The 144,179-nt window shown below is 32.6% G+C and overlaps 3 protein-coding genes across 5 annotated transcripts in view; 2 read left to right on the forward strand and 1 right to left on the reverse strand.

Annotated features, from left to right (window-relative positions):
* Positions 1–6,733: 6,733 nt before the first annotated feature.
* Positions 6,734–121,301, forward strand: LOC111033559 (ecdysone-induced protein 74EF). The gene is made up of 12 exons (XM_022314348.1): positions 6,734–7,146; positions 43,386–43,470; positions 46,722–46,927; positions 47,014–47,208; positions 48,127–48,256; positions 50,696–50,806; positions 103,021–103,164; positions 111,859–111,981; positions 112,295–112,531; positions 118,205–118,612; positions 118,734–118,926; positions 120,733–121,301. The coding sequence occupies exons 3-12, from the start codon at positions 46,853–46,855 to the stop codon at positions 120,839–120,841; spliced, it is 1,725 nt and encodes a 574-aa protein (XP_022170040.1). The 5' UTR covers positions 6,734–7,146; positions 43,386–43,470; positions 46,722–46,852; the 3' UTR covers positions 120,842–121,301.
* Positions 37,345–43,171, reverse strand: LOC111033560 (small nuclear ribonucleoprotein Sm D-like protein). 2 transcript variants are annotated; one of them, XM_022314350.1, is made up of 5 exons: positions 42,995–43,171; positions 42,694–42,894; positions 42,583–42,631; positions 42,246–42,527; positions 37,345–37,574 (listed from the first exon to the last, which is right to left on the reverse strand). In XM_022314350.1, the coding sequence occupies exons 2-5, from the start codon at positions 42,868–42,870 to the stop codon at positions 37,429–37,431; spliced, it is 654 nt and encodes a 217-aa protein (XP_022170042.1). In that variant the 5' UTR covers positions 42,871–42,894; positions 42,995–43,171; the 3' UTR covers positions 37,345–37,428. The 2 variants fall into 2 exon arrangements, with proteins under 2 accessions (XP_022170042.1, XP_022170041.1); XM_022314349.1 differs by having other exon boundaries at positions 42,694–42,881; positions 42,995–43,169.
* A 12,556-nt stretch (positions 121,302–133,857) lies between the features above and the next one.
* Positions 133,858–144,179, forward strand: part of LOC111033551 (CTL-like protein 2) — a 46,060-nt gene continuing 35,738 nt past the window's right edge. For both annotated transcript variants that reach the window (XM_022314337.1, XM_022314339.1), the window contains exon 1: positions 133,858–134,166. The gene's annotated coding sequence lies outside the window, so the exon portion shown is untranslated. The remainder of the gene's footprint in view (positions 134,167–144,179) is intronic.

The raw sequence follows: 144,179 nt of genomic DNA on the forward strand, positions 1-144,179 counted from the left end.
ATAATTATTATATATACAAATTGAAAGAAATATGCTAACAAAAACCAACGTCTGACCTCAACCGTCACTAATCATGCTCTTCAGCGAGAGGTGCATTGGGGGGGAAAAAACGCACTCATTATTCAACTTTGAATGAACTTATTACCAGACAATAATTCTCTTATACCAACGAATAGGTAAGTCATATTACCTGTGACGCCTGGACGAATGATTATTTATTGATAACAATTTTCCCAACGGATAATTCACCTGTGACCCAACTATATAGGTATTTAAAAAGAGCTCATCTTCGACAAAATGTGTACATCAAGTCTCATTTTTTTTTTATCTTATAACATACATACTGTGTAATCTTAGTTAGTAAATGTTGCCACTATGTTAAGTTTCGATCACATACAAATATTATTAAGTAACAATAATGCCTTATTGTATAATTGTTCCATAAAAATAATATCTAATGTCTTATCAAGTAACATTTTTCATATGTTAAAAGTGTCATATGTATGCAATGTTCAACTATTGTGGTATTCAAAATAATCTTGTTTACTCGTTAGCCCTTAGCTGTGCGGCCTGCAATTATAATATAAATTATATACAATAATTAAGCTCTAATAAGTAATAACCACGGATATATTTTCTCCAACTATTTTTCTAAAAACAATTAGCATAAAAAGAAAATGTTTATAGAAACAAAGGTACGTAAAATGTTTTAAAAAGGAAACTCACAGCAAACGTAAAAGGGTGAGGATATTCACAAGTACGATAAGCCCCATAGATTTGTGCTTTATGTGTTTTAAATATTTTAATTAAATTATGTTTAATATGTAAGACCTGTGTTTCCGGTTTATCATTAATACCCAGTTTAAATTGTATAGATGATATACAATTTTAACCACCTATTTGAGAAACGACATAAGTCACAAATTGAGATATTGAGTGGAATGTTTTATCAAATGATAAACGGATCATGTGTGAACATTTGCAAGAAAAATATTTAATTTTACCACTGTAAATAATCATTATGAAGGAGAAATAATACCATGTATCACTGGTAGAGTAAAAACAGGTTTTTCACGTTTTCTCCGAATTATCTTTTATTGACTTACGTCGTTTCTCAAATAGGTGGTTCATATTTTGAAAATGAATGTTCTTCAACCAATACCGATGGAACAAAAAGTCTCTCTGATTATTGTGTTTAAAGTATTGGTGTGAGTAGAGATATAATGAAATTTAAACCGTCTTAATTGAATACATTTACACTTAAATATCTATAACGCATTGTAGTGAGTTCATTATTAAGTATAACCTTCCCAATGTCAACGAAATGTTACTGTCTAAGGGTGTCTGTTACAACTTTTATGTTGCACTGTATTTATAGGCAATAGGTATAATATATACATAATATGTATGCATAACTTTGTTAGTTGATATTTAATGTTTCATCTATAACACACAACCAAATGTACAACTGACAGTAATGAATTATGATACGCATCACGAAAAAATCGATATGGCACACAGCACGTCATCTTGCTTGAGTATAAATTGTTAGTTGTTACTACCGTAATTGATTTCAGAATGTTTAAAACTGAACCCTCCTACATTTAGCATAACCTTATATATTTTTTTAAATGCGTATGACTGATTTCTATTATAAAGTATACAAGTACACAAATGAGAAATTCGTTTTTTCTAAGTATGTAATAATAAAATATTTATAAATAAAAATATTTCGAAGAAAAAATCACTATAGCATAATTAGGTATTGAGTTTGTCAAATTAAATTTCGTATTATTAATGGCAAAGGACAAACGAAAAGTAACAATAAGCACCTATATTTTATGTATGCCTTATATATTATATTGTATACTGGCATTGTTGTAATTTAATTCATATTATCAAACTTGCTAAATAAACACATTAATTATACACGGTGATTCACCAAACATGTTAGCCCCTGTTTTTTTTTTAAGAATGCAATTTATTTAAAAACTGATTTTTTCAATTTTTACATATACTTCAAAATGGAGATACAATCTTGTGTTTTCCAAGTGCGAACCTCGCTTCAACTGTAAATTATTCAGTGGATAATTTTTCTGAAAAATTTGACGTATCAGAATCAAAATTCGTACGAGTAGTTTTTGAGCTCTTTAACTTTGTGTTCTAAGGATAAAAGGTCCATGGTAATGGGTTTATACTTTATAAAGTATGGGGGCCATAGGGATTTGAATATTTTAGTCAATAATATTAGTCTATCAACAATAATAATTTCTATAATGGCCAAACCAAATAAAATACTACTCTAATATTATGTTTATTTTACACTTTTGTAGAACCATTATTAAGGACACTATTATATCCTTACGTAGGTACTACAAACATTTTAATACCTAAGAAAATACTTATTCAGATTTTGAATTAGCCATTAGGTACATAAAATTTTTCAAAAAAACTATCCACCAAATAATTCCCAGAAAAATAGAAGGATTCTCACTTATCATTTGAAAAACAGGAATTTGCATTGTCACAGGACACTCTTTAAGTAGTACTGAAAAATCTACGAGTTCGACAAAAAATTGTTTTTGAGTGTATTTAAAAGTTCCAAAAGTCAGAATTTGAATACATTTATTATTAAAGGAAAAATGTGGCTGAGCATGCTTGGTGAATCACCTTGTATACTAATATCATATAGGCGTACTACTTAAAAATAGAAATATAACGAAAACTACTAAAAATTCTAATATTCTATTCGTTATATTAATTCAAATTCACGATTTTCATTTTTGTTTAACTACATAGTTTTAAACTATATAAATCATTAGAAGGTACATTATAATATATTCTATAGGTACAGTATAATTATTAATAACTCGAAGGTTGACATGAACAGATAATGTTAATGTATTAAATATAAATGAATGTAAATTTGTATTCACTGCTGTGCAGTTTTATAATAATTCCTTGTAAGGTGAGTAAGTCGACTTACAAACTTTTTCACACTCGAATCACGTTATGTTTTATAATCTACCCACAGTCCCGCATTTTTAAAGTATGAAATTATAAATAATGCCACTCTAAATAATTTTTCTCTACAAATTGGAAAAATGCATTATATACTATGCATTATTAAAATGTGTTACCCAATATCGTGCTCGGGAACGGATTATGCACTGGGTAGTGGATACCTACAAAAATAAAAAATAAAATAAATTTATCTTATTTATAGTTATTGACTTATTGGTTGAATTGAATGGATATACACAGCAGAAAAACGTACTTTGATGAATAACATTTGATGTTATTATTTATTGCTTATAGTATAATGTAGGTAGCAAATACAAATAAATAATAATAAACATTTACTTATGGTTTTTTTTTTTTTTAATAAGTTAATAAAGTAATTTGTTAAATATTAAAGAATATGCAATTTAAAACCAAAATATATTTTGAAATATTTATATTACCTTTCACACATATTGCCAAGTTGTAATACCAAGTACTTATATTATATCATAGTAAATGTGAAAACAAAACAACATTTTAATATTTTATTATATAAATCTACTTATATGAAGTAAACCCTTGAAATCTCTCCAGACGTAAAGTTTACCTTTTAGGCCTCAATGAAACAAAATGGCATTTTTAATTTTATGGCCTGAACGTTTAGCTACATAATTTATTTTACATCCTGAGAATTCCTGAATAAGTTTCTACAGTGTGACCTCATGCCTACATAGTTATTATAATTAATATGTGATACATTTTTATTCGTAATAATACAATAATAACTATTACCATTACTTTAATTGTTTAGTACGTACAATACCTAGGTATATATTATATTTATAAGTGCAATTTTAATCGACAAAATGTTAGTTTTGTTCAATTAAATACACATGTCCAAATAGAAAACATAAGTAAATAATAAATATGATTTAATCCTACAATACAGTAATATTTTGAAAAATGCGGACCAAAAAAAATATAACGATGATTGCAAAAAATTTATAAACTGGTGATTTGTTTTTTAAATTTTCATTAGATTGTAAGTTTGTTTTCAATACATATTAATTTGTCTAGTAATCATATTTATATAGGTGTAATTGGTTTACAATAAAGCGAAAATGACCAGTCATGTATGTGTATATTGTATATTAAAATAATATTTATTGACTACCCGTTATCGGTCGAAAATACTAGGTAGGTATATAAAACATTTTAATATGGTCGTTACCGTACTACGATTCATTTATTAATTGATAATAATAATTATCAATCGATCGAAAAGGGCACGTCGAGTGGCAAAGGGTTCGGAATTTTAATCGGCTACAAATAGGACGCTGTAGAGTGCGTAGTCCGTGTATCAATAATAAATTATAATTACCTATTACTACCTGTACAATATAATATTTTATATTTTGTTTGAATTATTAAAACAATGAAACTGATTCCAATGATAGGAAGAAGAAACGAAGATCTTTAAAACGTATTAAAAATCGAAAAACAGTGAACATTAAAAAAAATTTCTCAAAAATAATATTTAAATATAGTATTACCGAGGCGTGCGTTTACTAGCCGTTTAGTCGAAACCGATTCTTTGGCCGGCGTTCCGATTAGGCAATTCAGGCACGACAATGTCAAGGGCTCCGGGCGCCATAACTCACTCCCACCCGACGCCACACGCACTACACACGCATACTTATAAAAACAATAAAAAATATAGGTAATATAGGTAATATTGTAATTTATAATATTATGATAGACATTGCTATTAAATACAAAACTATTTAACGAAAACAAGCACTTATTAATTGCGTTATAGTACGTTTAAGCGATGAATTATAATATAATATACGGTATACTGGTATACCTATACTTATACGGTATCGAATGTACGTTGTAACTATAATGTTCATGGCCGGATTAACATGGGTGCAAAAGGTGCACATTTCTACAAGACGCCAGCTTTTGAGGGGCGGCCATATTTAAACTACCTACCTATTCAGACAAATTAAATATTACAATAATTATTTATTTATTCTTGATGATGTCAAATTTGTTATATACAATTTTTGATTTAGACTTTGAAGAAGTAATAATACAATATAAAACATTTTTGGCCATCATTGTGTTTTCCATCCGAAGGCAAAACATAATTATGTTCATTACACAATGATTCAACCATCATAAAAAAACATCATCATATTGATTTTAGAAACATCGTTGCCTAATATCGAAATAGTTTTAAAAATTACTTTTTATGGATTTTGCTATGCACAAAAATCCCCCCTCAATAATAAATAATAATTTAATAAATCAAAACATGTTAAAAAAAGTACCTATTTCAAAAATTATTATATGGTAGTAAATAGAGGATTGCATTAAATGTAATGTAGGTAATACGTAAGTACCTATTAATATTTATTGTATAAATGTATAATATGTCATACACTGATAAGCATCTTGATGATTCAGGGAAGATGTAATACTAACTCGTAATTTTACTGATTTAGACCTTCCAAATATTTAAAAGGACATTTCAAATTTTAATAGATAATGAAGTTATATTAAAATATTAAAAGCAAATTTATTAACTTAAAATAACAATAATTGTTATTGTTCCAGTATAACTTTATGTTTAGTTTTTACATTTTAACAATATTATTTAACTTGTTTCCAAAAAAAAAACGCTTTTAAAATAAATAGTGATTCTAATCATTTAAGCGGAGAGTGAACATTATTTGTATAAGTTATTTAAATTCTTATGATGTATTTGAATGGACTTAAGAGGGTGGCCGTTTATTGAGCAGTAAAAATTCAGGGAATTTTTAGTTATGTTTCACGACGGAAATACCACAATAAGCCATCCTAAAAATCAATCTATTTCAACAATCAAAAACGACTTTGCAGGAAAAACGATCACATCTCTAAGAATAGTAAAATTTAGATAATTATTTTTTTAATTTAAAAAGAAAATATATATTTCGGTCTCATTTGACTCCAATTTTTAAATTAACTTTAACACCAAAATAATATAATCCATAATGCTCTAAGACGTGTGATTATTTAAGACATTTATTACAACAGCTGAATATAATAATAATAATATAATACACCCTTAAAAATGTGAGTCTAATGCATTCTGTGTAAAGTCTTAATTTTTCATATACAAAAAATTAAGTAAATCTGACTTCTTCAAGAGGCGTCAGAGATTTTCCTGCAAGTTTAATATGTACTAAAAACGCGTCGATTCCGACTGCCATACACACAGACTGCACTCTAAGCACCCACTAAATCAAAACAAAACATTTTTCTATTATATTAGGCTGGGTGGTTGCTTTTCTCTGACGCGGATTGTTTTGGTATCGATGAGAAATTTAGTGTGAAAAACGTGGGTAGTAATTAGCCAGGTAGGTATGAAGGAGAACGAATAGAGAGAGAGAGAAAAGCGTATTCCACTCTCGTCGGCGATAAACAAGAGCATTTTTTTTCAGTTATTGAAAAAGCACAGCGGTATACAACGAAAATAAAATATTGATGATAATAATAATAATAATGAATTAGAAGAGCGTCACCGTGCGGAGGAGTAGAGAGAAACGGAAAAGTAAAAAAATAAATAAATAGAAGGTAGTGGCGTTCGTCCATTGCCGGCCTTCGTCGGCCCCTCTCGACCAGTCGATTCCCCCGTCGCTCACGAAGTACCACCGCCGTCGCCGAGCCACCGCACGACCGCGTTTTCATATCACAGTGATCGCTCCGTGTGCGCACCGTGTCCGACTACGACTTACCACTCGTTCGCTTATCGCGTACTCGAACGGTTCCGACGAAATATTGTTAACCGTTTAATTATAATTATATTATTGTTATTTTTATTTTTTCCCTATACTACTCTTTATAAAAAATATATATTTTTTCATATTATTATATTATTATACATTTTTACCATACAGTGTTTTTAATTCTTAATTTATATTTTATTATAACGTGCGTTTTTCTGTGCTTTTGAACTTCACCGCAGTGCTGTTTTTTATTTTTACCTATATATTTAAATAATATTGTATTTTTTAATTGTGCTCGCTACACGACTCTGCCGTTTGGATACAACAATCTCTGATTCTTCGCACATTAACCGGATCTATTATCTGAGTAAGTTTCGATTGTTCATATTATTGTATGCATTATAGCAGGTCTTAGCTCGGTTATATTTTGAAAGTAAAAATAATTATAGTGCATAAAGTGACGAAAGTTAATTAATTCTATATTTCTCTGTAAACTATGATTATATAAAATTAAACGAAATATTTGAGGAGGAAAAATGCTGACCGTTTGAACCGATAATGATAGTGCCACCGAGGGGTCAAAATCTCGGGAAACGTAGTAATAAGCTTTTAATACCTCGTTGTCGTGTCTTGGCCCGGTAAAATCCGACGAGTCAATAACCTTTGAAAATGTAGATAATTATGGTGTAAGTGTATGCATTTGTGTGTATGTCGTATGTGTATGTGTGTCTGTCGGTCACATGAATATAATACCATTCAGTTGATTTTATGAATACGTTCGAGTCATTAGTGCAAATATTAATTAAGCTGTTTGATAACGACAACGGCGCGTTTCCCTCACGCAGTCACGCGCACGCGTTTATGATAAGAACTGAACGTGAATGGACTCGGTCGTACTCGGGAGTAGTTAAATTCGTTTTTTCACTCTAAATTGTTTATTTTTTTTAAGTTCGAAGTTAAAAGTTTGTTGTTTTTAGCTGATAGCCAAAAAAACAAAATAAAAACAAATAATTTTTTGTTGGCAGCGGCCGTCCTTGAGCACGGTAAACCATTATTCTTATATAATAATTTTCCCTCGCAAAACAGTTGTCTTATGTATATCGCATATTGCGATCGCGGTTCGCCTTCGTGCTGATGGTGCCTTGAACTTCCACTGTCCGAGACCTTAAGACGTACATAAGTGTGTGAGACAAATACACTGTTAGCAGATCAACTAAGCGAATTCGCACCCCAAGGTGGTCTCCAAAATATCCATGTCCTTGGGGGTTATTCGTGTGCTCCATGAGATTTGGATGATAGAAAAAGGATCCGTGACGTCACCGATGTAAACAACAACTAGTTTTCAGTGCACAATATTAATCGAATTGATATACAATCATATACTCGAAGAGTGGATATTTGAGTCACGCACTTGGACGTGTGTGTAGGTACCTATGTATTTTATTCGAGTACATAAAAAAGCGGCACCGCGTACCTATACCACCGCTCCACCTCCAAGCGAGTTTCACAAGGTTTAGCAACGCGGAAGGAATGGTCGCCTTGATGATAACTCGAGTTCTACCTTGAACATTACCTTGATTGCCACCATCGGTATACAATTTTTACATTTTTATCATTGATAGATAGTCTATCTCTTATTATATGGGTTCGAGAGTGTGAACAGAAAAAAAAATATACAAACAATACGCGATACTATGCCCATTATATACATATATAGGCACACAATATACCACGCATTGGTAATAATTACTATTATAATCAAACACGAATGTTTATGTTGGTATAATAATATGGTATAAAATAATAATATATAACATGTATAGTAATCTTTATAAAGATTCGTTAAGAACTCGAAAACGGCAGTGTTTGACCAACGTGGGTTTAGTTTTTAGTGTCAAGGTCGTAACAATGCATTATCGATGTTTTCGCGTAATGTAGACCGATACAGTTTTCTATATCCCGCGTGTTTTGTTATCATTCTATCTTTGCCAATGTTTGTGAAAACAATTCGATTTTCACAGAACGTGACATCAAAATGGATTCGAAATATTCAATCTTTCATATATGTTGGGCCTTGAACGTGTTACGAAGATACATGACACACTTATAATATACAGTTTTTAAAATTGTATAAATTGTATTTATTGAGGGGGAGGCGCAAAATAAAAACTTTGCAGTTTTCACCACAAATATCATGTTTTGAAAACAATATACCTTATAATCGTTTCACTGTGTAGAGCCTTTTTGATATTCTCATTCCGTCGACCTTGATGGATACGAGACCTTGCTCTGTATCGAATTATGTGTGCCTTATTTTTCTCCAATTAGCTGATTAAACGATGTCACGAATTGATCATTTGATGAAAATACACTCTCGATGCTTTGGTTTTTGGTTGTATAATCTGATCTATTTTTATGTATTAAGGGGTGAAACGTGTTGTCGAATCCGAAAAATCTTTTATTTGAACTTTTTTCAAAATAAAATAATATTTACCAATAAAAACGCCATCTAGTAGCGGTTCGATACATGAAACATAATACGATGCACTTTTATAGTATATGCCGACCACATCAGACGCCACGACCTTATAGCTGTTGAAAATTCTATTCAACTTGACCTCCGAGTCATTACAAGATGATGTTGTCCACCTTTGGTGTAGTAGGTGAAATCGCGATTGACAATAAAAACGATTTCATTGCCGAAAATATTTGAGACTTATATTATTTCCGTTATCACTTCCACCATGTCCATAAACTACTATATTTTGGTCACTTCATACCACCACTATTAGTATATTATGCATTTCACACAAAGATTTTCTTTACGTGGTAGAAACACAAAAAGTGGTATTAGTGCATAGTCTATAGTTGTTTATCTCCTGGTGTGTTTAGAACGATTTCTTTAATTATTTTTCTCAAACTGTTGTCGTTTCTTACATTTTTTGTGTCACTTTTTTCGTTGTTGAAATTCAAACGTCACATTATTATTATAATAACGCGATCCCATAGATGATCTATAGGCATACGCTCACCTTCGATGACGTATATTGAAAACTTGGTGAAATTGCGGAACAGTTTACGGTGCACGCTGGTTCACTTACGGATCGAGAAACAGTGGCCTAGAGACCGCACGCAACTATCAAGGTGATACAAGTGGAATATAAAAACCAAGAAATAAGTATGACCCGAGGTTTTTATTTTGTCGTCTTAAAATTAAATACATACAGCGCACAGGTGTATAATACTATCATGTATAGGTAATTATACCGTAGAAAATTACCTCTTACGCTAATGGCGTCAATTGTTATAGAATTGAAGGGTGCTCAATGCAAATGTGGTTGATTAACTTTGGCGAGCAAACAATACGAGAGACGTCGTTTGATAAAAGTATACAGTCCTTACGTTTAGTCACTATGGTATAATATAAAGAAATAGTTCTCTGCAAAAGTACAATACGCTGTCTTTGAGAGGGTGGTAAAACATTATTTTTAATTAACCGATTTTTTGTTTTAATTCTCTTATATTTATATAGTAGTTTCTATTTCTGTTTGTCTCGCTGTCGAATTTCCAAGAAAACTGATATTGAACACCATGACGTGACAGTTTTCACAGAAATACGACGTGGACTTTTCGTTCATAAATAAATCAATCCTTATATAGGTGTAATATTATGTTCCATATAAATATTATATATGACACGGTACAGTGTTTGGTGTTGGGTAGCTCAACCGTAAAATTTGACTAGAGGATTTGATTTCTGTCCATTAAATTACAATCTAGTAAATTCAATTGATTTCTGATGTTTATTAATGAAAACAATATTAATTAATTAGCATTTTTTGTGTAACTTATATATAATATGCAATACAATATAAACAATACCCCATCGTTATTATTATTGAAACAAAAGTTATTTCTCAAGACTTAAGTCATTATATAAAAGTTTTAAAAGTTATACTAGAGCAATAATCGAGTTACGTGAGTACATTTTTTAAGTCATATTTATTGTGCTTGGTGCAAAATTTTTCAAGTTTTATTTGTAAACGGTACAACTTCAAACACTTATGCCACATGAATCTAAGTTAATTCTAAAATTATACACTCCAACGCAATTTTTCAAAATTTGAATTGAAAATTATTTTTTCCAACAATTTATTACCAGCTGAATGTCTGCGTTTAATGCTTTTACTCTACTTTGTTTTACGATTAATATGCTTATATGTTCAAATGTTCTATACATCGAGATCAATTGTCGCTTCTTCTTTAAATACATAGTATGTCGTGCGCGTGAAAGTATCACGAATGACTTATCCGCCTACCTTTTATATTATATACATTTGCGAAGACACGAACTTGTCTAAACGCTAAGCACACGCGATTTCCCTCATTATTTATTATTTTGAAACGGTTGTATATCGTCTTGAACTATCACAAAAGTTAACTCGTAGTTATGAAAAAAAAACCCTATATTGAAAATGCACTCTTTTGTTGATATTATATTAACCCAAAACACATGCCAATATTAGGTAGATATTCATTTACCCATATAAGTAATTGGATATAAATATCGACGTCGATGATATTTATTTATATAAACATATTCAGAGTGATAATCAAATCAATTAAAGTAAAATAACATCATAATGTGAAAAAAATAATTTGTAGGTACATAGCACTTTATTAAACCACTAATATTGCTATCATGATAAATCAAACACAAAATACTCGTAAAGTTATAATTTGTTGCATACCTAAGTAAATTATAAAATTGTGGTTCTAATTAAAATATTATTAAAATCAATTAAGTGGATAAATGTTTGGCATTCACTCTAAAATCATTATTATTATAATAATACTTTTACATGTAGTTACACACTGTAAGCTTATTACATGTGTTTTGAATTTTTATCTTAAACATTCGTAAGTAGGTATTCAACAGTAAATTGAAGTGTTCCCCGAATACAATATTAATTTATCTAATCAAAAGTTTCGGTTGCCGCTAGAAATTGATAATTTCTTTTTTACTGCACTATTTTAATATGTCACTAAGATCTTAAAACGGCTTTATGGAACATGCGCAGAAAAAATATGCTCTTGGCGATTGCAAAATGATTTATAGTGCTCATATCTAATCGACAACACGGACACAGAGACGGTGCGCAACCACGTAATGTCCTCCAAACCCATCCAATCCCGATCGAAAATAGGCGCCATAGATCGATAAAAAAAATCCAGTCCATTCCTAGTATTAAAAATAACAGAGCCTCAATATTATAAGTACCAAGACGTTCCAGCATATTATTTTTACAATAGTATATAATATAATTGAATGAAGGACAAGACGTATAAAAAACTACATCGCAATGTACAAAGTTAAACAGCAACGAATTTGAATAAAAATATTGTACCTAATAATAAATACGCATAGGTATGGTGGCTGTTGTTTACTATGTGTAACAATATACACATTACACACATTACCAATACAAAGCAATCCAAACTCTCGTTTTTCGTTAGTTTTTTTTTACCGTTTTACCGATTTTTCACACGCCGTTTTCGTCTCGTCGCTTTTCTTCGTACGTGCCTACCACAATTTACAACACCTGTTGTACACCCGCAGCCGTGTAAACGCGTTTTCTTTTTATATAATCGACACAACGATCTATAACGGTGAACGGGCGGGAGAGCACACGCGTGGCGAGGAGAAAGAGTTGGCGGCATCGGCGGACCGCTATGTAGCTGCCGATGGATCGGTCTCCGTCGCGGACTCGCGCGCGTGTTATTTAATTCTCTCGAAAGACGTGAAAGCGAAAACGCTAATAACACCGTTAAAAATGCCGATTTAACGAGATGGCGTTGTAGAGTGAAAGTTGGCTCACCGCTATGCAGAACCACCGGGAACGTCGTTGATATATATATATATAAAAATAAGCAGGTATATAGTAATAATAATAATATATATTCTCCACAACCGTGTATTTGCCGGTTCATTGTGCGATTTTTCTTCGTCTTCTTCTTCGTATTCTCGTCGCCGTTCTTTCTTTTTAGGCGAAAAAACTGCAACGTTTCGTTCACCACCAAAAAAACATGACATTTTTTGATTTCGACAATTTGTTTAGTGATGTACCGTACCTAGTATCTACATACATTTTTTGTGTCTCATAAATTTCACAGTTTGCACTAATTTAATATACCAAAATAATAATATAATATGGTCGGGTTATTTCATTGACTAGATAGTAGATAGTCTAGAATTCTAGATAGTAGGTACCTACACTAATATTCTAAATCAATGTTTTCGACTTTGAAAACAACGTTTATATTATAAGTCACGCCGCGCTGGTGGTACGCGGGCATCGATTGTGAGAGTGTTTTTTCGCGGAAATCAAGCGAAGAATCAAAACCTCATCGGCCCCGCTAATTTCATTTATATTTACTATAAATATTAAACTTGTTTTCATTTTCCAAACATAATTTATTTATTTTAACCTTAATCAATCGTTATTATACGAGTATCATTATTAATACAATAATAAAGCGTGTAAAGACTGTAAAGTATATCCAATATATAATATATTAAAGTAAAGTCGACAATAGTAAGTATACAAAGATTTATAACTCACGTGCACATTAAACGGATAAATTACTGTTGCTAATAATATATATAGTATTACTATTTCATACATATAGATACTAAATAAAACCATAAAATAAACCCGAATGTCACCTTACAACGACTACCTATCTACTGTTATTACTATATTATTATATACTATATACACATAATATACTTCTACTGCAGCGTCTTATAAAAATATGATATTATTATATTAATATGTCATTGCACCTATACGGTCGTGTCGTGTGTTGCCTTCGAAAATAAAAACCTAAACATTACAGAGAGAGTAAACAAATATTTTTCCCCTTTTACCAGCCAACATCGGAGCGTTTGGAATCGAAAAATATTATTATATTCTCAACATTGGGTTAAAATGATTGAACACTTTGTACATAGGTACATGCTAATTGCCTTCTTACAGTATGAGTGGTTTACGAAAACATTCAGCGCTCAACGATAATATATATTATTATTATTTTCATATTGACACCGCTGCAACATATACATTATAATTATTTTGTATAATAAATTGTACCAGTCGAGAAAGCCGCTGCGACGATATGGTCGACAGCGTTTATTGAGCGGTTTTTGTTTTGTTTCGATAGTCTTATCATCGGTAAACGAACGTCTGGTTTCTTGTCGAAATTTATTGAAACGGATTTCTAATATACAAACTGAAGATTGATCGTCACACAGCAGCAAATATACGAGTTTCGTTTACGATAGCATATGATATTGAACAATTAATTCGGAAGTATATCCCTTGGCTGCGTATCACGTTATAATATATCAACAGTCTTAAACATTCTGGATAATCTAAGAATATATCGATGCATTCAAAAACTTGGAAAATCATTTTCAAAGACTAGACAGTATCCTTAGAATAAATATTTTATTTACTGAAAACAGTTACTCGTTCGAAATTCGAATTAGGTACTCTAACGTTTTTAAAAACATTATCCACATAATTTACATTCAAAATGGTGGTTCTCATTTGAAAAACAGAAGTTTGAATCGGCACAAAATACTCCTCAAACAAAAATCCTAAGAATTTGGAATTATGGTCTTTGAGTAGAAATTAAAAATCAGAATTTGAATAAATGTTTAGTTATGTATAATTGCATTTTTAAATTAAAAATTGGGTTCAGTACGCTTGAAGATTCATTCTGTAAAAGCAGTGCGAATAATTAGAGCAGGGGCGTAAAATGAACAATGAACATCATATATTTAAATGTTATCGGCTGTTGTTATGATATTATATTATTATACAAGTCGACAGCTAGCTACGACGATATCATTCTATTATTATATATATATATATTATTATTAAATCACGTGATACAATATCGGTGTGTAATATATTTTATTATAGTGCCTGAAGTACCTGTAGTGCGTATGCTAATCTGCAGTGATATGGTCGGCCGTTCACCTTTTACTTTACGAAAAATGAAGATTGACTCTGTTTTGAAAACTTCCGATCTCGGAATAGTTCCGACTTATCGAAAATAAGATAACTAAAACGAGCTGCCAATTACAAAACAATATTGGCAAAAATAAATAAATATTTGCATGCGGTGGGCGTCGCGTGACACATGGTATTCGTCATGACAACACCGTGGATATATCGTTTTATTCTTTGCCGATGGCACACTGCAATGTATAACACGTTGAGCATAATATTATTATGAAATACGGTCAACAGTACATTTTTGTGGTGTCAAAGTAAAAAATAAATCCCTTTTCCAAACTAAACTTTATTACGATATCCGTGCACTACGTTGGACTCTCGACTACAGTTAATGCCACACGTCCGCCCCCGCGTATTTGTTACACGGTGATAATAAAATGTACGATAATCGAAATAGTATTTCGTACGACCGAAAATAAAATATATTCGAGTATGCGTATACTCGTGTTGTGTGGAAGACAAGAGCCCATAAACGAGAGCCCAGATCACTGTATTTTGGTGCATATGCGTATAATATGTACATATTATATTCAGTCACGTGGTACGATTGATAAATATTACGTTTCCATAAAAATTTAAAGTCGAAACTGTAAATGCACTTGCGTGACCATTATTGCGATGACTTTAAAACCATACCATCACTCGTAAATTGCAGACTGCGTTGCACAGGAAAAATGTATCATTATTCATTATGCAGTATTTCGATGGGTGGGTGCATATAATAATGCATATTATTATCATGTGCGGTACCTACAGTAATTTTAAAATATTAATAATACTGTTATGCGCTCGTATAATACGTTTCGCGTAATACATACATGCATACATAATATATATTGTTATCAACGACTGCAACGACGATTGTGCGAGTGTTTAATTATTAGCAATTAAAGCTGTTTTTTCTCAAAACAATAATAAGCAAAAATAAAAACAAAACAGTTCACATTATAGCGATTGCAGGTGCCGGGTAGATAGGGCATACATATATTTATATATATCTCACGGAGACGATGAAAAACACGCGGACGAGAGTAAAAACGAAAGTGTACGAAATGCAATTAAAACTCGTCCGTAACCAGAATTTTGTTAGCTACAGCAAAGACGAAGACTTGCGCTTTCACATTGAACGAATCCAATTTTCGTATACATTTAAATATTATATTTTTTTTAATTTTAATTCTAATCGTATTTATTTGATGGATTAATGTCACCAAAAATAGACAATACGTGTATATGTTTATACTATGCTTTGTGATCCATTGTTTTTGAAAATATTTTTTTTATACTTTTAACTTTTAAGTCGTTACAAAACAACATTTTTACTAATTTTTTTAATTTTTTACTCTTTTAAATGATTTTTGACATATAAATTTCAAATCCATCTAAACTTTAAACACTAATAATATTCATAAGCTACTCATCCAAAATTCAAATTTTTATACTGAAGTATTCTCTAAAATATTCTGCTTTGGAATAAATTTCAAAAAACTTTACCAGTTTTGGTTTCTGGATGTCTTACGATAAACGAATCAACCGGTATAGGAGGTAGTCTTGGAATAGGTGGTTTTAAAGAATATACGCGTATTGTTTATAGAAGCATTATTAAATTCGTTCGGCGACCGAACGGAAAAACTTAATTCCGCTCACCAAAATCGATCGATGTTTTTCTTATTACAACAATGCCGAATCCCGGACAATCGTCATTTTCATGCTTTAAAATTATTATACGTACCACCCACCTACATTATTATTATGGTGTATATTACAGCTGTATACGATTTCTTATAGGGTAATGACTTTTGAACCATACGCGAACCTCGAAAATTGTTTTCACTCGAATAATACAATATAATATTATATACTTTTTATTATTTCGTCATTCAACTCAAAGCGGCGGTTTTCCGGGTTCAACCCCCTCTCCTCTGAAATTGTATTTTTAGTTCCTCCTACTCCATCCCCCCGCTCACATATACATGATAATTTATTGACCAGTAAGAGTGCAAAACGCATTTCAATCATGCATAGAATTTCGTCATTATCTGTCCGTTGGTAAGACAGTCGCAGCTTTTATGATAATGTTTACGAATGTCTCGGGGGCAGTGAACACCCTATAAATCGTGTAGATAGCTTTCACCCCGCGCACAACTCCCTCGCCGAAATAATAATACATCAGCAAGTGCACGTGTATCAAACAAGGCGCTTTTGTGACTGTTTTGCGTTTTAAGAAATAATAATAATTACTGCACGCGTTTCGGGCGTAAAAATTTTGACGGTGGGTACTTGCGGATACACGACCACGCCGGGGGGATGGGTGAGTGGGCGTATGTTATATACTTGCACTGACACCTGTATGATATATATTATAATATTATCATAATTGAACACAACGGAGGCGTGAAATATGTACAAGCGATTCACGCACGCACATCATAATAACGCCGAACATTAATGCATAAAACCATCTCTTTTGTGATAACCCGAAGTATAAAATACACAATCGTAGGCGGTATATGGACGATGAAATTAAATTATCTCATAGACTCTCGATTAAAATATTACCGATGTATTATTAGAATATAAATTATTTACAATCTACATAAAAGTAAGACAACAAGAAGACTAATAGACAGTGACAAATTGAAACATAACTTGAACGGTAAGGCAAGTCCAGTACTGCCACTCAACTAGTATTAAAGGTCCCTGAGCCGTCGCCTTTAATGCATTCAAGAAAATACATGGAAGATAACTGTTTGATTACAGCATTGGTGTTAGTGTTTAGATTTGAATAAAATTTGACGGAAAATGAGATTTGGCCAGTTCGGTGAGTGTAGGCAGCCTTAGGTCTGGGTGGAGGTTTTGTCATTTGTTTTACTAAAGGGCAGAGGTTGTCTGACGGATACACACACATTGGAAAGCATGCAAGGTTTTCGTATTGGACGGCTTGTCAGTGCCCCAAAGTTGGATTCCAGGATAAGGATAACCAGAATAACCAGATTATTGACTTGTTGTACATCTCAAGTTCGTAAGTTGGTTACAGTTTAGATCTTAAAAGAGGCCTTAAGACATTATGTATTTTAAAGAAGAAAATTTTGTGTGCGTTATATAATATATAGATATACACGTCGTGTAAAATAAAACAACGCTACTTTAATCGAATTACCATCTAATGCTAATGACATTGTTCGGACGACGACAACCTTCGGCGCGTTCATGGCGGCGGCGGTGTCTGTTCAACGAGCGTCACCTTCACATACACCTTGAATTTTGAGGCTATATTATTATTATTATTATGTACACGCAACATATCGCCGGACGACGGCGCGTATGTGTGTGGGTCGTGTTTGTATAATATTATAATGTTAATATTATATTTTAATGTATAGTGCGCAATATTGTGTATACATGGGTATATAGCGTTAATATTCTGTAGCCCGTATATTATTATATACACGTAGCCCGTTTTGTACTATATATAAAATTACTCGTGCAGTCGTAATATACGAGTTTTTATAAAGATTATTACTATAGATTTATATCATTATGTATTTGGTACTATTATTATCATCGCGACGGTCCGGGGGATGGGGTCTCTGTACCGGGTCGTTATTACACACATATAGACACACACATAATATTATCTACACTGAACTCTGTATACTTTTTTCAGTCTCCGTCGGACACGCGTGTTTATTATACCTATATATATATGATATATATGTGGTGAATTTATCGTAGGTACCTATACATATATACAATATTACACGAGTGTAAGCCCGCGTAAACGTGTAATAAAAACCCTATGTGTGTGAGTGTGTGTGTGTGAGGGTGCAGTTCCCGGAGACTTTATATACACAGCAAGCGCGGTGGTACTGTATTATATATCGACTTGACCCGATTCGCGTGCTCCGAAAAACACGTACGGGCGTAAGGCATACCTATATATGGCTATGTATATATATATATATATTTGATTATGTATAAGTCGTATACGCGAAGAAGATGTCCGGATAATATAGTATAATGGTTGCGAATTAGGTGACCTAGATACGAGCTGATATCTCCACCAGGATACGTCCACCAACACCACCACCACCCCTTTCATACCGTCACCTCAGTTCACGTCACACAGGTCACATCCACGGATACCGAGTACGTCCCTTCACCCGGTATAAAACGTATACGTGGTCGGGGGTAGTAAGTCTGTAACGTGAAGCAGGTATATTCGCCTATAATATCATGATAAAATATTATGTGACGACGGGAAAACGCATATACACGCCATATTATTATTACATTGCTACACTCCGCCACGAACCAGTCAAGTCCTGTCCCCCGTCATTATATCACGTGTGTTTTCTATGGACTTCGTATTATACGTAACATATTATTACAATTTGTCGCGAAAACCTTTTGTACCAGGTGGATACCCTATTTGTTTATGTATTGTAAAGATATTTTTTTTTTTTTGTAAAAACATAATATTATCAACGGACAGTATTATATCAACACACCTGTTCGATGGTAAACCGTGTGCGCGTCCGCGGTGAGTATAAATAATAATAATAATAATAATAATAATAATAATAAAAAACGGTAAAAAAAAGAGAAACGCGAAAATATATAATCGAAAAACAGTTGTCCGGTGCGTATACGTATAGGTACTTTCACCTTCGACACGATTTTGTTTTCGGTTCGGCACAACAGTCTCAGGTATACACGTATATAAATATATATATATATATATATATATATTATATTATACACCTTTCCTTTTACTCGCACTCGCGCGCACAACTGCAGTGCGGCTGACGGAAAATTCGCTTCTCTGGTTTTTTATTTTTTTTACAAACAAATGTACCGTTGCGACGATCGCTTTCGTTTTTGTTAATTTTTTATGCATTTATGTTTTCGTCTCCGCGGTCGGTTTCGTTGGCGCGGCCTCTGCGGCATCTCTAACCACCGCAGCGTCGGAATACAGTAAACACATATACCGTAATTGACGGTCGAAAATCGCGAAAGATTATTATTGTTTATGTAGTTTTTATGTATATATCTTATAAAAAATTCATCGATTATAATCGTCAAACGGTTGATCGAGTACTCGTCGGCGCAGCCCGAAAGATGAAAAATGTGGGTCTCGGACGAGACGTTCAATCGGGCTGAACCACGGCTGGGGACACGGCATCCGCGAAGACGAGGACGCTCCGCCGCCAGCGATTCTATCGAATCGTACATCGGAATCTCGGTTAATAATGAATTAATTAACATAATAACGCGGTCATATTTTAATCATTTTTGGAATTTTCCGGACGATTGACAATGTCTACACGAAGGCCTCCACAGAGAGACGTTCAATATTTGAGATTTTCAACAACGAAATCACACATGATTGTCTCGCTATATAATTATAGAGGGAACGTACTTATATTAGCATATTAGGATTTTAAAAACAGGAAAATTTATTCATCATTTTATGTTTGTTTTTCAGTGTTTATAGAATATGGTTTTGAACTACAGTGATTTTGATTCGAGTCAATGAAATTAATTTATCCGACGATTTAGTTGTGTTTATTTATGTACAAGGTTAATTTAAATATGTACATACATGAATTTTATATTCATGCCTCAAATATCTCAAAACTCTTTATACTATACTTACTAGTATTACTTACTAATAATGTATTCTCATGACCGTTTGATATGATTTTATTCGCGAAGTTTCTACCTTCCTACCACAATCCTGCCTGCGATATGTCTGTGCGCAGGTCTGTGCATAATAGTGCTTAACCTACACATTATGGTCTATACTTAACCTAACCTCACCTATGGTTCTTGAGTATCTAATACCTATTAGATACAGAGTAAGTATACTATACCCGATGTATAATGTATGATTTATTACCGCCGGTGTAACGCATCGTCGTCGTCGTCGTCGCCGAGGACAATATTATATAAATCACTCACTATTATCAAGACAATTATATACGTTGGTCGCGACAGCGCATGGTCATAAATTGCATAAATATATTATTTTTTACTGTAATCTTACAGTACCAAAAAATTATGTTCGTTTTCGATATTACTTTTAATGTGTAAGTAACAACTTACTACATAAACGGTGAAATCGTCATGACTCATGACGTATCAACTAAAAAACGCCGCCAAAGATTAAAAAAAAAAACTGTTTATTTAAAACTAATCTGTGTAAATATATGTGTAAAAAAAAAAATTGAAAGTAATAATTATTTCTAATTCATCCAAAATTCCAAACACGTCATATTTCAAGACAGATGTATGTCAGTTTGTTCATATGTGCTGTTAATTTTAATCAGACGGAAGATGAGTGTAATATTACCATGCGTTTATAGATGAGCAATAATTTTTTTATACTTTATACAGGCGCTATATATTCAGACCGTCGAACCGTATTTCGGTTTTCTTTTTACTCAGAAGAGTTCTGTCCTTGGAATTATGAACATTTTTTTTATAAACATTTTAAATTGACTTCTGTCCTTTTGTCCTCTCATCGTTTTGTTATCTATGTTGCTGATTTGTGTTCTGTATACCTCGTCAACCGTATCACAGCCAATCCGCAAACATAGTTTTTAGACGGCTTTCAAATTGTGCAAGTGCTTTTATGATAATATAAACCGACTGCACAGCACTCCTCTTTATTGTTAGGGAGGACCGTTGTTATGCTAAGTAGGTAACTATATATACATGTATAGGTACGAGTAGTTATCATCAGCCAATAGCGTTTATGTATATCTCTGTGGTTCGTAAATATAACTAAAATCTAAATTTTTTATCAGCTTTGAGTTTTGACCAGCATGGTTTTAGCCCTGGGATTTTGTAAAGAAATATCCAGATCTCTACTAGCAGCGTAAACTTTAACGTTTTGTAGACGTAGCTGTGGCTGTTTAACCATCTGGTTCCATCAAATCCGGATCGGAATATGCAGTGTCTCGTAATAATATCGATACGCCAATACAAAATAGTCCATGACCCGATAATACAACCGAAAAACTAAATACTGAAAAACAATACATATTGTCATTTGTATGGGACATTGGACGTATACAATATTGTAAATGTTAAACGGAATTGTAATAACTAAGAAAGAACAAACTGTAAACCCAAAAAAATTATAATAATATTTATATTTAACGTCGATTATTAATTGTATCTGTGGGGCACAGAGATTATTGTGTTTCTATATTGACGTACTTATATACATGGTGTTGATGATATCGATTATCGATGCTACATTAGTAGTTTTTTACTAAAAACTTTAATAATATTTAACATGAATTATAGGTTAGGGACGCAAATCGTCATCCCGTAGACGTCCGGTCTAGACAAAACACGTCAAATAAAAACCATTTACAATAACCTTACATTGTATGATATAACAATAAATAGATTATGGAATAAAAGAAAAATTAAAAACCTATATTATACGGTTAGGTACAAAAATGATCATTGAGGTAATTGTATGTAATATCAAAATATTTATATACAATGTGTATTACAAGTCGTCCCCGTCCGCTGTTTGAAAACAAAAAATAATTCGAATTCATATACGAAGACGAGGGTGGACGGAGGGAGAGAGTATAAAACAAAATCGCAATAACGATATTAATAATTATAATAATAACGATACTACGAGTATATTGTATACACCATGACGTATTATAGAGGTATTATATGATATAGGTACCTTTATAATATTCTAGAATAGGAAAAAAATTGTCTCGCGAGCGCTTGGAGGTATAATTTCGGCATAGACATTGAACGGACAAGGACGCGGACCTCGACAAACTCCCCCTACCACCATACACTTACCCCCCACCACCTCACGCACACTCACCCGCAACCGTACCCGCACAAGCTGCCGGTTTTTCGCGAGCCTTCGGCGCGTATAATATATTACGAATCTTCGCACGCGCGGCGGCGGCGGGGGACACCCTGTATGGTAATTCGCGTGTGTGCCGCCGCCGCCGCCGAATCTGACGAATATTCACGACCGTCACCCACACACACCAACGGACGTGTACACACGCGTACACACACACGCACACACGCACGCACGTCCTCTCACCGCTCTGCCACCGACACCGAACGGCCTTGTCGACGTGAAAGTGATCCGGCCGAAGGCTGCGACCTTCTTTTGGGGTCATCCGTTTCGAAAATATCAATTTTATTCGTTTTTTTTTTTTTTTATTAAGGAAAAAATTAATATATTTCTTCGGTTTCTTTTCGTCCACCGGTTTTTTTAGTTTATTTTATATTTGCGTTTCTCGACAAGCAAAACACGACGAATTTCGCCGCATGCGCATTCACTACCTATCATTTACGCGGAGTGAAAAATATTTTGAAATTGAGTAGAGAACCCGACGCCTACGTATACTATGTATAATATGCAATTGCCATAGTTGGTAAAATATTTTTAAAGGTATTAAGGTAACCGGTGGTTTTTTTTTAATCTTAATTTCGTACACCTTGCAGATTTTATACGTCGCCCGAATTTTTAAATGAAAGACTACTCAGGGACATGCAGCCTTCTATTGTTATTATTCACACCAGATACATAGATAGGTATAATATATATTATATCATTATTATTACTATTATTAAGTATATAAATGACAGTGGCGAAATTTTCGGAAAATCAAGAACATTCTATACGCCGAAATGGAAAGCCCACTTCCCAACAGACCACACGAAACTTGGTTTTCGGACACCCACGCTTATATTTTATGTATATTATACCACTTATACGGTTGTTATAATACCATATGTTTGATTTTCAAAAACTATCGATCGGTAAGGACTGCAAATTCTAGCTTCTGAACACAAGGTTGCCTATCGTTCCATGAGGTTAACAACACATTTAATGCTACGGTGTGCCTATATGCTGCACGATTCTATAAAAATAATTATACATCGTTAATTTGCCACGCACGTTGAAAATCTCAAAAGCAGTTGTTATAAACGAGGAACCGATCGGCTTTATGGGATAGACATTCGCCAATATTATTATTCTTATTCTTATTATATTATTTTATGGTACTCGAGCCGGATTCACTGCGGCGTGAATCGGTTGCAGGCAGTCGCTGTAACTTTTATACAATAATAATACACGTTATTGTTATAAAATGTATAATTGCGACGGTCCGCCGAACGTCAAAAGAGCTACTCACGGCGGTGCAGCATAATATAATATACGCGCTTACATTATACACATGCACCCTCGTCGACGGTTATGGAAATAATATTAATAATAATAACAATATTTATACATAATATCGAACTCTGGTTGTGCAACGACTCGTATTGTGGTCACACGACCGCCGTGCCGCCTCATCGAAAAGTTCAATGGCTTATCGTAGTTATTATTATTTTCTTCACCGCCGCCGCCACCGTCTTTCCGCGCCCGTCTGGCACAGTGGTGTGCACAGGTGGCGCGACAGCGCAGAGCGCCCACGATCTCTGCCGCCGCCACCCCCTTTGCCGGGGAGGGTCGTCGAACCTTGTGACATCCCTTACTCAACACAATATATATATATATATATATATATATATATATATATATATGTATATGCACTATGCTACTACTACAACTATCGGAGACTACTACATAATATACACCCTCTTGACAGACAAACGAATACAGCGTCTCCCCTGCACCCAACACTTATATACTGCGGATGTTTTTTAATAATATTTATATTATATTGCTCGGTGTACCTGCCGCGCGTTTCGTTTTTCTGTCAGTTAATTATTATTTGTTTGCCCTCCCCTTCCATTTCGGTCGGACGAAAATATTAATTTTTATTTAAAATAAACTGTACATCATATTATATATTGTATTGCGCCAGTGACAATTGATCAACGTCATCGCCGCGGTCGTTATCGATGGCAAATAAAATATTATAAAAGAATTACAAATATTATATTGTATAAGTATTAAGTAAGGTTTATCGAACCCGGGAAAGTGTTGTGCCGTGGTGCCAGCTACTTACGGGGGCGACAACCGCGGTTGGTTGTATACGTGGTAGGTGGTTAAGGGTTGCAGGTGCTTATCGCGTATATCCTATTGTATGTGATTCGCACCGAACATAATAATACATATTTTATATAATTATCTGCTTTATTATACGACCCGAAACCGATACGAATTTTAATACACGGACCGCGCCGTACGCCTTTACACATATTTTATAATACATAAGTTATACATATAATAATAAATATATAGGTACATATGTAACAGGTACGGCGTATACCCAGGTATCGTAACAAGTGTACATATACTTACACTACTGTTCCCTTTTCTGAAAGGTTCGTTCACCGCGACCGGGACAACTTATTCAATATGCTGAATGTAATTTGCATTGTTTTTGATAAAGTTTAATTTAAAACTGTTCATCTGTTAAAAAAAATATTTTATGCACAATTTATTCAAATATTAAATATAATATTAACGTTTCTTTATTATGCTTTTATAATCATTATGTTTTCATCAATTTTGACTTTTTTAAATTACTTTGTTGTTCAAAAGTTTTTTTTTTCTTCCGGAAGTCTGTATACACAATATATATTTGTTTATTCATTCTGTTACTATATGAACACAATGTATGAATATAAATATTCTACCAGAATAACAATATAACATTAAGTATATAGACGGTTAGAGATGCATAAATATTTGTACTTAAAAATCATAAGACTGTTTGCGTTCACTCGGAACATATTATGTGTTGCACTGAATAAACTTCCAGTAGTGCAGAGTATTATATCTTTGTTCTTATAATTCTGTATAGGTATACAATCGAAAAACACATAAACTAAATGCAATTGAGCACGAATCGTTCAAGACGTCGGCCGTCTGGACTGTCATTTACATTAATAAGTTGCTTGCAAACCATATATTTGATTTTTATTGCAGTTATTATCGAAAATAATACATATTTTTACACGACCGTCGATATGATGTCCAATGAATTGAATATGTAACAAAAAACTTGGAACGAATAGAAATCAGGCAAAATGTCACAACGTGATTATCTGGAAACGATTATTGGATTCAGAACTCAACCATAAGAAATTATAATACATTAATATATATCAATAAATTATTATTATAAACTTAAACTTTTCATACGTACAAACGAAATTACAATTTTTATCATGTAATAATAATAATTATTATCTATTATTATTATTCGTCATTCGTATTTTATACCGTCGTTAAATAGACATATTTGTTTTTTCTTTATAATTACAATCGATAATTGTATTTATTTAGCATACCTTGATTTTTTGTAATCAAATATGATGTATTTAATTATAAATGTTATTCGTGGAATGGTTGTTTTCTACACCTGTGTTGTTGACTAAGCAAAAATGAATAATTGATCATATTATATTGATCAATTTTTCGCACGATCGTTACGATGTTATGTCTGTTTTAAGTTATTTAATTATTCGTATACATTGCACTATAGGTATATGTAATAAAATATTTATGTTCCATAGATTTTAAATACCTACTTCTTGTCATCTGCAGAACCGTACTATACTAGTAAGGAGAGAGAGAACCAAACCGACCGGACTGGCATAGTAATAATAATAATAATAATAATATAATAACAACAACAATAATAATCGTATCGTAGGTACCTATCGTAATTTATAGCGTTTTTTTTTCAATCTACGTAGGTATATTAGAAAACACTGGAAATCGGTGTTGCGATTATAAAAATATAATATACTATAATCGTTAATAGCTTAATTATTATTTATCACCCGAGCAGTTATACCTGTGTCAAAATAATGATATACACATTACACACACACGCACACACATAATATTATGTAGCATATAGCTGCATCCGCAAGCTGCATGCGCATACTACGATGCACTCCAATGTCTAACTTCGTGCCGCCACAGGTTGAAAACGTTTCACTAAAATATTATCAAGATTTTTTTCTACTCCTTACCTATCGATCATTGCAAGTTTTAACTGTTCTAGTTATGACTTTTGACGTACATACACACCTCCCTTACACACACACATTAATAATACAGAGTGGTTGAAATTGAAGTGTTTATTCACGCATTATTTCGAAAATGTTTACCTTTTTTGAAAATAGCATTTTATGTCATTGTAAAATAACGTTTTTAAAAAAGAAACTATATTTTTTATAATTTTTCGACCTGTTTGAACGACAGTGCATACATTTTAAAATCCATAATCCTAATCAACATATTTTTTTGGAGTACTTCAATATAAAATTGAAAAGTAGTTAATTAATTAGGTATAGGTATTTAAAGTAGAGATGAGCCATGATGAGCTGAGTAGTGAACTATCATTTTCTTACGTGTCTCCCCCCCCCCTCTCATATATCTACCAACTTGTAAGTAAAAATATGGTGTTTATATGTGTTGCAAGTTAATAGTGAAAAAGGAAAGAACAGTGAACCACAAATGTTGCTTTACACAAAAGTCGATAGAGGGTTCACGCTTCACCGACAAACTACACTGGGTTATAAAGAAAAGTCGGTATAAAATCTTTATTGCACTTTTCCGAATTGATAATATTCTCTATACACTCCATATTCTATAATATAGTTTTCTAAATAATGAATGTTTCACAGCTCAAATAACCCAATCACCTGTGTTGACTCTCCTGCGATTATTCGCATTATATTACTCAGTACTCGCGTTATATTATTATTTTAATTTATGTCTATAACAATATACATGTTTGAGGTACACAATAATCGTCTGCACTCACGTCAGACAGCAACAATATAAATGTTTTCGAGTTTTTTGACGTATATTTACTTTCAACCATGTCGGAATAGTGGCGCACTTAAAATTCGAGTCGTTCGCCAAATTTATAATAAACAATAATATTAAAATATCGATCCAATAACAAAATGGTTGGGCGGACTTGTTCTCGCTCGAATTCGCATCGCGGCTGATAGTTAAATACATACAATATAACAATCCGAAACCGTTGACGAATATTTTATAGGTACTTATAACATACCTGCCACGACATAGAAACATGATAATATTATAGCGTAATGATATTACGATTATGACCTGCCGGACGAGTTAGGTTAGGTTGACAAGTTGAGATGTGTAGAAAATGTTTATCGTTTTATAATACAAGTTTATATATGCCGACCAAAATTGAATTATGGGGTATAAACTAGCATTAGTTCGATTTTTTACATGTGCGAGATGTACAAAAACGCTTTCGTTTCTATGATTCCGAAACCTGAAATTATGTGAGGTACTGAGGTACATTTTAATATTATCTAAAGTTATTATAGTTGTTCTAGTATTGAAATGTTAGAATTTGCAGAATTACCATCAGTTACATTTATTAATATATTTTACAACTGTTCAAAAATAACGTAGGTACTGATGAAATATTATATTGATATAGATGTATTCATTTGTTTGATGAGAAATATCGGGTTTAAGGGAACTAATTCTATCAGACTATCTGATGGTTACAAAAAATGAGTTTGACAGTCTAACGAGTAACGGACATGTATGTAATGGATAACAATAATCCGTTTTCTTTCTCCGGGTATCAACGAATTATAATATAGGTACTTATACTTGAAATCATTTTTTTCAATCGGGAATAGAAAATTGTCATGATTTTTCGTTCAATATCAACAATTCATTTAATAATTAATTCGAGCCTCACATTGATATCAATATACATAATCATCGTAGTCCCAGCAATATTATTCTGGATGGTTACATTAATAATATTTCACATACCTATCGTATTATTTCAAACTATTTACCATTTACGCATTATTTTATATTTACTAGAACTGAAAATATTTCAATGCCACGCACAAACAATACGAAATACACTAACCTAACATAACCAAAACTATAAATATAAAACATAGGACGTCATAATAATATGCATAGATAGGTACAATTAATATAAAACAATAATATTATGCTTAAGTTATGATTATAATACTGTATCATTACATAAGCCAAGTCGTCATACACTTACTCTTCGCGATGGTCGTTATAGGTATATAAGAGTGAAATAATAATAAGTACCTATATAAGTACCTACATATAGCAGCAATCGCGTCTATATATATATATGTAATAAAGAAGAAAATATCTAAAAGTTATTAAATCTTTAACATTTAAAAAATATATATATTTCTTTGCCCTCGTTTATTTTGTGGGATACGACGACAGGACGTATTTTCAATTTCGAGGTAAAGAAAAGATTGTATATTTACATACTGTGCAACAGTCTAATTCAAATTTTCATTGCGTTCTGAACAACTATCAGATTATCTGACAAATATATTCAATAGGTACTCAATATTTTTGATACAATGGAGCTCAATAAAATTGTGCACTTTAACACTTCAAATAATAAATATTGTACACTATATTTTTATAGTTGGGTACGGTTTTAGTGTTGAAGGGTGTGCGCTATTTCTAAAATATTACATCAAAACAAGTCACGATTGTTTTGAATATTTACTTCTATTAAATAATTAGAATTGTATGGGTACTTGACTACCCGAGCTAAGTGCCTATTATTTTATATGCATAGTTCAAAAAAAAACTCGTCCGGTATCCCTTGACACTCCGCCTCTTCGCTATTATTGTATAGGTACGTCTTTGAACTAAGTAGTAAAAGCAAGCACTAAATACTCATAGTTGTATAATAATCAATATAATAAGTACTAAGTAGTATAAATAAATTAAAATATACTATAATATTATAATGATACGATTAATATTCTGTATCGATAAGTATATTAATATAACTTGCATAGTCATAATAACAGGTACTTACTCGACTTTTCAGTGGTGTAATTATTATATTGGTTATGAGAGGGACACTTTACCCTATAATATGTTTTTCTAAATATTGTACCTTAAAAAAGCTTCGTTTCATTTTATTCGCTAGATTGATCTAGGGCCATTTCCCCATCCCTGCCCTCAAATCAAATATGAAACTCTATTCTTCGGCCCTCGCCGCAGGGGAAATAGGCACATCTGAGTAACATAATAGATCGACGAGCTGTATACAATAATAACTTACCTATATATAATATAGATGAAAGCTCGACGGTAAATAATATTTACTAATCAAATATCATAAGTAGTTACATATTTTACTAACAAATTATAATACATCTGAAAACAGGCTGCGACGGCAAAACGCGCGCTCTCGAATCGCGACGGCTGGATTTCACATATTATACTCGCGCCGCGGTCGCCATGGATACGCGTGAGCGTTTTAAAATAATAATAATAATAATATATATATATATGTGGTATACCGATTCCGACGACCTCGGTCAAAGGCTTTCGTGTTGCGACCGCCGCCGTCGATGCCGCCGTTGCACCCACTTGATGATATTATATTATTTCTGTATAGACTATAGGCCATAGCTCCACATAGTAGTCAGCTGTCTCCGTCGCGGCTACCCAATACACCGTACGTTGCGCAGTGTTAAGGTCTTTTAACGACTTTATAATATATTATTACTCCGGCTCACTTCGCCGTCTCTTCGTCACTGTAGAGTATAATATGAACCTGTGTAGGCTTTATTTTACGTAATTTACCATGTAATATAGTATTGGACTTCTATGATGTACTTACGTAGGTACTCGCATACATGTCACCCATTCAATCGATGGAAAAACTTTTTTTGTTTAACCACTAGGTGACGATGGACATTTGAATGCGAAACCTTTTCACTCACACCTAATAACAACATAATAACATATTATTACCTAATATTTGTATTTTTAATCGTATCTTTAGTACTATATCATATCATTTTCCGATATTTAACGCACAAATAGATATTTTAACATTTTTTTTAAGCCTTGACCTACATATTATTTTTAATTTAATATATTCCTGAGCAGAATATTTTTCTTGGAATTTCGGAAATCTAAATCCCTATTGACTATCGATCCAATAGTTAATTATTTACCTACGAAAATTTAAAGTTAAGTCAAACATGGAACAGAGTAGTAATTTAGTATCCAATTTACCCGCAGATGTTTTTCTGTACTTTAAATGTTTCTAAATAAAGTTGCGGGTTTAGTATTTGTTATTTATAAATCGAATTTCCCAGAAAAGTTTTTCACTTCCAAATTGTACATTAAATATTATACAGTGGTTGGAGATTGAAGCCGTTTGAAAAAAATTATAACCTTAAAAATCATTATTTACGTCAAATTGATATACACCTACATAATATGGGTGAGCGTGTTAAGGTAAAGTGTTGTTACGAGTATAACAGATGACGTGCCGTATGTAAATAATTATAGGGGTACTTTCTGTTTTGTTTTGCAAGTATGAAACATTTTACGTTTAGTTTGGGTTTGTTGTTAGTTGTATTACAATAATTATCATACTATAAAAAGCAATAACAATATAATAATTTATAATACCGTGCTTTATATAAAAATGATATCAAGTAAATGGTTTTATCTTTAAATGTGAATCTGATTTCCTACATTGATGTGTACCAGAATGTAACATATTTATAATATAAATGTACCTTCAATCCATCTGTGTGTAATGTTAGGTAATTATATTAATTATTATTTATTATTATTATGAAAGCTACGCCACTGCGACCACACAGCGTTGAGTCATAAATTATATGTAATCATTTTCATGTATTCTGCTGTACAAGTGCATACATTATAGGTCATTAAGTTGAAAGAAACATCTTGCTAAGTTTTTTCTATACAAAATTTACAAAATGTACATTATAATTGAAGGCATACGGTTTTTAATATCAATCCCGCAAAGATAAAACATTTCACGACATTTGAAGAAAACCCATGTTTTACAGATGATGTATAACAAAAAACAATATTTTGATTGTCTTATCCCATTCTTGTAGCAGGAATTTGACACCCACAGGTGTCATACAAGTTGGGAGAATTTCAATTTTTGCTTGAAATATAAAATAATTAATAATATTATGATAAGTAGGTCGGGATACTAATGAACTTTGACGATTTGTTATTGCCAAACTGCAGTCGAGGAAAATAGGATGATGTATTTGTAGTTTAGTACACAACTTTAGTTTGTATTTGTACCTATAAACAAGATGTATATTATAATGAAAGTATACATTTTTTTCACAAGCAATGCAGCTGTCTACACTGCATTTAATAATTTACTTTTATAGTAATATAGTTTTATGTATAAAAAAAGGTGTGATAAATGCATTTTGGCACGACCACGGGAGATTAAAATCGTAATTTATATATAAGTAGGAAATTGGTACTTTAAATACAGGGTGATTCGCCAAACGTGGCCTATTATACTCTTTAATAACTAATGAAACCCTGATTTTTGGAGTTTTTAAATACACTTAAAACCCATTCTTTTAAATTCTTGAGATTTTAGTATTGCTAAAGGGTTGGCACCTCGCAATAGAAACTTCTGGTTTTCAAATGCAAACCCCCCCGTTTTTACTGTAAATTATTTAGAAGATATATATTTTTTTAAATATTGATGTAAGTTATTATTCCCTAATTTAAAATTCAAATAGTAGTTTCTCAGTTCTTAAAATTTCTATGCTAGGAAATTCTTAAAAATTATTTTACAAAAATTATTAAAATGAATTTAGTATTTATTATGCTTGGACCATTTTTCCAAATGATGAACGTTAAACAAATAATATTATCTACTACTATATTGAAATCACCATAGCCATAATTTTGATTTTAATAGGTCAACATTTCCGAATTATTAACCACTAAATGAATAAAAAAGAAGGATTCTTATATTTTATAAAACAGAAGTTTGTATCTCCAAGAGATTCTCCTTTAGTAGTACATACAAGAACTCGGAAATATGGTCTTAAATAAAAAGATTTTGACTAATTGTTCAAATAATTATTTTGTATTATTGAAGAAAAAAAAGGGATGAGCATGCTTAGTGAATCACCCGGTATAATACGGAATACAACTTAATCCATCCGTGTATGATATACACTATACACGTTACCTACATCTCTTTCCGTATACAAAGAGCTTATACATTATTTAACATAATATAATATTAAACGCGTACCTACGTGGACGTATCAAACGCATCGCACCGACTGTTTTTGAGATGTCAGTATCCACTCAATATATATGTATATCGTTAATTTAAGATCAGAGAACGAAATACGTTTGATTTTTTTAAACAAAAACGGTGCAGTAACTTACACATACATATTATTCGCGGTTTGAAATCGCACAAAGAACCCTGCATGGTGCTGTCACTTGTTATTAATTATTAACATTATTATCATACATGTTATTCCATTAATATTTGTTTATTTTATCGGATCGTATATGATAATTTATTTATGATGGATAAGAAATTATACCCAGGAAAGAAACGGAAAAATCTTGCAGGGGCTCAATTGATTAATAATCATAATACCTATACACAATAATAAAATATTATTCTCGTTACTTTATCCACCCAGGATGTTTTTCATCAACCGATGTATTATCGATATGTTACGCCGTTACGGGAACGCGCGAAATACATTTTAAAAAACGCACATATAGATGGGTGAGGTCGAGGGTTATTAGAAGAGGCTAATTATCGGAAATCAGCGGCGGTGATTTCAAACGGAAATGTTCACGATTAAATGTTTCGACTTTAGGCACAATATAATATGTAATCTTCGTAGTCTCGAACTTTATCCTGCGCGGATAATGATTGTTAATATATTACTGTAAGTACCTATAAAAACATTTGTTGTTTTAATTATTTTACACAATATACGTAATATACGTCGGTCTTATACCTAAAAAAAAGAAGATAAGTTATCTGAACCTAACTTGTGTATAATATTAATTATATTATTGTTATTATATACTAATGTATTGCCAATCAATAATTGCGAGTACAATAATTAAAGTTATAGGTAAAGCATAATAATAATATGTGGTTATTATTGTGTGACCGTTGTATATAGAAAGTCGGTAAAATTTGTTACGATTTCGTTTGAGTGTGACGCGTTCGTGGAGAGAAAAAAAATTAATATAGCTGTTCGATTGTCCATCGGATTTTATTCCGGGGGATGCTGCAAGTGGAGGCGGTATTATGGCGTTTCTATAACTGTTTTTCTTGCTTTTTCTATTTTTTTTTTTATAAATATCAATTTTCGAGCAATAGAACACGTGACGAATTTTTTTTTTGCCCACTGCAATTACAGCGGTGCACTCACTTCAATAACATACAATATACTTATATATACTCCAATCCGCCGACGCTGCAAACAGGCAACGTGATCACTGATCATCCTTCAGATTTATTATAAAATTGATTAAGTTGCCTGGCGGCGGAGATCTCGTTTTTATTCTTCTCTGGGAATCATTCGTTTATTATATACCGAATATTATATATTATATAATTTGTGCAATAGCAAATCTAAACCAGAATCATTTAATATCATAAGAACACTGCACTGCCACACATCTGCACGAATTTAGGTCAATCGCGGCCACAGAATAGATCCACAGGGTCTCCCCGCACTCGGCGACATATTATAATAGGTATGTACTATGTATGTTCCAACGAGCGACGCCGACCAATTAACCCGAATAATCGATTGTCCTCCGGACGAAAAGAGAATATATTAAAATAATAAATACCAACCAATAACGCGCAATAATAATATAATATAACAAGCAACAACAAGCGTTTAATGTGTACATTGTAGATATTATAATTGGACATTTGAACGTGCAACCACGACGATAAATTCTTTAGATTTTTTGAAATGACCCACACGCCTACCTTATAATTATGTCCACGAGACGGTGGTTAACTCATCGCGGCCTGATATACCCCGCAATGCATGTAATATATAATATTACAGGAATCACCAAAATTAAAAAACTGAATGAAAATCTCATTTAATTCAACGTAAAAAAAAATATTTAATTTATTTTTCGTCTGCGGGCAGAAAGTCCGTCCATGGGCAACCATTTAGTGATCCCTGTAATATAGGTTTCTACTGTAGTAGAAGACTTTCATTTTTTAAGGGTGCTACTTGCAGGGTAATTGAGGGTATATAATATTATAAGTGTTTATAGGTAATGTATTTATATGAAATCTCTGTATACGTTCCTGGTTAAGTTGTCGTAAAGAGTACCTACTTCTATAAGGCTTAAAAAAAACAATATCTATATTTATATTTTGTTTTCTGGACTTCCCAAAAGTCAAGAGTAAAAAACTATTTATATTTTTCCACCCAAATCTTATACTTCGAATTATCCGCACAACAAAAACAATCGGTCTGTATATAATACATTATGATCGTATGCCTACACACGATTACGCAATAATGCGTATTGTATATTATATTCATTATAATGATGATGACGATGATAACAATAATAGTCTAGTCGGGGGCCGCAAGGGTCATCTGGCCGGCTTTTTAACGGGAAACGTCTTTCGCGCGCAGCCGACGGACCCGAGTAAAAAAAAAGCTCTTCGGACCCGTCGGGATCGCGGCATCATCACTTATCGCGAGCGCGCGCGTGAGAGAATATTTTACTAAAAAAAAACAACCATACGGCATTGTTCTAATCTATATTGTACATTTGTATAATTAACTTAATTGGGCCCCCGGCATCGTTATAAAAATATTATAATATTATATACCTCTTTTACTTTAGAATATCCATTATCCACCATGCTCTCAACTCATACACTTTAATATACCTATATTATATATTATATACACTAACATAAACTGTGGAACAATGTGTATTATAAAGGCTCGATTTCGGGATGGTCCCGTGAGGGAAGCTAAATTTACCATCGTCCGAATAATATTCGGCTTGTGACGCGATGCTCATTATTAATTTATTAAATCGTACTTTCGTAAATACAAATTTAAATACCAAATATTTTGTCTATACACAATCTAATATGTATAAAATCCTTAGGTACTATTACACCAGTTAGTTTTGTATAAATTACAAGTTACATTAAAAATCATATATATAAGTTAAACATAGAATATGCTCATTTAAATCATGAAAGCCTTCTGACGGTGAATCGTGTGTAATTTGAATATGGTATTACTTATTAGTTAGTAAAGATGTGTTATGTACCTCGTATGCCTATGCATTATGATTTATGAATAATATTATTTGTTCTATCGATTTTTATTTTTATATTATTATATCATTATTAGAATTAGATAATAATCGATAACAATAAACTACTTGTATTATTTAAGCTATGGTTACTATCAGTTACTCTTTAATCATAACTACGACTCGTATACCTAGTCGTATTATTACATTCAAACATATAGATATAAAGTGGACTATGATAGCGATTGATATGCTTCAGATTTTAAGATAAACAACTATAAGATTTTTGTTTAATATACTGAAGTTTGAACCTACTTCTTACTTAATAAATTACTACTAGAAAAAAGTAAAAACCACTTCATAACCTAGCCATGGCCAAGTGCCTACCCCTGCACTCACTTTAATCTTACAGGACTGCTGCAGCATGTCGTCGCAGTTCAGAACAGTAAAAATCGAAATCGAATTATGTTTTCTAGGAACCAAAAGTTTCTCGTAAGTAGTTTTTCGAGTTATTGCAAAAAATTATCCTTTAAAAAAAATACGTCACATTTGGGAATAATTAAAGTCGCGGATGTTAGTAGTCATCACACCGCGAATACGTATAATACAATTTTGTTTTCGAATAATTAGTAGGAAAACAAATACCTCCGATTCACTACGGTCGCATGAAGGTACTAAGTGGCAGTAAGTACATACATACAATTATATATGTATAGTTAAACCCCGATCCAGTTACCCGACGAGTGTATATATATTATAGTGTATATACGCCGTTTAGTGTGAAAACTGTGAATGCCGTTACATTAATAATAATATGATATCACACCAGTTATAGAAGACCGAACCCGGTGAAAGTCTTTGCGCGTTTACTTTCACTGACAAATAATCCCAACTGTGCAGAATGCGAACAGGTGGAACAGACGGCGACGGGCATATCATTCTGGTTTATTTTCTTCTTCTGCGGCGAGTGGAGAAAGTACCGTTATTCAATTTTCCGCCTATATAATATTATGGGGACCCGACGACGACGCCGTTTATAATATTATTATTAAAAGCGGTTTACCTTATACTATTTTTTGAGTGCCCTAGGGGCATTTTCTCCGCCATCATTACAACAAATACAATAAAGATGCACAAAATTCAAAAATTTCCATTAAACAAGAAATTGTGACATTTCCTAAAATATACATATTGTCTTATAACATTTAAATTTCATGTGATTTTTTTATTGTTATTGTCTCTTTGCAGTTTGCACACTAACTAAAGAGTCCTCTGTCGTTTCCTGGTAGATTTATTTTGTTTATTCGTTCCAAGCTCAAAGTTATAACACCGTACGTACACGCAAAAATATACATTTATTAAACATCATAATATAGTAATATGACTTAGTCGTTCAAACGAGACATTTGGCCACTAAAACGATCTGCTCTCCACGCACCAAAAATCGGGGAACGTGCCTCCGGCACACCTGGTGTCCTCGAATCCTCTTGATGACTGTGTAAGGTTTCTCCACTGGATCGTCTAAACTTCTCGCGTCACCTGTACGGGGCGAAAAAACCATTATTATTATATAACGCAATATACAATAGAAAAAAAAACAATAAAATCTATAGCGCAATAGGTTCTCGCTGTCGTTTTAAAATGATATACTATAATATCACCATGTACCTATCGAGCAAAAAAAAAAAAACAAACGGGCGTACAAGATACAGGTAGGAAAAAACCACCTACAGTCGTTAAGGTCGACTACTGCGTAAACTGGATACGAATATACTGCAGCGTATAATATGTAATTAAAACAAAACTGTCCAGCCAACACTGTCAAGGTATTCCGCGGAAGGTTAACGATTGCGGCCGTCAACGCGGTAAAGTCGTTGCGAAAAATAATTATAATAAACTTGCTATTTATACTAATATACGAACGCGAGGCATTTGCGAGCCAAAGCGAAATAACAATAATAATACTATATGATAATATCATTTCGCCCGTGAAAATGTTCCGAAAAAAATCGTTGGCCGGGCAAACGGTTTTGAAATATTATAATATACCTAATATAATATGTAACGTAATGCGCGAGAGGCGACGACGCCGCCGCACGTCGTCGTCGTCGTCGCCCGTAACCTACGCACTGTGTCAAGGTCGACGAAGGATTTCTAGAAATCGCGTGTGCGTTGCACACACACACAACAAAAAAATAATAAAAACAACACAAAAATAAACCCAAATATATGTGTACACCCGGCTTATGCATACGGCGTACTGTATATTATTATTATTATTATATTATAGTGGTGACTGGTGGTATATACAACTATACAGGGCAGGTCACTGTGTTTTCACGTTTTTCATTTATTTAAAACAGGAAAACTCGATAGGCCACTCTGTATAATATTATGTATGTGTAGAGTTGTTTTAATTCGCGATTCCACTGCGGTGTACACTGCAAATAAACACCACCGCATTACAATAATAATATAACCGCCGACGTAGCATTCCAAAATATTAGATTCAAATATTCAATAGCAATTTTAAACACAACAAAAAACAGTCGGAACGCATACAACATTAGTTTCGTAAGTGGTATTATAAGGCGATTCCAAAGAGTTAAAAAAAATCAAAAGAATAGAAATTTAAAAACGATCTTGATTATTGTCTGCCTTTGTCAGCTCTCAAAAGAGAGATGTCTCGCCTACGGAGATGCACACATTTGCAAGTACTATGTGTTATACTGTTATACTGTTTTGCGATAATAATATTATTTATTATTATTTTATATTTAAAGTGTTGACGCTGTATGGAGGGGTTGATTGGGTTGTTCTCTTTACCCTTAGCCCTAGCATCAAGTATAACATATACATACATTATTATATACACAATAAAAAATGTAGTTTTAAGTGAAAAAATAAAATGTGAAATTCGAATGTTAAATATAAGCCGAGAAATTGTGTATTTATATTATGAAATTATTATTTGTATTAAAATGTATGTCGTAAATTAGATAACTTTATATAATATAGCCGCTATTATCGGAATTACATGACACATACCGCCACCGCCTTCTGAAATACCAATATTATAATAATAATTTGTAATATAAAATACGATATCACTACAATATATATATATAAAAAATCATTCCCAGCTATTTTTTCGGCGTCGCAGTCACCGCTCAGTAGTAATAGTCGTTATATTCTTAAATCTGAAGTCAGCATATACGGCGATTATAGATTATAATAAATAATAATATTGTGTACGCTATACCACAGTCAATCAGTTTAACGTTTATGCTTTGAAGGGAATTTAAAATCTACATCCTCAAGTTGTAGGTACACATATAATCTGTGACTAGTGGCGGGTCCTCCTAATCTAAATCATCTCCCTATTGCACCGTATTTGAGTATTAAAGTAACAATAAGTGATACATTTTATATTTTGATATTAATAATAATTGATATTATATATTATTTATTATCATTACTATTATTTATATAACTGCGTCATCGAAGTAATAATGTTTAACAGTATTATTATTATCTACCTTAGGTACAAAAAAATTAATATAAACTAATATTATCCACCTCGGAGAACACAACAGATTCAACCTACCTCCTATATTTTGGTAGTATTTATAAGTACATAATTGTGAGTAAACATAGTTCAACGTCGTTTCATATAATGGTACAAAACAATAATATAATATAACGGCCGAAGCGAGGGCCACTGCACGTGGCGCGCGTAAGTCACAACAATCATTATTATTATTATTATTGGTATCACTATTTATTCGAAACCCCTTCCCGTACCACTGCATCATCATAGTATTTGGCCTAGATAATATTCATGAGTAGTTTTCGTGAACACAAATATGGAATATCTTACCGGAAATCGGTAGAGTGCTAATAATAAATAAATAATGATAGTATATATTACTAAACATATATATAATATGCGTATACCATCAGCTGCAGCTACCTTGTAGATACCGTGCGGTTAAGCGTATAATAATATGATATTTGAGCTGATACAATCGGGAATCGATCGTATATTATAGAGTCGTCTAGCTTGCATATCGTCAATGTTAACGACGTTCTGCGAACGGGTTTCAGCCCCGCGGGCTGAGCTTATACTTATAACCTTCAAGTTCAATAGCGCACAAAACCCACATTATAATCGCCCCGCTCGCCGTCATAGTCTACGTTTCTGAATTTTTTAAGTATATTATGCACGTGCACAATAATTGTACACACCTATACCTCCCTCGCCCATCGTCTGACAACGGACAAATGCATATTTATTTCCCACGCAGAGTGGAGAAACAGTTGAACAGCACTAGCACGCTGACGTTGAAACATTTCAAACAGAAATTTTGTTTTAATGTTATGCATTACTATTTATTTTAAAAATGAAAAATATAACCGTAGCCTGGAGTCCATTGCATGCGCAAGCGTGTGTCTATAATGTAAAAGGAGATATTTTTAAAAAAAATAATTTTTTTACTAAAAAATCTAAATTTATATTACACACAATTTTGCATATTCAATCAATTCGGACTGTTGCCCTTTATTTATTTATTTTTATTAAATACTTTGCTGTAATAGAATTAAATAACATTAATAACAAAACTTATTTTAAAAAATGATTTTAATATAACAATAAATATCTACTATAAACAAAAAGCATATGTTCCTGAGTAGTTATATACCTAGTTTAAATTAAATAATCTTATTAATTAATCTATAAGACTAAATATTTAATTTATTTAACTTTCTCATCAGTCATCATTTTTATACATTCATAAGGTGTGAAATAAATATCAATATTATATTATAATTAGATTTACTTGAGTAATTATTTATTAAAAAGTTATTAATAATTAACAGCATTGGTTCAATATTCAATTTCTTTACACACTTTCAGAAAAATTTTTTAAATTTAATACCTAATACCTAATATGAAATAAAAAATATGTTGCTGTTATATAAAAAGAGTGAAGAAATTGCAATGATAAAAATAAAACCAACAAATTATGTTTTGCTGACCATATGCTTATAATATTTTTGTAATACAATATCAATTGAATGTCGTTAACAAATAACGCGTCTTATTGTATACATATACAATAACTGAAAAAAAAAATGTGTACATTACACAGGATATAGATGAATTTAAATCTTTCAAATGCAGTAATTATGTCAACCTACTCAGATTGAAAATGAGGTGTCGTACATTACCGTTTTTTTTTTTAGAACATGAACAGCGATCATATTTTAACAAAATGTCTGAACCAATAAATCTTACTTAAACAACATAATCTACTAAATTACTATTATTAAATATTAATACTATTAAAAAAATTTAATTCACTTATTCATTCGAACAAGTGCAAGTCATCAATGTTAATGATAATGTTAAAAGCATTCTATTTTCAGTCCCATTCTATTAAACAACCAAAAGGTTAAACAATCGACTCAATTGAAATGCACTATGTAGATAGAAGCAACTAGTACACACATAATAAATTATAAATAATGCATTATAGTATCATACTCTAGTAGAGTTCTGTAATGGTAATTTTATATTTTTTCGTTGGCAACTCAATAGGGCAGTGATCTGAATTTAGGTGACAAGTTAATACATTTATAATGCATATTTTACACTGCTTATAAGTAAACAAACATTTATTAATAACATTTATAATATACAGTACCTTCAATTTACTGATTTATACATTGTAGGAATTGTTTAAGCAAATGTAAAATTGCAGAGTGTCATAACTCATAATGTTAGTACGTTTATATAATGAACTAAACAAAAATTGATTTTTTATACAATAATAATATAGATCAAATATTTTATTGTAGCTTTTAAAAATTTTAATTTTAGAGATATTAGACCACTCTCCTATTTATACATAAATAAGTGCACATTAAATTGTACCTTACTAATTCATAAAACATTACCATCAACCTCCTCTTATTAGTTCTTAAGCATTTAATGTTCCTATTTTAAACTATGCATTTAATTTGAGAAATAATATTTGGCACAATTAATGTTTAGTATGTTATTAGAAGTTACACATTAAATATGAATATTAATTTACTAAATTCAGATATAAAAGATTCAATATTCGATATAATGTATAGCAGATATTATAGTATTAATATTGGAATGTTTAATGTTGGTAGGTAGTATACAAAAGATAACCTTACCAATAGCTAATGATTTGTATTTGTTTTTCCTCGTCCATACTTCATCTACGTCATCCATGACTAAGTTCCAGTGTTTGTCAAAAGCAATAATGTACCCTTCACAGTGGCCTCGAACAGACACAGCCGATCGTATGTATACTTTAACACGTTGTTTTAAGTAGCAAAACGTAGCAATGCGAGATAGTGGCCCACGAGATTTGCCAATTTCTGACATACGTACCAATACAGTTCGTCTCTGTTTAATAATCCGTTGAACTGATGATACTTGAGATGAACCGGCCACTAAAATAAACTGACTGCAGTATTTTATAATTATTGACATTTAGCAAGAACTTACCACTACTTAAATCACGTTTTATTGGTTCAATGTTATATTCGTTTTGTGTCTGTAAAATGGAAGTGTTAAAAATAATACTGATTGGTTATGAAGTATACAATTTCAAATTACTCTAGGTCTTTCAGGTTTGATCATGACTTCTCCTGAAGGAGCAAGTTCAAATTTTGATATGTTGTCTAGCGGTTGAGCAGTAGTGCTGGGCACTTTTACGTTTTTTGCATACAGAGCTTTGATTGGGTTGAAAGAGGGAGACAACATGTCCAATTCTTCATCGGTGCTAGACGACATTGCATATAAATCTGAGAACAAGCCCTAACATGATTAATATTCTTAACATTTATCCAAAGAAACATTGGTGTGTACACCGTAAAGAGCTTGTCACTATTCAGATTATGTAAAACTGTTTACTTACCAGCTGAACAGGAACTATAAGACTTGGAATATTTCGGATCGCATTTTACTGTTGACGGAAAAACATTATTACAATTAATTCGTTCGTGAAACAATTTCAAGAAAATAAAAATTAGTTGTAATAATTTATTTTATAGTTATACAATAATACAACCGTATCGCTATCGCATTCTTTCAACCAACTGATGATAGGTGATAACTGATAAGTGATAACAATGATAACGATATAGGAAATAAAAATTAAAAACACGACTGACGTATTTGGCGGGACACTCGGGAGCGAGATCTATGCGGCAAATTCGGTACTTCAGTCTCACACGGATGTCCGTCAATAGCGGACCGTTAGAGCACGCTGTCGTGATAAAAAAATTTACGTTTTTTTCTCTTTTTAGACTCGAAAATGTATTTGAAAGAAAAATGGAAAAGAATCTCCATGAGCAGACAATGAACCACAACGGAAGTAGAGCATCGCACAAGGTGAGAAACTATTTGTTTTTAATATGTTGTACTACATAAGTACCTGTACCAATGGGGTTTTAAAAAATAACAATTAATTTCACCAAACCCGTTTATAATAATATGTGAAAAATGAAAATATATAGGTACCTTGGAACTATTCGTGTTGATAGGTACTTACTCCAGTACTTGCTTGTACCACGATTCTATAGAACTATAGAACGTCGAGTTATCTATAATCGTGACACACACCAGTAACCTTTAATTTATATATTTTAAATTAAAACATCTGATGAGCTTTTTTTGTCGATTCGTTGAGTACTGGAATTTGATATTCTCTAGTGATATTTGTTATCTGAAAATTCGCTAGTGTTCTTGAAAAATAATTGTCCGACAAACCATAATATTACAATCGTTATTTATGGCGAAATATTTAGGTATTAGTCTATGATTCGTGTTTTGCAAATAATTGTTTTAAACGTGGGTAGATATAAATATTAGAATATTTTAATACAACTGCCCTTGAAACGTTTTACGAAAGAAAACAAATATTTTTTAAAAAACACGTTTTAAACACACCGACCCTGTCAATTACTATGATCGTATTTTTTAAAGGGACATATTTTGCGTCCGACTTCTGGCAAACGGCAATACACGCTAATTACAATATTGTCCTGCAGTTTGATTGGTTTACGCGTTTTCTATTCTTGGCTAACATCCAGGTGTATTTCAATGAAATTTAATTATGAAAGATTTGTGTCAAATAATTAGCACCGATACGAATGGTTCGTACATATTACAATGTGATTATTATTTAAAATTAAATTATGATATCAATCAGACGAATGGTTGTTAAAATTCAACAAATAGTTTGATATTTTTATTGCTCAAATATTAGATTATTTTATTAAGATAATTAAAAATAAAGTGATTTTTCAAGTGATAAAATCATATTTAAACAGTATAATGTTATAATACGTAAATTATTTTTATCAAATAATATTTCGGAGATAAAACAATTATTTTTCGAAAGTGGTGCTTATTATCTTGTACCTATGATAACTGATAATATATGTATTTTTTTAATTACGTGAAAGTAACAAGTAATAAATTACTGTCGTATATAACACTAATATTTATGTATGTAAAATAAAAAAATGGCTGTATTAGGCGAGTACGAAAATGTCATGATACCGGTTTCAAAATAAAAAATAAATGACAACAATACTAGGTATATAAATAACTAACAAGCTGATAATACAGACATAGGTATCGTGTGTAGTCTATGTTACAGTAATATATATATTATATTATAAATATATTGTTAATGTAAGTGAACAGCTATAATCATTGAAATGCTCGTGAGGGTAGTTTATTTTCTTATTAAAACAATATTTTAATACTACAGATGTCTATATGAGTTTAGCTATTAAATATTGATCTAAATATTATTTCTATTTTGATAATTACATTTCTTAACGGTTATTATTATTTCTTCTAAATCTAAGGACGAATAATTTAGTATGTGATTATAAGAACCTACAGCCTTTAATGTATTTTTATCAAATTAATTAAAATTTTAGAGAATATTAATATTAATATTTATATTATAACAAATTTAATGAGTACCTAATGACTAATTATTCAACTATACCGTAAATCTATAACAACCTTTTATTTGAATTCCTTACTATTGTCAATTGACGTAGATTATCCATTATATTACTTAATTAAAACCGCATTAAGTCCTTAATGAGCAATAATTTACTTAGCTGATATACTCTGAGTGGTGAGGTATAGACATAGACTAGAGAATAATCAAAATTAAATATTTGTTTGAAAGGAAATGTGTAAGGTTTAATTTATTATTTGAAAAAAAATCAAGAGGGTCCAAGGCTACATATTATATTATTCTCATCACTATTTTTTAAGTATATTGAATTGTTAACTTCGAAATTATGCAAATCAGAAATTAATTTACTGTACGCATAACAAAGTTTATCTATGACTTTATTATTTCAATTAAATAATACATTGTTAGATGGGATTTTTTTAACATTTTCTAGATTATAATATAATAACGTGTTTGCCGTGTGGCTTATTAGTATTTAGGAGTAGCCGAGGACGCTCAAACATAAACGTGTTAATGTTCCTAAATTGAATTTAGCTGTAGTAGATATTGCTATGGTAATCTTCCAAGGTAAACGGCTGGATACTCAATGGTCCAAATCACACAGTTAAAACAAAAACCAAATTTTAATGCACTTTCATGAATGCTAACTATGGGACTTTTGATAATTTTACTAGAAGGTAAATCATTTTGAAAATGAGCAAAATCAATTTAATTATTAGGTTATAATCACTCATAATAACTTTCAAAACTATATAATATATAGATAATATTTTAAAAACTTAATTCTTAAAATTGAAAAGTATATTTGCAATTATTAATGGTTACGTTAATTATTTTCAATTTATGTTTAAATTTATTATAGCTCAGCATTTTACTTAATAATATAAATTTGTTCATAGACATCTTGTCTTACATTGAATGAACGTTTTGATTGGTCTTTTGTATTGCCGAGTTGATCAAACAGTTGCAGTTTTATTTTAAAACTATGGTACATGTTTTGGAGTTAAGCAAATTGAACGTTACTGCATTATTCATTTTTTTTATTTCCTGTTGTTATTAAAATGATAAATACTACGGTGTGCCAAACATGTTCAATATTTGCACTGTGTATAAAAGCATTGTAAAAAAAAATTATCCAAAATGAAACTGCCTATAATATTTAGTGTAATGGTAGAAAATGAAAAAAAAATCCATGAAATATTTTATTACCACACACATTCTATCTATCTTTATAAAACATACAGATTGTTTATAAATTTCATCTTTTTTTTATAAATAATTAAATTGTTTACAAAATATGTAATATTAAATGAATGTTACTATCTATAATTTGATTGTTTATCTGTTATGTTTTATACTACCTGTGCATACTATGGATTTAGTTGTATGTATTTTATTAAAATAATTATACCCATAAATAAAATCTAATCTAGTCAATCGAAAAGTCAAACATAAAAAAATAGAAAATCAATGGATTTTTTAAAAATATTATTGTCATTTAGTAATTGCTAGTTGTAGTGCTCCATTATAAAATTAAATAGTATATTTATAAACTTTTTCAGTGCACCTATATTTATCATAAAATTGTACTGGTTCATCACATATTGCTTATTTATATGTATTGTTATTTAAATTACAGATATCGAAAAAACGTAAGTCCACTACTCATTAATTGTCATCCTGGCTTTTGTGAAACCCACACCTCCCGGTCCTCCACTGTCCGCTGGTGTAGTGGTTGCTGGAAGGACATCGGCCATCTCAGGTTCAGGCATGCCTTTCATGGACGATGTGTTACTCTGGTGCCCAGAGGCCGAGACGAAAATTGACGATTTTACTGAATGTCTTGTAAGTAGTTGAACGCCATTGTAAAGATGTATCATAAATCTCATGAAATTACCGATATGTTAGCTAAGCGTTCATGTTCATTTTAGGGTAACGAAGTTTCCAGTCTCGGTGAACTACTCCAATCGGAAATATCCAGTGAACTGGACAACGCTTTAGACGGAGGAGGAGCGAGTATACAGGATGGTGGTGAACACTCTGGCGATGATGACATTTTCAAGCAGCTGTCCGACTCGTCTGCGTTACTCGAACAGTTTTTCGATTTTGTTAATTGTGATATAAAGGTAAATGGCCCGTTTAGGTTTACTGCATTCAATTCAAAGTGGAGAGGAAAGGTTCAATCGGTCAAATATTCAATCATGTGTCATTAACAATTTTTGATTCTATTTAATGAATATTTTACTCTTCAACTTCGGAATAATTTGCATGTGCTAAATTCTCACTATTTTTGTTTTTCGTTATTATTATTAATATTCAATCAAATTGTATTTAATAGTTGGGCGTCTGGTATAGACAGCTTAAAATACACATACATCAAAAAGATTTAGTTTAATTTTTTTACATCAAGATGTACAGATAAACATAATATAATTCATTTAATAGATGGTAGATTTTTTGAATACTTCGATAATAGTATGTTTTATTTTAAAATTAAAAATAATATCGTACGAGTTAATGATTTAAGGTAAGGAGTAAATATAGGCAATTTCATATTTTGATTTTTTGGTTTTGAAATTTGTTGTCCTTGACATAAAATTACAAAAATACATTTTTATACATTTGTGAAATTGCCTATATTTACTCCTTATTTTAAATCATTAACTCATATTATACAATTACTTCTATGTTCAAATGATAAAATGAAAAATACCTATCATCAAAATATTTAAAAAAAAATAAAATTGTCCATTTTATTGTTATAATCATTAGTTATTATTTAAATATTTTTTATTAGAAATGAACGATGTATAAAACTAAATCTTTTATTTTTTGTGTATTTTAAATTGCCTAAACCCGATGCCCAACTATTAAATACAATTTTTTTGAATAAAAATAATAACTAATAGGCTTCAAATCTATATACTTCTAACTTTATACGTTTCATTAAATATTCATCACATTAAAAAAAATCACACAAATTTCATTTTTTGAATACTATTATTAAATGTATAGGTATATGATATATATTTTTATTTTTACAGGAAGAAAATAATAATAATGTCATGTCAACGGGTAACAAAAACCATGCTGCAGTTGCATTACTTCAAGAACTGCAACGCACAAATGCTGGCAAAAAATTCAACATTACCACTGCAAATCCTTTGCTTGCAGGTACATATTCTTATAAAAGACTATGTGATAGGTACCCATAAATTAAAAATAAGATTAATTTTTAATAAAGAAAAATTTAAAATTTAAATCTAGTCTAAAACCTACTTGCCTATAAATTGTAAATGTATATACTCTTAATAAAAAAGTATTCAAACCACTGAACCATTATAAAGTTTGCTCATATCAGTAATTTAATTTACTGTTTATATGTTTTGTGAAGTCATGTAAAGTCGCATTAACATGATTATCCTCAAAAATAATATTTTATATAGTTTAAAAAAGTTTAGTATCTATTTATGATATGGAAAATAATACAAGAATACAAACAATTATGTAATATGGTTATAACTCATAATACAATTTCATTAACATTTGTGTACGCCTACTTATATAAATAATTACACTATAATAACCTAAATCTAAGAGTTAACATAAAACATAATTGTTAATTGTTATGTTACAATACACGGAATTGTTATTTTTGTTTTGTTAGGATCAAAATGTAGATAGATTTGTAATGGGTTCAATATTCTCAAATATCTATCATAACAGTTAACTTTGAACTTACCATATCTATCATAATATCATGTCATAATCATTATTAAATTGTTAATCTGACATTAATTTAGCAACAATGAGGAGCATATTTTATAATATATTATACACTAAGTACCTACAAACTATATTAATATTATGAGATTTAAATTCATAGTTAGTAATTAATTATAACATCTAGTTCTGTACCTACTCGAAACAAAAAATAAAATTTTAATATTACTAAGTGCTCACTTATTTTTGTAGCAATTTAGATTAAACTCAACTTTTTTGTAACACCTACTTAATTTAAAAAATTTAATAATGAGTCAACATTGTTCAATTTCGAAATATTAGTCTACAAAATATCAGTTATAAGCGTACATCTACCTAACTTATACATATTATTGCTAGCTGATATATAGGTTATTATATTATTTATGTTATGTAATTGAGTAATTCACCTAGAACTAGCATTTAACTCCCCCCTTCCAGTGGAGTATTTACACGGGGACTATGGGGTCCTGACCCCTCCCATTGACTAGTATCTCGTACATGTTATGTTTGTGTTTTACATGATTAAGAAAAATAAATTTTATCGTACAATACAAAGAATTTTGTAAAAAATGTTCTTCGCTTCAATTGACAAAATTTTTAATTCATATAGCGATATTTTTGTTATCAATTTACAATGCCAGTATTTACAACTACTCCCAAAATATGTTTTTCTACCTTAAACAATTTTGGAACCCAACTCAAGTTTTCCCATTTATAGATTGTCATGTATTTATACAAATTATTTTTTATTTTAAATGATATCAGCCTATTTATTCTGTGATTTGTAGAGAAGATTTTGTAATTTAAGCTATTTAACAGATTCAAAATGTGTTTGATTACCTACTTACCTATTTTTGAGTTATTAAACTTTATGTACTAACGATAATAGTTCAAATAATAGTTTTAAACAAAATTAAAAATTTTAAGTGTAATATTTAGACTATGTTTTTACTACTAACTTTACTCAGACAATTTTTACAAATAATTTCATTTACAGTAGCTTAATCATTAATGTTATTCAAACAACCATATTTTCAAACCACCATATAAAATTATTCCATTATGGTGGTATTTGATAAAATCATTAAAATCATTGTTATCTTTAGTACTTGTGTGAGTAAAATAATTCAGCAAATACTTTTTCAAATTTTGATTTATATCTTTATTACCTATGTACACCAAGATATTAAAGAAAATTAGAAAGACACACAGTACAAAATAAGTTTGTATCACTACAGGACATTTTTAAAATAGTAAACAAATCTTAAGTAGGTATTTGAAATTAGGGATACAGATTAGAATATTAATAGATGTATAGGTAAGTAATTAATGAATAAAATGGGATAGAGCTTGTTTGGTGAAACATTGTATAAATAGGTAACTCTGAAATAGTATAATATATTTAAAACATGTTTAAATAGATAAGTAAATCATGGTTGAAATTTGATTGAATAATTGATATTAAATGCATTTAATGGCATATAATAATACATAATTTCCACATAAATTAATGTACTCATCAATAATATATTATTATATTTTATCTGGTAAAAATGTGGATACTCGGTATAAGAAGATTTTTATTTTATAAATCAGATATTATTGTGTAAATACAAATAGGTTATTTATACTTCTAAATTACCTACTGTCAACTAACTTAAAAATATAAAAATTTATAAAAACTCAACTCACACAGGCTTTTGGCTTTAATTTGAGTAGTATCATTAAAATTATTTATTTTGTGCTTTGAGGTTTCATATAATTACATTTTATGGCGATAGGTATTAAAAATAATTTTAGTTAAGGTAGTAGTTACCAAATTAATATTTGTATTGTTCTATGATTTAGAAAAACTTCTGAATCCTGTGTCTCAGTTAAATCCAAGTTTAAACCAAAATTCAGATATGTTCATCAATCAAAACAAGTACATCAAGGCAGAACCTTCAATAAATGATACAGGTACAATATATTATTAGAAGTTATGATTGAACATTATTGAATATTGTCTCAACCAGTAAGTATTTAATAGTTAAAAGTTAGTCAGCGAATGAGCAAACTTATGAGAACACTTTATCTATAAGTGTAATTATTTTTATTTAATTGTTTGAGTGCAAACAGATACTGGGTACTTTTAATTAACTCTTGAAGTCTTGAAGTACCTAATCCTCTATTTGCGACTTAATAACTGTTAAATCTGGTGTTGATCTCAATGATGTAGTTAATTTCTCATAATATAAAAGTATATAGATATTAGAAAACAATAATAACATTGACTATCTAACAGAATATCAATAACATTAGTTTAGTAGATTAGTAAGTATCTAGGTAAATAATAAAAGTTGGTTGTAATTGTATAAATTAAATTGTAATCTCATTGTGTAATGAAATATAGATGACGCTAGCTGTTCTAAAAATGATTTCAAATCGGTATTTATAAAATATTCCAAAATTATGTATACATTTAACATTGACTATCTAATAGAATATCAATAACATTAGTTTAGTAGATTAGTAAGTATCTAGATAAATAATAAAAGTTGGTTGTAATTTTATAAATTAAATTGTAATCTCATTGTGTAATGAAATATAGATGGCGCTAGCTGTTCTAAAAATGATTTCAAATCAGTCTTAGTAAAATATTCCAAAATTATGTTTAAATGTCTTCTTATAACACTCTTTCGTTTGATCTATCGATTTATGCATTGAATTTTTAAAATTATTTTAAGCCACGCAGGTAGTTTCAATATATTTGAAGCATTTATCGTTATTCTAAACACTAAATAAATATCATAGCTCATCAGCGACGTAGTGTTTAGTGTAGACACGATTGTTCGGTACCTGGGAAAGGTTTTTATTTTCGTTATTTTTATTTGTAACTCATAAATATATCTTAAACTTAAATATACTATTTATAGAATAATCGTGAAATTTCTTTCTTTCACTCTAGGGTGGAAGGCTTAAGCCCATCAATTTCGGTTATTTATTTTAATATATAAAATAAATATGAATCTAATTCACTGTAAATTATAATAGTGTAGTTCATAATGTATAGGTATATATTATTCTATAGTTTGCCTTAGCATATGAAATATGCATGTGTTTTTTTACGCAACATAATTCTCACCAGAAATCAGAATAATATACTCAATATAGTAAGTAGGTACTCTAAAAGTAGCAATAGGTATTATAATATAATCACAATTCTTCAATTTTTTACTAACACATTTTTTTAAAACCTTCATTACACAATTTTTCAATATTTTTTAAAAATGTTTTTTTTTTTTTTTACATCAATATTGAATAATTATATTTTGTTTTCAATTTTATTTTATAAATAATATAATATAACAATTCGGTATTTGCCCAAAATTCACATATGATATCATATTATTAGGCATAACCATCACCAAATATACACAAAAAAACTCACTGGTACCCAATCCGTACATTTTCTGATTCCTGTATTATTTCGTTACAATAGCAAATTACAGATTATTGACTATCCTTATAGGATTAAATTAATTAATTATACTAATATGTGGTTAAATTATTTCAATTTATTTGTCTAAGATCAATATTAATTCTGATTCAATTAGCAATTCAGTTGTAACTTATAATGCATTGGTGGCATTTGAACAAGAATAAATATCTCAATCATAATTGAGTGCACAGTTAATTAGTTTGGCTATTATCGGTTTTTAATGATTTTTTTACAAAATCAGTTATATTGAATCTAATAAATCATTTAAAAATATTTTAAAGAACACATTCATCTAACACATACCTATAAGACCCATACACTCAAAAACCCAAAGTATATATATTTAACTTACATATTTTGTGTTATAACGTTTGGTTATAGGTTTTGTTAGTCCATAAAATTTAAGGTCTGATCTCGTTAGTATAATACAACTAACATCTTGTTATTCTTAACACAGATTTTGAATAATAGGTATACTCGTATTTCCGATTTCAATCAAAACAGCTGCATAACATCGTATTGAAATATTGAATTTTTGCATAGTTCGAACATTTTAGATAATTATTAATTATATAACAACTATTTCGTACTCTTACTACAAAATTATAGTTTAAATCTGCTATTATAAGTTATAGGATTCGCATTAAAAATGACGATATAAATGTATAATGCAAATACTATTTTCATTTAATATTTAATGTAATATAGGTAGTATAGGTACCTCACGTGTACTATTTCAAAAGTATTTTATAATTTGTAATTGTGCATTATTAATATTAAACGAAGACACTAAATGCCCAAAAAAAAAAATAGATTTGGTCTTTATTAAAATATAATAATAATAATAGTACCAACATACAACAGTCTATTAAACATTGTCATGTATAATCTGATACATACATTTTTGATATAATATGTTTGTAAAAAGGTGGGCTGGACGCCATGAAGCATAATATAAAGTTCTTTTAATCATTGATTATAATTTATATTATTATCATCTCTATTTCTATATACACCCCTCCCCCCCCCCACACGGTATACTTTATAGCTGAGTATCAAAAATTACAGTCTTTAAATAAAAACCAGTATAATACACTATACGTTTCTGGGATGGGTCTGAACTAAAACAATGTGGTTTTTGACTAGCATTTCGAAAATATAATGCATAATGTTTTTAAGTTTTAATATAATATTCATCACCATTCATAATTTATTATCACGGCTAAGTAGCCGGCACGCGCAACAGTCATCTGGTGCATCATTATCCGAGTAGGTACCTATAACTATACTATATTATATTATTATTTATTACCTACCTACAGTATATCGATGAGTTCATCAGAGTTTCAACAAATCCGTTGGCCAAGTTTGATAATGCGCTTGGCCTTTTCAACGTATAGTTAATACTTTAATAGTTATACATTTGTTAGGTATATAAACTTATATATCTTATATATTGTATATTATATATTATATACTATATGATATAGTATTATTCAAATTTGAAGCATATTTGTAACAATTTTTAAAATGTACATAAAATCATCATATATTTAAATATTTCATACCTATTATACTATTGTTATAATACTCGTACCTACATAAGGCATAAATAATATCGATTATTCTTAATTTCTTCTTAATTCAATTTTGTATGTACAATCATGCGTTGCTTAACTTGTTAATTACAATTTATACATTGTGTATAAATGTATAATGAGTATTATAATACATTACATGTATATTGAGGTAATTTAAAAAAAAACATTTCTTTCTTTATATTTTTGTTATGATTTTATTGACACAAATTATATTAAAACTATAAACTATATAGGTACCTAATTCTATTATCCAAGTAATCCTATTACGTCCCAGTTGAATTATATATCCTATTGGCCATGGGAATATTATATTATAATTGTAATTTTATGAATACTTCCCGAATAAATGTGTGACTGCAATTTGTGTGTGCACTGTGCTGTGCAAGTAATCAAGTATATCCTTGATTCAATAAATGTCAGTAAACTTTGTGTGGTCATCGCTTGAGAAATATTTAATGAATCACTAACCGAAGCAACAGATTCGATTACCATTGACTTACCTACAAAACTTTTTTTTACTATACCGTATAATATATTATGATGTTGTATATTCGACGATTGCATAATAAACCACGTATTTTTTACAATTATTTTCAGTTTATTCTGTCTTTTTCACTCCGTATACTCCTAAAAGGTTTGAAGCTGTATAAATAATATAATTCATTACCAGAGATTTCTTCAGAATTCGGAAAAAATCTATCGACGAGATGCGCATATGACTGCCTATTATTATATTATAACGCGTAAGGATTCGATCCAAGTGAAGTGCACAGATTCCAAATTCTTCCGCGCACGATGCAGCTCTTTGTCTGCTGCAAACATCGTATACTCGCACAGCCATTCACCGGAACTCGCGGAGCCCGGGCTCCGGCGCTAACGATTTTTCGTCCGGCTTCCAATGATAATATACGTCCGGAATGTATCTCGCAGTATATTATACACGCGCCGCTGTCCTAACAATATATACGAATATACCCGTTCTGTAACATTAATAATAATAATACTAATAATATGACTATTATATCATTTTATTCTACACTCACGAAAAATATACAGGGGATACCGATGTACGTATTATACTAATATTTATACATCTATACCCTGCTTATACAGTCCACTGGACGTCTGGACCAAATGTGTTGAAAATGTGCAGCGCGTCTATATTTTTCGTACTCGCTCGTCGTCTTCACAGTTCATTCATCTTGAATGTTCTATGTGCAATATAATATACGCCGTATATGAGAATAGTGGCGTCCGCATCGGGTTTAATTAGCGAGTAATTCGCCTCGGGGACGGAATCCATTTCAATCGGGTGGACACAATAGGGACTCCAGCGGACAATGGGTTTCGTTCGATTTCGATTTGCCGCACCGTCGTGGAGCGATTATTATTATTATTATTATTATTTCTGGCGCGATGGATACACATTACGACGACAACGGCTGGGGCGGTGGCGCATGCACGTGATTAGATTCATGAGAAACCGGTTGCCAATCAACGGCTGCTGCATATTACAATCTTCTTTGCTTCTTCTTCGTCATCTATTTGTGCTCGTGTGTATGTGTCTGTGGTATATAAAACATAATATGTTCGCATTGTGTATCTCGGTATACACAACGTTCTCGCGGGGGCTACCGGATGCCCGGATGCCGATGACCCTGCAATAAACCGAAATTCTATTCGTCGCCCGGGGGTCTACTGCTGCAACGATCGAAAGAATATTATAACATCGAGTATACACATACGCACGGATGCCCATGGATACGAGCTTGATATTGGCAAGTTCTTATAAACGTCGTTGCATAAAAAAGGCAAAAAGGGCGCTATTATAGACTCCAACGGCTATAAAATCATCTCACTAGTAATTTATTCGTCTACAGTTTTTTTTGTTTAGTTTTTCAATAGGTCAATATTTTGAATAATTTTTAAAAATGTCAAATAATTTACTTAATGGCAAAAGTTTAAAAAAAGCCATCCTAATTATTGGAGGACGTATGGAAATTAAAGATAACAACATTTTGAAAGGCATCTCATCTTTTCATAAAACCTATAATATAGTATTATGATTTTTGTGAAATATTATGTTAACAAAACCTGTACATTTGTTTAAAAATAAAATAAAGTTTGATAATAGTTCATTTTACACTGTTTTGAAAGTAACGACACAAAATTAGAATTGCTGAATACAATTTTTGTTGTACATTTGTAAGACAGAAACATCACGTGCGAGCGGGTGGGCGTCCGCTTAAATAATAAGACGCCGGATCTGCCCGTGTAAATTGTTTCAGACGCTTTAAAGAATTTTGCGTAAAAAGGCGGACTCGATCACGCTTACAAATGTTGTAATATTTAAGTGCGATGACGAAAGACATTTTTTAAAAACTCCATTGCCGGCAAACTATCTTGAAACCGGTCCGATAAATTTTGTTTGATATATTTTTAATCATTTGGATTTTGCAGTGGCGCGTATTAGCTATACTCTTGCAAGACTATATTATTATATTATCTTCGGTTTGTGTTATATACGGCATGCGCATATTATATACTGATATTGAGCTCACATCTCAGATAGGTGTTATAAAAATTTAGCGTAGCTGTTAAAGTGAATATTAAGAATACGAACCCTGTTTCGTGTCTACCTGACATGCATATATAAACGATAAGGCATAAAGTAAATTGAGGAGAATTTTATAAAAATGAACGGTACACTATATGACAGCTTGCTTATGTATACACCTCTATGTGAATATACAATGATTTCGAACGCCACTCGAGGGTTAGTATGTTGTTAGAATGATCCTGCACACTATATCGATTCTGTTTATGCTAAACTGAGAGATTTGATTTATCAAAACCGTCAAAAAATAATATATATGTGAGTAAATTATACATTTATCCGAATTTGCGGGTTCTGCGAGATTTGTGTTTCATGTCAAACCTACGGCAACACTGTTAAGCGTTATATAAACAAATTATTTGTTTAATGTTAATTCTTTTTTTTATTAAATATTTAAATTACACGCGAGGAGTGTAAAATCGAGATGAATCAAAACTTGCATATCAAGAATAATATAATGTTTATATTTATGCAAATATATACGTAGGTACATCTATGCCAACGCGTCTGCTGCAATGTTTAATTAATATATATAAACATTTATATGTTACATCTTTAAGCTCTATCGTGTTCGATACTTTGTTTTATCAACCTGTGCGATAATACGCCATGTATTTTAAATCCTCAAACCAGCAGACAAGTTGTTTATACAGTGGACTCGGTCATTATCATCATTTTATTTATACATCGCACTGCAGCAGACATCTGCCGACTGTTCCGGTCTGTTTCCGCTTGTTCTTCGTGACGCGTATTTCGTATTATTTATTTATTATACCTACGTGGCTATGTAATATATGTTTATTGTAGTCGTAGTGGGATTATTGTTTCGCGCACGCTGCCTCAGGAAGGACTTCGCGGCGCAGACGCGATTAACAGGCGTAAAATCCGCTTGTGTTGTGCAAACACCGACCGACATGCATTACATTTCCTAAAATAACGATTACCTTGAGACTAATGGTGAAAGCCAACAGATTTTGGGGCAAGGATAACTACAGTTTTTTTTATTAAAGACTTCGGGTTCTTGGTTCTTGCGGAACTTTGTTGTTAGTTACAATAAGTGTATTTTCTTTCTATATACCTATGTCGTTCGTTACCTCCTCGTCATCCAAACAAACGATTATTTACTATTGAAAAAATGATATCCTTTCCCTTTCGTTTGACGGTTTGGCTCGTTCACTAAGTATGAAGTACTACACTTATTATGTGCCTATCCGTAATCACGGTAATAATTTGATTGTTGTTATTCAGTTAAAAAGACCAAAGACAACAAAACTTGCTTACATTTCAATTTCTAAGGACATTTTATAAACAATTTTTATTTTTGGGAAATAAAACTATTGTTATACCTACATACTTATCGATGTTTAATAGTTTTTGTCTTTTTAACTCTTTTTAATTTAAAATTCATCGAAATGTACTTAATTAGCTAATACTATTAATCTAATTATAATTCATACATAATAATTTAATATTATAATATTCTTTCATATCGATTTCTTTTTATTCTAAATGCATACTGTTTGGTCTTGTCATGTTTTTAATTATTCACATCGACACATCATATCTATAAACAGTATAAACAGATTGAATCGATCTTAAAAAATGAATCAATAAAATAGTAATTAGTATCCGTAGATTTTTATTTTTATTTTATGCGTTTGTTAAAATAAGCAATAACCATATGAAGTAACTCACACAATTTTCTAAACACAGGTTTAAACACTTGACGTTTGATATCAGATTACTTGTACACGCGCTCTGACGCCCTGTAGACATTCAGCGTGTTTGCGAAAGTAATAAGGAACTGGTTTCTATATGGTTTCAAAAAAACAGATTACATTGTATAATTTATGAATTATTATTGGGTACATGGCCGACTGTTTTAATATTACTAGACTAGATAATATATCCTCATTTTATTATTAGGTATACACATACATTATACGAGTACCTACCTACTATAAAGTTTAATTTTTGCATTTCGATTGTTTACGCAACGATAAAAACTGGACGAATATTTAACTTGTACAATTTCCAACGTGGATCTCTACAATTTATTTTTAAATTCAAATTTGTCACAATCCAATTAATTATATATGTTTTACAGTTAAAAATTTAAATGTTAATATGTTATAGTTATACGGAAATAATAATACGGTAACACTGTAGGTAATAATAATTAAGTAGTCCTTTGCGTACGTGGTACTTAAATTATGTTGGTAGAATTGATTGTATATTAAATTATTACCGACGACGTTGTGTAAATATTAATTAGACAAATTATTTCCTGTATAACTAATAACTATATTACCTACCTATAGGTATACAGAAATAAATTATTAGCCGATACTAACTTCCTTATTTTTAAAACGTATTTATCTTCGTTTCCAACTACCTTGAATAAATAAATAGTATTTTAATAATTTCGATGTTATCATAGTAACGTAATATTTATAATACATATTATTTTATTGTTTTGTTTCAGGTAAGACAATTTCATTGAGAAACCTCTTGTTCCTACACAGTCTACACAGACCTAACTAATTAGTAAGAATCTGTACATAAGCTATTATTAGACTGCTATCTACAGCAGTTGCACAGCCGATAAACACGTGTCGTAAAATATGGATAGGTAAACCATTATATTTAATTTATCTACAGACTATATGGGATCGTTTATATAATTTTATTTTGTCTGTTCTAATTATATTAAAATACATAATGTATAATATTCATGATTATTTTGTCAGATAAAATACGCGTGTACACTATAAAGAAGCCAACAGAATATTATTACTTTTCAGATATTTTATCTTCAGTCAATATTTGAACAGCGTATTTTGTAGGTTATATACATAGAGAATATATTTATATAAGTTGTTTAAGCAATCGGTCAGCTCACACACATTTATAGGCGAAATAATGCGTATTATAATTGTCTTCTTAAATTGTTTCATTACTTATTTTATACTTTATTTTGGTTACTACGAAGTAAGAATACATAGATTTTTCTAACAATTGAATATTTTTTGTTACATTCAATATTTAATTTCCCACACAAGTAATACATGAAATATATATAGAAATATTATTTAATATTTTTTTATAATATATAAGTCGTGTATATTATGACAAAAATACCATTGTGGCATTGTTGCTACATAATATTTTTTTGAAAAATTTTCACAAAAATTACTTGCGATAAATGTCTTTAAGATTCCTTAATATTAATAAACACGTTGTAGAGCCATTTCACAAACTAATATGACTGTAGGTTTAATTTTTATTTTCTCGTCATTATTTTAAAATCCCATAATTTCTTGATAATATTATAGTCTAAGTCTATAATTTATTGTCATATGATAACGGAAATAACAATTGTACTCGTATAGTATAACTCTGGTGAAATTAATAAAAATTATCGTTATCATAATATTATAATATAATAATTATTATTATAGTAGAACTTTTTTGTTTTGCTGGAATAAAAAACAAAGTATAAAAATTACAATTAAATTAGTGAAAACATTTTCGATGATTTATTTGTCGGCATCAAGAAAAAATTAATAGAACCGTGTTTATAAACATGAATTTTTGTTGATTTATACATAGATACACACACACACTTTATGTTTTTATAATTTTTTGTTGTTCACCGTTTGAAACCTAAAATAATATACATCACATTATAATTACGCCGCCCGGATGTTTAGAGTTAGGCAAGTTTATGTGTTTTTAACAAACTCATATGGGCCAGATACAAAACGTTTTTTTTTTGGAAATCTGACAAACAAAACATAATATATATTATACACATAAATATTTTTTAATATGTTATTATGTTGCACTTTTTTAGTATGTTGCTCACGTGTATATGATATGTTAGGAAAATTAAAATATTGTAATATTTTCTATTTAATATGCATGCACCGTGAAATATTGTGTAGGTACCTACTGAAAATGTTGTGAAAAACTTTTGGGTGCATTTTACCACTTTGGATGTATACCTAATATAGTGCCTGGTATTAACCGCAGTGTCTATTCATATAATGTTATGTACATATTATATAATATTATAATAACGATTTTGAAATATATTAGAATCTCATACGACATGATTTAAAAAATAAATATTTCCTCATAAGATGTATAAACGTATATAAATTATGTATACCTACGTATTTTTTTCGTATTTTAATCAGCGAAAACGTTTCGTATGCTATTTTAATAAAATCATGCACATCTATTATCTACATGTTTCATAATATATTAATTGTTTTTTTAAACTTTTAAAAAATTTAAACCATTAAAGATTACATCTTCAGTTTTTTATTTACTTGGGAAACGCAGACGCTCTTCGAAAACTGGTCGTGTACCCGTGTATATAGTTCGATTTGTATAATTTATTTTAATTACCTATTATTATTATCTCAATTTATCACTACTTTTCGTCGTTTCCACAATGCGTAGACAATTAATAGGGCATCGAGCATTCGTTTTAAATTCGTATGCAAAACCAAAAATAACAAGTTGATACAATTTATACTAAATTATTATAAATTGGTTTTAGTACATTTTTTATTCTTAAATTTTTAAATTTTCTGAACAGTTTTTTGGTTCACTTGCCGTACCAACAACTGTATCAAACACGAGTCTGACCTCGAGTTCGCTTGCAATCGAAAGGATAATAATATGATCGTGTATTAGATTGTAGACAGCCAACAGATAGTATTATTGATAAAAATGTTTGTACCTAAACCAACTGTAAATTTCTGGGCTTTTCCCTAGATATTTTTCCAGAAATTTAATCAAATCGCCGTCCCTGTATCAGCTATTTTTACAACCAAAACTTGTTCAGTCGTCACAAAAATGTCTACAGGGTATATTGTGCATATTAGTTGTTAGGAACACAAACATGCAGTTATTTTTCATATAAAATCCATTTGAAAAATCTACCAAAAGATCGCTAACGTCATAATTTCCCTGCTAAAAACCTGCAGGCAGGTCGGCCGTACACCCACACCCCTAACAGCTTTCAGCGTCTAACGAGTCCGAGCGGAGACGAAATTGACTTGAGTTATACAATACATAGTTTATTCACATATACTTGTGTATGCTGGTTAATTAAGCCACCGATACTACCCTTCACCAAAGTCTTTCAAATATACAGCTTCCAATCACCCGAAAAATGCACAGAATTCCACTATTTACTCCTCTCAGACTCATTGCATCTCATATGCATGTATAGGTACATTTTCATCGCAGTCTTATTATCGTATGGTCCTTTCGCGGTTCGAAATGGTTTTTATTTTAAATTCGTTTATTCTTTCTTTCTTTCTTTCTCTCTCTCTCTCTACACCGCACCACCACTCACATGTCTCCCATTAGTATAACTATATATATTGTTATATGTTATTGTGTATGGTTTTTATTGTCACGTCGTCTTCGTTGTTGGCCACATAACGACCGCCTCCGCCGCCCCTCACAACCGGATCATGCACTCGAAGCTCTCCTCTTCCTCTCTTCATCTTCGTCACCGTCCCCGTCACATACGCTCGCACCTAGGTCATTACTCTCCTCAGATATATAGAGGTGCTCAGCTGCTTCCAAGTTTTCCGATCAGTTGATAAAACTGAGAATTTCCACCACCGAGCTGTGTTCCGAAAAATGGTACTAGTTGAATATTATATAAAAAATGAAGGTTTTTAATATTTTTGCGATTTTCAATGTTGTTAAGTCATCATACAAGTTAAATAAATATACGTGGTAATAACTTATTTGCCGTCCGCTATTTTTCCTAACGTGCAACAACTAAAATATGAGTTTTTACACACAACTTAAAGTTTGCTTTTATACATATTCAGGCTTAACAAAAAGAAATTATAATATGAGCTACGAGAATACTCAAAAATGAATAAAATATGTTTATTTGAAAATGATTAACAATATCGATAGTAAAACTGCGATACGCTTAGGAATTCGTCATATTTTACCAAAGAGCCAAGTTTACATAATATAAATGTAGAATATTATCAAAATAAAAATTAATTGGGAAGACAAATTATATTATTTGCAAATTGCAGTAAATGTAATTAAATTCAACCTGATAGGAGGATAGTTATATAAGCACTAAGTAGCTGCTATATTATGTATCTAATATCTATATCATTTAAGTTAAATTAACTCATGATCACAAAAATAATATCTTATTACATTATGCATAATGCATGTATACATACAATCTGGGGTATAAAATATACTGACATTTTAAAAGAAACGACTAAAAATATACGTTTTATTCAACTTTATTAAAGATATATATTTTTAATACAAAAACTTTTTCAAAGGAAAAACTCTCACGTCTTTTGAAACATGATGATTTTTGTTTTTGAAAGCTATTAAGACTACAGGGATCACATTGAATTCCGAATGAAAAAACTCTTTTTTCAGAAGTTGTAATAAAGTTTAAATAATTTCAATTTTTGAGAATATTGAAATTAATTTTTATGGTGCTGTTTTAAGTTAATCCAAAAAAACAAAGTAAAAAAATCACCAAAATCTTACTATTCCATGTGGCATATAATTGTTTTTCCTGTAATGTCATTTTTGATCTTTGAAATAGTTTTGTAATTGGAAGCCTTTTGTATGGCCACCGCTCAACTCAACTTGAAATTGACTGTATGTTTGTTCTATAATAAAGACCTAGTTCTGACACCCTTAAAAAAGAACATTTAAAAAAAAGAGAAATTCGAAGTAAGTTGGTTGGGCAGCTATCGGTAAAACATTTCGTACGTATACTATGAGTTGCAAGTTTCCGCGCAGAAAAGCTTTTGATCAATTCCTACATCACAAGCGAAAGCGCACGCTCAGGGTCAAGGCCTCAGTGCGTACGTCATTACATCATTATCGTTATATATTGGACCTGAGTGCAATCACCTCGCCTTCGGGTAGTTTGGGATTTTTCGATTGAGACCGTGCCGCGCCGGTTTTCCATCGCCATGACTACAGCTGCGAGCACCGCTATAGCAACAGCCCTGCAGGATGAAATTTCACTAATGTCAATACCAATTCTTTTTCTTTTTTTGCCGGCTTCACTTTTTTGCCCTATTTTTCCATATTTCACATTACAAATGAAAACGAATATCGTTGGCATCTATAATCGTATCGTAAAGGTACACCTAAGTCTTATATACCTATTAATGGAAACCAAATACATTTAACTTGTGTAGTGTTATACCCTATCTATTATCATACATGTATACCGTGTAGCTTCAAAAAACATAAAATAGTTGCCCATTGTGTTAATCGATTCTGTGTAACAATGATAAATTATACTATAATCCATCTCGATCAATATTCAAACACGTGTTAATTAGTTAACTAAGAATGTAAAGTCTACATTAGAACTTAACATGATGATTGCAAAATGTTTGTCCATGTAATCATTTTTCATGACAACTTAAGAGTGAAACGCCCTATCACCCAATCACTCAAGGTATATACAGATAGGTATATATATTAGTTATCCAGTGCATTTTATGAACACTTGTTGAGCGTACGATGATACGAGTTTTATACTTACTCCTGACGAACGATTTGCCCAATATACATTTAAATGTCACATCGTGATAGATGTACCAGCTGATAGGCAGTGACAGATGATTTATAAAATATATACGTACAACGTGTTTACGTTTCTGTAAATTATTCATCGATCGCATTAAATATTGATTTGTTGTACATGCTGAATGGCAATAAAACAATAAAATATATTTAATACTCGTATAGGTAAACCGATACCTAATTAGGTAAAATATATCAGCCATGTGCTGGAGATAAAATAATATACATAGCACGTATCTAAGCAGCATTTGTTTCATACGTAAATAATGTATAATGTCACCAAACATCTTGTCATGTTAAATAATTAATATTTTTTGTGTTTGCGATTAAATCGTTGCAACGAGTAGTATACTGCGCGTAGCACGGAAATGTTCAAAAGATAATTTAGATCACATTGCATCTCCTAATTTTAACGAGTCTATATTATAATATTATGAATATAATGTGAAGTGTTATACCTTTTTTTATTCATCATTATCTCGTTATAATCTCCATTAATTAGTAATTGTTTATTCTTTTACTACTAGTATAGTTAACATTAATCTTGATACTTAATATACAATACAGTTAATACTTAATACTCATTTCTATATTATTTCTCACCTAAATTGAATGTCTTATGTATTTAATAGATTTCCAGTTTTCAAATAATAGACACGAACGTTTGGCTTAATGTTTGTTACTTTATATAAAAAATTGTACAGCATTTTTTTTTTTTACTTAATTGCTATTTGGTAGTATAATATGTAGTATGTACATTGACTTATCTATATAATAATTTAAATTTCAAACCCAGTAAATGTTTTTATTAAATTTTTCATTTTTAATAAAATGCATATTATTAATTTGTGATCAACAATACCTATATACATTTTATGCTTTAAATTTATGAAGTCCATAAGATTTGTGCACATGTAAATAATATATATTGTGATCATGTGACTAGGTTTCGTCATGAGAGGGCGGTGTTGGGGCTGATTCTTGGAATGTCATATAATAATAATGACGTTCAGTGTAGGTACACTCGTGTTTATAAAGGAAAGATGCAGGACGATTTAACATAATTTACAACTTACGTAGAGAGTGTATTGTGGTGTAATTATTTCACGTAAATAAAAAATAACAATATACCAATCGACGTTGTTTATGAAATGTTTATTAGCTTAGGCACAAAAATATATTTATGCTGTACAATTCTGCAGGACAATAATAGTTTTAAAATATCTATAAGATCATACATTTCTTTATTGATTTAATAGTAAAATTAATGTTCGCATATACTACTATGATGTTCAAAATATTACTTCGTTTAGCATGACAAATCTGAATACTTGAATACAAGACATACATACAACATGTGTGTATGTAATTATTAAGTTTTTTTTAACAAATACATAATGTATACAATATACATATTAAATATACATTATCCAAACCATTTCCTGGACAAAGTCCATGTTTTTAATCGACGATTTTTTTTTCAAGTACATAGTTTACAATATCATTAGTCCAATCAAAATTAATTTAATTAAAATTTTTCAACCTTAAAAATTGACTTCATTTAGGTACATAATATAATGATGTATTATTTTTGGAAACTAAAACGAATTGATTAAGCTTGTTCTTTTATGTCATTATATGTGTTAGAAGCAAATTAATTTTTCGTTTATATGACGCATATACAAATTATGCATAATAGGTATTCACATAAAATATTGATATAATATATTTTAGCTGTTGTACAAATTTAAAGTATAGATAAATAAACGTATATAACCGTATAGATATTCGAGTATTATTGTGAACCTCTATATTATCTTTGAGCAAAACAGTCTTGAAAACTTTTGATATTACAAAATGTCTATAAAACAATCTTAAAACTTTCTCTTAAACATAAGTACATATAACAATAACAAATATGTCTTGTCTCTAAAATTAATTGGAATATTATAATATTTTTAAAGAAACTATTACTCTGAAGACCCCGCTCGCTTGTACGAGTTATATATTCATTAAACATGCAGTACCAAATACCAACTAACTAAAACTAATTAAAAGTTGTGCTGTGACTGGATTTATAACGCTTATTTTCATTATAGTAACAATAGCGTACCTATATATAATATATACAAGCACCTAGGTATTAGTATTATTACACATATAATATTCAACGGAATAATTCCATAACATATTTTGCACGATGATAATCATTACAAAAATTGAATAACAAACATAATCGATAGTTATCAATACACAATTGAGTATACCCAGCGATTTGGACTTCAAATAATTACAACTCAAATTTTGCTGATTCACTTTAAATCGATTACTTTCTATCTTTTCTTTACCAACATAGATCTATAATAAATTGATTTACTCAAATATAAAACAATGGTAATTAAATTATTATTTTACGGTGATGTCTTAGACGTACGATTATAAAAACGGCAGTAAAATAAAAAATAACAGACATTTTTCACAAAAATTAATCTAATCAGTATATACAGAAATGTATAGTAGAATAAAATATGTAGAATCTATTGGAAAGAACAATTGATACTAGAATATTAATAAATGGCATCAAATACCTACATTATATTATAAGCTATTATGCTTATCGCCTACAAGGCTCGCCTCATGTGAAAGTATATCATATCGTAGTTCAGGAGATGGAGAGTGTTTAAAGCAAAAAAAAAACTGATAAAATACGCATTGATACAACCCCTGCCCGGTTGAAGAATCCTTGGCATGAGCGAAAGCGTATAAATGGATATAAAAGGGTTGACTCCTAGGGGTTGAGGAGAGCGATGCCTCGCGCGCGCACACACACACGTACACGTGCACGTATACCAAACTTACATATACATATACACGCGTCTATTACCATGGTAACACTAGAACGAATACTTAGACCTACGGGAGGGGGTATGACGGCAACCGGCGACTGACGACCTTGAATCTCGCGGGGGGAACGTCGATATAATTGCCGGGCGCCACGCCGGTCGTTTGTCTGCGCGCGTTATTACACATACACTCACACACACACGCGCGTATAAATTATAAATCGTGAGCTCGATCGGCTTACAGCGTACCCTACGCCCGACAGCTTTGACCCATTTCGTGGCCGTCATCCCTTCGCGGTCATGTAGCAGAAGCACGTGCCCGGCTCGGACGGCGACGGCGCGGCGGTGGCGCCCGCGGACTACTATACTAGTATATTCAAGTCTATGCTATAATATTATACACTGCTCTTCGTCGTATCATCGTCACGCGTCGTTACGTATGTTATACAATAACATCGTCATTTGCGAACATTTTTAAAATATCAATACTATATTTCTTTATCGATAAACACAAAATCATACTCGGGAAATTTGCGCCTAACCATTCAATCGTCAGACAAATCTCTGCCAAAATATTTTATTTTAATATCTTAATATTATTTGACGTACCTATAACCTATCAATATTTTAAAAGTAGAACCATGTTTTTCTATGAACAATATTTTAACTTTTACAAAGACTATGATTAATAGGTAATTAATATAATTAATATAATATTAAATATAGGCATGGTGGCGCCTGGTGTGGCAAGGTGGTTGACCACAGTCACTAACGTTAAACAGCCAAGCATCGGCTAGCTTTACTAGCTCCCGGATGGGTGACCACCCAGGTTTTTAGTGACGATACCTCATCCCATAAACACGTGTCCCATATATAAACCGTACAATCTACATTAAAATCCAGCCAATATATTCTAACCATGCAATTGTAGAAGCCTTAAAAAAATAATAAACGTATATTATATTTGTATATTCAAAATGTAATAATCTACGATGTCGGGCTGAAGCACTAATCCGCTACTGTTATTAGTGTATTACACAATAATATATTAATATGTGTACCTGACACCTGTATTGTATTTTGACCACTCGAGGTTTAAACAGAAATCGTGTATGTACCTATGTTATGTATACAATGGTAACTAGTATTATAATATTGTTTAATATACGTATTGCTTATACCTATGTACAAGACGTTTGACGGAGATATGACACATCAAACGTATAATTACAATGTTTCATTGTTATATTTAATATACTCCTGAAACCTGAATACCTGATACGCTACGACTCCATACAAATTGAATTTGTTACATTATTTTTAAATGTCAACCTGAATTTATAATCCATACGTTTCTTAGTGGAATATTTTTTTTTTTTTTTTAATACGAAATTGAAAGTAATAGGAATAGTTAATGTGTATACATTATTGAAAGACCACTTGTCATATTTTTGCGGCAGTAGATTTAAGCTTGCTTTTGTCGGATAGTGTTAGGCTATAATTTGGTTCCGTCGCGCGATATCGATATTACAATGTTATAGCCACATACAAGAATATGTCCAGACAATTAATTTAAAATGTTTTTAAATCTTGTAAAAGAGTCGATTTTATTATATACTCGCACTTGGCAGTTGTCTTATGTATAGTATTATATCATATTGTTTTACATTCTGCTGTTCGTTTACATAAGAAAATCGAATGAGGTCTGAACGATCTAAGGTTGTAATATTATATATTTCTCTCACGCCCATATACAATATTGAATGTATTAGGTGCCAACCAACCACTTGTGCGCAGCGCAAAGGTAACTTTCGCACGTCAAGTGCGCCGGTCCCATTATTATAATCCTGCAGGTCTGAAAACGAGTCCTGTGCTATCTGTGTCATCACATTATGACTGTAGCGCTCGGTCAATTCGCCTTATTATAACTTATATAAGTCTTAAGTTAAAACCCCCCGATACTGTTATAGACTATAGTATATTATAACACTTTGATGTGAGGTAGGTATAATAATATATAAAAAGGGCTGAGTGGGGAAATCATGCAAATGTAATAACAAATTAATATTTACCGTTTTGTATAATTTATTCTTATTTGCTTAGAGTATAATATATTGTTTGTGCCCCATTAAGTACGATTTTTTTTTATGTTAATTCAAATGACTAATAATTTGTTTGTGTTTTTTTTTATCAAAATGTACGATTTCTACATAAGAACAGTATTTACTGTTTATCCCTCAATGTATTTATTTCGATTAAATAACATTAATTTCCGCTACAACGTATAATATACGTTTAAGTGTATAACCGCAACAAGAAAAAAAAATTTAAAAAATTACCAACATTATTTTTGAAGTATATAACTTCAGCTGCAAGCTAATAATAAAATATCCAAAATATAAGTAAAAAAAATCCACGGATCAGATCACAAATTTTACTTGCTCTTCACTTCATCAGAGAACCACAGTCACAAAATAAGTTAAAACTTTCATGTTGAAATGATTAAACAACAATAGCTATATTTTTTGTAAATGTTTTTTACGATTGCTCCAAATCACAATCACTACACTTCGTCTTATTACGATAAGACCTGATCAAAATCTAGTTGAATTAATGTATTTATTATTTTTCGTTTGTTTCAGGTAAGAGACAAAAACACGTTGTTGTGTCATCCTCTGTGTTTGAGTAAGATTTTTGGTGTTTATATTATATTATATATATTGTTCTAATAGCTTATAGTAATCGTGGTGTGTGTTATAATAGTTATAATATGGTACTCGCATGCAATTTAAATTGTGAGCTGACATTTTGTTCGCGTTTTTCTAAAACATGACGATAAGCACATGTGTGCCAAAATAATATGTTATTACATACAAATCCCGTCAAATCAAAACGCCTATATTTTATTGTCCCAGTAAATTGTATGCACACATGCAATTGCGGCTATTAATATACAGTTCGGTATCTAATAATTGAGTATCTAAACACAGCTGCAGGTATTTAAATTTTTAGGAATTTAACTGATTACAATTTAATGAAACCACTATAGCAGTAGAATATATTTTAATGTTACGTACCTGTATCCTATAAGTGGGTATAATATGAAATTCTGATTTTCAAAAAGCAGCAATCCATCAAATATTATTTTACATTCTCAATCTATATAAAGGTGGTTAGAATGTTATATTTTAAAAATATTCAAAAGTTTAAAAAGTTGTTATTGGTTGAACTGCGTTAATAATGTAACTTATATTTTCTCAAACTCTATACAATGAATATTGTACATAATATATAATTATTAAACTTGACGATTCTAAAGCAATTTCACAATTTTGGTTTAAAAAATAATAAATGCTCCGACATAGGTTTACGTGGATGAAAAAACACATATAGTATTTGTTAAAATTATTTTACTGCTATGATTTCGTTTATGTTGAAATTATTCGCAAACATTTAATTATTACATCGTTTCCTCATTGCACATGTGTGTATCAGTTGTGCCACATAAAACGTTGTTTTGCGACTGTTCCATTCGTAAACCGGTTGATTGTTATACGAACAAACTAATGTAGGATTAATAGCATTTGTTATATCGGGCTTTATTTTAACGTTTAATTGCTACTGCTAGAATATAATATAGGTAAACCTGTAGATCACGTGACCCTGTATAATGTTTAATATTCTTCACACGTGTGTCGACATGTTCAGAAATGTCACGCTTGCGGTAGAGCCAATTAAAATATGTCCCAGTTATGAACCATTTTTTGGTGTGTTTGAGCGTCTTTTAATTTTTTTTTTATTTACTTATTATTAACTTAATGCTGTAATAAATCATCGTGTTGTGTCTTGTGTGTTAGGTATTTATGGTATTTGTGAGTTGTTTTGACTTTATATTTCCGTCACAGATTCGCGATACTTGTCAGTCTTTACACTAAATACGATAAGTAAATTATATTTTGTAAATCATTACAATAATTCCATTCGCATTGTTATTTATTTCTGTTTTTTTTTTGTATTAAGTTTCAAAATTTAAAATTTAAATATTTTCGTGCTGTTTCAATTTTCATTACCTGCAAATTTTAATTACACATTTACACAGTATTTACTCCTTATAGTATTGGGTTTTCAAAAGTACAACAAATAATTTGTTTTCGTTTAAACGCATAAACCTATATGAAGTGAAAAAGATTGTTAATCAAATTTAATATACTTATTTATTTATGTTAAGGCTATAACAATGCCAATGTTACATCGATTTATTTTATCGGTTATTGCTTCAACTATTTTTTTTGTTTTATTACATTTCTCACAAAACTGATTATTGGATGCCATCATAATTTTAACCTACCGTCGAATAGTAGATAATGATATGATAAACTATAGCATTTTATCAATATTTAAAATATAAATCAGAAATAGTAACTTTTATTATATTACTAACTTGCTAAGGTATTTATAAATTATAAATATTACATAATATTTTACTATTATTGTATAAATACCATTCAACTACAACTTTGGAGTATTTTTTTTGTGTTTATATAAAACTGAATACAATAAATGATTAAGCTTCGATCATAATTGGATAATTGATACACATAGTACTTGTAAGCTACGACATTTTAAATTGTCCACCTGTACTTAATACATATAATAATAGGCATATTATAATATTATACAAGCAGCCTACATATTATTCGCCTCACGCTTTTGTTTTTATGATTATTTTAATACTCGTACGTGCGCACTGCGTGTTATTATACAATTATATTATATCGTTAGGGCTCGGGTTTAATCATAAAACTGGATACATGCTTACAACAAGTGTTGAATTTCGAGTTAATTTTTTTCTTCATGACCAATGTTGTATAACGTTTTTGTACTACCGTTTTGCAGGGATTTGCGCGTTTGCCAACCATTCTTCACCTTTTCACAGTTGTTCATATAGTATAAGAACATAATATCGGTGATAACTAATAATATATGCACAACCTATGGTCCTAGCGACCTAGTCTTAATAATGGAATGGTAAAGAAACAAAACATAACAAAAACACCATACAACTGCAGATCATCGACACCATTTTATTGACTGGATTATATTATAATATTATGATGTGCGCAAGTGCTCTTCGAGTTTAATTGTTATCTTCATCTTTGCGTTTGTTCTCCGCAATCATTAAACGGGAAGCGTAAATATCCGCGGCACGAGTAAACATCGAACGATTTCGTTTGCCCTTAAAACGTATGTGCGATTTTCTCGGGTTTTTCAGACTTCACGCAGCGTACAATCGTACCTATATAATATACTAAGCAGGTATACTGCAAATATGTACGCTTAGAACTGCCGCAAGAGGAGAAGATAACCGTCTACACTTGTTAGTCTTGTTGTAATATGATCGAATATAATAGGTATTGAATAACCGTATTGTGCGCAGCCTGGCAAACTATTGTCGTTCTCGTCTGACTGACTGCTCTGCAGCGTCCAAACCATATTATATATTATATTTTATTATTGTAATATTGTGTACATGTTATTATTATTATTATTACTAGTATATATATTGCTAGTGTATATATACAATGTATTATATGTGCTCGTGTATTGGAGACGTTTTCCTTTCAGGACGCGTTCGGTGCGCGAAGACTGAATTTTCCACCCACCCGGTCGTCGTATACATGGGCCTCGTGGTATTGACCGCTGCAGCGGTGGCGTGGTCGCATTAATAATTTCATTTGGTCCTGCGACGTACATATAATAACGCGTAAACTTCAGCACATATAAAACTATATATATGTGTAAAAGTATGTGTGTGTGTGTGTGTGTGTGTGTGTATAAGTTTGACGAGTAATATTTGCGCCGGAAATTTGAACAAATATAAGTATGAACTTTTATCGTAAACCTACTGACAATATCTTAGAAAATACGAGGAATTTTAATTTTTTTTAACATAAGAACAATTAATGCTGATACGTCGTAATCACGGAAAAATGTCAAATACGTCGTAATATATTATATTCTTTAAGTTAAAAAAAAAATTCCCCGTGTTTCCTATCAGATATCACCTAGTTTACGATAATATGTAGTAAAATTATTTTGTGTACACGACAGTCGTGTACCTGGCCCCCGCTCTGCATGGCGAAAAATAGTATAGTTTGTATTACAGCATAAAAACACTTTTCGAAAAAATTAATTTTTTGGGGGTGATTGACTAAAATTAACTGGGTGGCGGTTTTGCCCCTCGGCCCCTCATATATGAGATTTTTAGTTACACAGTTGTAAAATAGGTTATTCCAGGCGTTTAGCTTCGCTATATTATGTTCGAGATAGTATAGATCTGGAAAACGCAACGTAAACGGAGTTTTGAAAACTTAAAAGGTGGATTCATTCGAGATCCGGTTGAATTTTTGGTTAAACATGCATATGTCAAAAATGAATTGCCCTCATCCCGATTAGGCACTATTTACATAGTCCATTAATATGCGTCGATTTCCGGTTCGGGGATTACAATAAATCATCCTCATCGTTCGACGTCGACTACTATTTGTTGCGTACTGATGTGATTTACGCATCAGCTTGGACACAGCATATTGTAAGACACCGCAGTCCACGATTTCTGTAAATTTAAATTTATAAAAAATACCGCACCAAATTCGAATCGTAAAGCAGTTGATGCACTGACTTCACACTGTTATTTTAATATAATATACACCGTGTCGCAATCCTATTGCGTCAGTGGCGCTCGTACGTTGTAACAATATTGCAGTCATCACAGCCGCGTACAGTATAGTATACGGGTTAATGAGTGCGGTTTTTGTCGTTCTACGTTCCGTTTTTTCATTAGCTCCGTAGGTACGTCCTGTATTATATATTATAAGGAAGATATACTACGGTCTACGGGTACATAATATTGTTATTTATTATTATTATTAGTCGTCGTGTGCGCGCGTGTGACGCATTTCAATCTCGCGCGTTCAGATGTCCGGATAGGGTCACATTCATCGTCGCGGTTTACAAACTCAGCGGTGGCATAGTAGATTATTATTATTGTATATATTTATATACACGTGTGATGTGTGTGTGTGTGTGCCGTGTACGCCATAAACCTTGGCATACTTAAATAGAAGCGAAAAAAGCTACACCACGACTGTGCAGCTCACGTCCGAAACACACTGCACCGTCGCCGCGGTACTTTCACTTTTACAACGCCGCGCCGTATACGCAAACGGGACGAATATTCGCACGCCGTCTGGTGTATTTTAAAACGCGCGCGCACACGACACCGCAGTTACACAATCGCGCAAACGTGTATTCCGTCTTTCTAATAGCAGGCAAGCAGTTGTATACAGGGCGGCCCGTGACCGGAAAATATCGTTATTATTGTATCATATAATAGGTACATAGTAAGTATGTTCAACCAAAGCAGCATTCCTTCACAGTTCTTTACTATCCTCAGTAATTCCCGCAACAGCCCCTTCGAAAATTGGCAGACCTCCAACAATGTTTGTGTTCAATAAAATCGGATTTGTTTATCGTAAATAACAGTCGGAATATAACAGTGCTCTAATATAGTTATAAAAATAAATAGTTTATATTTTTCTGCGGTGTTTTGGTTGGGGGCGACACTAAAATAATTAAGACCGCGTGTGGTACATGTGTAGCCACCCCCCCCCCCCCGTGTGCTTGCCAATGGTATATTACATTACCTAGGCACATACAATATACATAGTTACACATGAGAAAACGATGAAAATGTATGACCAATGACCCGATTTTTACGAATCGCTCGCCCTAGTTTTCGATTTTTGTTATGTTTCGTTTCGTTTTTTTTCGTTGTTGTTTCCGCTGCCACGGTTTTTTTATTGTACGCGTTTACGGACAACAGCGTTCCATCTTAAAATAAAAAACGCGATTTCTTCGCGACCTCGCTGTACATTGCACCGTGACAATCTACCGGACGAAAAACATAAACGCGACACCTATATATTGTAATTACTCGTATATATTTATATATTCGTTTATACATATATAGGTACGATGTACCGAAAACTGCAAAAAAAAAAGTAAAAAATTCGAACATTGGGGTGCCAGGGTTACCCACCTAATAATGTTTTATAAAATGTGGTAAAATCTGAGGTTTTGTAATAATATGTTTATTTGTTCAAAACTCGGTCAGTGCCCGTCTGCGGTTTTTAAGCGTAGCCCGCCGCAGACTCCTGTATTATATATAATATATATATGTATAATAAATTGTGCATAATATTATAATATAGGTATTATATAGGTAGGTACCTATATATACTCGAAACGACGATAGTGAAGTATAATACAATTGGATATACCTGCTCAAGCACAAATAGTTACAATCCATGCGGATTACCGTATTAATATACTATCGGGTGTATTAGTGTGTACAAAATTCGCGAGCTTCGTTGAAATCGATCACTCTGTACACGCGCGCGGTGTGGGAAGATCACCGATTCCGGTGCGGTGTACATATTTGTTCTATGTGCCGCATCCTACTCACAGACCGGTGCACCGTTAGTGTTTTGAACTGCACCACTCACTGTAGGTACGATATATTATGTATTATATTATTATTATTATTATTATTACAATTTACAATGTGATGGGCTGCACTAGACGTCGATGACCGCAACGCCTTTGTCGAGTGCATTCGCGTCTATAACTCTATATTCGTGTATAGACTGACCTCAAAGCTAGAATATAAATTATAAACTAAATAATAGTGGGGCAGACGCATTGCCAGGATTTTTTTTGGGGGGGAGGAGGGATTAATTTTTATTTCAATATAACTTGTGAGTTGTGAGGGTTTTATACACTCTCCATTGTTTAGTCATAAATATTCACATATTAACAATATCTGCAAATATGAAATTGAACTTGTAGAACTATATGATATTATGACAACCAACAACATATTTTGTAGAAATCTGAAGTATATATTATAGTAAATGTATATATATATTTGGCATATATACGGCCAAGAGGGGTGTTTTAATACCCAAAACATCCCCAAACAGTGGAATATATATTTAAATTAAATTAAAAATTTCATCCCCAGCCATTTATAGTCAATTACCTATATACATATATCTTGATCATTTTTTCATGGTTATTAATGTTTCTTTTGAGCATTGCTAATATATATACAATTGTTAAATATACAATACATAATAGTTTTAAAATGAAGACTTTATATGCGATCTTTAAAATGCGAATATTATTCGAATCACACGTTTTAGTGTTAGTACACCCTCCCTCTCCACACTTATTCTAAGCCACCCGCAGGAGCCACAAGAACAGCACCCTTCCGCAAGAAACTCGCAAAGCTGTGCGTCGTTGCGCAAAACCACGCGTCTCGCTCTCGTTACCGTGCGAAGTTTAGGGAAATATATTATACTAATAATAATTTATTGCGCGGCTATACGCCTTATACTGTCGCACACGATATTTTTATATTAACACGCACAAACGTAATTGGCGGAGGTTTATGTACTGCACACACTGCACATCATAATACATAAAAAAATATGTGTCACGGTCGATTCGCATAATAAAAATTATAATTTTTCGTTCTGTGATTTTTTGGTAGCGTAAACATGATTCCAGTCAAACCAACACATAGGTATTATATCATAAAATTATGTACAGCGTTCCACGTTTTAGTATGACGATAATACAACAATGTATTACAATATACACCTATTGTAGATGAGGGCACACCCGAAACAAAACATACACATATATAACGCGATAAACTTGATTTTTTCTCGATTTCTTAATCGCCGTCGTCAAGAGAGGAGGAGTGATTATAATACAAGACTCTGCTGTATCGTTAGCTATTATAGTACTAAGTCTCGACAAGAGACCTGCAGCGTGCTCGTACATAACATTCACTTTTACGCGTGATATTGCTGCACGTTGGCAATTCGTATAGTACACACATTCGGGGCGACATCGTCTCGTTTTATGTTATCGTCATTATGTCATTATTATGATTATGATATTTTCGTGATGGGCAATGGGCATATTATATTACCTATACCTTGAATATACGGCATTAATCAGTGAGCGAGTGCCGGCTGTATTGTGTGGGGAGGATGGGCGGTAGTAGAGACCATTATCATATATTCGGCTCTTATTCAATAACTCATAACGATACGATAAATATGCGGCTTCAATTTAAAGCTACAGCAGCTCATAATATTTAATTACGTGATTATATCGTTATACGATTACACCTATAAATCGGTTATTGAAATGTAGAAAGTTATAGTAGAAGAATATTAGTTATAGCTACCTATATAGGCATTCGATTTATTTAAATCGAAGACATTTTTGATAATTTTTATGAAGTAGGTATTTGAAATAATTTTTATAAATTAATGTTTAATGGATGATAATCCCCTCGTAAATAACCCATTTTGGTCCATAAAATAATATATAGTTATATTCCATCAGAACGACGTAAATTATTATGGCAGTAAAAAATAAAAATAGATAAAAGGTCCGCAGGTCGAACAAATATTATTATTTTTTTAAACCCGGTCAAGCCGCCCGAACATAGCCTTCGTACGAGTAGCTATTTCGACAGCAGCTTTTATTTCATCATTTCAGGAATCCGTTATACTTTCAATTTTGAGTCCAAACAATATTATATATTTACGCTATTTAGCTGATGCCGACGTCCTTCGCGCCAGACAGTCGACGTGAAGACGCGCGCTGGCTGTTCTCAATTATTTTACCTAACACATAATGCACTGCACGCGCATTTGCTATCTTAAGTCGTGTTTATTTTTTTTAAATTTTCGCCAAAACGCGTTGAGCAATGTATAATAATATATTACGTACAAAATATTATAACATGATTGGCACAGTTTAACGACGACGGTGGCAACTCACAGAAATCACGTTTTCTGTAGGTATTCGAAATTATTTTCCTCCGGTTGTGAGAATGGACCGTACCTTGTAGCTGATTGCAGCCACAAAGATAATATAGGCATTTAGTATGACATTCATCATACTAAGGACCCATCAGTGTGTATTGAAAAAAAAACCTTACCATCACAGTGATCACACATTTTCGGCGATGAATGTTAACGATCTCGCTTGAATGATGTGTTTTAAAAACAATATTATACTCGTAATATAAATATTATGATACATACCTATTGGCATAATGAGCCTATACGATTCGACGACGACGCCTATTTACGTGTTACACACATATACGTGCGTCGTTACACAATACATAATAATAATATAAGCCAACAACTAATTAATTTCGTAAGCACGACGCCGTTGGCGCTGGAAATTATTATTCCGGTCGAGTTCGCGGGAGGATTATCGTCGTTTGTTTATTTTTGTATTATTCTAGGTAGGTTTCTATTATATAGGATCTGGTTGAATATTATCTTGGTTCAAATATTATAATATTATTTCGTATATAGGTACGTCGAAATGCGATCGAGTATGCCAACAGGGGCGTCCCTAGACAGATTTCAAAGGGGGGGGGGAATCTATATTTTACAATTTTGATCATTATTATTTTGTTGAATATGAGAGCAATTTCATACATAAAAAATTGTTATGGGGGTGGATGCGCTCTCCCCCTTCGCGCTCTCCCCCCTCCCTATTCGTGGAGTGTACTTATATACCTATATAGTATAATACCTGCAGTCTGTAAAGGTACATATATTATATTCAGTGTTAATCACAATAATGTCAATGAAAATAATTTGAACAGGGCCGTCGTATGCCATAATAATAAACTCATAAATCACAACAAGCGCAGCATCCAAATGTTCGTATTGAATAATTTTCATCTTTCAGGCAAATGTTTAACGTGGAACATACATGTTCCATATGAGTTATGGCTCAACTATTATGTACATTACATTATTGTCTACGGGGGGATTATAATTTTATGTTTATGGTATATACCATACCTATTATACTTATAATATGTATTATTATTATTATAAACGATGATTATTTTACCGAGTAAACCATGCAACACCTTATAGAAAATACGCAGAATGTTAAGATTTTACATTTTTCTATGATTATTGGTGTCCTATATTATTAATTATTATGAATCGTATTTCTTCGTTGAGAGTTATAGGTTCGGACTGGCCGTTTATTCTTTGTGACAACGACCAATAATAAAAAATGTACGAAGAACAATTTAATATTATAATGTAATGCACGCACATGTGCGTTTGTGCTAGGTACATATTATATATATAGTATAATAGGTAAACAGAGAAGAACTCGTACTGGGTAAATTGATTTTCCAACATACCTGCCTGCATTGATCGATATTCGCCCCATGCGCTTTGCATTTCATGTATAATGACAACCACCATGAATCGATTATACTACACAGACCGTCTATGATGTTATATTATAGATATGTGTAGATATAAATATATAATATGTAGATATAATACCAAAAGGTACCGAGACTTTTGATATTATATCTACAAATGTTGTCTGTCGGAATTTAATAGTTTTTGCTACTTGCATCGGTCCAGTCCATATTATAGCCAAGGTAGACACGACCGTGCTGCGGACGAGAGTCGTGAAGAATAATCGAAGACCTATAATAATACTAATACTCCAGTATACCAGTACCTATGTACTTGTCACATGTAAACGAAAATAACTGCAAGATTTTGCAGCAGAACCTAATCTAATCTAATTGGATTAAATCAATTTTTCAGTGATTTCGTTTTCACCGATTTGCCTGGAAAAATAACGCATTACACCTATACAAATCTGGGTAACTAAAATGTGGTCTCTAAGTATACTAAAAAGTTTTACGAACTCGAATCGATATCAATTCATTGGTAAAGAGGACAATGGAATGAGTAGTTTTATGAATAATGTTATTATAATATTTAAGAAGAGTAATGTAGCACCTGTAGAGCACTTTGGATTGCATATTATGCAGCGTGTTGAGCGTGTATCGAATAAAAACTTCGACGAAAGTTGCGACAGGGAATCGAAAAAAAACGAGTAATTATTATTTATTATAAGGGTGTATTTCAATAATATCTATGTAGGCGTCCGTATGGCTGGCAAATGCAGAATATACGATTCTGACTTATTGCATAGGATAAAATATATAATATATTATTTTTAATAATTAATTTCCGTGTACTGATCACCTGTTAACGTTTATTTTAATAATAATACTATAGTTTAATGTTTTTACTTATCTCTCGATGTTTTGTGTATACTACTATATAATTCTAGTGCGGGCGAGGAGCGCGCAACGCGTTCCCTTTTCCGGTGAGTGTGCACGCGGTTTTTTTAAATATTTGTATACATTTTTATTTTCCCTATTTCAATTTCATCGATGTCATAATCTGCACGACGACTTCCTGGCCTCCACGGGCCAGGTAGTTTCCTAACTATTATACATTTATATAGGTATATGGTGGCGCGCTCCATACCTGCCGATCGAGCCGGCGCGCGCCCGTGTCAAGGTGTACCGGTCGCCACAGTCGTTTTCACTATATAATAATAATCATAATAATAATAATATTAAACACAAACGACAGTGTTTGTGTGTGTGTGTGTGTGTGTGTGTGTGTGTGTGTGTATTACCTGTGTACACATTCTCCGCGCGCTGGGAATTAGCTTGTCGTTCATGTATTATTTATATATATATAATAATATTATCATTATAATATCGTCGACCATAATTAGGTCGACTCCTGTGTACTACCTACTACTATTACTATTACAACTTCTATTACTGCTACTACTACTACTACTACTATCACTACTACTACTACTACTACTATTACTATTACTACTGCTATTATTATTATTGTTATTATTACTACGGTCCACGAGTTGCGACTTACGGCTAACCGCTGAACGAACACAATATTGCGGGTGAATTGCTATCTACATTCAGAAACATACAACACTAGAAATAAAACAAATCTTTGTGAACGGAACAAAAAATATCAAACTTGGGAAATTGTAAATGTATATTTTGTTGTAGGCACAGAGTGTCTTGTCGAGTGAGTTTGTCTCAGATTCTGTATAAAATTCGTTATTTTAGTCCAAAAATTAGGATACAATACAGCGATCCAGATGTATCTACTCGATAGCAGATACTATAATAATAATCATTACTCATACCACGCGATAACAGAAAGTAAAATTTATTTATATACATCTTTGCACGTTTGCAGAAAACCTTATAGACATATTTCACATGTTAACTCGGATTACCGCCGAATGTCGTATACGGGGTGATCTAAAACGTTGAGAAAGTTAATTTTAAAAGTCCAAGCGTATCATGATTACATAATATATATAATGAGTTGGATATTGGGTTAGGTTAGGAGACGAGAACTGCGGTAAAAATTGTATGCGATGATGATACAGTTTTCCCTCTCTGTTTTTTTTTTTTTTAACGACACAGACACCAATACTGATCTATTGACGCGTACGTATAATTCATGTACATTATTAAATATAAGTAGGTACTACGCGAGAGAAATCGCGGTTTCTGTTTGAGTATTTTTTCCACGGTCAGGAAATGCGCACTGCAGTGACCTATATAAATAAATATAAAAAAACATTTGTGGTAAAAATGTAGACGCGTTATATACAATATAATATCATATTATAACTCATTATATCCCACCGAATAATTGTTTAAAAATGAACGTAGGTCATAGAACATTGCTCGTCGATTTGCCGGTGTAATTGCGAAAAATAAGAATAATAATGTATATTTATATATGTATAATATGGGGCAACATAATATAATTGTTATATCGATTACGTCTGCTGTTGATTATTGTTATTTATTACCGCGTTCACTCGCCGATTACTGCAGCGAACTGTACATCGTGTGATATTGTACAAAGTATGTTGAACAAACGGTGAGAGAAAGAAAAAAAAAACCAGAAAATACCGAAAATTAATAAAATAAAAATTCGTGGACCCCTTTTCGTCACTCAATGGGACGAGCGTTCCATTATGTGTACACATACACGGTATTCCCTCTTATGTGTCCGTTTCGAATTATCAAAGTACAACAATACAATACCGCACGAAAATGCCTTCCCCCTTTTCGCTTGCCGTTGTAAATCTTTTTTTCGACGTCCATCACCGTGTTTACACTCTCAAACACCGTTTTATGGTTATTCCTCGTACATATATAGGTATAGGCAATAGTTGAGTTAGGTGTATACGACATGCGTTATATAGGTGCAATAACAGTACAACTTCAAATGCCGTTCGCAATGAAAGAAGAAGCGTATGCCGTCCTTATCCTACGCTTCCCCGTTTTCTTTTATTTACTAAAAGGTATAGGCGTATAAACATTACTATTTACTACCTATATTATACTTATATTGTTGTACATGGATTATCTTCTCAAAAAGCGTTTCCTTGTTGTGTTCGAGTCCCACGCAAGCTAAATACCATAATAGTCCATATACGACAGTGTTCTCTAAACCTTATCTTTAAGAATTCGAGTGTAAGAATCGTTTTAAAGAGGCCAACCATATGAATTTGAGGTGTCGTAAGATTTAATTAAATTTAAAAAAAATCCATTTATGTGCCGTTCCGTTTTTTATATTAGGTACCTATACCTATCTATAATATATTTATATACTTACTCGCGAACCTGTGTAAGGTCGCTATAATATACTCTAGTCGATAACTATTTAGCACAATTTATGTCATAGTGATAGTATATTGATTCGTATAATAAATATGAGAAACCATTCGCTATCAAGTTTTTTACTATTATACTGCAATAGGAGATAACAACACGGTGCGAGTACCAAAATGCGTTATTTTCGTCGAGATCCCTGACACGGTGAAATGCTATATTATACAGTTATAACATGGCAGGTAACTCATAATTTGTACACTTTGTTTTTATTCAACGACGCTCAAGGATATGGTCGCTATCTGCAGTGGCCAGTGATCAATGATCATCCATTGATGCCTTGCAAAAGTCTACGATATTTTTTGAATTCATATACTAGAAAAATATTAGAAAAGGAGAAAAAATCATTTGAAAACAATCCTGCCCACGGGACTTCTAAGACTTAAGGAACTTGGGTAAGTTAGAGTTGCCATTCCATGCGGTTTATACATGTATGTATGTACTATGTACTGAGATCTAAAAATGCAGAAACAGCGAAAAATGTGCTCTGTGAGCAAAACGTGACCCAGCAAACTCTTTGAGTCGCGTGAAATTTCTTTGAAGTCGTGCTGGACATATTGGAATATTTTAATGTATTGTTGTTGAATATTATATGGCGGGTGGGGGAGAAACGCATCACGGATCACCTTGGTGCACCGGCCTCGTGGTGAACGAGTGTTAATTTTTTCGGGGCGTTGTACGATTTATCGATACGTTTCTTTCGAAAATAACGTGGGTGAAGCCCACATAAACAGGGACGGCTACCTAGGCATATATTGAACAGTGTTTCCGTATGAAACTCGCAAAAAATTGGGAAAATGTGGCGACCCACCCGCGGTATAACATATAATATTATATTATAAACTGAAAGTGTTTGAGTATATAAATAACATTTCAGCGAAGAAGGTGTGGCCAGTTGACAATGCAATTATAGCTATGTGAAAAGGAACATTTACAAAGGTACCTCCCGCTTTAATATACCTATGCCGAACAAATTATACCTATAATGTTACATCGTCGATGACGACAACGACGAAGATGACGTTGATGTATACAACACGATTTTTCTCGCCACCAGAAAATGTATATATGACTATTATGAATCGCGACTCCTATACTACACGTAATACGTACATAGCCACATGAGTAGGTACATGTTGTAAGCGTATAGAGGTGGTGAGGCGGTGCATACAATAATATTATGTGCACTTCGGCAGCAGTGCGATTGTTCGATTCCAGAGTCCTGCGTATTGTTGTCTCCGCAGCAACAGCAGCAGCTCCTACGGACACAGTGCGGACACACAATGTGCATGGACGGTGTGTGCGGAGAGGAAGAGGAGAAACGTTATTATATATATGTATACGTATTGGCTTATAGAATAGCGACACGCAAAACTACTAACGAGTGTACAATGAGAAAAATCGAACCGGAGCGTCGCGCGCGTGCGCGTGTGTCGATGCGAAAGATCACAGAACTCGTTCAAGGCCAATAGCACCTTAACGACAACCATATACACATATATACATATATATATTTAAACATACCTCATACTGCGACTGCGAATACATTTAATTATTTTTCCTACAACCCTCACACAAGAGGGACGCTAGCCAAAGGACAAACATTTTCACGATGCAGTCGGTGGGTGGTGTGTTTCGCGTCGATTGTCGATCTCCAAATAAGGATGGTGGGGACTCGGTGGTTTCGGTATAAATGAACATAGGTTAACCACTCCATCCCTCCTTCCATAGAATGTTATCCCAGTTCTGTAGGGGTAGTAGGTTCGGGGATCGGCGAATATAGGCACCACGCGTATACGCGAATCGAATCGAGTCGTCGCATATTGTCGAGCTGCGTGCGCCTTTATGGGAAGAAAAAGAAAGTGTGTCTGCGCGATGATTGTGTGCGTGTGTGCGTGTCTATGACGACGACGACGACGACGACGCGAGTGTAATATATAATATTATTATTATTGTAAAATAATATAATATATACAAAATATACTGAGATACAACGTTTGCGCATAGTCTTCCGCCGACCAGATTTCCTTGACACGAAACCAGATTTCCAGAGTCTAGTCGTCGTCGTCGTCAGTTCGCACGTATTAATTTAATACCCAGTATGCTATATGCGTATGCCCGGCGCTTGCAGCACACGTTGCGATGATAATGTACAACAACGCGTAACGCCAGCAACCTAGTTTTTTACAATATTATGCAAAAATGTTATCCGTTTTTAAATATTATGACATTGTAGTCTTCGCGATATCGGTACCCGACTATATTATCATTATATTATACTCGTTGTACACATAATATTTAGTGATAGAATTTGGGTGGACCGAGATTGCTATAAGATATACTACCTATGTAACTAGTCTTTAGTCGTATACTGACTAAATAAACCTAACTAAATAGTAAATATCAGTACACCACGGGTCGGATAATAATATTACCCAACGTCCGCGTAATTACTATTTTTATAGTTATAAGTTATATAATATAATAATATTAATACACTTAATAAATTATACATTATGATGTTTATTGTATAATAATGATATTATAGTGTCATAGTGGTGAGTATCGTACCGGCGGAAAACGATGTTAAATAATAACAGTTTAGTAGCATTATAATGTTTGTATATATTTTCGTATTTTAACAGCGCACAACATAACATTATTTTACTAATATGACGTATAAGTATATAACAATAATACCGTTTGCGATGAGTTGAAACTTGAAAGCGTAAAAAAAAATGAAATAAAAATAAATCGGATAAATAATCGCGAGTGAGTGCGTCCAATAAAATGTATATAATATGCGCACGGTCTCCGGATTTCGCTGACGATCGATAATAATAATCGCAACGGTTGTTTACGTGATACGACGAAATGAAAAAAAAATGCATACAAAACACAATAAATAATTACTGCATCAACACGTTGTTTATGCTTTGGGGCCATGGTGTGTACGCGTCGACGACGTTTGGAAATCGGCGTTTTACAAACATATATTTTAAATACAACGTATAAATGTTACTACATAATATTATATTATTATTGTTATTGTTATTATTGTATTGTTTGGTGTAACCTGTGCAACCGCGGTGACGTCCGTTTTTTGAAACACCGCCGTTAATTGCGCATGATGTGTATCACCTACTCGTCCCGAAATACGCGGAATACCCACCGACAAAAATATATTGCACTAAAAAATTGTCGTCTAAATGTATAATATTATAATATGTTAATATATAGGTACCCACATAAAAAAATAAAACGATGTGCCAATATTGTTTGTTTATAACCACACGTTTGCATTATAGCGCCATGTTGTGTAGTGTTGATGCGGGGGCATAAAATATATTATATGTGATCATCAAAGATGTGTTCAAAATTTGGACAGAAAATCATTTGATGTTAACCAGAAATATTTTTATTTCGTTTAAGACGCTTTAAGTACGCGCCCTGAAAAGTGTAACATGCTAAAAAACAGTAATTTAATCGCTAAGCTGTGAAATGTGTAGGGTACACGTCACTCTAAAGTACAACTCGCTGACTTGGAATATATAACATCGTACACATTCCGAAAAAAATATGCAATATGCCAATATATGCATGTATGGATGCGCACTCAAACTATAATAATAATATAATATACAACTATATAAGCAGGTATGGACCTAAAAATCTGCAAATAACTGTGGCTCGTGTCCATAGCTTAAACAATTTCTAATATACATAGATGCAAACAAAGACGTCATATCCAGAACGACGGCGTGTTTCAAACGAATAGCGGAATGTCGATGGGTACCTAGTGTATTATGTAATATATTGTATATAATGCGTTTTTTGTGTCTTTTTACCCTTTTTCCGTGTGAACGACTGACTCGGGGTGTATACGGACGTCATCATATAATAATATAACATAAACCTACGACGGTCCGCCCGAAACATTTCCCCCGGTACACAATATATATATATATATATATATATAATATATATATATATAATATGTACAATATATATATAATACGTATGTATATCGACTCGTTTTTGACGGAATAATCGGTAACAATGCGTGTTCGTTAAGTCCGGCGCGATGTGTGTCGTATAATAATAATAATAATAATAATATGTGTATAACAAACCGTGTGAGCGATGTTTGTATACATAGACTATATATAAAACGCGTCCCTCGCGCCACGATTGCTGCGGTATATAATATAGGTGTACACCTACATTATACATAACATTATTATATTATGTATTACGATAATTAGCGTGTTAACAAAATACATAAGCGACAATATAATAATCGTAAATATAATAATTAATGTTTCGGTTTTTTTCGTCTGTTTCAGGTAAGCAAACCGTCCGACCGACATCACCCCCACCGACCACCACTACTGTCGGTAATTATTGTTTTTGTACGTCGTATAATCACCTTGCAGCTCGACCTTTTTTTCTCATTTTTCGTTTTACGTATTTTATTACTCGTATACTGCAGCTCACGTAACAGTATATATTATTATATTTTATAAGCGCATACGGTAGGTGTAATCGCATACATGTGCAGCGACAAAAGATTATTTCGTCTGTAGCGCATCGTGTCCCGGGTCGTCGGCCGCTTCTTTAGATGCAACGGTATAATAGTATATTATACTGTATGTATAGGTATACTGAAATATAGTACTGCAGCGTGAATAGGAATATAGCCAGGGTCTTTCAAATTTCGTGTGACAAATATGGTGGGGATTGTGTTGGTCCTTATTATCTTCTGCTATCCCCACCATTTTGTCACACAAAATTTGGAAGACACTGTATGATATAATATATTATTATATTATATTATATATCATACAATATTTAAAATAATAATATTTATGTATAATATATGTATACATAGTTACCTTGGTAACTATACATAATAAATATTATTTTAATATTATTTATTGTAAATTAGATTTAGATATAATGTACAGTGTCTTCCGTATTGTGTGTGACAAAAATGGTAGGGATTATATTCGTGCTTTTGCGATCCCCACCATTTTTGTTATACGAAATTTGATATATTGTTATAAATTATAATACACAATATATAATATCAATATAATATATATACTATCGATAGTTACCAAGGTAACATCTATAGTGTATACATACATTATACCTAAATATTATTTTTTTTCAAACGATTTTCCGACGAGAGGGTGGTTTTTAAACAAAAAATCGCAATTGAAATTCGTTGCAAAATGTTGCAGAAGAAAAAATTGTAATGAAATAATATGCTTTTTTTTCAAAAATATAACAACTGACTATGAAAATAAATGCAGGCATATTGAATCACCCTTAATTCTAACCTTCGTGATTAGGGAGGTCGTCAGGGCGAATAAGACCGTGTCGAACTGTTGCGGCAGTATATAAGTATAACATTGTCTGTAATAAAATATGATTTAATAACCATGCGTGTGGTTGGTTGTAAGGGAACTATGGACAGAAGTCTTCAAAACAAAGTTCACCTACGGTTTAGTACCTAATCTAATCGTATGATATGCAGCCATCTTTCACGCTTTACCTAACAATTTTTAAAATACTTTCTTAAATTTATGGCAAATTGGTCGGTTTAGAAACGCTTTATAACTATCATATCGTATGGGTATCTAAAAATTAGCACATTACACATTTCTGACTAGCGTTAATTATATTATTTTGTATATTTTATATTATTTCATTATACCTACTATATTTGTGACGGTATATTTTAATAAATACATTTTTTTTGTCGTCGACATTACTGATTGTTTTCCGACTTATTTAATTACGGAAAAATTGTCGGGAAGAAAACACATATTCACTACTTAATACCTACTACATATACAATCTGTATTGGCTACACATATATAATACAATATAGGTATGTGGGTCGGAGAATATAAATTCGAAAATCTATCTATAGTTTTTTCTACCAGAAGGCATCTATTTTTTGCGTTTTTACTAATTATATTTATATTGCATTTTCAGCGTATACGCTATATAGCCTATATAATATGTACAATACAATTATGCTTGTATCGGATTTATCGTATAAATTGTTTAGTATTTTAGTATTTTTTCATCCGGAAATAAACGCTTATTCGTCGGCGTTTCGGAATCGCTCAAAACATATTAGTCATATTAATGATAATAGCTGAAATATGAACAATACAAATATAGGCCTACTTTTTTATACTCTGGTACGCCCCAAATCGATGTCGCGTCCATAGATTTTAACGCACCTCGGACGTGCTATTAATTTTTTTGTTTCAATATCGCGGGAAGGTCACACACATTTTATACATATAGCTATAGTACTATAAACAATCGTAGTAAATAGTAATAAATAAAATATATAATAAACATACATAAGTAGGTATACAGGTATATATAGGTTCCAACTTCCGGTGTATGCTTATGGAGATTTCCATAAAACCGTGCAGTGATTGCAGTCAGAGATTAGATTAAATTCATAAGGTGGGAGAGGGTGAACATCTTTAAATCTAACATACTCAAAATGAGCCAATCAAAGACATTCAATAAAAATTTTAATTTTAATTTTTGCGGATTTTTTAATATATTTAGGGTCTAAGTCTTCCCAATCATCACCTATATGAGTGTTTCATCTAGTTTCCCTGTCAAGGAAAATTTCTTATGATCTTCCATGATTTTTTAGTGCGACAATGTTACCAAGTTAATATTATAGTTATTTTCAGCAGTGCTTATAGGAAATATTCTTGAGCAGGCATCAATCAACCATTTCCTACGATTGTTTTTTAATTTATCATACAAGATTACTCGAAACACGATCTATCTCACTATCTGACTATCTGTTCTTTATATTACCGTTTCCGCATATGAACAAAACATCACTTATAACAAACATTGTTTGATACGTTTTTTTGAACAATGTTATCATTGTAACAATTTCATTAATGTTTGGATATTAGTACAGCGAGTCAGCGAAAATTTTGTTCGTTGCCTATTTCAATAGTTCAAAGTTTGTTTGGTGCCGTTTCCAATAAAACGTGTTCAAAATTTGGTTTCGGAGATAAAGTATAGAATATTTGACAACTTAGTTCAATCAATGCACGTTTGCATGCGCTTTTCAATTTGTTTTTTGTTTTTTTTAGTGATCTTTAAAAATAATACCGACAGCAAAAGCCATTGACTATACAATAGTTGATTACATTTTTGTGTTAGTTAAATTAAATCTAGTTAAGGAGGTAGAATACAAATAAAAGATATAAAAATAAGAGTTTATGAACATAATATAATATAAGAATAGTATATTTTTAATGATATAAAATGTTATTGTTTTTTAACTTTTATAATGTATGATTGCTTCATTATTCTTCGGGTTCGGTCCGAGAGTATATAATACAATGAGGGATACATTTACCATATGAAATCCTGGAAGGTCAGGTTAGCATATGAATTCAAAGGCGAATTTATTATAAATTCTTTTTCTTTTTTGAGCTTGAGGTTTTCCCATTTGAAGATATAGTACTTATTTTGTTGTTTTCGTATTTTGTATAGTATTTATGTTCCATGCATTACATTATTCCATTTATGAATATTTGTTTTGTCAATTTGTTGGTTCATATCTAAACCGAACTTTCGGTGGGTTAAAAACGCTATAAAATAATCTTATATAAATCGATGTGGGCCAATACGCGCCATATTATGCATATTGTTACTATCATTATTATTATAGTAATTATTTTATTGCGCGTGCGCAACACATGTGGTATTAAAATATATATGAATAATGGAAATAAAAGGGTTGAATTTGCATATTGTATTTAAATAAATAAGTGTATAATGTATTATAACGAATTCGTCCGTGCCGGAAGAGACGCCCGCGCCCGGCGGGGGCAGGAAGACGCAACCGGTTTGTGTTTTGTTTCACATCCATACACTATTATATATATTTATATGTACATTATTTTCCTCCCCCGACGCGATGGAAAAAAAAATCCAAAACAAAACCCAAATAACACATTATAATAATATATACACACGTACATGCGCATTATACCCATCTACTTATACAACAGGTAGGTAAATAATATGACGCGTACGTATATTATTATATTGTAACAATGCATATTAAACGAACGCGATCCCGTGCTGCACTGTTGTACCACCTATACCTATGGAATAATAATATATATAATATGTGTATGTGGTCGTTCATTTCGTATCCCTTTACCGTCCTGACCCTTTTTCGTGGAGGATTCAGACGGTGGTGCGTCGGCAGCGTATTATGGTTTTATTTTTTCTATGCTTTTATTTACACTCGTTATTTATAGACAATTATCCTTACTATTGTCTTTGGTTTTTGTCTGTTTGTTTGTAATATCCCGCAACAGGAGTAATATACCGCGCCAGAAAATAATATACCGCGAACGAGCAATATTATCAAATAAACACGCACGCGGGGTCATTAGGAAATATCGGTGTGAATAACAGTTATAATAATAATAATGATAATTACGTGACGTGTAAACATTATAATATAGTATTATTATTTATTATTCAGTACGATATCGTGTACATAATATTATTATTATAATCGTCGAACGCAATGTAAACTGCGGAGAGCAGTTTTCAGTCGTTACGCACGCACCGCCGCCGTTTCCGTCGGGGGTCGATCGTTCTAATTTTTTTTTAATTATTTGCAATCCGTCCGAAAACGATTATTGTTTTAATTAAAAAAATAATTGTTATAAATCGCCGTCCGATATCACAGCAGTCGTATATATCACACACGTGTTCGGAGATTGAATTCCTATATTATGCACTTAAACAACAACGCGTCGTGTGAAATGTGAGCCTATATACTTTAATATTATGTTATGCATTTTATACATTTATATTACAATCATACAATATTTGGACCGGTGGTAGCAGAGAATTGAATTTTTCATGTACACTCAAACGGTGTAAAATTTCAAAAAAAAAAAAACAATGTCAAACGCGCGTTATCGTATCGACATTCGTAATTCATATATATAGAGTACAGTAATATGTTTTCCTTACTCGGGGCAGTTAGTATATTATCGTATACGGAAACAGCTTTTCGACGGCATTATACATAATGCCGTGATATTACTATTATTAATATTATGTTTTTAACATTCCGAGTATACCGCAACAGAGATAATAATAATACAGTATTATATACTTAATACGTATATAGCCTTCCCGCTCCGACCACAACGCGTTTTTCCTATAATATACTTTATTGCTGTTTTCAGCGAACGACCGCGGAAACGTGTCGATTCCAAATTAGCTGCTGCTGCGAAGTCGAGCGCGTTGAACGGCTCATATTGCTGCAGAGATAATGTTGTGCGAAAACGAGAACGAACGAAAAAAAAGTGAAATCCCGGACGAAACAGACGACTGTGATCGTCACGGCGTTAATGCTTAATTAATTTTGTTACTAGTTTCGTCGGTCCCACAGACACTCGGGAATGTCAAACATAATAAACGCATAATCTCCAATCCGATTAACACAGTTTAAAGTGGCATCACCGATGCGACCAGACGTACATTATTATAATTGCATATATTAGCCCCATAGGTATACATTATTATAGTTTTGCAATTGGATGTAAATCCACGAACGAAATGCAGCGATGATTTGGCCGTAAATCTCTATTATATTGACCTAGTTTCGGACTAGAGGAGAGCGAGAACGACGAAATACTTTAATCGTATAATAATAATATAATCACTGGTTCTACTGACCGCGGGAGGTGGTCCGAAATTGTTCGTCCGCTGCAGAATCACTGCGCAATGTGCCCTGCCTCGATGATGTGATTTATGATTTATTATAATAATATAATATATCGACCGCCATTAAATATTCATCGTTATTATATTTTGTTCGTAGTGCTTACCCCGAGGACTGAGTATTGAACAAAAAAACCTTAAGACGCCTCATTTAAGTGTTTGAGTATTTCACAAGTATAACCATTTTACATTTTTACATTTGTGAATGTAAAGACGTGTATTGTGTAAAGTGCATAACATGGTTAAATCAAGTAGAATCGGTGGTAAATAGAAATAAATTAAATTATTATTATTTCCAAAATGAAGTATTAACAATAGAACCCCTTGAAACATTTATTATACCGATACATTTTAAATGTTTCTTCAAATAATTTATAAAAACACCTCAATATATTGTAACAAATCAAATATCATTAAATAAAAAAACTCATAAACATAACGATCAAATTTTATTTTATTTCTAATTTTAATAAATTTAAATTTCCAAATGTTATCTTATGATTTTAATAAATGGTTAATACAGTTACTGAAATCATAAATGTAAGTATGATAAAGTACCTGTAAAAAATATATATAATAGAGATAATTGGCTTTTCATAAGGATAGCCAAAAATCACAAAATCGATATATTTCAATATTTCACAGCTTTCAAAGTATATCAAATTTCAAACACTACTCATATACATCCTATCAAAATAGGAATTTGAAAATATGTAATAATAAATTAACAAATATCAAATACAATATTGATATTGTATCGTTGTAGAGATAGTAATACAACAGTAGATAATAATAGGTAGGTTTTAAATGGATATATTTAAAAAAAAAATTTCTGAACGTTTGTTACTCAGTTAAAACGGTACGATAAGGTTTTATCGTAACCCATAAGTTCTATATATCGAGGTATTGGTACATGTAATATCATTATATTAAATCGATTCGGCGAGGATTATTATTATTATTATTAACGAATCGTAAAATTGGTCCGATCAAACACGCTTGCCCTTGTACGTGTTATTATTAATTAATAATCGGACTGTCTGTTTGTTCATTATTATATTATGTAGACACCCGTTTTGGACGGGATTACGCGATAATTAATATTAAATGTTAATATTAATAATATGACCGTATATACTGCACATTACAATGTTATTTTGTGTATACGTTATGTCGTTCGGAAATAAAAAATGACATTTTAAAAATAACTGATAGGTCGGGTGGGCACCCGCCCTTCCGCTGTTAGTCTGCGTGTAATACGTTTATATATAATTGTGTTCATAGGTCAAACTATATACATAATATTATAATAGCTGTTTTACGTATAATACATTGAAGCCAACATGTGTTCGAGAGAGACAGACAATGTAAAGCTATTATATGCCTATGCTAAGTTATAATCTCCTTGATAAATCCTCAAATTGCCCTTTGATAATTCCTCAGATTCATATGGATTTATAATATGGACATGTTGGCTTCGCATATTTTATTAATTCCTGGTTTATTCTATAATTTGTCTATGGGTCAAACTGCTGCATCACAAGTATTTGTAATTATTTTAATAATATAAAACGATTTTCGCGAAGCGAACTAGATCATTTTTTAAATGTATTTCCTTCTGCAATACTTTGAGGTGTTAATTATGGTTTATAATTATTATCATCTTTCAAATTACTTGCTACAAATTACAATACATACTATAATATATAATATCATATACCTATCCATATCCATACGAAATCAACAGTTAATTATAATTTATAAATGTTCATATTATCGCTTTATTCGCTTCGTATAATATTCACCGATTTATATTAAACTGTGTATTACCTACGACAATACGATATATAGTGTACACTTACGATGTAAAAATATTATAGTCCACTGTCAGACGTCAGTACCTATAATATTTTTTTTAATATAAGCGAAGCGATAGATTTTGAGGTAATTTTATTTTATACATAAAAAAATGTATATTAGGTACATTGCGCGAAACAGATATTATCGAGAAGCGGTGGGTACGGTAATTAAGGCGCGCATACGGTGTTTTTAGGTCGCGCCGCCTGGTGCACACTGCTCGGGGGGGAAACGCCGCCGTCACCGGCGCTGCCGCCGGTTGCCCGTGGTCTTGTATAGCTTCTCATATTCCGGCGCTGGCTCATCGACGTCGGGTACCTACCGGCTGGTCATGCGTTGTAGTACGTGAATTTATTGGCGGTGCTCGCGAACGTAGTATTTTATAATATTATAATTTTGTTTTTCGGTTTTTGAATTTTTTTTTTTAGTTTTCGGTTTCGATTTATATGAATATAACCCGTGTACGATAAAGAAAAAAAAATTATCCCGAGGAAAATTTGTTTTCGTATTTGTATTCAATTTTTTATTAAATCATTTTTCGTCGGAAAATTTTAAAAATATATAATACCGACTCTTATTGTATTATTATTATTGTTATTACTATCGCACTTGCGCGCGCGTGCTATATCTAGTGACCGTTTTTGGTGTTTTTTTCATCAATCCGATATTGGTGTACGAATTGTATTAAACTCGAAAACGGATAAAAACGTAATCGTCGCGATGATCAGTGAAATCGAAGCCAAACCTTTGGACTTACGGGTAAAGTGTGAACCGGACGAGACGAACTCCGAATCGGACGATGCTGAAGATATCAAGCCAATCTACAAGGGTTACAAAAAATGCATCATCAAACAATTCCGTAAGTCTCTCACACGATTTTATAATATGGACCACGAGTGCTCTTGATGACGCGCGTATACTCGTAATCTCAATTTAGCGAGTAACACATAAAACCGGAAAACATTTTTGTATCATACCGAGTCAAATTTCCGATTCTATTTTTTCTATTATATCGTTATACCTGTTACCCTCAACGACCGGGACATGGGGAGATGAAAAAAAAAAAACAAAAAAAAAAAATCGAAAAAATGTATTAAATAAAAGGATAAAAATATAACACAACGACGCGAAATTCTTTTGTACCACCGCAGAGAAAGGCGAAAACAAGGTAACCTGTTAAAGTGGGTCAATCGTGTGTGCACCCTCGTCATAGTCACGTATATATACGCACTCATCATCGGGGTTTTGTGCGAAATCATTTCCTACACATCTGCCTCCTCGTCTTCGTCGTTTTATTTCAAACAAATATATTATATAGGATTTTTTTTGGGGGTAAAAACACCTTTTACCCGACAAAAACATCCATCCGTTCGTTTTACCCCCATCGGTTTCTCACAAGGATTACATGTCGTCGTCGTATACCACAGTTTTTTCCCGTTTCGTAGATATTCTATAATTGCACCTATGGTATGGTTATTGTAAAAAAATATTTTGCCGAAGATCTCGTAGGCTCGTATGCGTGATGGCAGTTTCCATATTGTATAGCTGCGTTCCGTCTCGTTCATTACTACTAACACCTCCCCGAAGTTATCTTGGCCGCGTGCCATTCGGTTTTCGCGACGTTTCTCTTGTCCGATTATCAAACATGTTCCGCTCAAAAGTCACACGGACAACGTACTTTATCTCGACAGCGATAAATGATAATACCTATACCTATAAGTACATAATGTTGTAACGTGGTGCATTTGCGGGGTTTGTTGAACCGACGGCGTATCGCATAGGAAATACATGCGGATACGAATTGTATTATAATTAGACGAGCGCGCGTCAAAGAGAATCCAAAATAGTGAAAGTACAATAACGAAACCGTCACCGTATACTCGCGCTCCCGCGTGTGTGAGTGTGTATATGAATATAGGTGGCGTAGCGGCGGGGGTGGGGTCGTTGGGGTACCGTCGGCGGAGAAATCGCTGTGGCCTTGAACAATCGGGCGCGTGAAAGTTCACGGCCAGTCGCCCAGGCGTCTTCGTGTCCGCCTCTCGTCCAGGAAGTGTGTGTGCGCGCGTACACGGAGTCCCGGAAATAGGTCACGATTATAGGCGACGGTTGCGGCTGTGGCGGTGGTGGCTCCCCTTCGCATCGCATCGGTCATTGTTTTTACACGCGTAAAAAAATTCCCCGACCGTTTATTGTCATCGTCGACGTCGTCTCCCAGCCAGTTTTTCGAATAGGATTTCTAAAGAGTAAAAAAACCTTACCTGTATCGTAATATAATATACGCCCACTCAAGCCCGTCGTATTATCATTATTAATTTATTATGTAGATGTGTTCGTCGACTGTGTGTAAACTTACTTCGAATCCGTAAGTCGTTTATCGCGCATCCTGCATACAAAAATAGACCAAAATTTAATTTAACAAAAACTTCGTTTGTACTACCTCGTTCCATTGTCCACTAAATATATGTAATATTATTGGAGGTTCAATTTTTTTTAATTCGATTTGATCGAGATAATTTTTTGTAGGATGGTTCTATAAAATATTGGTAATATATACAATACATATTTTATAACGTATATTTTATTATTTTATTATGAGCGCACTAGCTGTAGTTTTTGCTGTCATTTCAGTTAAAAAATATTTTTCAAATCAAATATTTTTAACTCATTATTTAATAATATATTGTACTTGTGTTGAAGTTTATTTAGAAAAAGTACTTTTACAAGTCTAATTAAGTATTTATTACGAAATTGTATCGTTTTCCGTTTCAAACCGACAATAGTGCGATTATATGTTTTTTTTTCTTTCTCTCGTCGATTTCAGAAAATAACTTTTATAATAATATGCTCTGTGTGTAAAAATAATTGTATAATTCAATAATATGCAATTTGTATATCTTAATATTAATAATTTGTACGATATTACACTAAAAAACCATTAGGTATCTTTAGGCATGTACCATCTGCAAAGTACTTGCGTCGTACATGTATTGTACTATAGTCATCTCTCAGAATCATCAACGAGTTAACGTACATTATAAATTATAATAGACACAGATACATGTATTATAATTATTAAAACGAAAAAAAAAATTCGAAAATACTGAACGATATATTACAACTCGTGATATGCAGCAAGTCTGAATTTTTTCCGAGAGGGTATTAAAAGGCGGATACCCGAGGAAATATCTATTTAGATGCACAGTGTTCCTCGCGCGTACTTATAATAGATACATATATATATATATATATATATAAAAGGAGTCTCAAAGGGCTTCCATCCTTTTTGGGTGGACGAGCGGGTAGCCGGTTTGGGGGTTGGGTGGTGCTCGTGGTGACTTTAAGTCGGAGGAGAGGTTGGAGAGGAGTGGTATATATATAACATACAAGCGCATATATAGGTCGTGTCGATCGTGGCAGTGGCGGGGTGCAAGAGTATAAAGAGAGTAAACGACCTTTGTTCGTCCCAGGGCCACGAGCACTTTATCAAGCACACAAAACGTGCGGCTCGTGGCAAACGTAAAAGTCTCCACCCCCGCCGCCACGCCGACGTACGACGTTAACGCGCCGGGGTCGTCATCCCCGGCGGGCCCGACGACGCCGTCCGCCGGCGCCCGGCTCACACCCCCGTCGTCCCGGCCACCGCGCTGCCGCCGTCGACGCCGCTACAAGGATCGATCACCGGGCGTCTACCCCCGCGTGCGAACCGACCCATCGTCGTACGATGCCTACATAACGTTTTACCTCACCCACGTATACTATATATGTTACACCCTTACAGCTTGCGCGACACCGCACTCGATATGATATTATACCCTCGCGCGAACATCGACGTCATCATATGACTCGCCACTCGCACTACGTGTATGTATAGTTTATAATATATAGTCAGTTCACTTTTTATTGTGTCACTGCACAATAATATATCTTATCTACTATATAATATAGTTATGTAAGTAAAGCATAGTATTTACTTTTCCTCTTAAATCAAATGTCTAAAGCGTACTCTTATACACTAGCTATATATATATATTATATTCTTATACACGCTCGTACCTATCTGCGGGCGCGGAAATCGAGTGAAATTCCGCCGGGTTGGCGGATTCCGTCAACACCGCGCCGGCATTGGCTCATCGCCGCGCCGTTGCAACTCGCGAAACAAGGTCGTTTTCACTTTTGCTCCCATTTACATATTATTGTATTATAATGTTTATCTTATCATAGTTATTACGACCCCGCAACCGGTTTCATAGGAAATCGACGGCATATATGATAGCTGCCGTGGGTATTATTAAGTTTGTATAGGTATAATAATGCAGGAGGTGTCGCACGCCCCCGCCCAGATGTTATGTGTAGATGCGCTTTTATATAATATATTAAATAATATTCGTCGACGGTGGTCGCGACGACGTTTTCCGGGCACCGGTTGAATGGGCCGGCGCGTGGCGCGGGGGGTGGATAGACCGAAATCAGCTGTTATCGATTGCCGGCGAAAAAACGCCTCGTTCGAAGGGTAGGTATCGGTGCGGCCGAGGGTGGTAGCAGGGTCGGCAGTGGCGTCGGCGTCGACGGTTAGGTTAGCACGCCGCGTCTGTCTCCGGTGCGTCTGACCCGCGCGCGCGAAAATAGGGCGAGGGCGGAACACAGCCTTGAGACTAGCGTCTGCCCGCCGTCATCGCCCGCCCGTCTGCTCGTCTACCCTGTGCCACGCGTCTACATAGGCGGGCGGCGAGGGGAGCGTGCTCGCCGAAAACTCCCACGCAAAAGTCGTTTCAGTGAAAGTCCGAGGGCCGAGTTATATATATATAACTTTATATAGATTGTGCCATTGCAGTGGAGATATGCGGGGTTATTGCGAAACTTCGTTCGCGTATATGACCCAGTCGGCATTTCCGATTTACGACGACGATAATAGTAATATTATCCGTAATAACGTCGTAGTTTTTTTTTTTTAACGATATCGCCGCTGCAGTGGTCGCGCGTGCATATTATTATTATTGTATCATTATAAAAAGTATTAACGACATCTATAATATTATCATGGTTTTATTAACGCGCATCACCGCACCGAATTTATAGTAATAGTCGCAATATAACATAAGTACGAAACTTTTTTAGGAAATGTCAATATTGTAATGAAGTTAAATTGTTTTCCGGACTTGAGTCTATTAAAATTCGCAATAATAATTTTCAAATATAAATATAAAATCTACTTCAATTGCTTTATTTAACAGACTTGGCACTATATTATGTGTGGTGGGCTTAATCCTGCGTCGACATCTCGCGACGTATAACAAATTGAAAATATCTTTATAACGTAACGATGACGACGACGGCGACGACGACGACGACGACGACCTGCTTGCTGCTGCAAGTAGTACTCGCCGCGTCGATGTGTATAAATTATAATATTATAAATTATAATATACACACAGGTGTAAGACGGGGCGTTTCTTCTCGTTCGTGTATACATAACGTCCTATCACATAATAATAATATACGAGACAGAGAATTAGGTCAGACGCGCGCACCATAAGGTTTAATTTTTTTTTGCTGCAGTGTCCCTCTGCAGCTCTCGTGCGGTCGTCGGTCCTCGATCCTTCCTAAGACACCCATTTTATAATAAATTCAAACGCGCTGTTTATATCACTGCTGCAGCATTATCGTTATTCACGTGAACTATTTAGACGCTGCGACCAGGTGGTTATGTTATATAGAGCCTTACGTAACCACGTTGTCAAAAAAAAAACCAACAAACACCATTAAAACAACACGACCGACGTATAATCGACGTGCGCGGATTGTGTCGGTTCGCCGCGTCCCTATAGTCGTCGTCGTCGTCGTCGTCGGTGGAGTGTCGCAACGTCATAATAACCGATCCGTTATTATATAACGTCATCGTCTTTTTAGCACTACAATATAATATAGTGTTATTATCTCACCACGGTTGTGCCGTGCAATGATTCATATTATAATAAATTATGGTATTCCTATGAGCGAATATGCCACCGACGGACGGCTGTCGAGTCTCTTTGAAAAAAACTAAACACTTAACGCCAAAATATATTAAAAGAAATACTCATACTACCACATGATAATTATTCTCATACACCATAGTCCCTTCACGACGTTTTTCGAATTCACAGTTTTGGTTTCATTTTAATACACGCCGGTCGGTTACGTAAATTTGAACATAATATATAGGTAATCGTAATATACGTTACGATGTGTAAAATATTATGTACAACAAAATAATACAAGATTTATTATTTTGTTTATCGACGTCCTGGTCTGCTTCAGAATTCCCAAAACCAATATCCTTTTCAACCCCAAGGCCGTGGCGAGACATTTACGAGCACGAGGCCGTAGACCTCAAACCCCAAACGACGGGACTATTATGTTATATTATCGTCGACGATCGTAATATAAAACAAATAGTATTCCGAGATACTAATATGTGGGTCAAATGCGCACGACAATTGGTCACATCCCTTTTTCTCTCTTATACGTAATATATTATTATATAGCTGTGGTAACCCATAATATGCGTGTATTCTTAAGACTTCTTCTTCAAACACTCGTTTGTTCCGGTCAATTTAACCGCGTTAAGAAAGAATACCTAATATATTATATTATACACACGTGTTACGACAGTTTAGTGCGCGGAGAGAAGAGTTAAAAAAAAAACTGTCTACAATAGTGATTTAGCCCCTTACGTGTACGTGACCCAATTCCGAGACAACAGTTGGTCACGGGTATTTTTTTTATGGTCGGCCTGTTTCTTTTCGGGTCTAAGGGCGTTTGACCCAGTTTCGTATTCCTCGTGTACCGCGCACCAATGGGTCGTCTTGCCGCACGTTTATTTTCGGAGAGAATCAGAATTTTTCTTTCTTTCGTTCTTTTTTTTTACTCTTCTTTTTTATTCGTTTTTTTTTTCATTTTTTTTATCCGATGCCAAAACACACGCTGACCCGATTGCCGCGAGAAATTGTGTTCGCCCACTGTTATCTGGCATAAGTTTTCCGGTCCCTTTTTGGTGGGGACTATATTTCTATACACAATAATAGATACATAATACAATTATATATATAAGCCTTCCAAGGCTAAGACTCCGGGGAACATAATATAAGTACACCATGTAACTAGAAAAAACTCTCACACACAAACACATGGACAATGTCTTATATATACGGCAATGGCCGTAATTATTTTAAAACCACTTGATGTAATACATAGATAATAATAATATTTAATATTTCAAGTCAATGTCACGATACAACACAATAAGGTAGGCTTAACGAAAAATGAATAATAAAAAAAAATATCACACTGAAAAACAAAACGTACAACATAGCATCAACTTCCGACACCGATGGTATAATAATTTATACATAGATATAATAGGATTTATTATAATTACGTTTATATGTTATACTCGATAAAATACTTGCCAGTAGAGCGGACGAAATGTGTGCGTTGTGCGAGTTATAAACATTGAAAGTGGATTCGTTTTCAAAACGACCGCCTTGTGCGGTGTCGGTGTGTGTGTGTATACATATATAGAGGTATACCGGAACAAACGCGAAATTCGCCGTCGTCACTTTCTTTGTTCCGGATCGTGTGTATACGAGGTGACCGAAAAAAAAATCGTCAGCGATCTAATTTTCACCATCGGTAATAATAATAATAATAATATAATCATGGTCGATCGAGTTATTAAAATATAATATAGTGTACACTGGGTGGGGAGATCTTTATCGATTGTTCGTAAACATTCGATACTATATATATTATATTCTACTGTTACGTACGCATTATAATGGCTAGTTAAGTACTATATAATAAAACGTATATCCGACGGTAGTGTATATATTATTAAAATATGTATGCTCTAGTGTTTGCGGGGGAGACGTGTCTTTTGGGAAGCAGGTGAAAATGTGGGTCAAGGAAACGATGTGGCAACCGTGCGGCGGTGGCGGCGGCGCCTCAACCCACTTTCCCTTCCGGTGCCGTATCTGCCGGTCAATTATTCCCCCTCGCGTCGGCGGCCTCACCGCTACCTCGACCATCCATCCCGACCGTAAATCCTGGCGGTAAGGTGGGTGAGGGTCGCCACGGTGCCGAGACTTAAGTATCTGCGATATATTATATGACTCGGCGACAGCGTCGTTGACTATGTTTCTATTTTTATAGAATCGAATCGAATTCGATTTTATATTTTATTAATCGAGAAATATGCTAAACTTAACCTCATACAGTCATAACAGAGTCGATGCAACACAAATAAGTTATTAATCATATAATTTAAATACAAATACAAAAATGAGTTAACGAAAAACGTCAAGAACATGAGATAGGTTCTTTAGAACAAACATTAACTTGGTCGTTCAAACGGCACAATAAATATAATTGTTATCACCAATACGTGCTATGGTCGATCTCAATAAAATTACATCCTCGTAATATATTATATAGCTCATCACCGAGCAGCAGTCATATTTCTCACAATACCCTTTGACTGCATAAACTATGATAATAATTATTAATTATGCACGTGCACGGTTTTAGTACTTAACGTAAATGTTTTTTTTTGCCGTTGCAGGTAATGAAAAGGACGAGAACATCGACTTCCTGGATCACCTCCGGATCGCCGGCAACGGCGGTGTAGGAAACCCAGGAGCGGCAGACCATCTGCCTCCCAGGCAACAGTTGTCATTCGCCCTGCCGCACGGATTCCATCATGCTGGTGAGTTTTCGATAGTCATAACTCATAATTTAATATTGTAACAATGATCATTATCTTGTAGATAAAATATTTCCCAAATACAAAATATGTAGGTCACTAGGCGTAGGTCACACAGAGTATAGGTACACTATTACATGGTTTATAATATAATAATATAATATTATCGTATACGCTGTTAACAAATGAGCTGCCGAAATCAAAATTGGTGCCCACAGCGGCGTCAAATCTCATAAACTATTACGTCGCGACGTCTAACACAATAATATGATTCACGATCTTGGCGGGCGGAGTGTTCACATAATATCATATTATATTATACAGCATTATTACGATTTTGTTTCGTCAAAATGACGCGCTGCTGTGTCGTCACGACGTCTCGTAGTCGTGACCTAAATCTGCCGGGCGAAGCGCGTGCACACCTATAATAAATAAATGCATATGTTTAAGCAATATAATATACATAGTATATACCCCTTCAACCAATGACTTTCTATTGTTTACACTACGGCGGCGGCGGCTTTATCCTGACTCTCGCGCATAACATTATATCTATTTATAAATTATATTCTATATAATATATATAGACACTGCCGCCGCGTAGCGAGACCGGAAGAGCCGGTTCGAAGAAAGTCCGTTTTCACTTTGCGATTTGGTAGTTTCCGGTACATATGTATACATCGACGCGATCTTTTGCCATATGATTTTTTTTCGGAGCGTTAAACCCGCGACGACGGCAATAATAATATTTTATAATATGGACTCGTTTGCGTTATTAATTATAATAATAGGTACCAATATTTATTATTTGTTTGGTCGATTGACATTAGGATTTCATTCAGACAGATTATAATAGAACGCACATACATCAATATTCAATATTATAATATGGCAATAATGATAAATATAATATGATCTTTGTCCGCGTTCGTCGAATTATATTGTATTATAATTTATCATAATATACATATAGTTCTATTGTCCTGCGGACGGCGTTATATATTTTATCAGAAAGATTTCCACCGGCACTTCATCATGATTTGATAATATAAAATGTTTAATTTTTTAATAATATTAAACGTATGTATGTCAAACGTCACGTTTAATATAGAATATAACGCGTTTTTACAGCCAATTATATACTCGAGGCCTTGAAACCCAAGACACCACGATTCGTATACATGATTTTCTCGCCAAATAGTTTCGTAAAAATAAAATTTCACTTTTGCATCGTGTATTTTTAACGAATATTATAACGACGCGCAATGCCTAAAACACAGGCGTTTAATGCCGATTTCCTTGACCCCGTCAACTGTATATTATATGGCAGGTAACTATTGGAAAAAAGTTTATCGTTAAATTCGGTTCCCATCGGTGCGCTCCCGGGGAAACAATACTATAACCCCCTACTCCCGACCATATCGGTAATATTCGCCGTTTCGACGGAAACCACCACATATGTTTAATATTATTATTATTATTTCTATTATTCGCGGGGTCGATCGAAAATTGTCTTCTGCGGTACACACCCCTGCCGCACGTAACGGCGATTATCGCCGTGCTTGCCTACAATAAAAAATTTCGACCACTGGTCATTCCTTGGGAATCGTCGGTTATAATATATATAACAATATCGTATGCGTACATTATAATATTTTGCGTGGCGGTCAAACCCGTTCGACCGCTGGACGATGGTCAATATCGATGAGGGATATGGGCAGCCCATGATATCGTTTCTTCGCTACCCCCACCGCCGTGGTCAGCGGACCATGTTTTGGTACACGATGTGGACATCACCGGACACGACCGGTATAATAATATAGGTATACACCCTGGAAACCGGTTCTCCTCCCCCTGACCATTGTCCAGCCGCGGAGCGCATAAAGTGCGACAAACTTTGCGTGTAAAATATGCGATTAAATTATAAATGTGTTCGTGATGTGTGTATACGACGCAGATCGCACACACCTGGACTACGAATAAAATTATTTTTGATTTCAACGCGAGACGCTCTTTTATAGTGGTGCTTAAAGTAAAAAAATTGTATATAATAAATTATATTACACCTACATAATATGGATATTCGAATAGGATTTATAATTCCGAGTGCGTGCATCATTTTACTGCAATTACGACATTCCAAACGTTTATTATTATGCAATCATAACAATATAACAATTCAAACGATCTGCAGCAATATTACAATTTAAAGTATAGGTACACTAAAAATATAACTGTCATAACTCATAACTTATAGGTAAAAGCTAAATTATTATTAATCTATAAAATATTATTTTCATACATTTTGTTATTATCTACTAATAGCTTACTCCCTGCTACCGAGGGAGGTATTATAAATTATATATATACTATTATAAAATATAAAATCCCTGATGTATATTATAATGTCTAAAAACGCAATTGTTGTCTCGCTTGATTTCTTCTTAACAGTATTTTCATAGTTGTTCGCAATCGCTATAAACGAATACAAGTGTGCATCGGTCAGTTTAATATTCGGTTGCGACCTTTGACATAACGGACATACAAAATAATAAATTACTACCGATTTATTTCCCGTCTTTCAGCTGTTGGTAAAAAAATCGGTTTTATAGGTATAGGTTTATGGGAAAGGTCATCGGTCTCCCCTTATGCTTATGTATGTAGATGACCGATGGTCAGTTGGCGGTGAGTGACCATCAGAACAAGCGCGAAAAACAGGTTCCTATTATAATCCCTTAGGATTGATATATTCAACGACCTCGGAGAATCGGCTTTTTTCTTTATCCTCCAAGGCGGATAGTCGACGAGAAACACGTTAAACGGAAAAAAAAACCATAAAATCGTGTCATTGTCGCCGTAAAGACGCGGAGTAAAACAATATACCCCCCGGAATCGGAAATCACATATATGTATAATATACCGGCATGTAGGTATAACGTTATTAAGCCAATAGATTGTCGAGCCAATCTGGGTCGACAAAATTTAATATATCGTAGGTGCCCGGAAAAAAAAGAACCTCTAAATTCGTCAATGAAATATCCTTTAGACATTGGAGATTCAGACGGAAAAAACTTTCAAACTCAATACAGTTATATTTATTTTATGTGTACAAAAATGAACGATGTCACACTATTATTATTGAACGTGTCCCATTTCAAAACATACCATTAGATTCGGGCTTAAAAAAAGTATATGCTCAGTGTCTTAATAATCTCTGCGAGTAGGGATAAACTCGCTTGGTTGATTTTATATTATATATAACATAAATACAAGAAACTGCACACAGCATAACGTGTGTATAGCATATATACGGTTGTGGGCGTATTGCCGGAACCGGATGTCCGTTGAAATTAAAGAACATTTATTACATTATATAACGACCTACGTACCTGCAGTATATAAACTCTTGAAAACGGTTTATGTACTTCGAGCGTGTTTTACCTATGTATATGACTCGTATGAAAACTAATACTGATTTAGTAATTAGTATAGACGATAGTTTATACTGAGCTAACTTTCCTCATTCATTATTACTATATTTGATTACCTAGTAAGTAGGTAACAAAAACTAACAGTCAAATTTGAATAGTTTTCACTTTTCAGTTTTTAGTTTCAAGAGTTTATTTAAAATCGTACTAATATTATAAAGATTCAAGACAGTACTACACTATTATGAATTATTATATTCTCAAATTCGCTCATGATTTTATTTTTCATATTTTCGTTATCGTATCATAAATATAATAGTATTCAAACTTCAATTACATTAAACCGACAGTCTACAAAATCGCAGAACGCGATGTTAACTATAATAAATATAAACTCGACATAAAAACGATTATAGTATAAAATTATTTAGGTATACCCACACAAGTAAATCACATTTTATTAGTTTTTAATGTCAAATTTAAATTTAAAATCGCAAATCATATTAATATTCTATAATATGTAGTTTCGCGGTTCATGTAGGTATTATACCGTTGTGATTTCGAACGTTTTTCAAGATTAAACGGATCCGTCTGCTCGATCATAACATTATAATATATAATAATGGGTACCTATATTAAATATTTTATATACCTATAAAAAAAGAAACACACTCAGTAACAATAATAACAATAATTTAACATAACGAATTAACGTCTTCGTTGTCGGTCGGTCGGTCTCGTAAGTCGAAATCTTATATATTATTAATATTGCAACTATTGCACGGCGATAAAAATCTGTCCACGTCCCACAAACACAACTACAATGTCGTCGTCATTGCGGTCGTCGCGCACAACTACCCATCGTGACGTAATACTCAGCAGGACGAACCGCGGGGGCTGCGCAAGCACATCCGCAAGTTTTTTTTACTATTCGTTCTTCTTTAATTTATAGGTCATGTTTGTTCGCTAACTATTTATATAATTTTTTTTTTTATTGTTTACACCGCGTGTTTCCTGTCGTCGGTCGCGAAAAACTCGTCTGTTGTAACTATTCGTCGTCAATAATAATAATAATAATAATAATAATAATAATAATAATATTAATAACCGCTCGTCGATGGCGGTGGCGGTACTACCCTCGCGTATTGGATTTCCGACGAAAACATCAGAATTATGGAAACATCTGTGTGTTTACGTGCACGCGCATTGTCCGCGAAGTTGTTTTCGCAATATACGCGCGCGCCAAACCCTTTCGATGCAACCGTACATAAATACAAATAATAAAGCCGCAGCAGCAGCAGGCGTCGGTCCCATTGAAATTGCGCAAAGAGCGACACGCGCCACCGGTTTCCACAAAAGTGTCAAAAACCCTTCGATAAAACCCTTTTATATAACATTGCTGTTACAGTGTATTATGTTATGAACGCAATAATTGCGTCGTAGAAATGACGACCGTCTATAACCCTTTGCGCGAAAAAAGGGTGGAAATGCCCCAAAAATCACCACGTATAATATGACGGTGGCTGTGAGTGCACCGCTGGGATTATGAAAGGGACTGCTGCTGCAGGTGAACACTATGATCGTTGCCGTCGTTCAGCTGTATATATAAAATGCACGCGATTGCACAACGACCCGCGCAGATGAGGATGTGCTCGTACGACGACAACAAAGAGAAGAACCTACGTCACCCTTTTTGGGTCGAAATTCCGCGTTTTCAGCACAAAAAAAAGTATAATAATAATATTATATTATATAATGTCTTTGACGCGAAAAAAAAAAATAATCGGAAAAGAGGAAAAAAAGAGTTGTATGCACATTACAGCAGCAGCTGCTCTACGGGGTACGTTTCCCTCACGGTCCCTTAAATAGGTATACACCGCGTATATTTGATATTATATCATTGTTATTATTATAATCCCGTGGATTACGCCTTTTCGCGCGATCCGTCGATGAGTTATTATTTATCGTTTCCTAGGGACGCGGACGATCATATTGTATATAATATATTATAGCATTTTTTTTTTCGCTTTTCGGGATGCTCTCCGCCGTTTCAGAGTAAAAATCGAAAGACTCGTGTAAAACCGAGGAAAAAAACCGGCGCACGATGTAGAGAAACTCCCAAGGTCTCGGCGTGGGGTCAGTGAATTTATACGCTCGCCGAACCGGTTTCGCCGCGACGTCGTCAGACTCTCCTGGAACGGCGAAGACTTGCGCGGGCCAGAAGAAGAGGCGTAGACCTATAGGAAGCGTATTATACTGTGGCGGTGGTGGTGGTGGTGGTGGTGGTCGCCGTCGACATAGTCATAGCAGTCGTCATCCGGCTGCTTCTTCCTGCTTTTGTCTGTAACGGTCGCCGCCGTTTCCTATACAATATAAAAACACTCGCGCATAATAATTATTATACTTAACATATCAACAATGTCGTCACGGTTCGCACCAACGCCGTATAAGACTGATAAATAGCCTCTTCTCGGACGTATCATGAAATTACAATATTATACTGTAATAATAATAATAGTAATAATAATGATATACGGCGTACGCAGATATAGTGAGGAATACAAAATATAGAAGGGACGCGTAATCATTGTCCGTCATCGTCCGTCGTCCGGGGGACCGACTCGCGGACACGATGACTAATGGCGATGACCACCGCGTGTGATCTACACCTGTGCCGCCGACGTGACATTTGCATGGGACCCGGTCGGTCCGAGGTCTGGCTAGTCGACGACGACGACGCCCGTCAATCCGCCGCAGTGATTAATGGATCTATTTCGCGCGTTTAATCGGCCGAAACCCGTTTTCGTCTCGTACTAACCTTTTTCTCTATAATATATATGGTCGTTTACACCCAACGGTCATAACTGACGAGCGTATTATAATAATAATATATTATATAATACTCGTACCTACCTATAGGGAGTAGGGACTATTATTGGGACTTTCCGTCGCCGTCGTGTCTCTTAAATATTTTCTCCACCAGACGTTTCCTTTCCGGGCGCATTTCTCATCACATAATATGCATGAACACCATATAGCCATATAGGTGCAACTTTAAACTACCAAATTATCGGGGGTGATGTAGTTCTCATAATTTCCCCTTATTAATCCACAGACATTTCACACGTTTCCCCTGCACCCTTTGACTAAGTTGGTATATTTGTAGGTGAATGGATTGTATAATATATTATATAAATTATTATAATATTTATCCAGTACGATTCACCAAGCATGCACAATCCTAATTTTTTCGTTTTTTTATATTTGTTCAAATTTTGATCATTGAAATATTTAAATATACTTATTTAAAGACCATATTTGCTAAGTTAGTATCGACACATGACAATCTTATTATGTAATGATAGGTACCTATACAACAAATTCAAGCATTTGCCAAATTTGAGAAATAGTCTTACAACATATCTACTTGTTCTTAGCCAATTTATCTATGCCTCGTATTGAAGAAAACATTTTTCATGACTTTTATTATCCCAATATATATTATGAGGCCAAGTTCTCCCCTTCCCCAGCCACCTCATAGATTCGCCTAGGACAAATAATCTAGTTCAACAAAAACAATAAAAATATTTAAAATATATTATGTATCATATGGTACATAAAACTACACTTGTTATTATATTATTATCTTTATACTCTATAAGGCCGTTGACTCGTTAAAACATTGCTACGTCGTCGAAAAATTCAAATTGTTCAATATATATTTACGTGTTAACTAGTCTTTTTGTCTATACTATATTATATTTATATGTATACTCTATATTGTACTATATATATATTATGTAACGTGCGCATATCCGATTGTTTACGAAAAACCTCGTGTTCTATCTCTGCCGACAGAAAATAGCAAAAAATAAATAAATAATAATAAAAAATCGTCAGACATTAGCTGTGAACCAGATATCGCTGACGTATATAGTCATACATTCGCAAAATGTGTTTATTATACAGCTGATGTCTAGTATAATATACTTTAAGGAAAATTCTCTAGTGCGTTTCGTAACGCTGAGAGTTTTACGACACTTTGTTTAGCTCACAAATCGACATGGTCGATCCGTCCCATAAACGGCTGAAAATAACAACCAATTGTAATATAAATCTTTAAACTACCCATACCACACTCATAAAAATGATAAATATAATTTATAATATTAAATCTTAGTATACCTATAACGATATGTATTAGGTATGTTGTATGTATATTAAATATGTGCATAGTGCGCACGACACGCGCCAAATATTGTATATTAGGTTATAACAATAAATTACGTTACGTGTCGGTATTATACACACACGTGTTGATTAAATATTATCACTTCGCGTGTTGACAATAAATCGTGGATTTAATCTACTGGTCGACGAGAACCCCAGAAATCCGACGTCATCGATGTGTAAAACAAAATTATGATATTATTTTACTCGAAAACCTGCAGCGAGCTACAACGACGGGACGATCACATTTTATTAAATATTGTCGTGACATATTATTATTATTATTATTATTAAAGTAAGAATTGTTTGAGAAAACATATTATAATTACTGCTAGAATCCGATAGTCACAGCAGGTTATAATGTATGAGTACAAAGTTTTGTATTGCAGTTATTGCCGCCTACATGTTTTGAATTAATACCGTCCCGACCTAACTCAACCCGACCAGGACTACTATTGTCTCTTGTATACCTATTAATATCATATTGTTATATGTATAGTATTCTGGGTATTCGCTTACATATAATTATATTACGTACAGAGATGGGCAAGTTTATTAAAAGTAATTACTCAATTTTAGTTGAGTTAGGAAAAAAAGAATTTAATTTGTTGAGTTTAAAGTGAATATACATAAAAAATGTTGTTCATGCATTTTAAACTTAAGAAATTATTTTTGTTTAAAAAAGTTATTTTAACAGTAATTGAATGTAGTTAAGAAGTTAAATAAAAAGTTAACTAACTTGTTGCAAAAAATAACTTTTTAACTAGTGGCCCACCTTTTGCAGATAATATGGAATAGGTACTATAATAAATATACTTGCGAGCACTGTATAGTGTATACCTGTATACCTACTCGTAATTCGTATACATTATCATACATGTACAACGTGTACATAACATATTGTGTACGATATTATATACATTTTATTGTAAAAAACCAGTGTGCACCTCGTTGTTTGAACGCGTTGTGTAAAATATTTTATTATTAAGTGTTTGTATGTATACTGTATATCTGAACGTGTTTTCTCGTTTCGTTTCAGGCTCTCTTCCACCCAGCCCCGCGGACTCCGGTGTATCCGACGTGGACAGCAGCAGCAGCGGGCACACGTCCACAGACACGGAGCTTAGGGCTCGGCTTCAACCGCACCAGTATCACCACCAAGGTCAGATTATGTTCACAATAATAACTGACTATATTATATATTTAAGTTTTTCCTCTTCCTCATCCTCCACATCTACTACGATAATAATATTCTTATTATGTGCATAAAGTACAATATTTTATAATATTGCACTAACCCCCCCCCCTTCCAAACACTTGTCCCCGATCTTTTGACTCTGAACCTTTATCTCTATTTCCACCTTATAGTTATTTTTTACAAGCTTATAGCTTTATCATATGGTGTTAAAGACAAGAGATTAATGTTTTTGGTTTTTTGGTTTTGTTTCATCGCTGTTTTCTGTACGTCGAATCAGTCTCTGCTTGCGGCCGTCGTACAAGTCCGGATCCACCAAGCAATGCACAATGTCACCAGCAGCAGCAACAACAACAGCAACAACAACAACAGCAACAGCAGCAACAGCAACAGCAACAACAGCAACAGGACTTGTTCTCCAGGATATACGGAGTGAACGCTCCGCCACCCGGCGCTTACCATCATCCCGGTCCTGCGCCCCCGTCGCCCAAACATCCTCTTTTCATGCGAAACAACCGTGAGTGTTATCAATGTTGTTGTCATAATTAAATTTCACAGGCACTTTATTATTTAAGTATTTTTGTACTTGATAAAATTCTATTACAAAAAAGTAAAACCGCACCCAGATAAAACGACGACTACAAAAATCGAGTTAACTTAATTTTGATATATAAAATATGTTTCTCGAAATCGACGAAAAGTTAAGAAATAAAGATTATGCGAAATGACTCATTCCACAAAATGTTTTTGCTATTTCGTTTCATCGCTTACGACGCGGTCTATACGCTTATATTCTTTCTCTATCCCGCGTATCTCGTGTAGGTACTATTATACCCGTTTGTGAACAGTATAGGAAACGATGACAACAATCTGTGCTCACTGGAAGAGGCGGTAGAGGAGAGAGAATGTTGTAAATTTATTGGTCGTGCGGTTGGTCAGTAATAGCTGTTTTGGCGCAAGTCGCCCGCTTTCGGTGTGTGCTCTGTGTGTGCAAGACGCAAGTTGGAACAGTATAATAAATATGTATATAAAAAAAATCTTTGCGATGAAAACGAGTTTACATTCTACAGTGTTGCCACTTGCCAATGCGGTCTCGGTGGCGTAGCCTGAGGACGATTGGTGGTTTTTTATTTCGTTTTCTAGCGATTTGCGGAAAGGGAGAACTGGCGCTGTGCGGTGGTCACGTGACCGCCTCGGCGCGGATGCATGTGAGTTCGTGTAGCGCGCAGAGGGAGAGAGAAAGAGACAGACACACACATAGACGTCGGACCGAGTGCAGAGGTGGATATTGTGTACCTATATACACAAAAGACCGAGAGTGAGAGAGTATAATATATATATTACAAAATTCTAACGATATGCAGATGTGAGCGAGACGGACTCGCGGACGCGTAAGAGGAGAGGAAAGAGACTGAGTGAGAGAGAGAGAGCAATGACATACTAACACTTCAAGGTTAACTCTCACTCGCGCGCACACTATAATAATACCACATACATGCATTATCATACTTGGAGATGGATATCGAATACACTATAGCTAAATATATATAATGAATAATGATCCATTCTGATTTTCGTAGATCGTGAAATGTTCGTGATATGCGATCGCCTCCCGTGACCTTTCGCCACAACGATAGCGCGCGTCTTATATTTTTTAATACATTATTATGTTTTAATAATAATAATAATAATAATATTATACTATCGTTTCCGCAGCCTTATCATGTTCCGCGACTGACTTCGCGACCGCCCAGCGCAATAATTTATATAATTTGCATAAAACCGTATTGTAGGTAGATAGATACGCTGCACGGGCGTGTTTGTCGAAATAATGTGATCAATAAATCATTATACGCATTTATATCGCGACGTGCGCGCTCTTATTTCGAGATAACATGAAGCGCCGCGTGCAATTATATAATAATATTGTTGCGTTATCGCATCCAGGAAGTGTACAACACGTAAACACACAAACACGGCACGATGATAATATTAAATATTAATAATAATAATATAACCACCGCCACCGTAAGGTGAAGATTGCAGACGTCGGCGAGTAGCTTATAATTTTGTTTTTCCACCTTATTATTATTCGTCGTCGTCGGGCACAATAGGAGCGACGATGGTGGCGGCAAAGAGTACTCAGATAAAAAGACACACGTCGTGTGCGTATAATTATTATGATGAAATGAAAAAAAAAAATATTATTAATACATAATACGCACATAAAACGCGTGCACATGCATTAACTTATTATATACTTTGTCTACTCGTATACGAGCGCCTTCATTTGGCTAGAGTACGAATTTTCGCTAAAATAATTTAGGCACGACGACGACGACATGTTGTTATTCAAAAAACGCGCGAGCGAGCGTTCGCCTCGCCCCCCTCCCCTCCTTCACCGTTGCGTAACGCTCCGCTGCCACTCGTCGAGAACCCATCGGTCACGTGGTCGACGCCGCCGCCGTCGACCTTCGACGATGCTTCACGGGAGTCGTCGTCATCGTCGTCGTCTCACACGCGCAAATTCCGTTCCATTCGATAGCGATTTTTATTTTTATACACGAAATGACTTCCGCGTTCGTCGCCGAGTGTTGTCGGGTAATTTTTTTTATTCCTTCTTCGCATAGTAACACTACAAGGTACCTATCTACAATAACGTTTACCTGCGCGCCACTCCTCCCCGCTGCGAGATCCATTTTTTTTCTCACACCCGCTACAACAAAACGATACCTATGAAACACAATATTATTATATTATCGACAATTGTTCGAGTATTACTGGTTGCGACGAATCGGCGCCAATAAAACCAGGAAGTATACTATAATATTATTTTGTATTGTGATTCGGCGGGGTTGTTTGTCGAAAGCGTTAAATAAACACCGTCAACATCGACTACACCTACACCAACGACGTATTTTATTTCTAGAGAAATAACGCATTTTGTCCACCACGCCCGATACGTATTAAATTATTAAATTAAAAAATTTCGGTTTCTTCCAGCGCACTGTATAATATAAGTGATGACAATAAAATTGGTATGGACGAGCACCATTATTAAATTTAATTAATTCAAAGATAAATATGAATTACAAATTTTAATTACAATACTATATTTCAATTTGATTACTTTTTTTAATCGTATTGCTTGTGTCGATGGTAGAGAGATAAAATACAACATTTTAGACAACACTTATGATACTGTTATAGACTATAATTTATAGTATTCTTTCAATACTTTTTAAAATAGTGTCTTTAATTTATGGGTGATGAAAGTTGACGAATACCTATAATATAATATAAAACCTTAAACTCTACTCATTATTCAGCTGCAATGATCAGATTTGTACAGTATTTTTTGGTGTTCGGATTATCATCCTAACATTTTAAATAAATTGATTAATAGAATTTCAAAATTTTGGACCATAACATAATACGACTTTTCGCTTGGGACGCTCGCTACGTACGATGCACGTAAATCGCAGCGAGGTAGGCCCCGGCACAGCTACGGCGACCATCCGATTCCGGCGGAATGCGAATAACGGCGTCGGGGGCCGGGCTCGTGCTTAGGTCTGAAAATAGCACTCGCGAGCCACAGGCGGATGGATTTAGCGACGGCAGCTGCAGCAGCTTATATACATTACGTATGCGCTCAGTGGGCGCGAAACGCGGAAATCGCGGACGCCACGCGCGCGCAAGTCGATTGGTTTTCGTTCCCGGAAAGACGATACCGACGGTATATTATTATTATAATTTACAATACAGGGTGTTCCACAAACAATGAACTGATTTCGAATATTTATGAATTTAGTTGGTAATATCATTATAAATTTATGAATATAAATATGCACATCACAGTATGTTATGGAATAATATAGGAGATACTCTATACTCTCACAATTGTTATAATATTGTGCGTATTTATGTGCTATAGTCGGAGATTTTATTCTATTTTATGGCGAGGGGATGTTAAAATATTCATAAACAAAATGAGCCAATTAATTACATAACAAAAACAATTATAAATTTAATTTTGAGGGAAGTTTTGAATAATTTTGGGAGGGGCTTAGAGAGGGCTAAGAGAGGCACACCCCAATCGCCACCTTTTCTTCCACCACCACAGTAACGATATTGAGACACTGTATTCGAATTCCTGCGCAAACTCGTCGCAAAGGTGGAATGGACATTGGACACTGAGTAATTACTGATAAAGTCGACTTCCGCAGTTTTTCTATTTGAAAATGTGAACGATTAAAGTCAGTTCATTCTTTCATTCCGCTTGTAATCTGTGTAATAATCGTATCATCTACTTTATCGTAGTTATTTTGGATACCTATCGTTTTAACGATCATTCCACATTTCCTCGTCCACGTAACACGTGATTAGGGTTTTCGCGATATATTATTAGTTGCACGTACGAAAACACTGCACTGTGCCGTGCGCACACACATACGTCCGTGATCGCGACGGACGTGACGTATACACACGGTGTACGTGTGTGTTAGAGAGAGATTGAGATTGAGAGAAGGATAGGTCGATCAAGTTCAAGGTGAACGAAAAAAATACACATTATATGCATATGGATACCGCCGTCTGGGTTTCGACACCGGTTCGTCGTTGAGGACTAGCGCGGGGAAGCACCGCAGCCACGTTTATGTATAAACCTATACGATCCGTTTTAATCGTCAGTACAATAATATTAAATTATTACTTATGACGTGCATGCGATGTATGTTGTAATCAGTACAAAAAGTTACTAGTAACAACGTTGTTTGTATACGTCCGTATAGGCATATTTGAAACTGGTCCGCGAATAAGCCTCTCGTCAGGTCGGACCGCAGTATGATAAAAAAAAAAAATGAAAACACCGACCGGACGAAACGGAAATCCGTTTACGGAACGGTGGCGGCACAACAATATATTATTAATACGTCCGGACGTATGTAATGCGTATACCTATATATAATAGGAAATAGAGACGTTTTATTATAATATTTTAATCTCATTTTGAATGAGAAATTGCGTCGTCGTCGTCGGTCGTTCCCACAACGGTTTCCTGCTCTCTATAGACCGCGTGCGTGGCTCATGTATATTGTATATTGTATATGTAATAAATATAATGAGATTGCGAAACTCGTCGTTTATATTATATACACGTCACATTGTATTGTTTGCATATGATAGCCGAGACGCAAACCATACTCTAATATCATCATGATGCGCGCACTTTAGAAACTTTCGAAATTGTCGCTTTTCCCGGATTCAGACGATCGAAAAATCGGAATTATTACGATAAATTTCTATTGGTGAGCTGGTGCAGTGAGATGACAGCGATCTGTATATTATTATGACCACCACTGCAGTATACTCGCTAAAGCGTCTTGTAGCGTCCGTCCGCGTCCTTTTAAGGACGTCTCGTGCGCAAAACCGGGAAAAATGTGAACGCGCGACGTCATTATATTATATATATTTTATACGGCGGCGGTCTGTTTAAAATAATAATAACGAGTAATGAAGTACTAACTTACTATACCTACATCGTGTGCACGGTGATTGTATTTGTTTTTTGTGCAGAAACGCGTTTGGAATGTTTAGAAACTGTTATCGGGAGGTAAAACTTGTGAACGCGGGCGAAACATTATTAATAAACGTTAGCAATATAATAGTAATAACTCGAACAGTTGGAATATTAAATATTACCTGATGAGTGGATATTAGTAGAACTAAATATTATACTACTATATTTATGCAGATTGTTTTGACGCTTCCGCCGTCCCGATATTATATATTTAGGTAGGTACCTAGCAATAAAACCAAGGTCGAGAACACTGCGCCACTATAATAATTCTAAAAAAAACCGAAAATATAGGTATTTTTTTTTGTAGCTTACTTATCGTTTAATTATTATTTCTAGTCCGTAGAGTACCTACACAACAGGACCAGCTTTTCGTCTGTTACCACGTGTTACAATACGCACACTTGTTTTTCGTTAACGCCCTTGAGACGACCGCTAAATATACATGTTCGCATCTATAATATAATATTATTATATTATGTTGTAAATAATAAATAAAATATAAATATTTAAGCTTGAAAAAATATTTTGTCAAATTATGTGTATCATACCTAAAATTATATGTTATTGCTAAGTTACTTTTTTACTAACGTTGATTTTTTTTTTCGTACGCAGATCCTTATGGAGGCGGTGTTGCTGGCTACCACCCATCGGCCGTCGGAGGCTACGGTTCCGCGGTCAGCCCCACATCGGGCGGCCACTTCGCCATGCCACCGTGCCCGCCATCGGCCGCACTCCCTGGCGCCGGAACCGTGGTCGGTCGCGGGTCCGTCATCCAAGCCAATTGTTACCAGCCCAACGGCGCCGGAGCGGCTAACCTCAACGATCTGTACTACATGGACTTTGGGGCGCCTACCGCGGCCGCGGCCATGTACCACCAAAAGGCTGTTGGAAACAAGAGCGGCAGCATCAAGAAGCCCAAGAAGTACGGCGGCGTCGGGCGGCCGTCTGCAGCCGGTTCCCCGGGAGCCGTCCAACAGCAGACGTGTCCAGCCACGGGACCCAAGAGGAAAAGCCGAGAAGGTAAACTATTATTGTTTCGTAATTTTACCGATGTGCAAAATAAATCGCGTAATTATTATGATTGATCTGTTATTAATGTTATATTATATACTAACGATGTTCGTTTTTTTTTCGTATTAAGGTTCCACGACGTACCTTTGGGAATTTTTGTTGAAACTATTGCAAAACTCCGACTATTGCCCGAGGTTCATCAAATGGTTGAACCGGGAAAAGGGTGTTTTCAAGTTAGTCGACTCCAAAGCGGTATCCAAGCTATGGGGAGAGCACAAGAACAAACCCGACATGAACTACGAAACGATGGGGCGTGCTCTCAGGTACGAATTTATGTCAACATATATTATTATTGCTTATGATATTAAAGAGTCTATCAAAAACGGTTCCAATACAATAATATTATAGTAATAACAAGCAATAACTTGGGAGAACGGACGATTATGCGTTAACTGAATGATTTTTCATGACGTTGAATTCTTTAACGAATAAAAGCATATTATGACATATTTTTTTAGCTCACCAAAATGCATATTTCGATACTAAAGAATGAGATACTGTGTATCGTTAATAGGTATACATATTTTTTTGAAAAATTATGAAATGCACATTTCAATACAAATTGATACTATTATTTGGTAAACTGTTAATTTTGCGATACAGACAGTTTCAGCGCTATAAAGAACACTTTTTTTGCATAATATGTTATTCCATGCAGGTTAGGATGGAACAGACGTTAACATTTTTCATTTATAAAAATAATTTAATGCATACAAATATCAGCCTCTTAGTATATTAAGTGTATGGAAATCCTGTCACAAAAATATTAACTAGTAATAGCCACTTATGCTGTATTATATGTTCATGTTGTATTACACACTTGCCGGCGGTATATTAGTCTGATATTGTATTATTACATTATTATATTGGTAACGCCGCACGTGCACAACGTGCAACGTTCGAATAAATCAGTAACGATCGCTGTATAATAAATAATAACATTATAAAACATTTAAACATAACTATATATATACAGCTGCACTGGCTTCTTACCTATCTAATAGCCGATAGGTATGTAATAATATCGATCTATCGATTAATTCGCTTTCGACGACCAGACGTTGTTTGTAAACACCGCGTTTGCTTTTATATACGACGGTCTGTTAGAGATAACGTAATAATATTTTAATAATGTTCCTTAATATGCAGCAGCCAACAAAAACGCTTAGAATTTAATATTGTACATTATAATATGTTATTATAATAATACATGTTCGTTACGAATTGATTTTCTTTTATCGAAGTATGCATTATTCTGTTATCGATTCGAATTCGAATTAATTTTTTTAATTAACTCCGCTTACGTCGAGCTATTTGTGAAAATTATCAAATACATGTATGTTATCGAGCTATACTATAGGTTCCAAAGTCCTAGCATTTCCGGATAGGTACTTAAAATGTATGTTTAGGAACTGAACGCACATATCGCGAACGCCACCGATTTCCGTATGACATGTGACTACAATGTTCTTCTCCCGCTTGTCTCCGTGTGGAGTATAGCCGTAAAGGTGTACCCATGTATTATTATGTTAATTGTTAGAGAATAAGATCAAAATTCAATTTTCGCCAAGTTGATTCCCTCCCCCTCCCTTAAAAGCAATCTCCTCTCGAACAGATCTTTCAATCCTTTCGAATTAAAACAGTTCAAGTTCGTTTATGTTGTATGTACTTTAATAATAAGCTACCTATTAAAAATTTAGTTTTACTCTGTTACAGATTTAGGTTTTTTTCAATAAAATACTCGTATAATAATAAACAAACAAACTGTAATAAATAATAATATGTTCGTTTAGTATTTGAACACGATCGTTGATCAAAACTTTTAACTCATGTTGTTTCGCGTACTTGAAATAAAAAAAACTGCCCTACGTAATATTAAATTCCAAACAAAGTTTCAAAATACTCAAAAGTTTAATTTTACACTCACGAATACAAAACCGTTTAGGATGACTCTGTGAGACTGCAGAACGAATTATTATCATTATTCATTGTTCATCAATAATGATCTCGATAACGCATAATGTAATGCATCCACATCAATAACCGTTCGTTCGTTTTTTCGTTCACAGGTATTACTACCAGAGGGGAATTCTTGCTAAAGTGGACGGCCAAAGACTGGTGTACCAGTTTGTCGACGTTCCCAAAGACATTGTCGAGATCGATTGTTCCGGCGCATGAGAATGTGCTTAAACCCGAAAACGACCAAAGACATCGTGATAATATATTATATATTGTCATCTTCACCATCGCAGTTGCTATATTATAATTTATTCATTCAACCTCGGGTGCAGAATCGTTGTCGCCAGTTCGTCGTTATTTTTATTATTTTTATTATTAATATTATTACCATTACTGTACGTAGGTAAGATTTGGCCTGCCTATGGTGTATATAACATATTGTATATAAGATGAATGTATGTGCGTGCGTGTGCTGTTATTATATACCATATATTGTATTAGTATATAGAATACTGGCATACTGCACTATCCGAGTTCAAACTCGTCCGCCGTGTAAATATCGCGCAAAAACTTGTGTTTCTTTTTTTTTTTCATATTATTATATGTTTTTCTCTCGTGAACGTATGTGCCGCCACCGTCGTCGCTGCTACCGTTTGAACAATATATAATATTATAATAATATTTGTATAATAATATATTTTGATGTACTCCCTGCTGGCTGTGTGGCTTATATGCTGCTACAACCGCCAACTGTGTGCAAGTGTATATGTGTATGTGTGTGTGTGTGTAAAGACTGACAATAATTAACCGAGAAGATATTATTGATATTATATACTAAAAAAATATATTATATTTAATGTTAAAAAAAAAAATTTAAAAAAACAAAAATATGTATATATATATATATATAAATATAAAACGTAAAGTTATTAAATTATATATATATATATTATATTATATAAATTAATTATTGTTAGTTTGACCGATCTCTACGTTTTTAGTATATATTATATATATTTAAAACAAATCTCGAAACGTGTACAAAATTTTAATTATTATATTATTATTTTAATTAGGAAAATAAATTCGATTCGGAACAAATGAAAAACAAAAAATAAAATAAAATGAAAATGTTATTATTATATGCACACGGCGCATATACGTGTGTGTATAGTTTTATTTTTACCATTTATCATAAATATAATTATTACGAATGTCATTTTTTTTTATATATATATTTTTGTTCCGAGAACGCGTTTTTTTCTCAACTTAAGTCAACGAAACCCCTTATTACTGTACATAACCATAATTTATAAGAATAGCTGTAAGGTCATAATATATTATATTGTTGGTGTAAGTTTTTAATTATTCTTGTGCATATATATATAATATATATATACACAATAAAATAAAATATTATGTAGGTACTAATGTTATGTGTAATAATATTTCTGTGTACAATTTTTTCTCGAACTATTTTTGTATGCTTTTTTAAGTTAAAATTATTATTTTATTTCCTTTTATTTATTTTGTTGTTTTTGTATGTAATTTTAAGGATTTAATGTGTTTGTGAACCATTAACTTGGACAAAGCCGTTGGCAAAGGATGTTTATATATCGAATAATATCTTACCTTCGCGTCGCCTCAAACGAAACCAAACGAATAACAAACAGACTTTTAATATAATCCGTACTTAAACACATTTAATAATAATGCGATAATATATTATGTATATTTTATATATTTTTATTTTAATAACGCTCGCGAAACTACTCGTAAAAGCTCAAAAAATAGACGACTTTATATTATAAAAAATATTACTATACACGGTCTAAATATAGTGGTAATCACAACGAAAGTGCTTACCATTATAATTGTTACGTCCTTTAAACAAATTAATAAATAATAATAATAGTAATGACTTAATAAATATTTCAATGTTATTTATAAAAAAAAAAAAAAATGAATTTAACCAACCAAAACGTACATAATATACAATATAATGTCGACGCGCAAGACGCGAGGAAAATATACAATATTCTTAATTAATTATCACTCGTCTCGTCAATTTTTCGTAAAACGCGTTTTTTAAAAACCTTTAACTATACCACATACCATGTACCATTACCTAATAACATACAGCACCGATATTATATGATAGCGAATTATTATTATTATTATTATTATTAGGTAAAATATATTTTGCGAATAACAATAATTGTTGTTATATTATTACATTGTTATTACTACTATAAATTACCGTCGTCGGTTTGCTCGTACCTATTATATTTCCAATGTTGCTCAAGTAAATATGAAATCTAAAACGAAACGAAATTTTTTCTCTATCTCTCTCTTTCTCTCTAACTTTTTCTTTCTGTTTTTATTTCTTTCGTTGTTTTCTGCAATAATATACACATTATTATATATATACTCGCCACTTGTCGTTTAACGTCGTATTGTTAAGATATGTGTACTTTTTTTTCGGTCGGCCGTTCGCAGTATAATGTGCTATGCACAGTTTATTATTATTTTATGCCCTGTCGACGAGCATACGTTTGTCCTGGTGTTGTTAGGATGGGGGGGGGGGGGGGGGGTTGAGAGTCATGGTTGGAGTTTGAGGTATTTGTCGGATGGTTGTTTGAATTGCATTGGGCAGTTTATAAAGCCAGACGAAACGAACAATTAAATCGTGATCGGATAAGGACAAGGCCTTTATTGTAATACATCGATGTGTGATTATTACAATATATTTTAAATTATTATTATTATTATACTGGTTACGAATTCGTAGGAAGGTTTTTTGATGTTATGTTTTTTTTTTGTTCTCTCCTTTTATTTTCTTTAAATTTTACGTTCCGTTAGAGACTGTGAACCGGCATATGATTGAATTAACGAGAAATCGAAAGGAATTTATTATATACATAGGTATATAGATATATAGATAAGATGTGATTTATTTAAAAAAACTAATCGAATAAATGTTTTTTTAAAAACAAATTTTCTATGAAATTGTTATAATATATACTGTGTACCTAGGGAAGAATTGATAATTTAAATATTATATATTATATGTTGTAAAATACACGAAATATGTTTTTTTTTCATTTCTTTTTTTTGTACTTGACGACGCCCGCGAAACAGCGTTGGAGAAAAATGATATATATATATGTCGTACAGTCTAGCACACTTTTAATTTATATACATGATGATACATATACACACATATATATGTTTGTGTGTGTGTGTGTGTGTGTGTGACGTTAGCTTAATATTTATATAAAAACAAATCTTTAATATATTATTATTATTATACGTGTGTATGTAAATAATAAATGTTTACTGTTAGGAAAAAATGTTCGCAATTTTTATATATAAATATATATTATAATAAAATACGAAATAAGACCAGTAATATTATTGTTGCATCGTGTTTTTAATTTCTACAGTCCTTGTCGTCGTCGTTGTTGTGCCCTCACGACATGATAATAATATAATATTATGATATTATGTACCTCGGTAAACGATGACCTGCTACCGTCTAACTGTCTCCGCTACACTATTTTGGATCAGGAGCGATAATTTTTTTTACGGTTCTTTTTACGCAGTCTCCGAACTATTTATAAATGTTACAGGACGTACTCACAGCGACATGCCTCGACGTTTGCACAAAATTATCGCGAGGGCCCGACGGTAAGATCTCCAGCTCTAGTTGTGAATGTGTGTGGTCTGCACAAAGTAGGTACAGCAAAATAGTACTTAATATTATTACTCATTAGTATAATGACTTCATTGCTATATCTAGAGGTAATTAAAGAAATAACGACTATAATATTATTGGTCAGTTGGAAATACATGTCGATCGCATTTGTTTCCAGTTTACAGCTGCTAATTTATTGTGTGCCTAAGTTTGGCATATTTTTGGTTTTTGTTTTATTGTTATAGTTTAGTTAAGATAAATATTAAGTGTTAAAAATTCCAAAAATTAAACCGTCGTTTCCTATCGGTTACGTATTTTTAAGCCTATTAAAAAATGTTGGTCATTTTTAAGAGTATACAGTGGATTCCGCTTAATGTGGGCACGTTGGGACCAGCCCTGTTTGCCCACATTAAGCGGTTGCCCATAAAAACCGAATTAACATTGTTAATATACATTTGTATTGGAACCAGCTCTGTTTGCCCACAATAAGCGGATTCCACTGTAATTGCTTTGAAATACCAGTTTTTAGGTAATTTTTGGTTATTTTTAAAAGCATTTAATTTTTATAGGGATTTTAAATCCGGGCCCTGTCGTTATTGCAGGCCTGTAACCCAGTGGTGTTTCAGTAGAAAAATGTTTTTAGGTATGGGCTTGCTGATAATAGATATGCTCATTTAGAAATCTGATGCAACTAGATTCAAAATAATGTATAATATTATATAATACCCATGCATTGTATATCGTGTTTTTTTTAGCAAAACTACTCAGATTCAATCCTATGAAAATCAACTCTCGTAATAATGATGTGCAACTGAATATTTTCTTAAAATGGTATTGTCTGGTTTTGGCAGAGAGTTCTACTATAGAGCTTATACTCTTGGCTATAACCACGATCAGACATAATTGGACGCCATGGCTAAATAATTTAATTTGGATAAACTTGTAAAGAATCCCTCTGAGGCTCCGAAAAGTTAATCGAACAGGTGGTCAATTTAACGAAATGAAAAATAAACTATAGCAATAGCAGTGACTTTTGGTAGTAGTTACCATACATAGTACATACAAATAATCAAATACAGTTTTAATGGTTTCATCCCATCTGAAGTTTTGATTTTTAAGACACTGATGGTCATATAATTTATAACATTGGTAATATAAATTATTTAATAGAAAAGCACTTTACTATTCTATTTTACAATTTTTGACTATTGCTACTGGAACCGGTGGCCACACTGTTCAAAATCAAAGTGTTATAAAATTAATGCAAAAGATGATCATATTATAAGAATTGTCAAATAATGTTATTGTTGGTTGTTAAGGTTTTGAAACTGATTATTTAATCAGTGGCCAAGGCGTGATGCCGACATTATTATGTGTATAATGATATAGAGCCTATAGGTACTTACAACTAAGCATGTAAAATAAAACCAGTCATTAATTCAATTCGCGGGCTTATTTTTAATATCGCCACAATTATAACAGTCAAGTCACCACGAATCTGTGTCTAATAGTGGATATTTAATAACTATTATGAAAAAAACAATTTTTGTTATGCAGTTGAATAATTTACGAAATTAAAATAAGTTTTCTTAATTATATATTAAATCATTCTAACCATTAAAATATCTTAACATCATAATATTGTACCTATGTCTATGAATTATTGTTAAAGGTACTGCCTTGTTGCCTATGCATACATTTTTCAGGCGTTTTATTTGTTGAAAGACTTTGACACTACTGCGGTCTACGGGTCATTTTTTAACGTTTCGTTTTCGTGATATTAGCTAACTGCAAATTGAAATATGAGTACTGCAGAAGCGGGCGCTAGATGGGGCCACCTCCACGGCGATTTATTAGATAATACACAACGCCAGTCTCAAGTATTTTTTATTTCAAATATTTAATATCTAATCCATAAATATATTTTTTTACAAGAAGTTTGAATTGTGATAATGGTAATTAGACTGTAGTATTAAAAGAAGAATCCGTTGAGTGATGGAAGTGCACAGTATTCATAAAGTTTAAATTTAAAAAAATATTATATTTTTAAAATGTTTATGTGATTGTTAAGTTTTTTAGTATATTTTTAACGACGACCCACAATTTAAGTTTAATATCTAAAAAGTAGAAAATACTTTTATGAAATTGTTGTTGCTTGTTCTAATATACCAGCTATAGTGTAAATCATAATATATTTAGAACAACTCAAGTTTATTATATTAATTAACAATTTAAATAATCCAAGTTGTAGTGCACCGTACGTCCGTACACCAATCATTTTGTGAGGACTTGAGTATGGTATTAAATTTAAAAAAACTTTAACGCTTAAATAATTTGACGCATATACAATAGCACCTTGACGTATTCAAAAAAATATCAGGTCAGTTGATTATAAAATTATAAAATCATCGACTGTCGCATCAGGGGTGGATTTAGGGAGGCTAAGAAGCTTTAGATCAATAATTTTTAAATTATTCTCATTACATACATCTATGATGTATTTTTTTTTTGACCTAACGGGCTAATGTCTCACGTTAAATACATCACATGGTATAATGTTATATAAAAAAATTAAGTACCTATGATATTAAAATAGTGCAAACTCGTACCCGTGTACCACGTTGCACGTGTAATGATAAAAAGTTTGCGAAGTAATAATAATAGTTGTTTTGACTTTCTGAGGCTACAAAAAAAAATATATACTAAACTATTTATGGTGTTTTTTACTTTATTCATTGGCATATATAATTAAATGAAATTTGATAGGTAAGAAATCAATATTGGGAATAAATTGCAATAAAAAATTAATAAAATGGTTTTAGATATGCACACAACCCATTGCCGTGCATCCATGTACTCTGAGACGACTTGTGATTTATTGAAATAAATATTCACAATTAGTTTATTTAGTACACTAAGTAAATTTGATTATAGTAACTAAACAAATGAACATTATAGATATGGGTGAGATAAATCCATTTCCATATTAGCACTACTAAAATATTAACACTATTCGTTATTTTTGGGAATATTCAGTTGGACAATGTTAATTCTTGTAGTTAGAATAGGTGTATTATTGTAAGAGGAGGGGTAATTCAATTTTGTAAAATCGGAAGGTAATTAATCTTGAAGATAGATTTGTTTGTTCTTTTAATAGTTGAACATTTTCAGAGGTATCAGGCTTATAAGTACTTCTATAATAAGGTTAGTACTACAATAATTGGTTTTTTTCATTATCTTACGTGTTTTTGTTGTATTCATGGTTGATGTTTTCTAAGCTTTCATAATTTTTTTGAAGACTACGTCATTCTCGGTAGTTGTCCGTGTACACTCAAAAGACCACGGTTTGTACCCCAGGATGCACATTTGGCTGAAAGTTTTTGCTTTTTACATGATACTAAACTGTGATATTTTTCACACTTCACAACTCACTATTAAAACCTTGCTTATATTATACACTATCTTGTGCACTAAAATTATCAAGCAATTTAAATGTATTGAAATTATTAAAAAACTAAACTTCTAAGATGCCGGCAAAAATGACTACGCGACGGGGTGTAGCAAAATAGCCTACCCATAACGCCGTGTGGTCGTAATCTTGTGATTGCCAAATACGCCAACCAAGTCGCATAAGAATACTGTAATAATATTGTCATATAGGAATATCGTAAATGGTAGTCGTCAATCGTCATGGATAAAGTGGTAAAGTGAAAATTTTTATTATTTTATCATTTATTTATTTAATTATCTGTACAATTCAATAATATGTCAATACCATGTATATTATGTATAATATTGTTGCCCATTATTTTTTTTTTTTTATGTATAAACCGCAAGTATTAAATTAACAAAATAAATTGTTTTCAGTGTCTCATATTTTATACTAACGGTGGTAGAATAATAAGTAATAACTAGATTTTACCAACTATAGAAAGCATACTGTACTGTTGTCCGTGACTATGACTAAAATATTGTTTGTAAATAGTATAACTACACAATATAATATATTTCTCGGACGAATACGATGACGACTTTTGTCGAAAATTGACAGTAATTAAGTGATAATAATTTAAATGAACTGGTCATATATTTATAATGCGTGTCATATGTAAGTTGTATAGGTACACGTATGTGGATGGCATATAAGTTCAACCCACGCTATAAACGACTGCTGCAGTTACATTATTGTTAATATTGTCATTAATTAGCCTCGAAATTGACTTAAACTGTTGTGGGTTTCTTTCAGCCGATTTTCAGTTTCCGTTTTAGGACGTGGCTATATCATACAAACCTATATTAAATACGGGGAATAATTGCTTCATTAGTACTTTAGCAGCTAATGCCTGATTGCACAACTATGATTACAATTTCCGATGGCATTTGGTCTAATATACACACACGAAATGTTGACGAGCACAGTCTTTATTCAATGTTATTGTACAGGGTGATTGAGTGATTCACCAAGCATACTCATCCTTATTTTTCATTAATTAATGAATTCAATAAATTCTGGATTTCTTCAATTTTTAAATATGCTTGAAACTAAAGCCCATATTTAAAAAGTTTGAAATTTATTATACTAATTGCAGCGATAAAAACTTTTAACTAGATGTTTCTCAGATATTAAAATGTTTATATTAAGAACATTTTACAAAAATATAAAATATATGTAAAATTGGATCTAGTATTTAATTATTATACTTTTACATATAAGAAATACTGACGGACTAATTATAATTACTAAAATTTCAATATAATACAAACTATCATAGCCTCCATATTAACTTCCGAACCCATTTTTATGGACCTTTTATTCTTTATACCAACTCAAAGTTAAATAGCTGAAAACTACATAAGAGGGGAGAGTTATAATTTAATTTAGACACATAAGTTTGTAACTCCACAGAACACTTCTTCGGTACTATAAAAATCCCGAGAATTTTAAGATATGGTCATTGAGTATATTTTGAATACTGCAATATTGAAGAAAAAGAGGAGTGGCGTGCTAGGCGAATCACCATGTTTATACGAAACAATAAGCAAACATATGGTAATACTTACACTCAGGACGATATAATACGTACTCTGAAATAGTAATAGTAAATAATCTAATAAACTGAAATCGTATCATAATATTATACAAATATAAGAATTATACTCTCATAAACTGCCGCGATTTAATACTTGAATTTATAAATTATATTGTAATATCAAATATTGTATATTTAATAATTATTATCACAGCTGTAATATAAGAATTTTAGAAATCATACAAGGTTCAAAAAATGGTGTTAAATATTACAAATACCAATATTATTATACTAAAGAATATTGAATCACTTAACTATGAGAATATCGTAAATGTTAACATGTACATAAAATATTTTCATTAACCACATATAAATTAAATTTTATATAAATCGGGATACGTGGCATAAACGGATTTTGCTGCAAGATTTTTTTCGTGCTATATAAAAAAATTTCTTTCATGTATTTTTTTTTATAAAATATTGATTGTATTGGCGGTACGACGACTAATGGAAGGGCGACATCCAAATTTGTACTTTTATCGTCTGTTTTCAATTGATATCCCGATTTCCACAAGTAATTTGTTATCTATATATTATGAGCTAAACATTTGAACTGAACAGTCGATCGTCTTTTAGCTACCGTCAAACGCGCACAGGGATATTCCAGTTGGTGGATACAAGCAGAGAGTGCACAAGTGCAGTTCACCATAGTCGAATGAGCCTAGACATATGCATGTAAGGTAGGTGAATTATATTTATTTATTGTTTAGAATCGTATTTTTTTGTTATACAACGGACCATGCATATATTATGTGTATATTAGAAGTTTAAACTTCAATTATTGATTTTTACATTATCATTAGTCATTTAAAAGTGACATTTTAAGTGAATGGTATTATATAATTGCTTATAAAGTACTTACGATGTATCAATTTTAATTAAAATTACATTTTAATCAATGTATTATTTCAATTAATTACAACATTTCTGAGTGCAATAAAAATGAATACATAGGTATGATATTATATTAAATTATGCTTTCAATACGTATGTATATAAAGATCCAAAGAAAAATATGATACAGAGGGGCATAAATAATTTTTCTATGGTTAATATAAAGATCATTTAAATTAGTGGGCATTAGGGAATTTCACAAAAACAAAATTAGTTATTTGTCGGCTGAAAAAATATTTGTTGAATATCATCACAGCTATTGTTTTTCACACGATTTATTATTATGTGTTGTGACTTTTAGTTATGAGCATCAAGTATTACATTTCTATTATTAGAATGAAAATTTTTCACTTATAATAAATAACTTCAGTGGCGTAGTTTGGGTTTTCTTAAGGGGGGTTTTAATTATAAACATTAAATATCATATATAATACGTATAAACTATAACTTTTATTTTAATTAGTTAATATGTACACATTATGTAAGTTAAAATGGTCAAAAATTCAAAGTTTTTAAATAACCAAATATTATTATAGTAGGTTTGTAATAAATATTAAAATATATATATATATTGTTTTAAATTATTGCATTATATTCATGAAACACTTTTTATCCATGTATAGACAACATATATCTTAATGTGCATGATTTTTCACAACATTTTTAATTTTTGAATCTGGAGAAAAAGATTGGGTGCAAATGTGCAATCATTTACGATGATAGATTAGATACTGACCCTTTCACGGACACTGACACACCGCTACCAAGTCTTATACATTTGTATAAATGTATATGTTGCGATTTGAGCAGCATAAAATACATACGATATTTTACATATCGAAGTTTCAAACAATGTGTTCTTGTCAGTTTTGCGCAGTTATATAGCATCGGAAATATATATGCACATGCATCTGTGCGATGGCGCATGCTGCTGCAGCTGCAGTAGAGCGTTGCGCTTTTGTCTGTGAAACGGAAATAATAATATACGTTTACATACGAAAGCACGTTAACCAGCGACAGATAGGTGAATCGAATTTTTTTTATTTCATCAGTACCCTCCCCCCCCCCCAAAAAGTGTCATATTTCGCATTTTATTAAGATATACTTAATGCTTATCATGTACGAGTTTCGAGTGTATTGTCTCATTTGGATTATGTTGTGCACATTGTTTGATAATATTGTTTTTTAAATTTGTACTGCGGTCCAGAGCAATACTGTATTGTTACTGTTTTTCTCTGCGTTACTGATATTATTATCTCACGTCAAATGGTGAATAACTTCGAATTAGGTTTCACAAGGTTATTATTTTTGTAAAGGCACACCAAGACGTATCAAAGTATATTGAGAAATAAATGTTGTATACAATAATATTCAGAGTGATAAACATATTAATAATGTGTTTGTTATTATAGTGTATTGTGTTAATAAAAAAGTATATTTATTAGATCAAAAGTTATTACTAGAGCTAGGATTTTGGTGACTGCATTTTTTTTTCTTTAAGTGTTATACAATTCTAACCCAGGGGGACGAGGTGACCGAGTGGTCTGACTCTTCCGCTGCGACGCAGCCGGTCGCGGTTCGATCCTCGGCCACCGGGCGGCATTTTTCTCCGGACAAGTCGCGGTGACCGGAGAGCAAGTGCTGCCATCCCCCACCCCCGGGGCATGGCAGAAACCTACGGGTGCCCCATTCGAAATTCTGCCAAAACAAACACACACGTGTTCCCCCTACCGTTCCAAAAACCTACAAACCATCAATACAAAAAACCTACAGAACCTACTAATAGCTAATGGCCACAGTTGCCGGGCTCAGGATCAATTAAAAAAAAAAAAAAATTCTAACCCAAAACTAAATTTGTTTCGTAGTATAACAATTTAAATGATGTAATTTTTATTTTGCATTTTTCGTGTTAAATGCATTTTAATGTATTTTTAAGGTCATTTTTACGTAATATTACAAAAATTACATTCATTTTGTGTACTTAAACTAATTTTTGTTTATTTTAAGCTTTTTTAATATGTTTTATAAAGGTAATCCCAATTAGTACCTATACGCAATTACCTACTCCAGTCCATTGATATTGAAAAATGAGTATAATTAATTGTTGATTAATCCGATAAGAATAAATATCGAACGAACCCATAACTATTTAGGTATACAATAGTAGCTTTAGTAGTGAATTCAACACGTACCTATGTGGTTCTATCGATCTTAACTGTACAAAATGTCAAAAATTAAGTCAACAGTAAGAAGCCGTTTACGTAGTTTTGTGAGCGTGTTTGGTGCAGATATTTTTCCTACGGACGGTATGGTGCTTTTTTGTAAAGTTTGTAATGTTACAGTTGCCTCCGAAAAGAAATTTACAATTCAACAACACATCAGTTGAGATAAGCATCTGTGAAGAAATTCTTCATATAAAAACATTTTATCTGACCGCCACGCCGTCGCAGCTTCCAGTTTAAAAATCTTAAGAATCATTTAATTGTGCAATGCAATAATAATATGTGTACAGGTGGAAAAAAATATGATATATTTTTCATTAAATTATTTTAATTTATGCTTTTATTGATTTTTCAGAATAATTATATGAGGAAGCGGTTACATTCACAAGTCTATTATGTTCATAATTAATAATTAATAATATTATTTATTTTTAAAATAAATTTTTTTTACTCATTTAAGTACATTTTTTGGTCATTTTTAAGTTCATTTTTTTAGAGTTTTTAGGTCTGGTTTTTTTTTCTAGTGCATTTTTGTGTATTTTTAGGTCATTAAAATCCTAGTTGTAGTTATTACCTATACATGATGGGCATTCAATAGTTCAATTTAATTCTTCATTAACATAATAACTCATCTAATATAAATAACTGTTGAAATATCATAGCTTTTCTAGTTAATTTAAAAATAGTTTATCAAGTTAAAAATTAAAATTAAAAATGTTTTAGATGTTTCGGGTGTTTGGTTTTATAAATTAATTACTGTATACCTACTAGGCTTAAATAAATATAATTTAGCACTACGGTAACCGTCATACTGCAGTAGACCACGTAATAATTGAAAATGTAGATTAGATATAACTTGTTTTAAACTGAGTCAAATTAATATTGTTTTCCATATTAACTTTAAAATTAGCAAATTATTTATTATTTGTTAACGATTAACTTCTAACTTGAGTTAATTATTATCGTGCACTTTCCCACCTTTGTAGTTACTTGTATAATTATTTACATTTGTCAGCTATTTCTGTTTCACTCTGTATACGAGTTTGGATAAAGTTCTCTGCTCTGAAATGTCTAGTTTTTTCGAGACTATAAATCGGCTGGTCCGGTTGCCACCGCGTTGGGAGTCACGCCCGCGAACCGGCTTAAAAAACTGATCGGCTAAGCGTCATCGTCGTCGCGCAGTCTTTGTCTCTTTGTCATCCGTCACGCCGCCACCTCTACCACCGCCACCGCCGCCTACCACCATTACCACTACCAATACTACCACTAACCGTGTTCGTGCGTGCGTCTTCGTGTGTGTGCGTGAGCGTGTATACTCTTGCACGCCGCGTGCGACCGTGTCAGTCGGTCGTTCGGACGCGCGCGTGTACGTTTATATTAAAGCCAAACGACAAACAATAATATTTACAACAATAATTTATAATAATAATTATTGTAATGTAATATTTTAATATACCTCTACGACATCGTACTGCAAAACGCGCCACGGTCGAACAGGTCGACGAGCTACGAGATTTTTGTCTACACTGTGAATTTCAAATTTTAAGACAAAATTGTTTTGTCCCTCATCCTTGGTCCATCCCAGATACGCTGTATAGTAGGCCTAAGCCCGGCCGCGATCGTCACACCGACCGATTTGAGGTAATTACTTTGGTTTATATTTTATGTGCTGCGGTATATTTACTTCGATTCAAAACTTTCTATTAGATAATCGCTATGCTAATTATATTAGAAAGAAATCGTACTTGAAATCAGGACTTTTAAAACGCATATTATGTGAAGATTTTAACCATGAATCAGATCTTAAAATATTATACTTCTTATTAGTTCGATTTCATTTTGATTATGCTTATTTTTAATTTAAACAAGATAATATCCTTTCAGAGCAAAATTTTATTACAGTTAAAAATAACTTATAAAGATATTTTATTTACCTTTTATTAACTTTATATTGTAAAAATGCCTAATATCATACTGGTTATAATAATATTTGAAGCGCACTAAGAATAATTATGAAAAAACGTTTGAAATTTATATTTGAAATTTAAAATTTCAATTATTAAACAATATTACTGATTGTCATGAACCTGTCAAGTGCTTACATTTTAAACGAAGCCCAATTAATTCTAGAAATAAATATATATTCTATCTATCATCTGCTAAATCGAAATACTTGTTATACACTCCTGTAAAATGTGTCCTTATGTCTGCATAACTCAAATGTACTAATGTACTATAGACTGAACACTACATGGTATGATTTGTCAATTACTGTATCTATAGTTTATAGTATATATTATCATTATTATTTTAAATTTATTTTATTTTAATTTTAACTTAATTTTAATACCTACCTATGTATTAAATAATTTGTATTTTATATATTTTAATTTGTATGTTTTATAACTATAAAAACATTTAAATATCTCATGACGGTTTGTCTTTATAAAAACTGTAAACTTTAGTTATTTTGAATTAATTAACTGCAACTATGAGAACGCGTTTACATACTGCAGCTGTAGCTTGCATAGATCGAAACAGGATTTAATAACATTGAAATATTATTATTATTTCGTAGCTGGTCGTTGTTCGTTGCCGTCAGGGCCTGCGATGTAAACATTTAATTTTGAGAGTGAGCGTATAGGTGCGTATATATGCGTGTCTTAACATGTCTGGCGGGTCGCGTCTAGACATTTCTGTTTTTAAGATATTAAGTAGATACTTAGCCGTATAGTTAGTATAATATGTTGTTAACGTTATTATATTATTGTTAACGTTTTTCGGATGTTACAAACTGTGTACTTGTTATTTTTATCAATATATAATACTGTATACTGCAGGTTCGACATATATTATTGACCCGGCTATTTTCGGTGTCGAAATTCACTTTCAAAAATCTCTTATTCGCCACCACCCGAGATTGTGATGGTTATTTTACCCATCTTTCATTTCACTCTTTTCATCTGACTCCATCGATACGATTATACTTATGTATTTGCTTCGTTTATATTTTCTAACAGTATAATATATAGGTAAAATATTATATACTAAACATGATGATTATTTTTAACAATAACCACATTTGTATTATCTTTGTCTCCTCTTTTTATGTTAGAAAAAATTATTTTATGAAGTTATCTAAGCGATTATTACATTTTATGAACGACAAAGAAATTTAATTTCTTACGATTTTTTTTTAATGGGGGTGTTTGGGTTTTTAATTATTTCAATGATAACCTGTAATTTGAATTCTATAACCTGTAAAAAAATATTTTTTTTTTAATTTTAAAACATTAGATATTGAAGGAATAGTTTTTTAATTTGCTCAAACCTCTATATTAAGGCTAATTAAATATAAAGCATACATTTGAAATTAGAGTTTAAAGTTCACGACAGATAACTTACAGAATGTTAAATTATCATCATTCATTTTAACTTTCAATTATGTTATTAGTATAAATAATAGATTCAATATATTATGTAAAAATGAACACTTTTAACAGTACCTATTCATCTGTTTTATGGTAATGAAATTTAAAATATATAAATGATTATTGTCATTAAAAAAAACATACAAATAAATCATCATTTTGAGAAATTGTTAGTGTTTAAAACTCTTTTTTTGGGGGGGGGGGGGGGTTGATAAACTTATAAATCAACCGGGAGAAGCGGGATACGCCGTAGAAGGTGTTTCGTATATAAAAACACATTGTACATTCTTCTTCTTCTTTTCTCTACTAAAGGCCACCTTGACGTTGCAAATCTGGTTCGCCATTCATCTCTGTTAAAAGCCAGTCTTTTCATGTCTATAATATATCGATTACAGTCAACTTGTTTTATCATTTATTCTATATATGCCTTCCTCGGTCTGCCTCTACCTTTGTATCCATTTATTCGTCCTTCAATTATATTTGTCATAAACGAATTATGCCTAAGTAGGTGACCAAACATTTTTACACTCATTGTACATTATTCCTACAAAATATAACACATAGAAAAAAACGAATAGATAATGACGAACGCTTAACAGTGACAACTTGTATATTATAAAATAGATTCGTATACCAGTATCCGACAAGTTTTTTTTCACTGGATCAAGGAAAAACTGTTTTTTGAACGGTACTTACAAACGCTTTCTATAAAGCAATAACCGTCATAATTACTTTTAATTATTATTTGACGTGCACATCGCCACAGATGATATTGGCCGCTCAAAGACTCGGCCAAATGGGTCGAAACGAACTCGCAGGTCATAATAATAATAATGTAATACAAAAAGCGTAATTGGACAATCCCCAAAATACATTATGCTCCTGCATTAGAGTATAAGACACGAACGCATGTTATATCATACGTCCGTGAGTGGCTTTTTCGATAAATAGAAAATTATTTATTGGCTTTTTGATTAAGATTTACATCGATCGACTATATAATATATGTATACACTTATATTATGTACCTACCTAACGTTACAGAAATATAAGTATATTAATATATGATATAAGAGTCTTGTATATAAAAGGTATATATTTTGAAAACGTCGAATTATATTTATAACTACGACGAAATCGCGTGTTGTATTCGCTCGATGTTGTGAATTTTGATGACGAAACAGTATACAATTTAATGACAATATAATATTACCGTATTTGATTAGTTTTTACTACAAATATGCCAACATTTAAGTATGCGAGCTTTAAGTCTTGTTCAGTTGATGGGTTTTTTGTCACTACATTTTAAGTCACTGTCTCTCCTAGACAGTCCTAGTCAAATTCTTCAATTTCTGATTTTGAATCGCTTTTTACAGCACTACAATACGATTTTTAATACTGATGATTTATGACACGTGTAAGTACTCTAACGTGTTGTAGGTATTTTTATTGTTCTACGACACTCGCTTCTCTACACATTTATATCATGTAAAGTGTTTGAACTCTCGATATAACCATCGTTGTGGCTAGAAATCGTTTAAAATAAAATATCTTAAACGATTTGTAAACCGATTTCGAGTGTTAATAATGACGAGCAGTGTATTTAACGAATGAATAATGATACAAGCAATTAGTATAGCATAATGTATTATAACTAGTACCTTTTAAACATTTTTGAACATCGATTCGGTAGCAGCAATTAATTTTCACTTAGCCATTTTAGATATTTTTCGTATAGCCGTATAGGTCGTAATTATGTAAGTTAATTTTTTTTGTTATTTTCTTGGTAAATTGATATATTTTTGAAAACAATGTTTTTTTTTACATTGTTTAATATTGAACGACATTTTTGAAAGTTGAGATAAAAGAAGTTATGCAACATTTAAGATGCGGAGTAGGTATTTTTGTACACTGTGCTCCGTTTGATTGAAATGTAGATGCTTATAACATGTTAAAACAAATTAACTAGTGACTTCTGGTTCAATGTTCAATTTCTATTAATCTGAAATGAGAAATTATTAATATATATTGTCATTAAAAAAATTATGATATTATTTACTTTTGGTGATGTACAAACAATATTTTTAAAACCATTATATAAATTTACTGAGAAAATGATTATTTACTGATAAGACAATCACTTGCAAAATATATGATGACAAACATTCTGTGGTATCGAATAATGGATTTTTCTCTCTTATCTTAATTTATTATAATGATATGATACTAATTATAACAATATATTACGTGATTCACAGGATATTTGACTACTGCAATATTAATCGCTCACATATTACATGTAAATATATATTAATAGCATGCGTTTAGAATATTTAGAATATTACTATTTACCCACGATTAGAATGTGATGTATGATGATGTATTAAATGAAGTGGCGAATTCTATTGACTAACTAGTAGCTATATATAATAACTATTTTGTTAATTTTCATATATGTTTTTTGATAGTTAAAAATGTTGGTTGAAACAAAAGTTAGTACGTATTTAGGTTATTTTATTTGTCAGTCATTTCTGTTACACTAATACGAATTAACACCAACTAAGTGCGTTTTCTCCAGAACTATCTTTACGAAATACATGCATACATATTATATATGAAAAACAAACGATACGAACTTCCGTCTCCTCTTCCATACACACGTACATGACTACATACACATACTATTCATTCTATTATACAGCAGCAGTGCTGCGGTGACTGTATTTTTTTTTTATGGAAATCAGTAGTTTATACACAGATAGCGAGCCGATAGGTAGACTACGCGTAGAGTAAAACTCGTGAATGTCAATATTCTCATCGGTAATATTCCAGTTAAAAGCGTATACAAGCATAATATATGTTTATTGTATACAACAATAACAATACAGCGTGCGCGGTCAATGTGCTCTTGTGTTCGCGTATATAAATTATATGGCTTACAACCGGAGCGTGTCGCCGTTGCGTGACCTATCCAAACGAATTTTAGGTATAATATTTTTATAACGATGATCTGTCGATTTGTTGACACAGAGACATGATAGTTGTGACCATTCTGCCAGTATATTATAGTGATATACATTGTTTGACAACGGGGATGTCGGCACATAATAATTAAGAAATTCTGTGGTGGTGAATACGATATTGTTGTGTGTTGTTATAAAATGGTTTTTACTGTATACTTATCATATTTGTGAGGAACACAACTCGTTCGTTTTTCCCGTGAGTTATATATTATGCGAATGCGACCGCAGTATATATCTCAGCGCTTTATTTATAAACTCCGTCCTAACCACGCATCGTCATCGTTTCATTCCGAAGCGCTTGAAAAGTGGTAATTATAATAATAATATAATATCGTCATTCGTTTGTACTCTGCAGTCAACTTGGTTTTCTGCTACGTTATATTTAAATTCTAGAAATTATTCATGCGTGTATGATCTCGCTGAAACGAAAAAAAAACTGTATACCACATTACTGACGAGATTATAACATAGCAATGCACGTACAATGAGTGCAGTGTCGTGCCCAGGAGTTTTCAATGAAGGGGGGGGGGGTGTTATAACTAATAATATATTTAAATTAATTGTGGTGGTGATGCTGATGGCACAAATAAGGGGATTTATCGGACAATGAGTGATATAACCCCTAACCTCCCTCCTCTGGCACTCAACTGAATAAGCGTATAACAGTAATAGGTGCATTTTATTAAAACCGCCGTTACGGTATGATTTTAAAAATTTAAAATAATTATTTCGTTGCTATTTAATGACGTGTGTGATAAAGTTATTTTTTGAAAAGAATTTCAGCGGAGATTTTTTTATAAGATTTGATTATAATTTATAATACATAGTGAAACAATATGTTTCAAAGTTATTTTTAAGTGCTGGCAGTGGTGGATTGCTCGCTCACTGCAATCGCGATGACTATTATAAACGACTATGCAGGCAGTACATCATAGTATTATTATATATCACCTTTTATTGTCAAGTATAATATGATTAATATAATGCATATTAATATATAATGTTGAGATGTGTGATGGCATAGCAATGCATGTTGTCAGTCACCGGTGAATGTTGACATTTGCCACAAAATACCAATATTAATAAATGTTGGCAGTTTTACAAAATATGGACATTTACCGGTATTTGTTAACAAACACAATACATAAATAGGTACAATAGTTTACCAAATAAAATAATATTAATATTAAATTAAATTACAATTTTAATATTAATAATTATTAATTATATTAGAAAGATAACCATATAGTGTACAATATCAGGTACGCTCTTTTTCCCGATTTTCCCTTCCTAGCCCGTAATACATACGTATTTTAACTTTTAACATGCTTCGATTAGAAATTAAAGCGCACACAGAATACTGAAGAGTACATAGTATAGGTATCTGTTGTATATTGATAGTATCTAGCTATGAATTATAATATTATATAATATCAAATAATAATACATGTTGTATTTTGTTTATGTTTTCACCTACAATAGTCAGTTTATTGCTATATTATAATATACAATCTTACACATTACCTATGCGCATTGTCCGTAACAGTATACATTTTATAAATTTATATGTTTTCAGTTTTGAGTGTTTTAACTATTCGAAAACTTCATATTTTTATCATCATCATTGTTATACAATTGTATACCTATACTTGTAATATAGGAATGGTTATATATTATATTATAGTATGCATATTCGGTACGGCGTTCTCGTGCCTCTCCTGGAGGTATATATGTGTATATATATGATATTATATTGACACACGTGTAGACGTGCAGTGTTGTATTGCTGCAGTATTTGACAGTCGGTGATGGTAGGTATATACAATGTAATACCACCATATTGTTATTTGGTAGAAACCGTCCACGCGAGCGTTCAATTTCTTCTCATCGTATAAACGACTAATCATGACGCGATCGAACCGCGTTTAATTCCTTAGTTTTCATATTACATACCTAATCTAATATATAACAACTATTATTATATTATTTTATCTCATTACTTTGTATGGCCAAGTACCCAAAATTCTTCAAGTCATGCCATGGTGCTACAATATCGTCTACATTAGTTACGTACTTAGGATTTTACAGGGACGGTGAAAAAGTTTGCTGTCTAAAACTATAACTTCATATATGTATGATACGAAATATTTCATGTTTATGAAAATCCAAACATTATTTACAATTACAAGTAGGTATAAAAAATATTACATTTTCAAAAAAATTATGTTATACGTATGTGTTGGTTACTTTTTTGGGCTGATAAAAACAAGACAATTTAATCTAACAGTATCATATTAATTATTCTAGGTATATATAATTAAGATACACAACTTAACTTTTTATAAATTTACATAGCGTCGTCATACAGTCTTAAAAAATTAATTCTCTCATACATTTTGAAATTTTGTTTTTTAAAAAATTGGCTTTATTTGTAATATGTATATCAAAACGTACCAGTGAATTATTTTTCTCTCCCACACTATAATAGGTGCTGACATTGTAAAAGTACACTGCAAAAAATATCGATTAGTGCATTATTATTGTTATTGTGGTTTGTTGTGGTCAGCAGGTCGTACAGAGAACACTTACTCGTGTTATTTAACATACCTATATAATACACGAGCTACGAGGGACGGAGTTCTATTATATGGGTATTCCTCTGATGCAGGTTTCGTGCTTCCGTATATTATTTTCCAGTCGATCTACCCCTTTTAGGCCTTAAAACTATACCTAGCGCGAGTTTGTGTGCGTGTGTGATGTGTTTTACGTAGAGTGACTTATTATATATTGTTTTAAATGGAGGGTCCCCCTGACATGCAACGACTTTGCAATCGCGACGACTTTCGGCCTATAATATACTTTGATAAATTGCCGCAGTCATTTGCAGCGGTGCGTGCGTATTTGCGGCGGTAGAAACAGAGTGGTGGTGATAGTTATAGTGGGTGGGGAGAAAATGTGAAACGGTCTTTTTTCGAAAAAATATAGGTAAAAACTAAGCTCATCGTATGAATATTTTAACCGAAATCGACTGGACATATATATCTATATGACTATATGTATATGAATATATATACACACATATATATATGTACAACATATATATAGACTTGCGGACAGGTGTAGTATACGTATAAGGTGTACACAACAAAACTACCTAGGCCTACGAATAATAAGGGACTCGCTGGAGGGTCGCTGGAACATTGATTTTTTCCCCTTTCTTATAATATGTATATGTAGGTTTCATTCGCGCGCCTTTAATGTGTTTTTTTTTATGTTAATACCCTCCGGGCAAGTGACACGTGTGTTGGAATTTCTACACTAATATTTATATATTATGTACGATAGGTAAACGTGCGGAAATAAAATAATATAGTATCATAATTATTACGCATTTTTGTTTTGTTTTAAATGAATAAATAGAAGTCGATTCGGCGACTCTCGCGTTTTCGTTGATATATTTAATCAATGTTTTACTTTTATTGTCATTTCGAGGAAATTTATCGCTTCTATATTATATGTATACTCTCGTAAAACTGCAGCCAACCAACCAGTCAAATCGAGCAACTGAATTGACACCATAATATATAAAAACGGTATTACGATTCATATGATATGATTAATATCGTACGTACAATATATACGACAAGTCGACGCACATGTACCTACCTATATGTAGATTAAAAATGTATAATGTGTTTCAAACACAATAGATCGCCTCTAAAATTTGTTTTACTTTCTAACGCGGTAGTGTAACAGCACAGCTTTACAAAAAAAAAAAAAAAATATAATATTACACGTGTCACATTTGACGACAATAGGTAGGTTTCTACACGATTATTTATCACCAACGGCTCGTGATATACGTAATTCGGTATCATTTATTCGAAATAATACCTACTAGTCGAATCCACGATGTTTTATTACCTAGGTATAATATGATATATTAAAACATGTTATACAGGTAAACTAGCTTACATTTACAGCAATCTAATCTTAATAACGAAATTGGATCGCCAGTAGAGATCGAAGCGGTGAAGGCAAAAATAAGCCATAATGATAATTAACGTATCACAATTACCTACAATGTATATAGGATACGATTTCACTTGAAATCTCAACTTCAAACACAATTTTTCTACAACAGCTGCTTCTAGCTACAAATATAAATTATAATATTATCTTTTTATTTAAGCAGGCTTTGACAATATATTATTATATAATATGTAAGACGATTAATGTACTATATGATAATCGATTGTGGAGGATAGGTGGTAGCATTAAAAAAAAATTGAATTCCTAAGCTTGTATAGGTGGATGAAACTTGTGAATGAAACCGAAAGTAAAAGAGTTACCCATAACGTCGACCAAATCATTTTTTTTTTTAGTCACTTCACAGATTACGGTATTTAGTTTTTGCATGTTAACATACAGGTTAATTCACCAAGCATGGTATCTCCCTATTTTATTCAATAATGTAGTTATCAATTACTGGATTTTTGGAATTTTTAAATATACTTTAAGATCATACTCCCAAATTGTTATTATTGTTCTATTTACGGAGTGTCCTGCACTCTTGCGGAGATACACATTTCTGTTATTAAAATTAGGAACTCACTTTTATATTATGTAATATTTAGAGGACAGTTTTTCAAATCAGAATTTGAATATATTAATTATAATGGAAAACAACAATAAGGGTGTGCAAGCTTGGTGCATCAACCCTATATAATACCAACACATATAATATATAGGTATAATACTATAATTATATTATACACATTCAATATATTTACTTGCACGTTATTAAATTGCATTGAACATTTATTTTTACAATGTTATAATAGCTACACGATGCGAATATTAATAACAATTACCGTAAAACACGCGTATTGGCGTATTGCAATATGCTTTATAGTAAATAAAATACGATTCGATTCAAAACGATAACCTATGAACGCGTGCAGCATAAAATAATGTCGATTCGATAAAAGCTAAAATGTAATGACTCGTAGTATAGGTAAAAACGATAGAATTAAATCACCTGCGGAAACTTTAACGCATACTGGCTCGTAGATCAGTCACCGACTATATGTTTATATTTGCTTGCACGTGTCCCCCACTGTATATGGACGTGACATAATATGATATAATTAAAATATAATAACAATGGGACAGAAATATTTTACGTGAGCCGACGGTT

Source organism: Myzus persicae, unplaced genomic scaffold, assembly GCF_001856785.1.
Source record: "Myzus persicae strain clone G006 unplaced genomic scaffold, MPER_G0061.0, whole genome shotgun sequence".
Classification (NCBI taxonomy): Eukaryota; Metazoa; Arthropoda; class Insecta; order Hemiptera; family Aphididae; genus Myzus; species Myzus persicae.

Bases quoted from the DNA above. Each gene is read 5' to 3' on its own strand.
- LOC111033560 (XM_022314350.1), bottom strand. From the start codon at position 42,870: ATGTCGTCTAGCACCGATGAAGAATTGGACATGTTGTCTCCCTCTTTC. The intron at 42,632-42,693 runs GTAATTTGAAAT...TCCATTTTACAG, and splicing joins TCAAACCTGAAAGACCTAGA to ACACAAAACGAATATAACAT. The intron at 37,575-42,245 runs GTAAGGTTATCT...CGCCCCGTACAG, and splicing joins ATACAAATCATTAGCTATTG to GTGACGCGAGAAGTTTAGAC.
- LOC111033559 (XM_022314348.1), top strand. From the start codon at position 46,853: ATGCCTTTCATGGACGATGTGTTACTCTGGTGCCCAGAGGCCGAGACG. The intron at 50,807-103,020 runs GTACAATATATT...TTGCCGTTGCAG, and splicing joins ACCTTCAATAAATGATACAG to GTAATGAAAAGGACGAGAAC. The intron at 103,165-111,858 runs GTGAGTTTTCGA...GTTTCGTTTCAG, and splicing joins GCACGGATTCCATCATGCTG to GCTCTCTTCCACCCAGCCCC.